The sequence below is a fragment of the Eptesicus fuscus genome, chromosome 4 (genome assembly GCF_027574615.1).
Source record: "Eptesicus fuscus isolate TK198812 chromosome 4, DD_ASM_mEF_20220401, whole genome shotgun sequence".
In the NCBI taxonomy this organism is placed as follows: domain Eukaryota; kingdom Metazoa; phylum Chordata; class Mammalia; order Chiroptera; family Vespertilionidae; genus Eptesicus; species Eptesicus fuscus.
This window is the reverse complement of record NC_072476.1, coordinates 60,470,860-60,615,038: the sequence shown is the minus strand read 5'-3', so window position 1 is coordinate 60,615,038 and position 144,179 is coordinate 60,470,860. Positions and strand designations below refer to the sequence as shown.

General features: G+C 41.1%; 2 protein-coding genes and 1 long non-coding RNA gene across 4 annotated transcripts in view; 1 reads left to right on the top strand and 2 right to left on the bottom strand.

The window, feature by feature from the left end:
• Positions 1 to 42,089: 42,089 nt before the first annotated feature.
• LOC114230179 (uncharacterized) lies at positions 42,090 to 61,749 on the bottom strand. Its single transcript, XR_008555676.1, has 5 exons — positions 61,641 to 61,749; positions 60,548 to 60,650; positions 59,643 to 59,739; positions 57,140 to 57,214; positions 42,090 to 42,606 (listed from the first exon to the last, which is right to left on the bottom strand). It is a non-coding gene; the product is annotated as an uncharacterized LOC114230179 (long non-coding RNA).
• Positions 61,750 to 90,150: 28,401 nt separating this feature from the next.
• On the top strand, positions 90,151 to 99,797 carry NR2F1 (nuclear receptor subfamily 2 group F member 1). Its single transcript, XM_054715063.1, has 3 exons — positions 90,151 to 90,695; positions 93,130 to 93,657; positions 98,755 to 99,797. The coding sequence occupies exons 1-3, from the start codon at positions 90,236 to 90,238 to the stop codon at positions 99,033 to 99,035; spliced, it is 1,269 nt and encodes a 422-aa protein (XP_054571038.1). The 5' UTR covers positions 90,151 to 90,235; the 3' UTR covers positions 99,036 to 99,797.
• Positions 99,798 to 123,153: 23,356 nt separating this feature from the next.
• The window catches only part of FAM172A (family with sequence similarity 172 member A), a 375,530-nt gene continuing 354,504 nt past the window's right edge, over positions 123,154 to 144,179 (bottom strand). For both annotated transcript variants that reach the window (XM_054715061.1, XM_054715062.1), the window contains one exon: positions 123,154 to 126,188. In XM_054715061.1, the coding sequence (XP_054571036.1) occupies positions 126,046 to 126,188 (143 nt within the window). In that variant the 3' untranslated portion in view covers positions 123,154 to 126,045. The remainder of the gene's footprint in view (positions 126,189 to 144,179) is intronic.

Here is a 144,179-nt window from a genome sequence, read left to right as displayed (position 1 = left end):
AGAACTGGATGGATACTGTGAGAGGCAAACAAGGTTATTAGCCTCATTGCATTCCCCAGGCCCCATCCAGCCCCAAAGAGACTTAGACAAGTAGCACTCGCAGAGAATTCTCCATGGTCTTAATAGAGTTTGGGGACCAAAGAAAGATCACACTCTAATCAATAGCATGAAAATTGCAGGGAGAATTGCTCTGCCAGCTAAAACCTTGCGGATGAGAATGTAGGCTGTCAGCAGCAATGGGTGATGACCAACTAACTTCAGAAACAAAATGAAGGATGAATATTTCAACAGATGCCACCAATGTGGAAAGATGGAGATGTCTAGTAGGACCCACCACCTCCACCCAAGAATTAACAGAGCGCTAGGAAAAGGTAAGAGATCCCTCACTAACATTACAAGCCATCTGTGCAGAATATGGCTTCAAAAACAGAAACTGAGTTATAAAAAAATAACAAAAAGCATACTTTGAACATCTGACATTGTAGACTGAGATATATTTCCATAGTCTGCTGTAGGCAAGGAGGTTATCAAGGGATGGGGAATCATTTTGTTTTATTTACTTTCTTTAGATGAATTATACCAAATAAATATTGAATTTGATAATATGCTCTACAGATAGGCCACAAGAGCATAAGACTCTGAATCACTACTACTTGGACTACAGAGGTCATCTGAAGAACTAAGCCCTTCAGATGATCTCTGTAACAATTTTACTAGATAAACTCAGCTATCAAACACATTTACTAAGTTTCCTAAACTGGTTTTCAAGGACAAAGTGATTAAAACTCATTCATTCTTCAACTATTTTAATAAATACAATAACAATACAACCAGAATTTATTGGCTTATATCAGAAAAAGTATAGGTTTGAGGCATTAACAAGGAAGAAGCAGAAGTTGTCACAATGTGTGTGTGTGTGTGTGTGTGTGTGCGCGTGTGTGTGTGTGTGTGTAAAATTATATTTTCTCATTTTTAAAAAATGACCACATAGCCCTGACCGGTTTGGCTCAGTGGATAGAGTGTCGGCCTGCGGACTGAAGGGTCCCAGGTTCAATTCCGGTCGGGGCGTGTGCCTTGGTTGCGGGCACATCCCCAGTGGGAGGTGTGCAGGAGGCAGCTGATCGATGTTTCACTCTCATCGATGTTTCTAGCTCTCTATCCCTCTCCCTTCCTCTCTGTAAAAAATCAATAAAATATTTTTTTTAAAAAATGACCACGTAGTCCTTTAATTTCCAGAAAATAATTAGAAAGTGTGTGTTTTAAAATAGAAGACAAGTCTTTTCAATTACCCCTTTAGTATATTCTTAGATATTTAATTGCCTAGTTAATCATGATTAATACCTAGATCTACACTATTGCAATTACCCCAATAATTCAGGCTAAGTGTGTACTTTAGTGTGAGTATTCTGATAATTAGCCAAGTGCTTCCAGTAGCTGTGGCACAATAGGACCTCTGAGGTTCAGTTTTCTTCTCTGTAAAATGGGGACAAATACCTGCACAGGCTAACATTTTCAAAAGCATCTACCCTGTCTTATACAAAAACATTTGCTGGTTAGCCACCACTGACTTCACTTCTAATCGCCTCTGAAAGAGCTAATCAATGAACTCTTTGTAGGAAAACAATCACCTATCCCATCACGGTACTGTGTACTCTTCCAAAGGTACAATAGTGCAAGCTGTCCTTGAACAACCACGTCCCATTCCTACTACACTATTTATATTAATAAATGCAACTGGGTAAGTGCCTAAGCCTTCTCCTGATACTTTGCAGCTCTGCTTTTATATAAGAAAGTATTTCTTGAGTGAAATGAGTCCATATTGCCTCTCTGCTCTCAAGTCTCTAAGTGTGATGACATTCAGAATAAAATCCTATGACTTCATTGTGGTCTATCAGCCAGTCTTACCCTCATTTCCTACCACTCTCCCCTCCATCCACTGTGCTTCTTGATGATCCTTGAACACACCAAGCATATGCCTTTACACTTAACTCATCTTCCTGCCAGGCACATACTGCCCTGAAACTGACATATTTGTTCCCCACACTTCATTCATATTCCTAGTTAAATATCACCCCTGTTGAGAAAACTTCCTTGACTACCCTTTCCAAAGTAACATACTCTGTTCTTTTCTATCCCCTTCATCCGCTTTCCCCCCCATAACAAATCAAATATACATTTATTCATCTGTTGCAATGTAAGATCCATGAGGATTGAGACTTCATCTCACTGACTGTATTATATCTCCAGAGCCTGGAACATTGCCTGGTATAAAGTGACACAGAGCCCTAGCTGGGTGGCTCAGTTAGTTGGAGCATTGTTCCATACACTAAAAAGGTTGCAGATTCAATTCCCGATTCGGGCACATACCTAGGTTGTGGATTTGATCCCTGGGGATGCATACAGGAGGCAACCAATCAATGTCTCTCATGTCAATGTTTCTCCCTTTCTTTCTTTCTTTCTTTCTTTCTTTCTTTCTTTCTTTCTTTCTTTCTTTCTTTCTTTCTTTCTCTCTTTCTCTTTCTCTTTCTCTCTCTCTCTCTCTCTCTCTCTCTCTCTCTCTCTCTCTCTCTCTCTCTCTCTCTCCCTCTCTCTTCCTCTCTCTTCCTCTCTCCCTAAAATCAACAAACATATCCTTGGGTAAGGGTTTACCAAAAAAAAAGTTATAAAGTGACAATGAATTATCATTGACAGTGAATCTGTTTGAATTAACTAAGTGGGAAGATTTGAATATTTCAGGAAAACTTACAGCAAATGCTGCTGACAGTGGAATAGGAGTAAGAAGGCCTGAGCAGAATGGAGAAAAATATCTTATTTTGTATCCCACCCTCTGTCTCTCATCTTCTTTCCCTTCATGTTTCCTCTCTCAGAATCTACCCACTTTTGCCACCTCTTTTCCTCCTTCTCTTTTGCTTCCTCTGCCCTAAATTGTTTTTCACTTGTGTATTGCCCTTAAAGAGGATTATTTTCCCTTGTGAATCAGCAGTCTCGATAAAAGAAAAGCTCTCTAATGAGAAACTGTTAAGAGTATATTTGATATTCTGCCCTGACCAGGTGACTCAGGTAGTTGGAGCATCATCTTGTACACCAAAAGGTTTTGGGTTCAATACCTGGTCAGGGCACATACCTAGGTTGTGGATTCGTCCTGGTCGGAGAGCATACAGGAGGCAACTGATCGATGTTTCTCTCTCTCTCACCTTTCCTCTCTCTCTAAAATCAATGTAGCGCTAGCTGATTAGGCTCAATGGATAAAGCATTGGCCTGCGGACCGAAGGGTCTGGGTTCAATGCCAGTCAAGAGCACATGCCCAGGTTGCAGGCTCAATGCCCAGTGGGGGGCATGCAGAAGACAGCCGATCAATGATTCTCATCATTAATGTTTCTGTCTCCCTTTCCCTTCCTCGCTGAAATCAATAAAAATATATTTTAAAATAATAATAATAAATAAAATCAATTTAAAAATATATCCTCGGGTGAGGTTTAAAAATACAAAAAAAGTGTATATTTGACATTCCTTTAAATGCCAAAGATAACACCAACATCGTCATCATCAGTATCAAGTACTCATCATGAAGGCAACAGGCTGAAGCAAAGAATCATGAAACCATTCCCTTTCACCTGCTACAGCAAGAATTCTAAATGCTAAGTCTAGTACTGACCTGGCACCGTATAGTTATTACAATATTATTGACTATATGATTATTTTATAACTACCAATTTGTACTTTTTAATCCCTTCACCCTTTCAACCACTATGCTGTACACCTGAAACTAATATAAAATATTAAATGTCAACTGTAATTGAAAATTTAAAGAAAAAATGAATTCTGAATGCTTTGGGATTTCATCTGCTTAATTTTCTTCTCTTCTTTCTCCAGAATATATCTTTAAAATATAACCAACATCTATTTTTAGCTTTTCTGAGGTATAATTAATATTTTTAATTACACATATTTAATGTATATATTTGGTGAGTTTGAACAGATGCATATACCCATGACACTATCACCACAATCAATCTACTATAAATATATCTATCATCTCCAAAAAATTTTTTATATTCTTCTGTGGTTTTGTTTTTGCTCTGTGGTAAGAACACTTAACATGAGATCTACCCTCTTAACATATTTTGTGCATAATAATATATTGTTAACTATAGGCAGTGTTATACAACAGACAACATGTTTGACTTCTATCTCACATTCCATTACAAAAAACTATGCCACATCCACTAACATATATTTGCCAAAAATTTAAGCCTGGCATTATCTTTTTTTTTAATTAAGTTGATCCTGGTGCTTATCAAAATAAATGAAAACTGGCAAGCAGTCCCATAAGGCTTATAAATAATTATGTATATATGCCTCAACCCACCCCTCACCAAATGACACTGAGCTTGGTGTTTAAGTGGACTCTTTGAAGAATAATTCCTAATACATTAGCAGCAACTAACATAATAATATCTATTAATTTCAGTCAAGTACCTCTGAAAATTCATAAGGTTGACTTACTCATTTTGAAATCCTTCTGTAGGAGTTTACAGTAGATGATGATTTCTGTAATTCAAAATGAATCTTGAGAAAGCAAATTGTAAATCAACATTTTAGAAGAAATTCATTGTGAAGTTCATGTTTTTCCCATTAATCCTAGGGAACAAAGAAAAATCAAAGCAAAAAACATGGGTTTAATTTTTTAAATATCAAGCATATGTATAAGTGATAAGGCATTAAGATTTATAAACTACATGATGACCTACTTAGAGCTAATCAATATATTCAATAACTAACAAGATACCCAGTCTTAAATAATTTATTCCATTCTATTGGTAACTATACTATGCTAAATTAATTCCAATAATAACCATAAGCTCAAGACTTAAGAGAAAAGTAAGTTAATTCTATAAATTAATTATCAAAAGCCAAGAGTATTCATCTTCTCCATGTCTTTCCCTGTTTCATCTTTCCAATTTCCCATACCCACATTCCCTGTCTCTCTAATTGTACATTCAAGTCTAGAGTACTATGAAGTCTGATAGGGTTAGTGTAAAATGTGTATAACTAGCAGTGCGACTTTATTATTCATTTTTCTTAATTCTAAAACTGAAGGATGCTAATACCCATGTAAAAGGCTGAAACAATATATATGTGTGTGTGTGTGTGGATTCGTTCACATTGAAAGGAAATTAATTAGCAGGTGGCCGGTGGGGCAGGACTGGGCGAGATGGGCTGGACATACCCTGGAGCCAACCTCCCGCAGTCCCTCCCCCGGCCGGCTGCACCTGGGGTGGCGCCTCGGCTAAAAGGGCGTCGGCGGAGTGAGCAGGGTCCCTCCAGCAGGTGGGGTCCCTCAGCCTGGCCTCTGGGGATTGGCCCAAACTGGCTCTCCAACATTCCCCAAGGGATTGTGAGAGGGCAGTTCTCGGGTGACGCACCCCAGAATCGGGCTCCCTCCTCTCTGGTTCCAGGGTGCGTCACACGAGAACTGCTGCTGCCAAGTCACCACAGCTTGGCAGCTCGTGAGTTGAGCGTCTGCCCCCTGGTGGTCATTGCGTGTCATAGCTACCAGTCAGACAGCCAGTCGCTTAGCCTTTTTATATATATATAGATATGTCTCTCTCCACCCCTCACCAAAGCTGTGAATTCACTGACATATCTTACCTAAAAACAGACAAACATGTAAACTGACCATACCTCTGCTATGCCTACAGCCAATCAGAGTGAGTATGCAAATTAACCCAACAAAGATGGTGGGTTAATTTGCATATGCAGGCACAGAGCAGCCGGGAGGGGCGGGATGCCTGCTATGAGAGGGAGGGGGGGAGGAGGGAGCTACAGGAGCGGTGCTCTGGACAGAAGCAAGGACTTGCCGGCTCCCAGGCAGCTGGAAGTGAAGCCAGTGGAAGGAAGGCCTATTCTTGCACGAATATTGTGCAACGGGCCTCTAGTATTCAATATAAAATGTGAAAGTACAGAATGTAAGAACTGCTCGTAATCATTTGTATTAGTTCCACAACATATTTACTAATAGTGAAGGGATAGGTTCAAATTTATGTTAGCAGCCTAATGTAGCTTAAAACAAAACATTAGTACATCTTCCTAAAGAATTCACATTGTAAAATAAATTATAACCCATAAAAAGTCAGTACTTAAAGGACAAAAATCTAGAACAATACTAATAGCAAAATATTCTGCTTTTCATGTTCACTAACTTGGTGTTAGCTTAATGAAATCTGACATTACTATCAGCATAGTACAATAAACATGAAAAGGTGCCCAATGTACAAAGAAAATATGAAAATTCCTAATGACAACAGCAAAAACAAAAATTATGTTTTCTCTTTTCCTTTAACATGCCCTCTGTGATAGCTTGAGAACATATGACCCTATTATCTGCATACTATAATAAAAATAAAATTACCAGTGTGCCTAGATGGAGACTTCAAAAATAACTAAGGAAAATATTTCTCTGTACCCATAAAAGATTCATCATTCAAGACCCAGTTCTCATTTCCTTATGTTAAAAGCTGTATTAAATGCAGATGAACAAGAAAAAAATACCTAAATAACTCTCAGAAGTAGCATACATAGATGTTATATCTTTGTTGAAATCTCAAATCTTACATTATCTAAAGATTTAAATCACTTTTAAAACAATTTATTAAAATTCTAAACTCATATGGTGTTTAACTTTTTTAGAAGTGGATATATTCCTAATAACATGTTTGTATCTTATGTTACTCATATAAATAAAAGCACACAGTCATTTTAGGGATTAATAGAAAAACAGACATCTGCATGGAACATTTCCCTCATTAGATATTATCATGTTAGCATATTTTTCCTATTTCTGATTTTACTACAAAATAAAATGAGCTGATTTTTACCCCTAAGTTTCTCTATAAAGTATATTGCCAATAATGCAAAGACTTTAATTGCACATTAGAAGAATCTCATGTTCCGATAAAAAGTTACTACAGAAATTAGCCCAGAAGAGACCTTATAACACAAACAAAAATCAAGATAAGATTATGTCAAATTGGCAAACCAGTTACCACTTATACCAAATATTACTTTGAACATTACTTTTAAATTAAAAGCTATCTTTTTTTAAATTCCAGGCAATTTCACATGAGTCATTAGAGTGTTACTCGGCCTCTTTCTAAATTAGTAACAAATTGAATCAGTTAAAAAAGAATCAATTTGCCAAAAAAGTGAAGGGATGGGAAAAAATATTCCATGCAAATGGAAATGAAAAAAAGCTGGGGTAGCAATACTTATATCTGACAAAACAGACTTCAAGACAAAGGCCATAAAAGAGACAAAGGACAGTATATAATACTAAAGGATCAATCCAACAAGAAGATATAACCCTGGGAAACGTATATGCTCCCAATATAGGAGCACCTAAATTTTTTTTAAAAAAATTCTTGGTGGACTTTAAGGGAGAGATCAACAGCAATACAGCCATAATAAGGGACTTTACAAGCCCACTGACATCACTGGATAGATCTTCTACACAGAAAATGAATAACGAAACAGTGACCTTAAATGACATACTAGATCAGATGGATTTAATAGATATTTACAAAACATTTCATCCGAAAGCAGCAGAATATACATTCTTCTCAAGTGCACATGGAACATTTTCAAAGATGTACATGTTAGGACACAAAATAAGTCCCTACGAATTCAAGAATACAAATCATATCAAGCATCTTCTTGGATCACAATGGCATGAAACTAGAAATCAAGTACAATTTAAAAACTCAACTGGAGGGGGGCAGGAGCAGGTTGGCAGAGGTCAATGAGAGGAAAAAGACACATATGTAATACTTTCGACAATAAAGAATTAAATAAGTAAATAAATAAAATAAAAAACTCAAAACATTCAAACGCATGGAGGCTAGCTAGCATGTTATCTATCCTATCTAATAAAAGATTGATATGCAAATTGACCATCACTCTGACACACAAGATGGCTGCCCCCATGTGGACACAAGATGGCCCCCACAAGATGGCCAGCAGGGGAGGGCAGTTGGGAGGGACGAGGCCTGTAAGGGAGGGAAGTTGGGGGTGATCAAGCCTGCAGGGGAGGGTAGTTGGGGGGGGACCAGACCTGCAGGGGAGGGCAGTTAGGGGTGACCAGGCCTGAAGGGGAGGGCAGTTAGGGGCAAACAGGCTGGCAGGGGAGCAGTTAGGCATCAATCAGGCTGGCAGGGGAGTGGTTGGGGGTAATCAGGCTGGCAGGCAGAAGCAGTTAGGGGCAATCAGGAAGGAAGGCAGGCGAGCAGTTGGGAGCCAGCAGTCCTGGATTGTGAGAGGGATGTCCGACTGCCCTCAAGGGGTCCCAGATTGGAGAGGGTGCAGACTGGGCTGAGGGACACACCCCCACGAATTTTGTGCACCGGGCCTCTAGTAATAATAAAAGTGTAATATGCTAATTAGACCGGATGTCCTTGTGGACGTCCTTCCTTCCGGACAAAGCCACAGCAGATGGGGGCCATGGCAGAGGCGACAGAGGCCCCTGGCTGCGGTAGCCAAGGTCTTTGCACGAATTTGGGCCTTGCACGAATTTGTGCATTGGACCTCTAGTTAAACAATAATGGATTACAAATGAGATAAAGGAATAAATAAAAATTTACCTGGAAACAAATGAAAATCTATTGGACACAGCAAAAGCAGTCCTGAGAGGAGAGTTCATGGTATTTCATGCCTGACACAAGAAGCAAGAAAAATCTCACCTAAAAGAACTAGAAAAAGAACAACAAGAAAAGCCCAGAGTATGTAGAAGGAAGGGAATAATAAAGATGAGAGCAGAAATAAATGACATAGAGAATAATAATAATAATAATAATGCAAGAGATTAATGAAGCCAAGTGCTGGTTCTTTGAAACAATAAACAGACTAATGAACCTTTAGCTAGGTTCATTACCTAATGAGCCCATCAAGAAACAAAGAGACAGGACCCAAATAAATAAAATCAGAAACGAAAGAGATGAAGTAACAACTGACATCACAGAAATACAAAGGATTGTAAGAAAACACTATGAACAATTATATGCCAAGAAACTGGACAACCTGGGCATAATGGACAAATTCCTAGAAATATACAACCTTCCAAAACTGAATCAGGAGAATCAGAAAACCTGAATAGACCAATAACAACTAATGAAATGGAAGCAGTGATCAAAAAACTCCCACCAAACAAAAGTCCTGGACCAAATAGCTTCACAGGTGAATTTTATCAAACACCCAAAGAAGAAATAGCACCTATCCTCCTCAAACTATTCCAAAAATTTCAAAATGAGGGAAGACTTTAAAATTCTTTTTACAAGGTCAGCATTATCCTAATTTCAAAACCAGATAAAGACACGACAAAGAAAGAAAATTATAGGCCAATATCCCTGATGAACATAAATGCTGAAATTCTCAAGAAAATATTAGCAAATCAGACCCAGCAACACATTTAAAAGATCATAAAACATGACCAAATGGGATTTATCCTGGGGTTGCGAGGCTGGTACAATATTCACAAATCAAGCGTGATACATCACATAAGAGTGATACATCACATAAACAAAATGAAGGATAAAAATCACATGATCATATCAATGGATGCAGAAAAAACATTCTATAAAATCCAGCACCCATTTAAGATAAAAACGCTCAGCAAAGTGATAATGGAGGGATCATACCTCAATATAATCAAGGCCATATATGGCAAACCTACCGCCAACATCATACTCAATAGTCAAAAGACCTTTCACTTAAAATCAGGAACAAGACAGGAATGTCAACGTTGTGCTGGAAGTCCTAGCCACAGTGATCAGACAAGAAGAGATAAAAGGCATCCAACTTGTAAAGAAGGAAGTAAAGTTATTTGCAGATGACATGATATTGTACATAGAAAACTTTAAAGACTCCACACAAAAACTACTAGAATTAATAGTTTTTAACAGATTCCTCATAGTTAAAAGAAAGACAAATAAATGTTTTAACTAATGTTCAACAGGATAATGTCTAATATTAACTGTTTCTGGAAATAACAGGTATGAATAAATACTTGTGGTATCGAACCAAACTAACCTGAGACAACCAACAAAAGTAAAAATAGAAACAAATAAGTATCAATAAGTATCTCCCTGTCACTTCCAAAAGCTAAACACAGTATCACTTAAGATAATAAAAATTTATATTTACCAAATTATAATATTAATATTAGACAACTGTTGATCATTAGGTAAAAAAAGGGGGGGGGGAAGGGGATGGTTACTTCTACACAAAATAAACAGTAATACCATGCTTAGAGTGTGGTATGTAGTCCCTAAAAATCTCAATACTATATTAAGGATCTAGAAGTGGATAAAATAATTTTACAATTTTCCATTTTAACTCTTAAAATCAAACAATTAAAAATTTAATCTGAAAGTTACTTCCTTTTAAATGAAGCACTACAGTGATTTCTAGAATTTTCCTATTTGGATAAAACTATTTCAAATCATAGCTCCTAATAATTTAATCTGTCATCAGAATTAAATAACGGTGGTTTTCATTCACAAACATATTATCTAAATACCTATTTTCATCAATATATAAAACCTACACCATCTATACCATCAAGATGATTAAAACAAGTTAAGGCCAGCTGTTTTCTCAACAGAAACTATGCAGGCCAGACAGAAGTGGCAAAAAATATTCAAAGTGATGAATAGCAAGAACCTACAACCAAGATTACTCTACCCAGTAAAGTTATCATTCAGAATTGAAGGGCAGATAAAGAGCTTCACAGTTAAGAAAAAGTTAAAGAAGTTCATCAACACCAAACCAGTATTATATGAAATGCTGAAAGGTATTCTTTAAAAAGAGGAAAAAGAAGAAAAAAGTAAAGATAAAAATTATGAACAGAGAAGAAAGGAGAGGGATACATATATATCAACAAGTGAATCTAAAAGTCAAGTGAATTAAAAATCTGAGGAACAGAATAAACTGATGAACATAATAGAATCAGGGGCATAGAATGGGAGTGGATTGATAATTCTCTGGGAAAGGGGTGTCTGTGTGGGGAGTACGGAAGAGACTGGACAAAAATCATACACCTATGGATGAGGACAGCGGCGGGGAGGTGAGGACAGGGGGGCGGGGGTGGGAACAGGGTGGAGGGGAGATATGGGGGGGTAAAAGGAGAAACAATTGTAATAATCTGAACAATAAAGATTTTTTTAAAAAAGTGTTAAAATATATAGAACTAAATAAAATATGGACATGCTACCCTGGCCAGTTTGCTCAATGGTTAGAGCGTCGGCCCGTGTACTGAAGGGTTGCAGGTTCAATTCCCAGTCAAGGGCGCATACCTCAGGTGCAGGTTCCCCAGCCCCAGCAGGGGATAGTGTGGAAGCAACCAATCAATGCGTCTCTCTCACATCGATGGGTTTTTTTCTCTGTCTCTCTCTCCCGCCCCCTCTTTCTCCCTCTCCTCCCTCCCTTCCACTCTCTCTAGAAATCAGTGGAAAAAATATCCTCGGGTGAGGATTAAAACATATATATGTATATAGACATGCTGAATACAGGTTGTGCTTCTCAAACACAAAGTAGAGAGCAAAAGCACCTCTAGACATAGTTCAGAAGAGAAAGGTCAACTCTGGAAGAAAAACAAAGGAGCTTTTGGTTGTGTGTTTTTCCCTCTGTTTGTTTGTTGCCCTTGTTGTTTTGCCTATGTTAAACAAAATTAAAAGATTAAAAGATTGCTACAATTCTTCATTTAGTTCAACTGGCACAAATGCAGCCACTGACAGTCATAGTACAGCACACTTTAGAACTGAACACTACCAGAGTACATAAAATACGTCTCTAGATCATTCTCGTGGAATCCAGAGTTTAGCTTATTAAATATTTCTTTTATTGAATTTCAGAATACTAGCTTGGTATAACTCAGTAAAATAGTGGCTAAACCTCACATAATAAAGTAGGCTAGATTTCACATTAATTCTCCCTTTACATCTCACTTAAAATCTTCTTTTAATTCTGAGCATACCTATTTGTAGGTGAAAACCACATAGCCCCGCCCCCCCAAGCTCACTGTATGTGTCCGTCCTCATACCAACTGCAACTAAAATGCTACAATTCCACATCAGTACATTAAGCAAGAGCTAAGTTTCAGATTTTACACTGTCTGATTACTAAGATCACATTAGCCCACTACTAGTGGTTTAGTCACTGTATCAACTATAGTATTAAATCTTTGGATGCAATGAAAGTTAATGCTATTTTTATGTTGTGCAAAAAAAAAAAATCATTCAGTCTGTTTTCCCTTTTTTGATTACAGTTCATTTAAGGAAAAAAACGTTGCTGTATGGTTTGACAATGTTTTATGTGTCTTCAGCTGATAGAACACACAAAACGTTTGAATAGGCCCATTTATTTGAGCAGACGTATTAAATAATACTTTAAATGTGAACATGCATGTCATAAATTTTGTAGTCTCTTTAAAGTAGGATAAATCTGGTATTTAAAATAGTCTTTGTTCAAAGCCATTTTTTTCCTAACAGTCATAAAGGGACTCTGATTTGTGCTGCATGAACAATGCCAGCATCATCATTTTAATGTTATCCATATGGGCTTCTAATAATAGATAAGAGTCTACATTTGTATTATATGTCTTAGAGACATTTAAAATCTAGATAAGGAAAGGCTGATTTCATTGGCCCCATAGTTAAAGGAAAGCAGACCCTAATTAAAAGAATTCTGTTCTGAATTAACTAGTTTGACATGTGCTAATTGACAGTTCCTGTGAAATGGTTCTAATTAAAGTCAATATGTCTTTTTCAATTAAAAGGAAATTAAGAATATACTAATATACATTAACAACTTAATCTGCCTTCAATATCCCATACATCAGCTGCTCCCCCCCCCCCACCCTAACATTATTGGAGAACCATCTGACATGAATCATCTACTGTTTGCTTATGGTATCTCAGTATTACTTCACACGAGCATAGCATTAGTATATGTCCCCTTGAGGAGGAAGATAACCTGCTTTACTTTTCAGAGCTTCCAACTCTTACGTTCATTAAAAAATAAACCCACCTTTTTGAATTTCAAAAAATGGGCATTCTTAATAAAAATATTTGCTAACTGAAAACCAAGACAAGTGTTCTCAATTAGTTGGTCTTTTTACTATAGGCCTTAGAGGTAATTGCATTCTGCTGGAAAGAAGGCTGGACCATGTTTTCATCATTTGGCTTGATTCAAAGCAAAACCTGATTTGAGCAACATGCAACAGAAAACATCTTTCAAATCATGTTCTGTTTCCAAAGTGAAACTTTGGGGAAATCTCAGGTGGGAATACTTTGCTTTGTATACACAACAGGAAAATAGAAAGCAAGATGGCTTAACAGAAGGCCCATCATATTCACTGAAAATGTAGCATTAGAGAAGCTGTTTATAGCAACATGATTAAATATTCAAATATGCATTACCAAAGCTATGGTGTTAGCAATTTTAATGCTAGTGAAAGTAATATTAAACTCAAGCATCAATACTAATGTACATAGCATTAACATCACATGGAGAACCATGGAATAGATTAAAACTATTTGTTTCTTCGTAGATGATTATAATTTAGACATTTTAATTATAAGGAAAAGATTTTTAAAGAAATTTTTATACTATCAATATACTATCAGCAATCCTTTCATATGACATAGCTTATATTTTGATCGTTCCATCACAACTGCCCCTTTTTCCAGACTTTAATATTCAACCATAAAATGTGGTTACTTATAGAAAAAGGAAATTATTTTACTTAATTTCACCAAAACTGATTTATTCATATTTAATACAGATCAAAGAAAAACAGGTCACTTCCAGGTTTCCACTTTTATTCACTCACATTTTTAAGAGATTAAATTTGCTATCACCTGTAGCATTCTGAGTATGTGTGAGAGAGACAGAGTCAGTCAATCAACCCAAGATCTCTCACTGAAAGCATTTTTCCCAAATGTACTCTATTGTTCTTTTCTGAGTACTTACCAAAATCTTTAATGAAAATCATCTTAAGTGGGACTTTAAAAGCAGTTGAAATCTAGTGAATTTCCAGAATGAGTAAGTGCATATTAAACCACGTTCAAAAAAGCACCTCCTTACAGTTATAAATATAATCAGACTCAATAGTCAAAATGCAGTGCTATTTATCAGCATGTGGAGCCCCTAGTCTGATTTTTAATCCTAGGATCTTGCTCCTCGAGCTGGCATAGCCTGGAAATGCTGCAGTAACAGCGTGTACTCAGCTTTTTTAAATGGGAGAGAAGCCAATGCAGCAACTTTTCTGCCCAATTAAAGAGCATTGTCTATAGCAGGCCTACACAACATAAGGTCTGCAGACTGCACACAGTCATGAAGCAATTGTTCATGACCCACCCACAGATTTAAAAAGGGGGAGGAGGTAGAAAGACAGGCAAATGGCACCCCTGTCAGCAGTAAGAGAGAAGGCTGTTCCACAGACTCCACCTTTCAGGTCACCGGTTATAATGACAATAACCTGGACCTAAACTCAGGATGAAAAATCAATGTGGCATGTCAACCCTCCCAACAGAGGCATTCACTGTACCAAGGCTGGGCTACTATGGAAACTACCTAGAAAGCAGGGAGACTATTGAGCTGAAACTAGAAAAACCTTGTAGCATTCACCTGACAGCTTATACTCTTTCAGCAGTCAATAAATATTTACTGATAATCCCAATGGTTTGTATTTTGTGTAAGAACTTCTGTGTACCTTATTTCTCTTGCCCCTGTCATGCAATTATAAAAGGGCAACCATAAAACTTATTGTCCAAAGGGAGAGGTATCATGGAAGATGGCAAGGGATGAAGCTCTAGAATCAGTCCCTCCACCAAAACAATTAATGAGCTTGTAGGAACCCTTGGAATAAACTATTTCAGAACTCTGCAGTCTAGTTGAACACTTGAAGTATACAGGGGAGTGCTTGACCAAAAAAAAAAAAAAAAAAAAGTGCCTGGTAAATTTTGATGGATTTCAACATTATTCATAGCAGCCACAATCCTCAAACCCCACTGAAGAAAAAAAAACACAGCGACAATGTCCTGATCCTGATGTAGTTTTCTGGCATCATGGTGGACAATGGGAACCTTCTCCGCCAAAAACCAGGGTTCTGTATTTTTATCTACTTGGAGTTCGCTAAGGGGCCAGCACAGAAGCTAACCATTGGTTCAACCCACAGGGTTGAAGCAGATTCACAGGTATTGTTGAAGTAAGTTAAAGAGTCAGAATACCCTTTTAAAAATTGTTTTCTCTTACTGGGTCCAGGCATTGAAGGAAATCTCTGGCTGACCACAGAAATAAAACACATAAGTTTCAGTGAGCACACATGACAAGGAATACAGTCTTTGCGGGCGGGGGGTGGGGGGAGGGAACCAGTAACAATTTGGTAAAGTCACTAAACAAATGAACAACTGCAGCCTTCATCAAGTAAAAAAAAAGCAATACTTGATGTAGAGGAGAGAATCTGATTTCCATAATTACATTATAATATTCAAACTGTTCAGGTCTCAACAAGAAAATTATAAAATTATAAAAAAGAGTAAAGTATGACTCACAGGAAAAAAATGAAATGGGCAGAAACCATTCTGAAGAAGCCCAAACATTGCACTTAACAGACAAAGACTTAAATTTATTGTCTTAAATATGCTCAAAATGCTAAAGAATACTATAGACAAATAACTAAAGGAAATTAGGTAAACTACGGATGAACAAGTAAGAATAATCAACAGAGACATAAATTATTTAAAAGATTAAAGTTGAAGCTAAGTTGGTATCAATTCAAACTAGATTTTATAAACTTAGGATGTTCATTGTAATCCCCAAGAAAATAAAAATGTACATAAAACATTATTAGCAAACTTGAAAGACAAAGATTCTTCTAAGCAACTAAGACAGCAATTGCTCACACTTTGGAGAAGTGTCTATTCAGGTCCTTTGCCCATTTTTTAATTGGAGTGTTTTTCTCCCTGGTGTTGAGTTGTATAAGTTCTTTACACATTTTTGAAATTAACCCCTTATCAGATGTTTCATTGGTAAATATGTTCTCCCATACAGTGGGTTCCCTTTTCATTTTGTTAATGGTTTCTTTTGCTGTGCAGATGCTTTTTAGTTTGATGCAGTCCCATTTTTTTCCTTTGTTTCTCATGCCTTAAGAGATGTATTGCCAAAATATTGCTCCAAGAGATGTCTGAGATTTTTATTGCCTATGCTTTCTTCTAGGATATTTATGGTTTTGTGACTTACATTTCAGTATTTTATCCATTTTGAGTTTATTCTTGTTATGGTGCAAGTTAGTGGTCTAGTTTCATTATGTTGCATAAACTGAAACAGTTTTCCCAACACTACTTATTAAAGAGACTATTTTTACTCCTTTGCATGGTCTTGCCTCCTTTATCAAATATTAATTAACCATAGAGATGTGGGTTGATTTCTATGTTGTCTGTTCTGTTCCATTGATCTATATGCCTATTCTTATGCCAGTACCAGGATGTTTTGATTACAAAGGCCTTGTAGTATAGTTTGATATCAGGTATTGTGATCCCTCCAACTTTGCTCTCCTTTCTCAAAATTGCTGAGGCTAATTGGGCTCTTTTTGGGGGGTCCATATAAATTTTTTGGAATATTTGTTCCAGATCTGTGAAATATGCCATTGGTATTTTAATAGGAATTGTGTTGAGTCTATAGATTGCTTTGGTAGTATGGACGTTTTAATGATGTTAATTCTTTCATTCCATGAACACGGTATAAGCTTCCACTTGTTTGTATCTTCCTCAATTTCTTTCTTCAATGTCCTATACTTTTTCAAATACAGGTCTTTTACCTCCTTGGTTAAATTTATTCCTAAGAACCTTATTTTTCTGTTACAATAGTAAATGGATTGTTTTCTTAGTTTCTATTTCTGAGAGTTGATTACTGGTGTATAAAAATGCTACCAACTTCTAGATATCAATTTTGTATCCTGCTACCTTGCTGAATTCATTTATTAGATCTAGTAGGTTTTTTATTAAGTCTTCATGGATTTCTATGTACAATATCATGTCATCTGGGAATAATGACAGCTTTACTTCCTCTTTTCCAATTTGGATGTCTTTTAATTCTTCTTATCTGATTGCTGTAGCTAGGACTTCCAGTACTATGTTGAATAAGAGTGGTGAAAGCAGACATCACAGAGAAGGTACACTTTATAATAAATTTTATGAGGTCACCATTAACCTGATGTCAAAGACGAACAGATATCACAAGAAAAGTACAGACCAATATCTCTTATGAAGATATACACAAAATTCCTCAATATACCACCAAAGCAAATCTAATAGCACATTTTAAAAAATTATATACTATGTCCACATGGCATTTAACTCAGGAATGAATGGTTGTTCAACATATGAAAATCAATCATTGTAAAACATACCACATTACAGAATGAAGCAAAGGACTACATGTTCATCTCAATACATGCAGAAAGAGCATTTCACACCCTCTCATGATATTAACACTCACAAACAAGATAGAATGTGATAAAAGGTATTTATGAAAAACCCGCAGTTAGCATCATACTCAATAGTGAAAGAATGAAAGCTTTCCCTAAGTCAACAAGACAAGAATGTCCATTTTGACCTATGATACTCAACACTGTAGGAAGTTCTAGCCAGAGCAATTTGTCAAGAAAAATATAAAATATACCCAAATTGATGATGCTTTTTAGGAGTAGAAAGAAGTAAAACTATATTTGCAGGTAACATAATTCCATATATACAAAATCCTGTAGAATTCACACAAAAACTACTAAAACTAAAAAGTGAATTCAGTGAAGCTGTAGAGTAGATCAACACACACAAGTCAGTTGTTTTTACAGCATTAATAAACAACCTGAAGATGAAATTAAGAAAACAATTTCATTCACAATGGCTTTCAAATGAATAAAATGCCAAGGAATAAATTTAACCAAGAAGTTGAAAGACATCTGTTGAAAACTACAAAACATGGCTGAAAGAAATTTAAAAAGACCTAAGTAACTGGAAATGTATTCCATGTTCATGAACTGAAGACTTAATACTAAGATAACAATACTCCACAAAGTGAACTACAGTTCTTTAAATTTACATGGAATTGCAAGGGACTTCAAATAGCCAAAACAATATTGAAAAAGTAAAACACAATTGGAAGACAGGCTTTTCCCATTTTAAAACTTAATACAAAGCTACAGTAACCAAAACAGTGTGATACTGGCATTAAGATAGATATATAGACCAACAGAATAGAATTGAGAGTCCAGAAATAAGCCAAATCTTTGACCTTGATTTTTAACAATATCATTCAGCAAGGAAATAAGCATTTCTTCAACAAATGTAGGAGCAAATAGATAACCACATACAAATAATTACTAGGGTAAGTTGAATCTGTATCTTATTTCTTATATATTATTAATTTAAAATAAATTAATGGCCTAAATTCAGGAGATTATGAAACTGTCAGAATAAAACACAGAAGTAATTTTAACATCAGATTTGGCAAAGAATTCTTAGATATGACACCAAAAGCATGAGCAATAAAAGTCAAAATAGACAAACTGGACTTCATAATTAAAATCTTTTGTACATTAAAGAACATTATCAAGAATGTGAAGGAACAAGCTAGAGAATGGAAGAAATTATTTTCCAGTCATATACCTGATAAAAGATTAATATTCAGAATATAGAAAGAACCCTGACAACACAATAGACAACCCAAATAAAAAATTGGCAAAACACTTGAATAGACATTCCTCCAAAGATTATATATAGCCAAACAAACACATTAAGAGATTTCAACTTCATTGACATTTAAGAAAATGCACAAGGAGAAAACACTTCTCATCCACCAAGAAAGTGTTAATCAAAAAATCAAAAAATAATTATGGGCAAGGATACAGAGAAATAGGAACCCTTGTACATCACTGGTAGGCATGTAAAATGGTACAGCTGCTGTGGAAAACAAACAAGTTGGCTATTCCTCAAAAAGTTAAACACAGAATTACAATATGAATCAGAAATTCTGCTCCTAGGTATATACCTAAGAGAAATGAGAACATATGTCCACACAGAAACTTGTACATGAATGTTTATAGTAGCATTATTCATAATAGCCAAAAGATAGAAAGAGCCCAAATGCTCATCAGTGGATAAATGGATAAACAAATCGGGTCTGTATGTATTGTCTGTGCATATACAAAAGAGTGAGAACCTCTTCAAAATTCTAACATGTGAGCCTTAAAAGTGCACAATTCCTATAATGAAATGTAAATGTTTACAGACTTTTCACCAAGAGACAGGAGAACCTAGGCCTGCTCAAGACCATGTAATAGAGATTAAGTTAAGGCTCCTAATACCTACCCTTTTATTCTATTTGGAAATAATAATTTATTCACAAAGTTATCAATCTTTAACATATAACTACATGTACTATATGAAATTTTGTACTAAGATATATTTGTATGTACAAATATAGATATTTTGGACTTTTAAGAAAAAATAAATTTACATAATTTTATTTAAGAGAAAATAAAAACACTACTTAATTAATTAGAAATTATTTTGGAAATGTTCTCCTCAAGCAATTTTTCTGAATGTATTTTACAACATTAAAACCAGAAAAAATAATGTTTTTTGGATATTATAAACTAAATACAGTATACAATTCTAAAAACTATTGTAGAATATAGATAGTATTATTGCTAAACATTGTGCATATGACCTGAACAGAAAGAAGAAACTCAATATCCACATGCTAAAAGACTAAGAGAAAAAAATGAATTATTTCTCCAAGATTAAATATCCATTTTTTAAATATTGTTAGGTATCCCCAAAAGTTAATAAAATCAAAGTGAAACAAACAAAAAGAAACTCTAAATTCCTTTACTCATTCATAGACAGTAATATGAAATAAGCATAAAGCCCACATTTCATCTTTGTCTTTATGTAAATAATTAGCAAAGCATTCTGTTTATGTCTTGCTTTGATCAAGCAGGCTTGTCTATGAGGAAAATAAACTGCTGTGTTATTAATGCTAGCTAAGCCCATCCTATAAATTCTAGAATCCAGGGAAAATACACTTTGCAAGAAATCTATTTAAGGAATCAGAATTGGGCAATAGGAAACTTGATTTAGGGTGATGAACACACAATGTAATATACAGATGAGGTATTATAGAATTGTATACTTATTAACCAATGTCACCCCAATGAATTCAACTTTAAAAATGTTTGTTATCATAACAACAAAAAGAGAAATCAGAATTGAAAACATGGCATGGGTTGGCCCTTGTAGAAGTTCTCCCCACCTCTTTGTCAGAAATGCTTTTATTCATTACTTTGGCTATTATCTTCTTCTCTCTCTACTATGTCTCCCCACCTTGAGTAATCTGAAATAGTTAGGCATCTTCTTTTAATATATGCATTATGGAAACTATTTGCTCTGTTGAATAGGTAAATACGTTTTCTACATTTATTTTTTCATAAGTTAAAAACAGAAATACAAGGTGATTTTTAGTCTCCCTGGCTTTGCCATATAGAGTAATTGTTCCCAGGCATTATTAACTTACACACCATGACTTTTGTGATATTTTTCTCTTGTTTGTTCTTGTTAACTGAATATTCATCTTTGGTATCTCAAAGCACAATAACTTGTTTCCTAATTCTGATCCTTTTTAGGATTCAAGATTCCTGGGTGCATGATAAAGAGACAGTCAACTCCCTTGCCAGAAAAAAGAAATATATTATATGCAGGTACGTGGGTTAGTTTCTAAGTGTTTGCTTTAGTTAGCTTCCTCTTTACTGTAAAAACACATATCTGCACTAAATGGTACAGATTTTCAATAAGGCTGTTTACATACTACATGAGAAAATATCCAATGACTCTGAAATAGTCTGCCCAAAGAGTGGACTTGTAACATGTAGCCCTTTCTTAAATTTTTGTAATACATTCAATAGAGTACTTTTTTAAAAAGATACTGTTTCACATGCTTCAGTGATTAGCAGTAACTTTAGTCATTCCCATAGACTGTGGTAGATTCCAAATAACTCAAAAGCCCAGTTTTCTGGTTGAGTTTCTATTAATGCAAAGTGTAGGATGTGCATGGACAATGATGAAGCAGGAAATGACTTGGATAGCAATGGAGGTATTATGCTGTATTTGTTTAAGTTGCTGTGTGAAATGCAAACCTTCCCACTTCCCTCATCACCAGAGCTGTAATTAAAACTCCGGCTCCCTGAAACCAAATATAAAGTTGTGTTCTCTTCACCAACCTGTCAATCTTTCAACTCATTGGTTTGCAAGATCTGAGCAAAGACATGCTCCTATTTTAAAAATGTGGGTGAAAGATCCTACTTTGACAAATTCAACTAGATGAAAAATTGAGCTCTCTCTCTTAGTTCCACATCACTGTGGAACAGTGACAACTACAGGGCCTTCAACTGTTATCTTGTTGAACACTGTTTTATTTACTCTTTTTTAATCCTCACCCAAGGATATGGATTAATTGATTTGAGAGGGGGGGTGGAAGAAGTGAGAAAGAGAGAGAGAGAGAGACAGAGAGAGAGAGACATCCATCGGTTGCCTCCCACATGCACCCCGACTGGGATCAATCCTTCAGCCTTTGGTGCATAGAACAACGCTCCAACCAACTGAGCCACCCGGCCAGGGCAACACTGTTTATACTTATTAATTTTGATGTGTGTTTTACTGTCTCCACCTATAAACTCATATTTAAATGTATACATACTATATTCAAGTATATCCAATGTAATACATATTTATAAATCTAAGTTGATGTAACTTTGTCAGAGGTGACATCATGAATGTAACAAATATCATAGCCCGAAATATCAGAAAAATTCCACATTAAGATTTTCATTCACCCTGGCCAATGTGGGTTAGTTGGAGCATCATCCTGTGCACCAAAAGGTTGCCAGTTCAATTTCTGGTCAGGGCACATACCTAGGTTGCAGGTTTGATCTCCAGTAGGGGCATGTACAGGAGGCAATGGATTGATGTTTCTCTCATACACTGATGTTTCTCTCTTTCTCTTTCTCTCTCTCTCTCTCTTTCTTCCCCTCTCTCTAAAAAGAAAATTTGTAAAACATATCTTCGGGTGAGGATTAAAAAATAAATAAAAGATTCTCATTAGCTTTAATACCTTCCTCATGTTTTCACTAAACATGTCAGTAAATAGCTACACTGCATGATCTCTCATAATTTGAAACAAGGTTCAATTGGAAAACATTTCACCTTTATTTAATTGATTTCAGAATAAGGGAAAGGGAGAGATAGAAACATCAACGATGAGAGAGAATCATCGATTGGCTACCTCCTCCCCACTGGGGACCGAGCCCACAACTGGACATGTGCCCTGACCGAAATTGAACTGTGACCTCTAGGTTTATAGGTCAAGCACTGAGCCAATCTAGTAGGGTAAAACATTTCACTTTTAAGTTTGCTAAACAATGCACAGCTTTCAATGGCATGTATGCCATTTTTGCACTTAAATTTTCTGTGCTCTTTTTAAAAATAACTGAAGAAGTATCCTTCGAAGTTTCTTTAAAAATAACTTATAGGGGAGGAACCAAGATGGCGGCAAAGTTAAACAACTAATATGCTGCCTCACACAATTTCAAAAATACAACTAAAAGACAAAACGTCTACCACCCAGAACCATGGGAAAGCTGGCTGAGTGAATGATTTACAACTAAGGAGAGAAAGGAGCACAAACGCTGAAAAGCTGAGTGAGGTATGGAGGCGCGAATCGGGCTGGAGGCGGGCGACTGGGCGCGCAGCTTTTCTTCAACCCGCAGGGAGACAAGCTCCCGATCACTCTGAAATCCAGTTTTTGGGGACACACGGGGGATCCAGACACCTACGGGGAGAAACTGGACTCTCGGCCATTGAGTCAGAAAGTGAGAGTGACTTTTTTTCAGAGGTGCACCCAGCAATCATTGTTTACTGCGCTGGATCGCGGGATGCAGGAACTTGGAAATGCGGAAAGGCAGAGACTGCTGATGGCAGCCATTGCCATTTGCCACGCCCTAGCCTAGTGACGCCCTGAGACCCTGCCCCGCCCTGAGACCCCACCCCGCACAATCTACAAACCCACCCAGGCTCCACACAGTGGCTTTTGCATATAAATGGCCTGTTCTGTGGCAGCTTAACCAAATAAACTGCAGCTCCAGTCAGACTGCTCCAAAACCGCCCAAGCAAAGGAGGAGAAAACTAGTTCTTGCTATAGCTCCTGCTGGGGGACACACAGTACACAAGGGTATACCAAGAGTGTCCACCTCAGGTAACTGGGAGGCTGACCCATTGAACCAATAGGACACCTAGTACACAAAGCTACCCTACCAACTCAGGGAAGCAGCAAAAATGAGGAGGCAAGGAAACAGATCACAAACCAAAGAAATGGAGGAGAACAAGCGACTGGACATAGAGTTCAAAACCACGGTTATAAAGTTTTTCAAGAATTTCATGGAAAAGGCCGATAAATTTAATGAGACCCTCGAGGATATGAAAAAGGACCAACTAGAAATTAAACATACACTGAATGAAATAAAAAATATTATACAGAGACCCAACAGCAGACTAGAGAATTGCAAGAATCAACTCAAAGATTTGGAATACAAAGAGGCCAAGGACACTCCTCCAGAGAAGCAAGAAGAGAAGAGAATTCAGAAAGTTGAAGATAGTGTAAGAAGCCTCTGGGACAACTTCAAGCGAACCAACATCAGAATTATGGGGGTACCAGAAGAAGAGAGAGAGCAAGATGCTGAAAACCTATTTGAAGAAATAATGACTTAAAACTTCCCCCACCTGGTGAAAGAAATAGATTTACAAGTCCAGGAAGCACACAGAACCCCAAACAAAAGGAATCCAAAGAGGACCACACCAAGACACATCATAATTAAAATGCCAAGGGCAAAAGACAAAGAGAGAATCTTACAAGCAGCAAGAGAAAAACAGTTAGTTACCTACAAGGGAGCACCCATACTATTATCAGCTAATTTCTCAACAGAAACTATGCAGGCCAGATGGGAGTGGCAAGAAATATTCAAACTGATGAATAGCAGGAACCTACAACCAAGACTACTCTACCCAGCAAAGTTATCATTCAGAATTGAAGGGCAGATCAAGAACTTCACAGATAAGAAAAAGCTAAAGGAGTTCATCACCACCAAACCAGTATTATATGAAATGCTGAAAGGTATTCTTTAAAAAGAGGAAAAAGATGAAGAAAGATAAAAATTATGAACAACAAATACATATCTATCAACAAGTGAATCTAAAAGTCAAGAGAATTAAAAATCTGAGGAACAGAATAAATTGGTGAACATAATAGAATCAGAAGCATAGAATGGGAGTGGATTGATAATTCTCAGGGGGAAAGGGGTGTCTGTGTGGGGAGTACAGGAAGAGACTGGACAAAAATCATACACCTATGGATAAGGACAGCGGGGGGAGGGGAGGAAAGGGCAGAGGGGGAGTGGGAACCGGGTGGTGGTGAAATATGGGGGGGGGGAAAGGAGAAACAATTGTAATCTGAACAATAAAGATTTATTTTTAAAAAAAAGAAAATAAAAATAATAAAATAATAAAATAAAAATAACTTATAGCAAAAAAATCATAATAATAATGTCTTTGGGCTATCCTGAAAATTAACTTCCCTTGGAGCCACTCAAAGTAGTCCAAAGAAAGATTTAATACTCTTTCTTGTACTACTTTTCTCTCTGGTTAAAATATTATATATAATATGAGTTAAAAGCTAACAAAAACAAGTAGGAATGAAATTGCAATTAATTTTAATCACTTAAGAAAGTCAAAATGGTTAAAACAATTTTTCTCATACTTTTTAAAAATTCTTACCAATGCTTAAAGTTACAAGTAAATGTATCTTGGAAAAAGGAGAATTTTTCCAAAAGCTACAGATCTCTTTAAGAAATCTGTAGATTTAACTATGACTTATATATTTCTAAGTTATTTACTACATATGAATATTGCCTCCATATTTTAACTTGAAATAATGCATACCAAAAGATCTACCTGAAATATATGAAATACAAAAGTTCCTTTAGGTGGCATGCCAATAGCAGATGCAGTTCTAATGAAACACCTGCCCTGCACAAAGAGGAGTACAAGTGAAACAAACGTTATAAAATCAAACAGAAATGAATGTCATTGGATAAGGGCTCTTCAGAGACAAAAATATATCCTAAATCAGGAATCTAGCGTGCCCTCAGCGGTCCCGGATCTGTCTCTTGCTTCAACAGTGTTTGGACGCAACAGACCCAGGGCCACCCCTTCTTCCAGCCTCCGACCACTCTACAGCATCATATCCGGTCACCACCTTCAGAACCAGCTCTGAGACCAGCCAACACACCAGTTTTCTACCTTAACTCCTTATTGCCCAACAGCCATGAGCTCCCAAATTCATCAGAATTATTCCGAGGTGGAGGCTGCAGTCAACCACCTGGCCACCAGGCATCTGCAGGCCTCCCACACCTACCTCTCTCTGGACTTCTATTTCACCCCAAAGATGTGGCTCTCGAGGGCGTGGGCCACTTCTTCCGAGAGTTGGCAGAGAAGCACGAGGGCGGCGGACCATCACTTCAAGTTGCAAAACAAGTGCGGTGGCCACATTCTCTTCCAGGACGCGCTGAAGACTCCCAAGATGAGTGGGCAACACTCAGGATGCCATGGAAGCTGCCCTGGCCTTGCAGAGGAACCCAAACCAGGCCCTTGTGGGGCTGCAGGCCCTGGGTTCTACCTGCACAGACCCTCCTCTCTGTGACTTCCTGGAGAACCACTTCCGGGATGAGAGGGGGAAACTCATCAAGAAGATGGGCGACACCTGACTCACCTCCACAGGCTGGCCGGCCCCAGGCTGGGCTGAGCGAGTATCTCTTTGAAAGGCTCACCCTCAAGCAGGACTAGGAGCCTGTGGAGCCCAGAGGCCTTTGAGGGGCCCCTCTGCATCCCCCTGATGTTTTGCTTTTGCCTGAGCCTCTCCCCAGAACTACTAGCTATTTTTTTAACCACCCTGAAGCCCTCTCCCATGCATTGGACCAACTGAAAACAATAAAGCTTTTTCCAGAAAGAAAAAAAAAGAATCTACACTAATATCCACAAATTATACTTAGGTAATTTTTATCTATTTTACTAAAAATACTATATTTACTATAGTGTTACTGTCTAAAAGCCTTGTGACTATATATATTGTCCTTTGGGAGGAAGCACTAAGATTAATTGACCTGTGTTTCCTACACAAGTTTTTCTTTGACTAAGAGAAAGGTGAAAAAAAAAGAGAAAAATAAGCAAGACAGAGAGGAGAAAAAGGAAGAGAATGTGTGGAAAAGCACTTGAAAATAACTACTGCAGAAGATCAATAATCTCTTCAAATGAAAGAAAGGGGAAAAGGTTTGGTAGAAAATAAAATAATTTCAGTTACAAGATATATCTTATAAAATTGTTTCATATGTGTGAATGTATGTGTGTGTTCCTTCAACCAGCTAATTATAGAAAAGGGATGACAAACATGGATGACAGAAATAAATGCTGTTGATCTACTTCTGGCAACATGACAAAGTGAACTATTCCTGCTCCAAACACAAAGAAATGCTGGATAAAACACATACCAAAAATTAATACAGCCGAAACCAGTTTGGCTCAATGGATAGAGCGTCGGTCTGCAGACTGAAAGGTCCCAGGTTCGATTCCGGTCAAGGGCATGTACATTGGCTGCGGGCACATCCCTGGTAGGGGGTGTGCAGGAGGCAGCTGGTCGATGATTCTCTCTCATCGATGTTTCTAGCTCTCTATCCCTCTCTCTTCCTCTCTGTAAAAAATCAATAAAATATATATTTAAAAAAAAAAAATTAATACATAGCTTAGAAATACCCAGGTTCCAGAAACAAAGCGAGAACTCAATTCCAGAGCTACAAGAGTAGCTGACAGCATGACAGTTAAGGAAACTCTACAGAGCAGATACAGGACCTAAGAGCTAGTTAGCTGAGGTGTAATGTCCATATGTAGGGACAGAATATATGGTTTGGGGCCCACACATAAATAGGAGAGTTAGAATGAAATAACTGAGATACTGGAGTAAAAAGTTCAGAAAATCAAAAGAGTGTTTATTCCATAAAAAGAAGTATTAAAAGACTGGTCAGTTTGGCTCAGTGGTTGAGCCTCGACCTATGAACCAGGTCACGGTTCAATTCCCAGTCAGGGCACATGCCCAGTAGGCGGCATGCAGGAGGCAGCTGATCAATGATTCTCTCTCATCATTGATGTTTCTATCTCTCTCTCTCTCTCTCTCTTTCCCTTCCTCTCTGAAATCAATAAAAATATTTTGTTAAAAGAAATATTAAAAACAAAAATAAAAACTCTTCTCACAGCTCAGGAGAGCAGCAAGGAAGCTGTTTCTCTGCCCAAAGCTCTAGGTAGGAAAAAAGTTTCCCATGAAAGAGTAAAACCTAAAGATAGGTTTGGGGTCCAAATTTACATTATATGCATGATATGGTAATCCCATACCAGATAAAAAAAACAGATCTTAATAAGGAATGTTTAGATACTGTTATGGTATGATTCCCAGAAAATATTATTAAGCGAAAAGAGCTGGGTGATGAACAATGTGAATAGTATGCATGTGTTTAAGAAAGAAAATACAAATATATAAACACACAGTTAGCTCCATTTAAAAAAAAAAAAACAAAGGGGAGATCAATCAAAAGCTAATTAAATTACTGCCTGTGGGAAGGAGAGTAAAGGGTAGAAGGGAGAATAGCAGAAGCTAGACTTCTCCAAATTTATCTTTTTTTCTAGATATGACTTTAAAATAAGGTAAATATCTAATATAATAATAAAACAAAATTGAATCAAGAATTTAAAAAGCAATTCCTAAAAAATGAAAGTAAAATGAAACAAACAACTCTATGTATCAAGTTGATGGCTTAAAAACACTGAGATTAATTATTTCAAGTTACTTCAGAATAGAGTAATTGTACTATAAATAATTAGTGGGATTCACTTCTAGGAATATATCCTAAGAAACAAACAAAACAAAAAAAACAATCAGAAATAATGTATGCACCCCTTTGTTCATCGCAGTGCAATTTACAATAGCTAAGATCTGAAAACAGCCTAAGTGCCCATCAGTAGATGAGTGGATAAAAAAGCTATGATAGCCCTAACCAGTTTGGCTCAGTGGATAGAGCATTGGCCTGCAGACTGAAGGGTCCCAGGTTCGATTCTGGTCAAAGGCATGTACCTTGGTTGCAGGCACATCCCCAGTAGGAGGTGTGCAGGAGGCAGCTGATGAATGTTTCTCTTTCATTGATGTTTCTAACTCTCTATCCCTCTCCCTTCCTCTCTGTAAAAAATCAATAAAATATTTTTTTTTTAAAAAGCTATGGTACATTTATACCATGGAATACTACACAGCAGTAAAAAAGAAATATATCTTACCCTTTGAGACAGCATGGAGGGACCTGGAGAATATTATGCTAAGCTAAATAAGCCAGTCAGAGAAAGACAAGTATCACATGATCTCACTCATATGTAGAATCTAATGAACAAAATAAACTGATAAACAAAATAGATCCAGAAACACAGAAGCATGGAACAGACTGTTGAATCTCAGAGGAAAGGCGAGGGGTGGGGGAGTGAGGTGGAGAGGGAGGCGGGTGAAGAGATCAACCAAAGAACTTATATGCATATAGGCATAGCCCTTGGACACAGACAATAGTGTGTTGAAGGCCTGGGCGGGGCCAGAGTTGGCTAGAAGGGGTCAATGAGGAAAAAAGAGGGACATAATGTAATATTTTCAACAATAAAGATTTTTTAAAAATATTTTAGTGGGATATACAACAAAGACCAAAAGAACTGCAAAGACATTTTAAACAATTTCAGTAACCATATTATTAGTAATGGCATTGGTGTTGTTACACTGATATTAATATACAGAGAGCAAATAATTGTATTAGTATCACTAGGAACCAACATTTTCAGCATAAGAAAAAAAACCAAAATCACAAAACCAAAAGAAGTTAAGTAAAAACCCCATAATCCCAAATTTAAATTGAAAATAGCAGGGTAAACTCAAAGTATTTTGAGACAAATGAGGGGGGGAGGAGTTTAGAGAGCAACCAAAGGACTTGTATGCATACATATTAACATAACCAATGGACACAGACACTGGGGCGGTGGGGGCTTGCCCGGGGTGGGAATGGCTGGGCGGGGGGGGGGTGGGGGGGAGGGTCAATTGGGGAAAAAGGAGACATACATAAAATTTTAAACAAACAAAAAAATTTTTTTAAGTTCATATTTCCTAGCTGTTCATATTTCCATTGAAAAAAAACCTAGGAACATGACAAATCCAAAGCATTGAGCACCTCATAATCCAGATTGTGGTCTCTAAATATCATTTTTTCACTAAAAAGAACTAGGATTGCATAGAAAAACAGCTAGATTTAGATCTGGGGCAAGAAACATAAAAATGAGCCTGAAATATCTTGCTGTATAAGAAAACAAAGAATCAAGGGTGAATGGATGGTTTTGTATCACAATGCTCAGTAGCTAACTTGAGGTAGCAAAGGATGGGACAATTTTAGGGAAAAGATTTCTATTTCAATGTATTAAAATATTAAATCTGTTTAATATCCACATGTTCATAACAATAAAAAATAAAAACTCATACTTGTCTTTGGAGTATGCTAGGGGACCAATGTATTATCTTTAATACTGAAAATAAAAGGAATTCTGAAGTAAAAGAAAGAATCTTGCATTTTTTCCCCTACCTTTTCTTTATTTACTGTACTTCAGAGTAAATGAATAGTTGATGAGGGCAAATTCTTATTTACAGAAATATTGCAGCTAATAAGTGAAAGAGAAAGTTAGATTTTACAGCCGAAACCGGTTTGGCTCAGTGGATAGAGCGTCGGTCTGTGGACTGAAGGGTCCCAGGTTCGATTCAGGTCAAGGGCATGTACATTGGTTGCGGGCACATCCCCGGTGGGGGGTGTGCAAGAGGCAGCTGGTCGATGTTTCTCTCTCATCGATGTTTCTGGCTCTCTGTCCCTCTCCTTTCCTCTCTGTAGAAAATCAATAAAATATATTTAAAAAAAAAAAAAAGTTAGATTTTACAAATCTGAATGGCATGACAAATCAACAATTGCTAAAATCATTAGGTTAATAGCCAATGGGGAACTTTATAATGCCTACATCAGGCTGATAATACCTGAACCTTTTAATCAAACTTAACATCACACCCACATAAAAAAGAGCAACCAGATGATATCTGCTTCCTGATAAGATGCATAGAAAGTATACAACACCATCAATGAAATATTCTTGTAAAAAAAAAATCAAGCTGTGTAAGCCTATAGACCTAACTACTGGTTTACAGGAGACAGAGTAACATATTTACCGCCTAGCATGCAATTAGCAAAGCCCTGAATGTAGGTGTGCAGAGAGAGATACATGGCAGGCCTGAAACGGCTGTCCCGAGAAAAATGCCGTTTGCAAGGCTGGACCTTGGCTGGTGTCTGGGAACTTGGACTTCAGTAGGGTTTCCACCTTCTAGGAACTGATAAGAGTGCTCAGTATACCTCTTTCCTTCTGAGAGTCTGGAATTTGGGTGCAGAGGATGCCTATGTAACCAGCCTCCAATAAAAACCTTGGGCACTGAGTCTCCAGTCAGCTTCCCTTTTAAACATCTCACATGTGCTGTCACAACTCATTCCTGAGGAAATTGAATACATCCTGTGTGACTCCTTTAGGAAAAGACTCTTAAGAGGCGTGTGCCAGGTTTCCTGCTGACTTGGCCCCCTTTCGCCTTGTCCCTTTTCTGACATCGCTTTGTATCCTTTTGCTATAATAAATCATAGCCATGAGGCCAACTATCTGATAAATGCTATGAGAACTCCCAGTGAATCACTGAAACTGGAGGTGGTCTTCGGAAACCCAAACACAGTGGAAACTTTTCAGATTAATAAGCTGATTTCTTCAGCAAATAAATTGCACAAAGAAAAATGAGGGAAAAACCTATAAATTGCAATTCAAAAACCATAAAACTTAAAAGAAATTTAAATAAATTTCCAAATAATTGTTGTACAACTCTGTGGCATTTATTCTCTTGAAATCATTTAAATTTAAAACTGAACTAATACTTTTGGAACATTTTGTGTAAGTAACCTAAATTTGACTCAAGAAGAGTATCAAAAACTGAATATATTCATAAACATCAAAAAAGTTAAATCAACAGTCAAATATCTATCCACAAGAAAGCAGCAGGCCACAAGAAAACCTCTATAGAGGCAATTATACTTTATTGTCAGGCATAAATGGAAACACAAATGAATGGGAAAATAAACCATGCTGGTGGATGGGAAAACTAAGTTTCATAAAAATGTCTATTCTCACTAAATTACTCTCTAAATTCAATTCCAATAAAAATCCCTGGAGGATTGTTAACAGAACTTAATAGTATAACCCTATAATTCACATGTGAGAGAAAAGACTGAAAACAGAATGATTTTGAAAAAGATGAACAGGGGAGAAACCAAGATGGCGGCATAGGTGAACACCTAAACTGCTGCCTCGCACAACAATCTCAAAACTACAACTAAAAGACAAAACATCTATCACCCAGAACCACAGGAAAGCTGGCTGAGTGGAAGTTCTACAACTAGAAGGAAAAAGAAAAGAGCATTGAGACATGCACAAGCGCTGAAAAGCTGAGGTACGGAGGCGCACGAATCGGGCTGGCGGCGGGTGTCTGGGTGCACTGCTTCTCTCAATCCGAAAGGAGACAAGCTCCCGATTACTATGGACTCCAGTTTCTGGGGAGATGCTGGGGACCCAAACTCCTATAGAGAGAAGCTGGACTGTCTGCCATCGGGTTGGAAAGTGAGGGTGACTTTCTTGCAGAGGTGCGCCCAGCAATCATTGTTTACTGCACTGGGGTGCAGGACGCGGGGACGAGGAAACGCGGAGACACAGAGATGGTTGACTGGCAGCCAACACTGTTTGCCATGCCCTAGCCTAGTGACTCCCTGAGACCCCGCCCCGCACAATCTACAAACCCACCCAAGCTCCATGCAGCAGCTTTTGCATATAAATGGCCTGCCGTATCACAGCTTAACCAAACAAACTTCAGCTCAGGTCAGACAGCTCCAAAACCTCCAAACCCCAAGCAAAGAGGAGAAAACTGTAGTACTCGCTGTAGCTCCTATTGGGTGACCTTAGACAGTAGCTGATTTGCACCCCATTGGAGATCCAGAAGCTAGTGTATCTAGTGGTCAGTCTGAGATGACACCAGATTTCAACTACTCACATCCATAAGTGACACATTCAAGGGACAGACTCAGTGAGCACCAAAGCCCCACTGAAGCAAGCCCTACCCCATAAGCGTGTCTCCAGTGCAGCAGTTCTTCCATTATAGACACAGCAGGTCCTCACAGCCAATTGGCCTGGAGGTCAATTCCTCCCAGTGACACCAACAACAATCAAGCCTTAACTACAACAAGTCTGTACACACAGTCCACAAAGGGGTGCACCAAGAGTGTCCACCTCAGGTAACTGGGAGGCCAAACCACTGGGCCATATAGGACACCTAGCACACAAAGCCACCCTACCAACTCAGGGAAGCAGCGAAAATGTGGAGACAAAGAAACAGATCACAAATGAAAGAAATGGAGGAAAGCAAATGACTGGATATAGAGTTCAAAACCACGGTTATAAGGTTTTTCAAGAATTTCCTAGAAAAGGCTGATAAATTCAATGAGACCCTCGAGGATATGAAAAAGGACCAACTAGAAATTAAGCATACACTGACTGAAATAAAAAATATTATACAGAGACCCAATAGCAGACTAGAGGAACACAAGAATCAAGTCAAAAATTTGAAATACAAAGAAGCAAAAAACACTCAACCGGAAAAGAAAAAAGAATCCAAAAATTTGAAGATAGTGTAAGAAGCCTTTGGGACAACTTCAAGCGAACCAACATCAGAATTATGGGGGTGCCAGAAGAAGAGAGAGAGCAAGATACTGAAAACCTATTTGAAGAAATAATGACTGAAAACTTCCCCCACCTGGTGAAAGAAATAGATTTACAAGTCCAGGAAGTACACAGAACCCCAAACAAAAGGAATCCAAAGAGGACCTCACCAAGACACATCATAATTAAAATGCCAAGGGAAAAAGACAAAGAGAGAATCTTACAAGCAGCAAGAGAAAAACAGTTAATTACCTACAAGGGAGCACCCATACTATTGTCAGCTGATTTCTCAACAGAAACTATGCAGGCCAGATGGGAGTGGCAAGAAATATTCAAAGTGATGAATAGCAAGAATCTACAACCAAGGTTACTCTACCCAGCAAAGTTACCATTCAGAATTGAAGGTCAGATAAAGAGCTTCACAGATAAGAAAAAGCTAAAGGAGTTCATCACCACCAAACCAGTATTATATGAAATGCTGAAAGGTATTTTTTAAGAAGAGGAAGAAAAAGAAAAAAGTAAAGATAAAAATTATGAACAACAAATACATATCTATCAACAAGTGAATCTAAAAATCAAGTGAATAAAAAAAATCTGATGAACTGAATAAAGTGGTGAATATAATAGAATCAGTGGCATAGAATGAGAGTGGATTGATAATTCTCAGGGGGAAAGGGGTGTCTGTGTGGGGGGTACGGGAAGAGACTGGACAAAAATCGTACACCTATGGATGAGGACAGTGCGAGGGAGGTAAGGGCAGAGGGTGGGTTGGGAACCGGGTGGAGGGGAGCTATGGGGGGAAAAAGGAGAAACAATTGTAATAATCTGAACAATAAAGATTTATTAAATTTTTAAAAAAAAAGAAAAAGAAAAAGATGAACAAGGTGGGATGATTTACCCTAACAGTCATCATCTATAATAATAAAAGCGTAATATGCTAATTAGGCTGGATGTCCTTCCAGGCGACCTTCTGGACAAAGCTGGGGCTGAGAGGGAAGCCCAGGTCCCAGGTGTCTGCTGGCGGCCGGAGGGAAGCCTGGGCCCCAGGTGCCAGAGGGAAGCTGGTGCCAGCAGCCAGGGGTAGGAAGGCCTACTCTTGCACGAATTTAGTGCATTGGGCCTCTAGTCATATCATAAAGCTCTAACAATTTAGATAGCGTGATACTGACACAAAGATAAACAAATCAACTGCACAGAATAGAAAACCCATCCATATGTAGCAATTTGGTAGATTAAAAATGGCTATACAAATCAGTGAGGAGAGGAGAAATTATTCAAAAGTTGATGCTTAGAAAATTAGTAATACTTAGGGAGAAAATTAGATCACTGTCTCATAAAATAAATCCCAGGTAAATTGAGAAAACCTAAATCTAGAAAGCAAAATTATAAAACTTTTAGAAGGAAAAGCAGGAAATGAACCATATGGCAGCAAAATAAGAAAAACTTGCTTAAGCAGGACCTAGAAAAGTACAAGCATTAAAGGGAAAGGCTAAAAATCTTTACACAATAAATTTTTAAATTTTTAGGCCTCAAGACACCATAAACAAGTAAAAATACAAGCCACAAAATAGGACAAATTTATAATGCATCACCAAAAATGAATTACTATAAAGAACTCCTAAATCAAAAAGAAAAAATAATTTTTTAAAAAAGAATGTGAATAGACTATTCACAGAAAAGGAAATTCAAATGACCAATAAACATATGAAAAGCTATTCATCTTCACTAAATATCAGGGAAATGAAAATTAAAACAAAATAACATATGACACTCTAGTCTAATAATATTAAGTATCAGCAAGGATATGAGGAAAGAAAATCTTACATGCTGTTAGTTGAAGCTTAAATTGGTATACCTACTTTAAGGAAATATTTGGTCACATCATGTAAAGTTAAAAATGATTACAACCAACAAATGCATACCCTAAGGAAACTTCACACATGTGTATAAAAACAAGCATAACCCTATTCCCTACAGCATTATTTTAACATTTAAAAGTGGAAAGTAGCCTAAATGTCCACAAATTAGTGTGTCATTATAGATAAACCTCAAATATAATATTGAGTGAAAAGAGCTCCAGAATATGAATAGTGTGATACCATTAGTATGAAGTTTAAGAACATGCAAACAATGGTATATATCAGCACTTCTTCAATGATGAAAATGTCCAGTATAGTAGCCTAAACCCGTGGTCGGCAAACTGAGGCTCGCGAGCCACATGCGGCTCTTTGGCCCCTTGAGTGTGGCTCTTCCACAAAATACCACGGCCTGTGCGAGTCTATTTTGAAGAAATGGCATTAGAAGAAGTTTAAGTTTTAAAAAATTGGCTCTCAAAAGAAATTTCAATCGTTGTACTGTTGATATTTGGCTCAGTTGACTAATGATTTTGCCGACCACTGGCCTAAACCATATGGGGATACTGAACACTTCTAATGTGGCTAGTGCTCCTGAGGAACTAAATGTATTTTATGTGTTTTATTTTATACTAGAGGCCCGGTGCATGAGATTTGTGCACTCGGCGGGGGGGCGGGGGATGTCCCTCAGCCCAGCCTGCACACTCTCGCAATCCGGGAGCCCTTGGGGGATGTCCCACTGACAGCTTAGGCCCAAGGACATCTTTAGCACTGCCGTGGAGGCAGAGGCAGGAACGCCACCGCTGCTGTGCTCGCCAGCCATGAGCCATGAGCCATGAGCCATGAGCCTGGCTTCAGGCTGAGTGGAGCTCCCCCTGTGAGAGCGCACTGACCATCAGGGGGCAGCTCCTGTGTTGAGCATCTGCCCCCTGGTGGTCAGTGTGCATCATAGTGACCGGTTGTTCTGCCGTTCAGTGGACTTGTATATTACCCTTTTATTATATAGGATTTTAACTAATTTAAATGTAAATAGCGAGATTTGACTAGTGACCACCATACTGGCAGAACAGGTATATGCTATAATTTATGGGTACATACATACATAGAAATATGAAAACTTGGAGGAAGGAAACACACCAACTTCTGGATAGTGGCTGCCTCTGAAGAAGTGGAGTGAGCCAGAATGGGATGTGAAGGGATTCAACAGTTATTATTACCTTTTATTTCTTTAAAACAACAAAAACATATAAAGCAAACATGTCAAATCACGAACATTTGTTAAAATAAATTAGTCTTTTTTTTTTTCCTTTCAGTATGTTTGGAAATTTTCTAATTTACTTTTGCTAATATTTCCAATTTTAAATGTTTCATTTTAGTTTCTTTGAAATAGTTACTAACTTAAATTTTTAAATAACTTTCTGAAAGTAAACAGTATTTAAACCTTTGCTATGCAAGCAGAGCTAAACCCAGGGGATCAACTATCATATGTATAGTCTCAATGGATACATATAAAATTAAGAAAAACAGTCAAGAGAGCAAAATCTCTGATACATTATACTCATATAGCTCCTAACTTACACGATTTTTACAATTCATTTTCAAAAGTCCAACACAGATATTTCAAAAATGTGTTATTTTACTTAGATTCTAAATATAACAAATGGACCATATGTTCATCTAATAAATTAGAACCATTAAAATATATTACATAAAACACTGAAAATAGCACTGCACCAGGAGCCAGGGCAGTTTACATGAACGTTCCAGTTCCAGTCCATATTAACTTTTGTGTTCTATTCACCTAAGTTTCTTCATTTGTACAAGATGAACTACAATCTCTGAATTCAATGTCAATTTTTTAAGATGACATTTAAACTTTTAATCAAGTTTCATTTCTTTCTAAAAAATACATACCTAGTAAGTTATTTAGAATAATCATTCCTCTATCGAAGTGTCAAAAATCTGCACATCAAAAATCTAAATTGCTTTAGTCCTACCTCTCGTTGTCCATAAAATAGAAAAAGAGCCCTAATCGGTTTGGCTCAGTGGATAGAGCATCGATTGGCCTGCGGACTGAAGGGTCCCAGGTTCAATTCCGGTCAGGGGCATGTACCTTGGTTGCAGGCACATTCCCAGTAGGAGGTGTGCAGGAGGCAGCTGATTGATGTTTCTCTCTCATCGATGTTTCTAACTATCCCTTTCCCTTCCTCTCTGTAAAAAATCAATAAAATATATTTTTTTAAAAATAGAAAAAGAGAGAAGACAGTAAGTACATGCTCAGCTAGTCAGTGATCCATGGATCCATGGCCCTCAAAGAACCTCATTTTTCAGAGCAGAAACCTTTTCTACTGGATGGATGATTTTCTTGTGGATATTCCAAGATCCTCAATAGAAAATGTGATTCTCTATATAAGTTACAACTTTGCTCACATGAATGTTTTTACCTCACAAAAATTTAAAACTTATACATAGTTCCAATGTATATTTGTACTTCATTTTATAAAAATACTGAAGATCTTTCTAAGAAGGAAAGGTAAATACAACTACTCTCATTTATAACATTAGCCAGAGATCTCAATTTATTCAGTGCTCTCCCCATGTTATAATGCATCCAAAGAATGTGGAAGAATTGGGTCTCTCTATGCTATTCACACAACTTTTAATTACATCATTAAGGGTGTGACAGAAATGTCCAGATCAGAAGAGAGAAGTTTGACTCTTTATGATCTGTTCTGACTAAACTGTATGGCTGGTATTAAATGGTGAGACTTGGGGAAAATTTATTTTGGATGTTGGTACAAATGGCAGGAAATGATGGTAATTATCCCTTACTTTTTAATTTTTTTGTGGCAAAATTATTGAGACATTTCTGACTTCTATCATCTTTCATAAAATATGTATAGAACTTGCCCTGGCTGGTGTTGCTCAGTGGTTAGCATTTGGGTTCTAAAATGAAGTAGTTGCTTTATACCTTCTTGCTAACTCTTTAAAGTATTGTACAGCTGCTAATGTATGTTTGTACTGGCATTGCAGAGTGGAGCCTTGGGGATACAAAATCTGATTTCAGAAAAAACAGAACTTAGTTCAAAGAAAAGAACAACTCTCTCCAACTGATAAGATTCTTACTAAAATTAAAAAAAAAAAACACTAAGTGAAAAACACACTGTGATATCTCCTGTTAATCCACTACAATTCTCAAAACTTTTTTTTTCATTTATTTCATTATATATTTCCATTTCACATTTTCTCCTACAGTGGCTTAATTTTTGTTAGCTTATTTGTTTATTGTAGGTTTCAGAATGTAATCCTATTGTTTCAAAGTACATAGAATTAGATATTTAAAACAAAAAAAAATAAAATTACAGAAAATTATCAAAGATCTCATCAGAAAGGGAAACAAATTTAGGAACTATGAAGTGGGTACTTTTCTTATCCTATATAATAAAAGGCTATATAATATGCAAATAGACTGAACAGCAGAACCACCGAACAACCAGTCGCTATGATGTGTGCTGACCACCAGGGGCGCGCGTGGAACATGGTGGGCATCAGCAGCAGGTGGCAGAGTGCAGAACATGGCGGGCATCGGCCATGACTAGATGGTGGAGCAGGTGAGCGGGGGCACCAGACCAAGGTGGGGCGCCAGTCGCTGTCATCGGGGTGAGCCTCTGGTGGTTACTGAAAATTCTTTGCTCTCATGCGCCACGGTCCCGCCCAGCGCTCGCACCTGCTGCCAGCACCGGCCCCACTTGCAGCCACTGCCAGCACCTGGCGCCAGACCCGATTACCCCTCAAGGTTTCTCCACCTCCCCCTGCTCCTGAGGGGCAATCAAGGCAGCAGCCGCCACTCACATCCACTACTGGCTCCAGCCCCAATCACTCCGTGCCATCAGCAGGTGCAAACAGGGCTGGCACCATCAGCACGTGGGAGTGGCGGCGGTGGGAGCGGGGCTGCTAGCATACAGGAGACCAGGGGCAGCAGTGGGAGGAGCCTGGCAGGGGCGCAGAGGAGAGGCCAAGACTCTCCCCTGTGCCCACCACAGTCTCGCAGCCCACAGTTCCTTTCAAGGTGCACGAATTCATGCATTAAGCCCCTAGTAGATTTAGAATGTTACAGGGCAATAATTAGGTAACTTATTTTCATACACTTGTCATAAAATTTAAATGTCATAATTAATCAAGATTATATTCTTTTAAGAAGAGATAAAGGAAATAAATAAGGTGATCATCAAAACCTATATCCCATATTCTGGGAAAGACCTGGTTAAAGCAAATAAAATGAAATTGTGTCGGTGACCTACTACATAACTTTTTTTTTTTGTAGTTTATAAACCTAAATAGGTTTCAACTGGAGGAAAAAAAGAGCCCTGGCCCATTTGGCTCAGTGGGTAGAGTGTCAGCCTGCAGACTGAAGGGACCTGGGTTCGATTCCGGTCGGGGGCACATGCCCAGGTTGTGGGCTTGATACCCAGTAGGGGGCCTGTGGGGGACAGCCAATCAGTGATTCTCGCTCATCATTGATGTTTCTGTTTCTCTCTCCCTCTCCCTTCCTCTCTGAAATCAATAAAAAATAAAGAAACATTCATTCAAAGGACTTCTACAATATATTAACTTCTACAATATATTACAGGCATATTAACTTCTATAATATATTTCAGGAATAAAATGACCTTTAAGTCTTGGGCTCATGAGAACAATCGTTTTGCAATAATGATAAATATTAATAATGTGATACAGACCTACAATAGACTTAGCGTCTCTAGAATTGAGGTGGTATAGACACAGTAGAAAGACCATTGAACTGTTCTTTTCTGATATGCTATTACAATTTGTAGTATATTAAAAAATTATAATCCTGATTTTGTATTTGTATGGAACATTAGAGTTCAAAACATTTTCATGTAGATGATTTTTTAAATATGTTTTTATTGATTTTTTTTTTTTAGAGTGAGAGAGAGGAAATGATAAGGACAGATAGAAACGTCATTGGTCAGCTGCCTTCTACACAGCCCCCACCAGGGATTGAGCCCACAACCCGGGCATGTGCCCTGACCAGGAATCAAACTGGCAATCTCTTGGATCCAGGGTTGACCCTTAACCACTGAGACACACCGGACAGGCTCATGTAGATTACTTTATTCAATCATCCCAATAACCCTCAAGGCGAATAAGATCCCCATTTTACACATGAGAAACAGAGACTCAAAAGGAGACATTTTCCAAAGAGCACATAATTTCAGAAATGGGATACGAACCTAGATATTTTCATTGCAAGACAATACATTTGTTTTCATCTGTACTTCAGCTTCTTTATCTTTAAAATGAAAACCATTATTTGTATATGATGCAGTTTTTCATTTATTCCTCAAGTATTTAGTATCAATTACATGACAGGCAAGATTAAATGATATGCATGAAAGTACTTTGGATGCTGTATAAAAAAAAAAAATCCACACACAAATGTAGGATAGTAATAGTAAAGAAACTTGGCTTAAAGGAGATAAATACCAAAGTTGATAATTTAACCCACAGTTATTAAGTTCCTTTGGGCTCCCTATGATATGCATCTAAGAAATCATCCTGATACACCTGGTAGATAAATCTATTTAGGTAGATTTAAGGTAGATTAGAATAGTTTGGTAGACTATTGAAAATTTTTAATGAAACAAAATAACATTTTAGGATGCTGAGAGGACCCTTAATTTTTATTTCTATACTGTATATTTTGGCAATAACATACTTGATAGTTAATATCACATCCCCATCCTCTACTAAGACAATGCTATTTAAAGCCTCCTATCTGTTGCTATTGCCCAGTAATTCTTAATGTTTGACATAAAGATATCCAACTCTATTACATTTGTAATCTTTTATAGGAAAGGACTCTACAACAGCTGTTACTACATATTTTGTTCAACATAACACTTAAAATACAATACACTGTGGCTGAAAAATTACACTAAAATAACATTAAGAAGTCTAAACTAGGAGAAAGAGTTTCTAGAATATTACTCATCTCTGATGACTAAGTACAAACTGACATTTCTCCTAGCCAAAATTTTTTTAAAAAAAAATCCTATTTATAGAAACAAAAACTGAGCATTACTGTACCTAAAATCTGAATGCTAAGAATCAGGGTTTTTAAAAACAAATTCATATTCACAATTATTTATAGTAATATATATGTCCTAATAAACTCCATGCAAATCACATAGTTCAAAAAGAAAAATGTGGTCTATCTATTTAGAAACAGAAATACCTACATACATATTATTATAATAGTTGCCACATTCTCAAAAACTAAAAGTTGTTTATAATACTTCAACTTTTAACTGTTTATTTTTCATGTTTTAAGTTTGGAAATAGATTTGTTTTGACTAGTCTCTCCTTTTTTGTTAATGAACACTTTCATATTGTCCTATTTCTGAAGAATGAAAGCTACACGCATAAAAAGTTGTTTAATTCACAATTTCATTTTCACATATTCACCACACTTAATTATCCAAGGGAAAGTTTCTAAACAAGTAGACTAGTCATTAAAATTTTAATAAGATCAAACAAAAGTAATTTTATTGTATTAATATCCTCCTTTTTCAATCAACAAGAAGAAATTTACAAGTTCTACTGAATGAAGAATTCCTTGATCTACGTTAGAAAGTATTCAATCTAGGGCCAGATTACCATTCTATGAACTTCAAAATTTTTTTCAAGAGTAACATAGTACATTCATAAGTGGATTGGTTGATGGAGACTCCTCCAATGAATCCCAATAAATTCTCATCTTCCATCAAAAATAAAGGAAATTGTTTAAGTGAGCTAAATGTAGATGGCAGTCATAGCTAAAACACAAGAATAACATCGTGCTCTCCCTCTGCAGCAAAATAAAGCTTCTACATATCCATAGTTAAAAAAAGAACCTATGATTTTTATACTTCTTTGACCAAAATAAGTATGTAAATTACAAAATTAAACATTTGGAAAAGTCATAGTACTTCATCAATAAACAGATGAAATGATAATACAGTTAGTTGACCCTTGAACAACATGGGTTTGAATTTTACAGGTCCACTTATAAATGATTTTTTTTTTAGTATATGCTTAACTTTATATTTTTGTTGTTTTCTAAAATTCAATATATTTTTTATCATTTTTATTTTTTAATTACAGTTGACATACAATATTATATTATTTTCAGGTGCACATCCCAGGGATTAGACATTATATAACTTACTAAGTGATCACCCCAATAAATCTAGTACCAATTTAACACCATACATAGTTATTACAATATTATTGACTATATTCCCTGTACTTTATATCCCCATGATTATTCTGCAACTACTAGTGTATACTTCTTAATCCCTTCACCTTTTTCACCCATCCCCCCCAACACCATTCCCATCTGGCAACAGTCAAAATATTCTCTGTATCTATAAGTCTGTTATGTTCTGCTTATTCATTTATTTCATTTTTTAGATTCAATTGTTGATATACATGCATGTATTGCCATTTTATTGTTTATACTTTTACCTTTTCTTCTTCTTCTTCTTCTTAAAGAAGACCCTTTAACATTTCATGTAATACTGGTTTGGTGGTGATGAATTCCTTTAGCTTTTTCTTGTCTGGGAAGCTCTTTATATGCTCTCCAATTATAATGAGTACCCTGATATCAAAACCAGACAAGCACACTGCAAGAAAAGAAAATTACTGGCCAATGTCCCTGATGAATATAAATGCAACAAAATATTAACAAACTGAATTCAACAGTACATTAAAAGGGTCATACACTACTATCAAGTGGGATTTATCCCAGAGATATGAAGATGGTAAAACATCCACAAATCAATGTAACTTACAACATTAACAAAATAAAAGATAAAATCATATGATCATCTTAATAGGTGATCATATTCAAAATCCATTCATGATTAATTCAAAATACATTCATGATATTAAGGATACATACCTCAACATAATAAAGGCCATATATGCAGGCCACACACAACACCATACTCAATGGTAAAAAATGAAAAGTTTTTCTCTAAGATCAGGAACAAGACAATGATACCTACTCTTATTCAACAGTACTAGAAGTCATAGACAGAGCAACTAGGCAAGAACAAGAAGTAAAAGGCATTCATATTGGAAAGGAAGAAGTAAAACTACCTCGATTTCTAAATGACATGATATCATATACAGAATACCCTAAAGTCTCCACCAAAAAAATTACAACTAATCAACAAATTCAGTAAATTTGTAGGATACAATATCAATATGTAAAAAATCAGTTGCATTTCTGTACATTAACAACAAACTATCAGAAAGTGAAATTAAGAAAACAATCCCATTAAAAAACACATCCAAAAGAATAGCTAGGAATAAATTTAACCAAGGAGGTAAAAACTCCATACAACACTGAAAACTATAAGATATTGATGAAAGAATTGAAGAAGACACAAAATGTAAAGATAGTCTGGGTTCATGGATTAGATGAATTACTATTGGTAAAATGTCCATACTACCCAAAGCAATCTACAGATTCAATAGAATCCCTATCAAAATTCCAATGGTACTTTTTCCAGAAATAGAAAAAAAAATTCTAAAATATGAATGGAACCACAAAAGACCCTGAATAGCCAATGCAATCTTGAGAAAGGAGAACAAAGCCAGAGGTATCATGTTCCCTGATTTCAAACTACATTTCAAAGCTATAGTAATCAAAACAGTATTGTATTGGCACAAAAACAAACACATGTATCAAAGGAACTGAATAGAGAGCCCAGAAATAAACCCATGTACCAGAAATATGACTTTCTGTTTTCACCTGGGATCAGCTGGCTCTCTCCTTTAGACCTTTAGAAAGTTCCCACTTAATGGCCTCTTTGGCCTAGTCTTTTCCTCTCATTCAAGGCAGAGCCAAAGTAATCCTATATAATAAAGAGGTAATATGCAAATTAACCCTCACGCACTCACAAGATGGCTGCCTGTGACCAGGCCGGCAGGGGGGGCAGTAAGGGGTGACCAGGCCAGTGGGGGGGGGGGTAGTTAGGAGCAGCCAGGCCGGCAGGGAGGGGGTGGTTGGGGGTGACCTGGCTGGCAGCAGGGGCAGTTGGGGGCGACCTGGCTGGCAGCGGGTGGCAGTTAGGGGCAATCAGGCAAGCAGGCAGTTGAGCGATTAGGAGCCAGTGGTCCAGGATTGTGAGAGGGATGTCTGACTGCCAGTTTAGACCCAATCCCCAGAATCGGGTCTAAACTGGCCGTCAGACATCCCCCAAGGGGTCCTGGGTTAGAGAGGGTGCAGGCTGGGTTGAGGGGACTCCCCCCCATGCACGAATTTCATGCACCGGGCCTCTAGTATACTTAATAGTAGTAAAAGTGGCAAAAGGACCAATGGAACAGAACAGAGAACCGAGAAATCAACCCAAGCCATTATGCTCAATTAATATTTGACAAAGGAGGCAAGAGCATACAATGGAGTCAAGACAAACTCTTCAATAAATAGTGTTAGGAAAATTGGAAAGATACATGCAAAAAAAGAAACTAGATCACCAACTTACACCATACATAAAAATAAACTCAAAATGGATAAAAGACTTAAACGTAAGACAGGAAACCATAAAAATCTAAAAGAAGCTATAGGCAGCAAAGTAGCAGACATATGTCATAGCAATATCTTTACCCATACATCTCCTAGGACAATGGAAACTAAGGAAAAAATAAACAAATGGGACTACATCAAAATAAAAAGCTTCTGCACAGCAAAAGAAACCATCAACAAAACAAGAGAGCCCACTACATGGGAGAACATATTTGGCAATGTTACATCTGATAAGGGTTAATCTCCAAAATTTATACGGAACTCATACAACTTAACAAAAGGAAGATAAACAATCCAATCAAAAAATGGGCAAAGTACATAAATAGACACTTTTCAAAAGTGGACATACAGAAGGCCAAGAGACATATGAAAACATGCTCAAAGTCACTAATCCTCCGAGAGATGCAAACCAAAATGACAAGAGAGAGCAAACCCTGTAAGGAGCCACTATGAAGCTCCAGTTGACTTTTACCATACAGAAATTTGGTTCCAGTGTTGTCAGATCACTTTTTCCCAAAAAGAAATCTGCCCAAATCAAAACGACAATATGGTACCATCTCACACCTGTCAGAATGGCTATTATCAACAAATCAACAAATGACAAGTGTTGTCGAGGATGTGGAAAAAAAGGAATCCTCCTGCACTGCTGGTGGGAATGCAGACTGGTGCAACCACTGTAGAGAACAGTATGGAGTTTTCTCAAAAAATTAAAAATGGAACTCCCATTTGACCCAGTAATCCCACTTTTAGGAATATATACCAAGAAATCAGAAACACCAATCAGAAAGGATATATGCACCCCTGTGTTCATAGCAGCACAATTTACAATAGCTAAGATTTGGAAAGCCATCAGCAGATGAGTGGATTAAAAAACTGTGGTACATCCACACAATGGAATACTACGCTGCTATAAAAAAGAAAGAACACTTACCATTTGCAACAGCGTGGATGGACCTGGACAACAAATAAGCCAGTCAGAGAAAGACAAATATCACATGATCTCACTCATTTGTGGAATATAATGAACAACATAAACTGATGAACAAAAATAGATCCAGAGACATAGAAGCATCAAACAGACTGTCAAACCTCAGAGGAAAGGCAGGGGAGGGTGAGGGAGATGAGGTAAGAGATCAACCAAAGGACTTGTATCCATGCATATGAGCATGACCAATGGACACAGACACTAGGGGGGTGAAGGCATTAGCTGGGGAGTGGGAGTGGGCAGGGAGAGGTCAATGGAGGGAAAAGGAGACATATGTAAAACTTTCAACAATAAAGAATTAAAAATATAGAGATCATGAAAAACAAGAGTGGCAAAAGGAAATGGACAAACAAGGGGATATGATGCTAACTGCCTTTTGAATATGGATTCATGGCATCTTTCATACCTCCAGATCCTGATTTACTTTCTCCCTAACATTGTAATTCACTGAAGAAGAAAAAAAAAGACAGAAATACCAAATTTTATAGCAAGTCAGAGAGTTCTTCAATCCTAGAAACAATATTTGGCCAGATACAATATAGTTTGGATCTGGGAGAAGCCTTAAAAATTGAGTTCTATCTTCATTTTATATATAAGAAAACAGATTCAAAGAGGCTCAGTGACTTAGCCAGGGTTAATTTTCTTAAGTTTAATTCTTAAAAAGAAAAAAATATATTTTTCAAGTTTTTCTTTAACAATTTTTACGTGAGAGAAGTAAAGATCTGCCCCAACTCTTTAAATACAATCTTTTAAAAGTTGCCATTTTCTAATTTGTCCAACGCAGTCTAGTTGGAAGTCAATAAATAAAATGAACTTGTCGTTCTGTTTAATTAAAAAAAAAAAACAGAGGAGAGAACTTTGTTTATCAACAATATAATAACATATACTTGCAGCAGTTTTCTTGAAACTAAGAAATTCAAAGAAAGGAAAATGGCAAATGACTTCTCAAACTTCAGGGAAATATTTTTCTTTTAGAGTTAGTTTTCTGAAGAAAGCAGATAAAGACAAGACCACCTGTGAATTAATATATTCTCAGAAAATTCTTTTTGAAAAATAAATGTGTTTGTTTTATTGTTCTACAAGAAAAAAAGAAACAGACTTTATGAAACACACTGGAAAGTCCCATCCTTTCCATGCCTATCCTTATTTGTACTATAAAGAAATGAAAGCCAAGGTATCACTGGCTATGATCCACACTGCATGCTTTGGTTTCCACTAGGACTTACACTAAATTTCTTATGAACTATTCTATTTTCCATTTATCTGAGTAATTTCTTGTAATTGCTACTATCCCAAAGAAGTGTATTTATAGTTAAATAGCCTATGGCTCATACTTGGTGTTTGGAAAAGATTTTTTTGCCCTCGTTTCACTGTTTCTTTCCCCACCTTTTCTAACCTAAAGAAAATTTAGTGTCCCACAACTTCATTAACAAAATATTTCAAATCCAAGGATGAAAATATACCAAAATTAACCACAATACAAGTTCTAACTCTGTCGTAGTTAGATAAAACAAACAAGATAAAACAGACTAGTGATGCAGACAAATATGATAGCCAAGGAACTAAAGAAGACTCTTCAAGCCAAGTTTTAATGCCAGAGAAGGTAAATCTAACATTCGCTTTTATAATTATTCCTAGAATGAATTCCTATTCTAAGCAAGAATAACAACAGCAGTAAATCTAAAAGGAGACAAGAAATTTTGAGGAAGCCTAATTATATTTTTTTCTCCATAATACATAGCAAATCTTAACACTCAATAGATAACATACACTCATAGCAGAGCTCATTAATGAAAATATCACACTAGCTGTTTAAAGACTGCCTCTGCCTCTGGTGATTTAAGTGGAACAGACATATACTGCCTCTTTCAACAGTCTACAATTGCCTTCAGTTTTTCTGTCAATAGTTTTAATCTTCTTTGTTGTTTTGCTAAACTTAGTCTTTTTTTTTTTTTAATGTATTTTGCAATCAATTTTGCAAGTACTTGTAACAATAGATTCAATTGTGGACCTCTGTCCCTAAATGGAAAAGTCATTCTAAATTTATTTTATGTAAAACCTAAATTTATTTGGTTGCTTCATTTCTGTACTTAGTTCTTATTAAAATCCTTGCACTTTTATAAATTTCAGACAGCAAGACAGAAAAAGAGAGTCAGAGAAAGAGGAGGAGAGGACTTTGTAATAAATCCTGCTTGAGCCAACTCTCAGTAGTCTTTTGGCAAAAGGTCTGTGCGTGAACTATTTCCAAGACCTCAGTTTGAAAGACAGCCAAAGGCTCCACAAAAGAACAGGTCCTAAATGGCTTATTACCTTTCACCTTTGACCTTTTACCCAGTTGCCTCATACTTTGTGAACTTGAAATCTTGTGAGAGAATGCTTTGCCATCCTACTGTTTACAAACAACCAATTTATTCTACAGGATCAGCTTGGCAGGACATATCCAGGTCACCTGACCTGGGTTGTCCAAGAAACTATGTGCCTCAGACTCTTAAAATTAAGCCAAAACTGCAACATTTTGACTGGTTGAAATCAGTATTGGACTGTGTAGCAATCATCAATCATTTAATTCATTTTTATGTTGTACACTTCACCAAACTATTAACACAAAAAAAGTAAAAGCAATCATACTTGAATTATAAGTTGTATAAATTATGCCTTGCATGGAAGAGAGGAAAAGCATAAATTTAAACCTGAATATTACAAGTTAATCTCAACTATTATACTACCCTAGATCTTGCTAAATTTATCAGTTCACAACAAAAATTACACAGTCTTGCCCAGCCAGTGTTGCACAGTGGTTGAGTGTCAACCTAAGATATAGAAGGTCACAGTTCAATTCCAGGTCAGAGCACATGCCCGGGTTTCAGGCTCAATCCCCAATGGGGGGTGTGCAGGAGGCAGCCAATCAATGATTCTCTCTCATCATCAATGTTTCTCTCTCTCTCTCTCTCTCTCTCTCTCTTTCTTCTCTCTCTCTCTCTCAAATCAATAAAAATATGTTTTTTAATCACACAATCTTTCAGTTAGTAATTCATGTGTTTTCAAAACTCAGCATTTGTTTTAGTCAGACTTTACATTAGGCATTTACCTAAAAAAATTACTTGATTAAATTCATTATCTCCAGCATGTTTGTACTGATACTTTAAGGCTGCTGCTTTGATTATTTTGGTGATTCCTTTCAATAGATTATATAATTAATTTAAGTCTCACAAATTATTAAGGAGTATAAATATAGTCAGATTTATTTTTTAAATGTGAAAATTTATTATTTATTTTAAGAATGAATAAACTAGTGAGCAATCACATTTCAAAGGGTCCTTTATTATTCAATGGATTTATTTTCAGGAGTTATTTTATTAATGTCTTTACTGTACTCAAAATATAATTAAATTTGCCAAAATATTATATGCACACAGCTTATCAGGAATATCAACTATTTTGAAATAAGTACAATGTCAATGAATTTTCTTAATTGAAGAAAACTGTATCATTGTATTTACATATGCATTCACCACTAAGAAAAAATTAATTGCACTGATCACAAGAGTGAAGTTGATTTAATAATTTACTACTTGATAAATGGTAAATATGGTTTTTAATTTTGGAAAAGAGCTTCCGTGTTTAATCTAATGATGACAATGATGATGATGATGATAGGTAGGTAGCATTTATTGAATGTGCTGAACACTGCTGGAAGTACTTTACATGGATTATATAATTTAATCTTCATGACAACCCTATGAAATTGATACAATTATTATTCTCATTTATAGAACAGGAAAGTGAATCAAAGAGAAGTTAGCAAGAGAAAGATTTGGAATTTGAACTTAAGCAATGTGACTTAATTGCCTCTTAAACCAGGGATGGCTCTTAGAAAAAACTTACTAAATATACAAATAAAATAACATTTAGAATTATAGTACTTGTATACCACTTTATACTTTCTTTATAAATCACCTTCATAAATGTTTCATTTGAGTTTCACAATAATCCTGTGAAGTAATATCATCATTCCTATTTTACAAATGAAGAAGGTAAAAGTAAGGAAGATTTCCCAGCCAGCCTGGCTCAGTAGTTGAATGTTGACCTATGAACCAGGAAGTCATGGTTCGATTCCTGGTCAAGGCACATGCCCGGGTTGAGGGCTCAATCCTCAGTGTGGGGTGTGCAGGAGGCAGCTGATCAACGATTCTCTCTCATCATTGATGTTTCTATCTCTCTCTCTCCTTCTCCCTCCCTCTCTAAAATCAATAAAAATATTTTTTAAAAATTAATTTAAAAAATAAAAGTAAGAAAGATTAACTGATTTTTCTAAGGTCACTTGGCTAATAAATTAATAGCATGAGAATGCCAACCCAGGTCTTTTAATATCAGACCTTATGGGTTTTTTCTTTGTAATTAAATGTATTGGGGTGGCAATGCTGATCTCTACCGGCTAGATACCATTAGCTCCCCGAACCCCAATTGCAGAAACCAAAAATGTCTCCAGACATTGCCAAATATCCCTTGGGAAAGCAAAATCATCCCCACCTAACAACCACTAGTTTAGACTATCCTCCCTGCTGAAAACTAAAAATGCAGAATTTTTATAAATATACAATCACCTCAAAGCACTGAGCTGACATAATAGGGACTTTTCAAGTCAAATTCTGTATGAAATATCAAACCCAGTGCTATCTTTCTAGTTAGTAGAGCATCAAACACCAAAGCCAATATTGACTTGAGAACATTTGTTAGTTGGAAAATTTAAACTTCAATTCAGAAACATTGAAGGCAAAGAGCCCCACCTAAAGAGGGGGTTGTCTAGTAGGAAATCCTCTCCATATTAACCTCAAAGGCAATACCTAGAATGTCCTCCCATTCCCAGCCTCACCCCTACGACTTCAGTGAGGTTACTTTGGCACTAAGAAGAACAGAGGGAAAAAGGGAAAGGAAACGAGGAGGAACCTCTATTATCAGATGCAAATAAAATTAAATTGTACCCCTATCTTATACCACTCACAAAAAATTAACTCAAAATAGATTAAAGACTTAAATATAAGACCTGAAATCATAAAATTCCCAGCTTTCCACTACCAAAAATATTTGGTCACATGCTGGCCTTTATGGATATTTGCTGACCAAGTTCTCATTACCTTAGTTGACTAGGGAACCTCAATTAGAGATTTTGGTTAAAATGGTCCTAGATTATTTGGCAAAAGCAAATGCAAATCCTCCCTCTAGGAAGGTAACTTTATTCTAAGCCTCCAGGACTTTCCAAATAATTTTGCAAAAGCAATGAGAAAGATAACCAAGCATGCAAGGGAACAAAAGCACAATGGGCAAAAGCCTACATAAATAAAAGACAACTGAGAGGAGAACCAAGATGGCAGCATAGGTAAATACCTGTAATTGCTGCCTCTCACAACCACATCAAAATTACAACTAAAAGACAGAACAACTATCATCAAGAACTTCAGTAAAGCTGGCTGAGTGGAAGTACTACAACCAGAGAGGTGAAGAAAGTACATTGAGACTGGTAGGAGGTGCGGAGGCGCGGAACAGGCTGGCACCCGGGTGTGCTGCTTTTTTAATCAGGAGGGAGATACAAACTCCTGCTTGCTCTGAACTCCAGTTCTGGGCGAGACTCTGGGGGACCCAGACACATACAGGAACTCCAGTTCTGGGTGAGACTCTGGGGGACCCAGACACATATGGGGAGAAACTGGACTGTCTGGCATCGGGGCAGGAATGCGAGGGTGGCTTTCTTCCAGATGGAGGTGCTCGCAGGGGTCACTGTTCCTGTGCTGGGACCTCTCCAGGGCAGGGCTGACTGGCAGCCATTGCTGTTTGCTCCACCCTGGGGATTCCCTGAGACTCCACCCTACCCAATTTATAACCCCACCCAAGTTGTGCCCAGTGGCTTTTGCATATGAATGGCCTATCCTTTCTCAGCCTAAAACCTGTCAAACAGGCAGCAGCTGGGTCAGAGAGCCCCAAAGCTATCAAAAGAAGGCCCAAGAACCAGCACCAGCACCTTGCTTCACAGCTGGGCCTCGTCTGCGCACTTCCAAACCTAATACAAAGAGGAGGAATCTTCAGATCTCTCTGTAGCTCCTGCTGGGTGGCCCTAGCAGTGGCTGATGTTGCACCTCCTTGGAGATCCAAGAGCCAGTGTACCCAGTGGTCAGTGTGAGACCAATACCAGATTACAAGTCTTCACATCCATAAGTGACACACTCAAGGGACAGACTCAGTGAGCACCAAAGACCCACTGAAGCAAGTCCTGTCCCATAAGGGTGTCTCCTGCACAGCAGCTCTTCCATTGTAAACACAGCTGGTCCTCACAGCCAATTGGCCTGGAGGTCAATTCCTCCCAGTGACACCAATAGCAACCAAGGCTTAACTACAACAAGACTGTGCACACAGCCCACAAAAGGGTGCACCAAGAGTGTCCACCTCAGGTGATTGGGGAGGCCGAGCCACTGGGCCCTATAGGACACCTACTATACAAGGCCACTCTATCAACTCAAGGAGACTTAGCAGCTACCCAATACATAGAAACAAACACAGGGAAGCAGCCAAAATGCAGAGACAAAGAAACATGTCACAAATGAAAGAAATGGAAAAAAGCAAAATATTGGATATAGAGTACAAAACCACAGTTATATGGTTACTCAGGAATCTTCTAGAAACCTCCAAGGAACTTACTGAGACCTTCAAGGATCTTAGTGAGAATGCAAAAAAAAAAAAAAAAAAAAAAAAAACGGAAAAGGACCATTCAGAAATTAAGTATACACTGACTGAAATAAAGAATAATATACAGAGATCCAACAGCAGACTAGAGGATCCCAAGAATCAAGTCAAAGATTTGAAATACGAGGAAGCAAAAAACACCCAACAGGAAAAGGAAAAAGAAAAAAGAATCCAAAAATATGAAGATAGTGTAAGGAGCCTCAGGGACAACTTCAAGCATACCAACATCCAAATTATGGGGATGCCAGAAGAAGAGAGAGAGCAAGATATTAAAAAGCTATTTGAAGAAATAATGACAGAAAATTTCCCCTACCTGGTGAAAAAAAAATAGACTTACAAGTCCAGGAAGCACAGAGAACCCAAAACAAGAGGAATCCAAAGAGGACCACACCAAGACACATCATAATTAAAATGCCAAGGGCAAAAGACAAAGAGAGAATATTAAAAGCAGCAAGAGAAAAACAGTTAGTTACCTAAAAGGGAGTACCCATACTACTGTCAGCTGATTTCTCAACAGAAACTTTGCAGGCCAGAAGGGAGTGGCAAGAAATATTCAAAGTGATGAATAGCAAGAACCTACAACCAAGATTACTCTACCCAGCAAAGCTATCATTCAGAATTGAAGGTCAGATAAAGAGCTTCACAGACTAGAAAAAGCTAAAGGAGTTCATCATCACCAAACCAGTATTATATGAAATGCTGAAGGGTATTCTTTAAGAAGAGGAAAAAGATAAAGATAAAAAATTATGAACAACAAAGTGACAACAAATACATATCTATCAACAAGTGAATCTAAAAATCAAATGAATAAAAAATCTGATGAACAGAATAAACTGGTGAATGTAATAGAATCAGGGGCATGGAAAGGGAGCAGACTGACAATTCTCGGGGGGAAAGGGGTGTGGGGGTACGGGAAGAGATTGGACAAAGATCTTACACCTATGGATGAGGACATAGGTGTAACCATCAACAGGCATAACTACCATCAGGCCCCCCATGGTGGAGGATGGGGGTGAGGGCCTGGGGTGTGGTGGGAACCGGGTGGATGGGAGCTATGGGGGGGGGGGAGGAACATCTGTAATAATCTGAATAATAAAGATTAAAAAAAGAAGGAGAAAAATTTTCCAGGTAACCTCCATGCTGTCTCAAAGGGTAAGAGATCCTTCTTTTTTACTGCTGCATAATATTCCATGGTATAAATGTACCACAGCTTTCTTATTCACTCATCTACTGATGGGCACTCGGGCTGTTTCCAGATCTTAGCTATTGTAAATTGCACTGCTATGGACATAAGTGTGTATATATTCTTTCTGATTGGTGTTTCGGGTTTCTTAGAGTATATTCCTAGAAGTGGTATCACTGAGTCAAATGGCAGTTCCATATTTAATTTTTTGAGGAAACTCCATACTGTTTTCCACAGTGGCTGCACCAGTCTGCATTCCCAGCAGCAGCGTATTAGGATCCCCTTTTCTCCATAGCCTCACCAACACTTGTCATTTGATGATTTGTTGATGGTAGCCATTCTGACAGGTGTGAGGTGATACCTCATTGTCATTTTAATTTGCATCTCTCTGATGATCAGTGATTTTTGAGCATTTTTTTCATATGTCTCTTGGCCATCTGTATGTCATCTTTGCAGAAGTATCTATTTAGGTCCTTTGCCCATTTTTAATTGGATTGTTTATCTTCCTTTTGTTAATTGTATAAGTTCCTTCTACATTTTGGATATTAACCCTTTATCAGATGTATCATTTCCAAATATGTTCTCCCATACAGTGGGCTCCCTTTTCATTTTGTTGATGGTTTCTTTTGCTGTCCAGAAGCTTTTTATTTTGATGTAGTCCCATTTGTATATTTTCTCCTTAGTTTCCCCTGCTCTAGGAAATGTATCCACAAACCTATTGCTACAAGAGATGTCTGAGATTTTGCTGCCTATGTTTTCTTCTAGGATTTTTATGGTTTCACGACTTACATTTAAGTCTTTTATCCATTTTTGGTTTATTCTTGTGTATGGTGTAAGTTAGTGGTTTAGTTTCATTTTTTGCATGTATCTGTCCAATTGCCCAACATCGTTTATTGAAGAGGCTGTCTTGACTCCATTGTATGCTCTTGCCTCCTTTGTCAAATATTAATTGACCATAGAGATGTGGGTTGATTTCTGGGTTAGAAAGTGGAGCATTTTATGGCCCCAATTTAGTTTATGGTCACTTCACAAAATCTGCCAAAGTTATAAAAGATTTGAAGTTTTTTCTATAATTAATAAGTTGATCTTTTGTCTCTCCATATCTAATTCCTTATTTCTAATTCTACCAGGATGATTTATATTGTTAAAAACATCTTTGGAGGATTAGTATTTTGGTCATAATTTTACATGAATACAATAATGGATTATATACATAAATAATTGCCTAATCAGGAATAAAATTTTAATCCTAGAAGAGATGTTTAATAGAAATTTTAACTACTCAGCACATCATTAGTGGTGCTAGGGGTTTAAAAATTAAATTTTAAGCCCTGGCTGGTTTGGCTCAGTGGATGGAGCATTGGCCTGCAGACTGAAGGATCCCAGGTTCGATTCCAGTCAAGGGCATGTACCTTGATTGCGGGCACATCCCCAGTAGGAGGTGTGCAGGAGGCAGCTGATCAATGTTTCTCTCTCATCGATGTTTCTAACTCTCTATCCCTCTCCCTTCCTCTCTGTAAAAAAAATCAATAAAATATATTTTTTTAAAAAACTTAAATTTCAAGGTGGTTAAAGCATAAATTCAAGAACTTTAGATAATTTTTAAGAGAATAAAATGTTAAAATAAAAATTAGCTTATAATGTGCTTATATAATTAGGTATAATTATACATTATTACTCTATTTTCATATAAGTTAATATAGTAGAAGAATATTATTCAGAAAAAATTTTTGTATAACATTTTTTGTATAATATTTTTTGTATAATATTTTGTATAATATTTTTTGTAAAAAATTTTGTATAACATTTTTTGTATAATATTTTTAAAGACAATGAAATAGCAACAAAATAATTTTTAGATATAATATAAATAAATCTTATTTATTAAAGAAACTAAGTTAGAAAGCATGGGAACACTGACACACTAATTACTCTGCTTTACATAGGGCTAAAGTATAACAGCACAATTCTGTGATCCTTATATATACAAAGCTTCCCCTAACTTTGATGATTTTGCCTTTGTTGGAAACACAGAATTGCTTTATCATATGCAATTCTATTATTAGTATGAGGATCTCATAATAACTCTATTAACTGGGGCCGTACATTCCCATGCCTGAGAATTTTCAATGAAGGAACCTCACTTTTACTAAGGTAATAACTGGATTTTGTTCAAGATTCTCAAATTTTGAGTATATCACATTAAAAAGCACCCACTTTATTTTCAATTGCTTGGGTGGATGGGATTAAAGAAAATGCAGCTGTACTATAAGAATTTTCTGCTACTCAACTGCCAGTGTAGTTATGCATGAAGAATTCTTATTAAGTCAAAAGAGAACAGAATGCATTTCAAAGCAGAATTGACCCCCTGGATTCAGTTTTACCAATGGAAAGATTCCAGTCACTCTAGACTCTTTTCCCTACTCAAAAAGAGATCCTCTCTACTAATAACCATTAAAATGCCCCACACTTTTAAGTTTGCAGCATCGTGGCCTCATTACAAATTAGGTATTTAGAGAAAACTGCATTTCCTTTAAAAGAAAATGTTAAGTATGTACAATTCCTCCATCATGCATTTTTTAAATACTAACTGTTTTTGCAACCTTGACTCAGGCAAATGCTCAAGGAGGCTATAGAACTGATATAAGTATGAGTTTTATGCCTGATTGTAAATCATTCTAAAGATTTTTTTAATGCAAAAAATAACATCATCATTGTGAATTCTGCTCTGAATACAAAGGCAGGAATTAAATTGCGTTGTTAAAATGTTAGCAACTACATTTCATTTTTTGAAGAGGCAATTTAGTTTTCTGAAATAAAGACTTGATTATATATCTTATTACTGTTATAAGAATCTGATATATCACAAAATATAAGAGTTACAGCATGTGCCAACTATCAACCAGGAAAAATGAACATGATTCATAATTCACTTTGAGAATGTCTAGTTAGTCAATCAAGTGATTTGTAATCATGAAGGCTGCCAGAAATTGAATGAATAATGAGCCACAGTAAAACCCCTGGATTTTTTTAGTATTCTTATTTCATTATGTGACTTTTATTGCTATTTTTAATCTCTGTTTCTCAGCATCACAAATTAAATCACATATTTACTTAGAATTTTTTTACTACTAAATAGGCTAAAGGATATACAAGTTGAATGACCAGAGTATTTAATGTCTTCCTACGAAATTAAAAGTTTTCATGTTTATAGCCAAAGCAAAGAAAATTGCACTCCTTCCAACCTCCTCAACACTTGCCTCATTTCATCTAAATTATTTGGTGAATATGCTATTTCAGCATAGCTCATTCTAATTCAGTATATTTTCTTAAGTTGTTTTATATAGTCTAAAACAAATAAAATCATTTAACAGAATCTAGTTGTTATCAGAAGTCTTAAGCTTGCTTTTAATATTTTCATTGCATAGCATTTCCTCAGTTAAAGTTATAAGCTGATGGCCAAAGAACATTTTACCTCTAATCCATATAATCTTATTAAATTATAAAAAGAGAAAATATAAACTAACTTAAGGCTTGGCATATTATTAAAAGGATAATGTGATAAATTAGTGTTTTTCAAAATGTAAAACTACTAAGCTATCTAAGATTTTGTTATTCTGATAATACTGACCATTAATCAGGAGTGTATTACATAAGAACTACAGTTTAAAGCAAATGGAACTTTAAATGTGATAACCAATAGGCTCATTTGCTACTTACTTTTTATAATTTTCAAGCAGAATGATCCTCTTCCAACTTTAGATTGATTATGACACCAGAGCACATGTGGGCCTCCTTAAGGAAAGTAATAGAGTCCTTGAGTCAAGATCTATCATACTCATTATTGAAATATATTTATGAAAAATCAACTACCTAAATTTTATGGGTAAATTTCCAATAATAAATGTTTGGTTGTTCAAGATAACAATATCTTGAACTCCAAGAAGCCAATATGATTATAGTGAGAACTCAGGGAACTATTTTCTACACTGAATGGCCCCTGAAAAGTATAGCAATACTCCACCTTAGAATTACTTTATCACTCTTGTCATACCAACTATGAGAATCATCTTTTCTTAAAAAAAAAAAATTATCTTTTCTTTCCTATCAAGATTAACCAACCATTCCTTCATTCATTCTCTCAGTCATTCAAAAATGTTTATTAAGAAGCTACTATGTTCCTCCTTGTGCTAAAAATTGAGGATATAAAAATTAGACACACCACCTTTTTATTTGCCCTTAATAAATCTATAGTTAAAAAGAGACATATAGATAAGTATAATAAAATATAGGTTCTAGAATAGACCTACGTACAGGAAAGGCTTAAAGAAGGTAAAGTTCACCCAGCTAGCATAGCTCAGTGGTTGATTCCTGTTCAGAGCACATGCCTGGGTTGCGGGCTCAATCCCCAATCCCGGGCATGTAGGATGCAGCCGATCACTGATCCTCTCTCCTCATTGATGTTTCTGTCCCTCTCTCCCTCTCCCTTCCTCTCTGAAATCAATTAAAAATATGTATATTAAAAAGAAGAAGGTAAGATTCACTGCCAGAGGTCAGTAGTCAGGAAAGCCTTCAAAAAAATAACAAAGCTGAGTCTTAAATGAAAAGTTGCTACTTTACCAGGAGCAAAGAGGAAAGATCATAATGGTAAGAAGGAAAATATTAATGAAGATTAAAAAGTACCAAATAACAAATCATGGTACGATGACTACAAGCTATTTAGTCTAAGACTAACATGTAAGGAGTATATATGATATTAAGTGGTAAGGGAGGGCTGCCAGAGGTAAGCCTAAAGCAGTATGCAATGGCTCAATAACAAAAGACCTTGTACATACACTAAAGAGAACACAGTCTATCTTTTATAAACAACAGAAATGATCAAAGGATTTTAAGTATAAAAATCATAGGATCATAGATTTCCATGATTCCTAAACAACTTATGCATTTGGCTTTCCTCAACAGTGATCAAACCAACATTTCACATTTCATTATGTATCTGTTAGAGAACTATCACCATTTTAGCCTACCTGTTTTATAATCATATGAAAATGATTTTCCAGAACAAGGGTCTCAGCCTCTAGCAAACTTGTGAGTAAAATAACAATCCTACTATCTGAAAAGTGGGGTAGATACTAAAGATACACCAATTTCCAAGGGAATCATCAAGATTCTACTTAAAGAATTCATACATGTGACATATGCATTTGCATATACCTACAACATTAAATATTCATAATCTACTGACAGATTTTCAAAAGTTATGCCCACGTGAAGTCACAAAAGCAAAAGTTTTGGCCAGTGACATTTTGGTGTGCCTTAATCAGCAGTATAAAATCACTGTGAACTAGCCAGGCTGTTTCATAAGCGAAGCAGTTCAGTCCTGAGTTACATACATAAAAGCTTCATGCAGCTTAACACAGAACTTCTAAATAGTAGACCACAGAAGCTCTGAGGTCATATATCCACACTTGGAATCCTGGGTCAGCCACTTGTACAAATTATTAAATTCTTTGAGTCTCAGTTTTCTTATCTATAAACTTGGGGCAATTACTCCTACCCCATATAACTGTTGTGAAGATATAATGAGACATAGAAAGCACTTAAACATAGAACTGAGCAAATATTCATTATTCAATAAATAGTATTTTATTATAACTACACTAGAAATTATTCTATCTATGACAAACTCAAGTTTATACACTAACTAATTTTGTTAGATTTGCATTATTAAAGAAATTTCCAAAGTCTAGTCCAACTGAAAATGTTTGAGGTAGGCCAAATGTGAAAATAATAATCATCATACTGAGGCAAACCATATAAAATAATGTATTCAAGAAATAAAATTTTTTAAAAATGCATCAAGTTACACTGACTAATTACTTATAAAGCATGGGAAGAAAGAATCCAATCTTTTTTTCCAAATATTGAATTTTTAACATCCATAGGGGAAAAGTATCTCGTTTTATTCTAGAAAGCATATATCCATAAGAGGTCAAATATAAAACCATAGTCTAAATCATCTAGTGGGGAATTTGAAAAAATTGAAATAGTCCAATCTTAATATAGAAATACTCAGAGCCTTTGCGAGGAAAAGAAAATTGTACAATAAAAACTTTTCTCAAATTATAGTGCCATGTTATTACTTTTTTTAATTTCATGGCCTCTTACAAAAAACATATAGTATAGATAGTAAGGCTGGTTATAATCATGTAATGTCATGTACCTGTAGCATAAGGAACCCCTCCTTACAGTTAGGCCTTTCATCTACCTTCAGTGAGCATCAGCCCTACCAGTCTGTGACCTTGGGATTTGTTTATACCCTGAAAGAAGGAAAATAAAATTATAATAACAATAGCAACAACAAAAAAAAGGCAGAATACTAGCAAAGCAAGACTATAAAAGAAAATTTACTTTGACAGCCTGACAAAGAAATTACTCAATTGAAAACAACTAGAAAAAATGAGGATCAAAGCAACATTAGTAACTGTATCAAGTTATTTCTGTATACTCCCATATGTTTACATATATATTCATATATGTACATAATTCATGGTCAGATAAGATTCATGGGTCAAATCACAAAAATACTTAGTAGAGTAAAATGAAGTTATGATTATTAAATATGTATTAAATAATATTGACCTCAACTACAGATTTCTAAGCATATACACTACTAACTCTTATAAAATTAAACATATGTAGTCATCCACTGTATCTCTGAATAGCAAGCATTAATGATAGCTACCAGTTGAAAGACCGAAATGGAAAAGAATTTTCAGATTGATACTGAAATTTCCTGAAATCAGTAATATATTTTAAAGTAAGTATAGAACAGGTCATTCTGTTCAGCCAATATTCATCCAAACAAAAGTCATTAATTATAAGTTAGTTAGCATGTGTTATATGGAAATAAGATGAAGGTGAGAGAGAAGGTAATCAAACTACTTTTAGCATAAACACCAAATTATTATTTTCATTCTTTTTCATTGTTAGGTTATTTCTGTGTGATCCTTATACTCAAGTAATAAAGCATTATGGTTTAATATCTCATAAAACAAAATTTAAAACACTGAAAACATAAAATAACACTAGCATGATCTTTCCTGTATGAAAATGACACTGACTCACCATCCGTAGAGAGGAGTTTCAAGTTGTTTTTCCACAATGGAAATGGACTTGCTGATCTAGCCAGTTCCCTTGCCAAAGTTCCCTGGTGAACGAAAGCTTTTATCTGCAGGATGAGTGTTACCAGTAGTTACAAAAAACAACTAAATTAAATAATCAACATAGAAATTAAACTTGTGCCTTGATCCCAAGCCACTATGCTCTGATGGCCTACAAATGAAGCCACAGAAATATATAAATACTATATAATACTTACATACAAAGTTGCACGTATATTTCCTTAGACACATTCACTGTATTCTATGTACACTGAACTAAAAATACAAACAATCAGAGCCTGACCTCTATCCCTAAATAAAAATCTTCTGAGCTGCCTTAGCCAAAACGGAGATTGCTTCTGACATGTAAAATCAGAAGTATATAATGAAAATGCTCAGAACGTGAAAGCATGCCAATTTTACATTCCTCATCACAAGTAGAAATAACTGAGGAAATTACAGAATACTTTTGTTAATGTTAGTGATATTCTCAATAGCATTAAATGTAATATGACTACAGGCAAAACTACTTTGACATTTCCAGAATTCTGAAAAATATCAACTTTTCATGAAGAAAAACATTTTTGTTACTAGCTACAGTGTTCATTCGTGCTAATACATGCAAAGGTTTTGTAATTAAATATTCCTGATATGAAATTTTATCAGTTGCCTGCTCAATCTCCAGAAGAGTTGAAGAGCTGGTTAAACATTAATCAAAGACATAGTTTTTAAGTATAAGTAAAATTAATGTTATGTGTTTCTTTATTGTTTAAGAAAATAAAAGCTTAGATTAACATCTGTTAAAAATCAATGAGAAAGAGTTAACAACTAGGCATAATACAAACAAACTCACAATGCTAGGTATCTATGAGCAAAGCACTCACTATTTGGGGGTTCTGTGAACAGGTGGTACACAATCTCAAAGAAATCACAATATTAATATTACGGAAACATTCCATTTTCAGCTCTACATACTTGTTTGCAATAACAAACAGCTAAATTCTAACCCAGATCCTCCGCCAAAACAAAAGATGAGGTGGGAAAGCATGGCATCATACCAGCTCATTGTCGCTACCAGAGGGGTGGGGCCCTGGGGCTCCTCTTGCAAGTGGAGAGAAGGAAATTTCAATAGAGATGCTGAGAACATCTGCTACAACCTGTGATGTAGGTCTACTGTCACCTGTAGACAAATGAACTTGGTTAATTTTAAGACTAAAAATATTTCCAATCACAATTCCATTTTAATGAATCATTCTCTTTAACAACTCTTTATTACATTCATTACCATCATCCCACACCAACTTACCAAAATTGGGAGTCGTCCACTAAACCCCTAAAGTTCCTCTTCATTTTAGTTTCCCATTTCCACAATGCCCAGCTGAGCACCTTATAAATCGTAAATGTTTGATAAACTGAAGTTAACTAGTCATCTTACTCCCTCACCTGTTACCTCCCACCCCCAACAATCACTTATTCTAGCTATAGCCACCATTCCTGATGAAAAGACAGGATTATTATTCATTCTGTAAACATTTTTGCTTGAACACCTACTGGGTACCACGTTAAGTACAATGGATACTAGTGTAAGTAACACCTGATTCCTGTCCTTAAATAACTCAGTCTAGTACGAAAGATAAGGATGGAAATTAGCCATTATAATACCCTGTAATCAGTTTATGACAAGTTTTGTAGAAAGTGCTACAGATACTAAAAGGAAGTGAAAACTGGCTTAGAATAAAAGCTTTAGAAAGTAAATGCCATGTGAGATGAGTACTAAAGAATTAGTAGCTCCTGTACGGAGGGAGAAATACAGAAAGAGCACGGTCAGTGGAGAGAAGAGATGAAAAATTATAGAGCTGCAAAGGGGCACATGATATTCTGAGAACTTCAAGAAACTTTTGGGAAAGTAGCAGATGAGAATAAAAAGGTGCGAGAAATAATACAGAAATGCCTTATTATGCTAAAAAGCTGAACCTCTGTCCTGACTGAAGGAGGTAAGACAGGAGAATGACGTGATCATTGAAAAGATGTTGAAAGCAATGGGGAAGATGGGAGGAAGGACAAGACTGAAGGCAAAGGACCAAATAGGATAAGACAAAGCTGGTATGACCTAATTAATGGCTTATATAATTATGGTGACCCAACTCATCATTAATGACCATTAGGTCTGTTACCCAATATATCTCAAATTTAAATATATATTTATTTATTTTAATATATTTTATGGATTTTTTACAGAGAGGAAAGGAGAGGGATAGAGAGTTAGAAACATCGATGAGAGAGAAACATCTATTCAGCTGCCTCTTACACACTCCCCACTGGGGATGTGCCCGCAACCAAGGTACATGCACTTGACTGGAATCGAACCTGGGACCCTTGAGTCCGCAGGCCGACGCTCTATCCAATGAGCCAAACCAGTTAGGGCTTAAATATATATTTAAAGAATACAAACTCTAAAGTATTTTAGAAAACTGTTTATGTGATATGATCTCAATGAAAAATCATGGCAGGAATTACAAAGAAATTACATCAAGATGCCAAAATGTTAATAATGACTAGCTCTGGGTAGTGGGGCTACAGGTCATGTTTTTCTTCTTGTTACTGATATATTTCAAATTTTCTACATGATAATATTTAAAATATATCCTAGAGCAATTGCTTGAAACTTAGCTAAAACTGGCATTAACCCTAAAGGGCCAGAGCCAGGATTCCTTGACAACATAATTGGCCCCCAAATCTCCCTTTAGCACCAACCCCATCTATACATATAAAAGTCCAGCGACTGAACGGCAGAACTACCAGAACGACTGGTCAACCAGTCGCTATGATGCACACTGACCACCAGGGGGCAGATGCTCAATGCAGGAGCTGCCCCCTGGTGGTCAGTGCGCTCCCACAGTGGGAGCAGCCGCTCAGAGGGCAGGTCCATGGCCTCTCGGCTGACCAGGATGAGTGGCACTCCCATAGCAGGCCTATCCCCGCAGGCCATGCTCCCCACCGGTGCATGAATCCCATGCACCAGGCCTCTAGTTATACATAAAATGCTCATTCCTACATTAGGACCTAAACTCATGTCCTTTTTGTTTCTTTTGCAACATCCTCTTCCCCTGAATGCCTACCTGTATCCTAATCTGATCATACCACCAGCTATACCCATCTTGTACATATAATACCAATAGTTCATTATATGCCCCACACATCATGATATCCAATCATCTTTTATTGAAAGCCTTTTTGAACAGTTCTCCAATTTGTTCTTCCAACAAGGTTTTACAATACTAGTGCAAAATCAGTCCTATTCTAGAACAAATATTTACACATGAGTCAGTTATAAATATACTAGTGGCTCAGTGCACAAATTTGTGCATATTGAAAGGAAATTAATTAGAAGAAATATTTTAATATCGCTATTCGCCCTTTCTCTATAATAGAAGTGTCAACCAAATTCACGATCGACAATGACAGATGTAAACACACGCATGCAATTGGTGCCAGCAAGAGCTTTATATGTATCATGCATGTGTGAGTCAACTTAGCTTTTTATATATATATATATAGAATAAACCTGCTTAATTAGACCTACTTTCTGACTTAGCTAAACTTTTTCCAGCCCAGTGAAGCACCCCAACTTCTCTTTCAGGTAATTGTCAGCAACACAGCAGTAAATATCAATACAAAGAAGATTATTATTGTAGATCACACAGGGAGAAAAACAAGTGTTGTTTTGTACAAAGGGTAAAATATTTAACTGCAGCAGTGTTTGACTAAATTCTGCACAGTGAGAAAACCTGAAGTCATTTTCAAGGTCCACCATTTCTTACTTCTTTTCAGTTGGGTCAAGTTTCTAAGCTTTTTAAATCTCCGTTTTTAGGCTAATGAAAAGAAAATAGGATTCCACCGAGTCTCCTAGCTACCTACTCCAGGACATCTGTGAGGATCAAAAGAGATGAGGCACGGGAAAACGCTTCCCAGACATTTGGTTAAAGTGTAAAATGTTTCCACCTGGCTATAAAGCAAGTCGTGTTCCTGGGCTAAAGAAACTCCAAGGAGGCTAGATACTAGGGAGAGGAAGCTGGGTGTTGCTACATGACGTCATTAGCCAGAGCCCACAGCAACTGTTTCTGGGCTGGCTATGGGGTCACGGCAGCATCAGCTGCAATTTGGTGGGGTGTCGCTTGCCCCGGGGTGGTGGCAGGGCCTGTGTCCCACTTGGGAGAAGCCAAGTGTTGTTTTGTTGGCCAGGTCCATGCTGCCTTTTCTTGTAAATGGCAAGTGTGCGTCACAGCAGCTCCTGCGTTGAGCATCTGGCCCCTGGTGGTCAGTATGCATCATAGTGACCAGTCAGACAATGGGAAGGACACTTAGCCTATTAGTCTTTTATATAGAGAGATGTGCATATAATTATACTGCTGATTTGATAAACTGCAAATTATGTAAATAACCACTACTAAAGTGTTTCCAAATCTATTGTCTTAGAAAAAAATTGCCTACTGCTATGGGTTGAATTGTGACCCCCCAAAAAATGTTGAAATCCTAACTCTCAGTATCTGTAAATGTGACCTTGTTTAAAAATAGGATCTTTGCAAATGATCAAGATAAGATGAGGTCATTAGGATGGGCTCTAATCCAATATGACCAATATCCTTATAAATAGAGAAAATTTGAACAGAGACAGATATACACAGAGAGGACACCATATGAAGAGAAAGGCATGGATTAGGGTAATTTACATATACAAGCCAAAGAACACCAAAGGTTGCCAGCAAATCACCACAAGCTAGGAGAGAGGCATGAAATAGATCCTCTCCCTCATAGCCCTCAGAAGGAACCAACCCTGCCAACACCTTGATTTTGTACTTTCAGTCTCCAGAACTGGGAGACAATAAATGTCTGTTGATCAAACTACCCCATATTTGTTACTTTGTTACAGCAGCTCTAGCAAAATAATATACCTACTAAGGGAAACCATGATTTTTTTTCCCTGAAAGCCACTAAAGACAAAACCATTTTGAAGAAAGATTGCAAATCAGAAATAATAAAGTTCCTTGCTATTAATTTTTCAATCTGGTAGCAAAAGTGCTATTTAATAGCTAAGCCAACCTACTTCCAAAAAAAAAAAAAAAAAAACCACCTCTCAGATATGAGTCATCCTTCATCCTATAGTACCTTTTATACGTACAGCATCACATACACTCTGGAGAATGTCATCACCCTATAAATACTGGAACATGAGAATAATATGAAATTAGAATAGATGTCCCTTTGTTTTGTAAGAGTGTTGTTCTGTGGAATTTTATGTACCTGTGAGAATCTAATTTGACCTATAATAAAATCATAAAGTAGCATAATGAGTTACTTGATAAGGAGCAATGAAATCACCATGGATCAGGAATGGGCTCTGGAGTGACAGACTTCAGTTCAAACCCTTGCTCTGTTACTCATCAGCCATGTGATCTAAGCAAAAAACTTAACCATGTTTGGGCTTCAAATTCTTCATCAGTAAAATGGAAATTTTATATTTTTACATGAATAGATCAAATAATATGAGATGTGCTTAACATATAATGATGATAATGGGGTTTTAATAGTTATATTAAAAGTAATAGTCACCCAAAAAAGAAAGAAAGAAAAAGTAAAATTCATAAATTAAGGGTTTACTTTTTTCCTTTATTTGGAATTTATTGGGGTGACACTGGTTAACAAAATTATATACTTTGCTAGAGTAGGACAATAATTAGGCAAGCTTATATGAGAATAAAAGTATTGCCTTTGGCTACTTCCTTACTATAAAATGTAGGACCTTCAAAATCTTTCAACCATTTGCTAAAACTCAAAACACATTTAAACTTATTAATATTGGGAGAAACCAAGATGGCGGCATAGGTAAACACCTAAACTGCTGCCTCGCACAACAATTTCAAAACTACAACTAAGACAAAACGGACATCATCCAGAACCACAGGAAAGCTGGCTGAGTGGAAATTCTACAACTAGAAGGAAAGAGAAAAGCACACTGAGACTCAGAGGAGCTGCAGAAAGCAGAGGTACGGAGGCGTGCGCAGAGAGGGCTGGCAACTGAGTACATGGCTGGCTCTCTCAATCAGGAGGGAGACAAAAGCTCCCGACTGCTCTGAACTCCAGTTCTGGGCGAGACTCTGGGGACCACGACTCATTCGGGGAAAAACTGGACTGTCTGGCAGTGGGCGGAAGTCGAGGACGGCTTTCTCTCAGAGGTGCTTGCAGCAATTACCGCGGGACACTGAGATCCATGGGACTCTTAGGGCAGGGCTGATGGGAAGCCATTGCTGTCTGCTCCGCCCTGAGACTCCACCCCATCCAAGCTGAGCACAGAGGCTTTTGCAAGTCTTGTCTCATAAGGGTATCTCCAGCACAGAAGTTCTCCCAGCATAGACACAGCTGATCCTCACAGCCAATTGGCCTGGAGGTCAATTCCTCCCAGTGATACCAACATCAATCAAGGCTTAACTACAACAAGGCTTAACTACAACAAGACTGTGCACACAGCCCACAAAGGGTTGCACCAAGAGTGTCCACCTCAGGTCACTGGGGAGGCTGAGCCACTGGGCCCTATAGGACACCTAGCACACAAAGTCACTCTATCAACTCAGAAAAGCAGCCAAAATGCAGAGACAAAGAAACAGGTCACAAATAAAAAAAAAATGGAGGAAAGCAAACGACTGGATAGAGAGTTCAAAACCACGGTTATAAGGTTTTTCAAGAATTTTCTAGAAAAGGCCAATAAATTTAGCGAGACCCTCAAGGATATGAAAAAGGACCAACTAGAAATTAAGCATATATGGACTGAAATGAAAAATAATATGCAGAGATCCTACAGCAGACTAGAGGATTGCAAGAATCAAGTCAAAGATTTGAAATACAAAGAAGCAAAAAACACCCAACCGGAAAAGCAAAAATAAAAAAAAGAATAAAAGAATATGAAGATAGTGTAAGGAGCCTCAGGGACAACTTCAAGCATACTAACATCCGAATTATGGGGGTGCCAGAAGAAGAGAGAGAGCAAGATACTGAAAACCTATTTGAAGAAACAATGACAGAAAACTTCCCCCACCTGGTGAAAGAAATAGACTTACAAGTCCAGGAAGCGCACAGAACCCCAAACAAAAGGAATCCAAAGAGGACCACACCAAGACACATCATAATTAAAATGCCAAGAGCAAAAGACAAAGAGAGAATATTAAAAGCAGCGAGAGAAAAACTATTAGTTACCTACAAGGGAGCACCCATACGATTGTCAGCTGATTTCTCAACAGAAACTATGCAGGCCAGACGGGAATGGCAAGAAATATTCAAAGTGATGAATAGCAAGAACCTACAACCAAGACTACTCTACCCAGCAAAGTTATCATTCAGAATTGAAGGGCAGATAAAGAGCTTCACAGACAAGAAAAAGCTAAAGGAGTTCATCACCATCAAACCAGTATTATATGAAATGCTGAAAGGTATTCTTTAAAAAGAGGAAAAGGAAGAAAAAAATAAAGATAAAAATTATGAACAACAAATACATATCTATCAACAAGTGATCCTAAAAATCAAGTGAATTAAAAATCTGAGGAACAGAATAAACTGGTGAACATAATAGAATCAGAGGCATAGAATGGGAGTGGATTGATAATTCTCAGGGGGAAAGGGGTGTCTGTTTGGGGGGTACGGGAAGAGACTGGACAAAAATCATACACCTATGGATAAGGACAACGGGGGGGGGGAGGTAAGGTCAGAGGGGGGGTGGGAACCGGGTGGTGGGGAGATATGGGGGGAAAAAGGAGAAACAATTGTAATAATCTGAACAATAAAGATTTATTTTTAAAAAAAAGAAAACATAATCTATTAAATTATTGGCAAAAAGGCCATACTGATTATTAAACCCCTGAAGGCAGGGACTATGCCTTTATCTACCTCATAAACCTTAAATATGACAAGAACTCAGTAAAGTGTAATTTTCTATATCTCAAAAACAATGAGTACAACAGTAACATAATTATCCTAAGAATTATGGGAAATAATCCTAGTGAACAGGCAAATCTAACATTAATAGAAGAAAATTCTATGTCTCTTACCATAAACAAATTCTGAAGTCACAGCTGAAAAGTATGCATTGGTTGTGTCAATAGAAAATATACAACCAATGCCAGTTTTGAAATAATCTCAGTTTGATCTAAAATGAAGTCATTAAGAACTGAGTAGAAAAAGTGAAGATATTAAGAAACTATAATCCTACTATTCTATATGGCAAAAAAAAATAACTTTTTACCACGTTCTGTTATTTCTGTAAACACCACATAACTTTTCCACAGAGAGCAATTTTCACTAAGAGAGTAAGGTAACACATGTGGATTGTATATGGACTATCCATTCTCATGTCTCACTGGGGTCATTCTGGTTTTGCATTGCTGATTTGGTGGTTAAGATTCCATATTCTCACCACCATCACACAGATTCATATTGTGATCAGGGAGAAAACAGGTTAGCCAGGGGCTTGTTTCCTTTACCCACACCTTTTCTCATGAATTTCATAAACTTGCTAGAGCAACATGGGGAAATTTAACCAGAGCAGAAAATTCCTTACATTACATATTACAGATGTTCACCAGAATTTTCAACTAGACACACACACACACACACACACACACACACACACACACACACACACACTTTTCCTCCAGATAAAAATGCTATAGAAATGAAAGAAATCACATTGGTCTAAGCAAATAAACCAATAATTTAGGCTAAATAAAAGGGGGATATCTGATTATATTGGATCTCTCCTCCCCAACCTAATATGCTAGGGAAATTTTCTTACTAGAAGCTGCTGAACACATAAGATAATTGACCTAAACTACTCAGAAAAAAATATTATGTGGTTTGCTTGTTAAAACACAACCACCCTGAAAATATTTATAGCATTGGCAAAGCCACTATTAGTAGCTTCATCTGCCCTAAAGAAAAATGATTCTATTATTACAAGTTTTCAAGTATGTATTTACAGAAGGAAGCAAGTAATTTATTAAACCAACTTTTTGGTCTTGAAGCAACAGATTTTGGAAAAGGTGGTTTTACAATAAGATACATAACTCCACATCTAGTTATAATGCTATTTTTTCATAGAAGAGGCATGATACTGTGTGAATATTATGAGTCAAGCCTACTCATCTCAACTAAGAGTGAATTAAATTTGTTAGAGTGAAAACCTGAGAGAAAACATACGTGCATGTAATTCTAAGTTGCCATTTTTAGAATAGGGTTTTTCTCCAAAGAGATTTTAAAATGTGTTTCCACATTATTCTATTTGTGCTGCTTTCACTTTAGTGCTCCGGTAAGTTGGTTGCTAAACAGAAACAAAAAGCAAACTTATTTTCAAATAGAAAGTGGTTTGTGATTTGACCATAGAATAAGCTATATATATTTTTTTCTTTAATATGTCAAAGCCCTAGCTGATTTGGCTCAGTATTGGCCTGCTGACTGAAGGGTACAGGGTTCGAGTCCTGTCAAGAGCACATGACCAGGTTGCAGGCTTGATCCCCAATAGGGGGCTTGCAGGAGGCAGCTGATCAATGATTCTCTCTTATCATTGATGTTTCTATTTTTCTCTCCCCTCTCCTTTCCTCTCTGAAATCAATAAAAACATATAAAAAACAAAAATATAAAAAATCTGTCCAAGTCCTGACTGCCAAAATATATTGAAATTGAGATACATGTACACATAAAGAGACACTTGCATTTTCCTGGTCCAGTTACCATACAGAGATCAGAAAATTAACTGTAAAGTAAGGTGCCTATCAAAAGCCTCATCATACCCAAACTATTATTCTTTCCAGAAAAGTCCAGAAGGGAACCACAGGCTCTGCAGGACACACAGTGTTCTTCTATAAGTAACTCACAGACTGATATGGCTCCAAGGTTTTTACCCACAGGAAAGATATTTTAAGAGAAAAACCTTTCCTGCATGCACAATCCCAAAATCACACAAGCCTGTGGATAGTCCAGAGCAGTGGTCAGTCAGCTAGTACCCAAAAGCTGACAATGTGAACTAAAGAAAAGAGTGCTTGAATGGAAGTCGGGAGATCTAAGTTTTACCAGTATAACCAGCTCTGGGATTTACTATTCTGTTTCAGGCAAGTTAGTTAACTTCTCTGGGTCTCTGTCCTATGTTTGTTTTGTTTTATTTTGTTTCATATGGAAAACAAGAGGTAATCAAAAAACTTTTTGTAATTATGGCCAGGAGGCCAGCAGAAAACATGTAGACCTATCCCCGACTTCACAGATGAGGGCAATAAAGCAGAGGAACATAACCAGTCATTTAAAAGGACAGTTCACTTATGTCAAAATTCTAGATCATGTCAAAAAAGGTACTTAAAGGCAAAAAGGATTAAAATCATCAAATTTAGGATGGTTATCTTTTCAGGAAGAGCTTCAATTGTACTGGTAATATTTTATTTCTCAAATTGAGTTTGGAGTACAGGGAATTATATGTATGATTTTTTTTGTTTGAAATAGTTTCTAATCATTTTTTTAAGTAACCACCAAAACATCTTTAACCAAAACATTTCTCTGAAAATTTAAAGGTCAATGGAAATAGTATGTGGTTTCAAATATTCTCCTGCTGAGTTTGTGAGGTAAATATCACTGTGTCCCCCTAATATAAGAAAAAAAAAGTGAAATAGGCTGTAAATAAATACACACACACACACACACACACACACACACACACACAATCTTCCAGCTTAGTAAAATACAAACAGTACATAAGTGGCACAAAACACAAAATAAACTGTATTATTACTATCATTATTATCCATTTAAGAATATTGAGAGAGGCCCTGGCCAGGTAGTTCAGTTGGTTAGAGAGTCATCCTGATACACCAAGGTTGTGGGTTCAATCCCGGATCAGGGCACATACAAGGATCAACCAACGAGTGCATAAATAAGTGAGACAATGAGTTGATGTTTCTCTTTTCTCTCTCTCCCACTCAAATCAATAATTTCAAAATGTTAAATATATATATATATATATATATATATATATATATATAGAGAGAGAGAGAGAGAGAGAGAGAGAGAGAGAGAGAGAGAAACAATAATAATTGGTACTCAAAACATGTCTAAGGAAAATATATTTTAGAGTCACATCTGAGAGCCTAGTACTCAATCATCAGGTTGTTTGCTTGTTTTTACTGAGACAAAAAGAAACTGCAATGATTTTCCTAAAGTAAGCAAACACTTTTCCATACCTCTACACGAAATTACCTGTAAAAGTAAGTGCCTCTAAAATCTCTGAAATTTTCCAACAAGAAAGTATAGGTCATTCAGCAAAATATATTTACTGTATACTACCATAATAGCAATTTAATTGTTATCATTATGATGCAGATATATAATGGAAACAGATGTTCCTTTTTCCTTTCAGCAAAGCACAGGAAAAGCATAAACTTGCTGATACTGCATGGACTACTACCATAGCACAATAGAGGAAAAAAGACATTAGCACATGACAATATTAGTTTTTACTACACAACTAATTGCATAAAAAGTATAACTTGAGATCATTAAATCAATATAATTTTCAGCACTACAGAAGGGAAACAAATAGATTTGTATAACCAGCCTATTTCACATCTGCAGTTGGGAAAATACTTCTGAGAAATTAAGTATATGCAAAATACTACCACTGCTTTCAGAACACAAGAAAAAGACTGTTGTTCTGTTTTATTTGCTCATGTAACATGAATTGGAATGCTGCCTCTACAGAGAAATTTTTTTAAACAGTATTGGTATAAAGTGAAAGAACCTTTCTAGAAAAAAATTTGGCAATCAATATTAAAAACCTTAAAATACAGTCTATACCTCAGTCCAAGTAATTTCTATTCTAATAACATATCATAAGAAAATAATCACAGGAATGATTAAAGAGTTATTTAAAATGTTATTCATCATAACTTTATTTATAATGGAAAATTAAAATCTAACTCTCCAGTGGTAGAATGACAATTAATTAAGTTATATATGTTAAAACATTATACTGTCAATATAAATGACTTTAATAATAATTTTAATTATATATGAAAATTTTTATTCTACTACACAAACTGAAAAAAAGTAGAATATGAAGTGATTTCTACATATTTTTATAAATATAACATATATAAAAACATAAGTGCTTGGAGGAAAATGGCTTAGAGAAAATACACAAAATGTCATTTTTAACTTGTGAAAATTCTCTATTATGAGCAGATACTACTTTTTAATTAGAAAATTTATTTTTTCTTTAAACAAACAATTCTATTTCTATGCTCTAATACTCTCTGTCCTTGTCCAAAGTTTCTGAAGATTCTTTGGGTCAAATAATCCTATAAATATTTTAGGTAAATTAATTTAAGTTACATTGATATGTTATTTGATCCTAAAATCTGGCATAGAAAGAAAAGTATTTGTCAATTACATAGACAACACATTTTTTATCCTGAGTTAAACAAGATCCTTACAAAATAGAGAAAATTTTTATAGGATAAACATTATAAATGTTTACTTAAGAGCTATTAACATAATGTGTTTTCAGTCACCATGTCAAGGAAATTTTTCAATTAAAAATATTTCTAAAGCAAATAAAGTACCCTATTAATTGCTCTCCCAGTTTGCCAATAAAAAGTTGGACACAGCTTTTGTAGGACTCCTAGTTTCATGATTGTATTTTTAAGAGAAGAAGCTGATTTGTCTTAGGCTATTACTGTCTACTACTTCTAGAAGTCTTAAGGAAAGGTGGGAAGCAGCAAATTCTGGCAATCTGCCTAAAGAGAAATCAATGAAACAAATTAATCCTTCGCAGGCTGCAATGACACAGTAATCCATCATTCAGAGCTGCTTTTATATACCAAATCAGAGAGCAGAGGACAGAGCCCTGGGGACATCACAGACAACAACTTACACCAACACTGGGAAAATACTGAGGAATCAGTTTATTTAAAGAGGATAGATTTCAGTTGATTGCCTATTTTGTCAAATAAAGATTTTTTTTTTCTTTCACAGTGTGGGGAACCCAAGGCCCAATGACTCTATCTTCAGAATTCAGTACCATATATGCTTGCTGACATCAATAGGGGTGAATGTTTATAAATAATTAGCGTCATTAATCAGTATGAACAAATATCTGGCTAGAGTAATATTACTTTTTCCATTAAACTTCCAGGTGTTAAATACATTCCCAATTTTCAGTAGGGACTAACTGTAAATTTACATAATAATCTACAATTTAACTGACCAATTCCTGGTAAACCACATTTGAGGTATATTTTTTTTACACATAAAATGTAACCACTTAAGATGTGTATAACTTCCTAAGTACTGTGTTAAGTTTAAAGACTTGAAAATTTTAATTTCATCTCTTGTGGAATAAATTTCAATAAGCAGATCAGATTCTAAATTAATAACTTGTTTTAAAACCATAAATAGTACTTTGTCTTGTAATTATAGTTGACAGTACTGAAAGATAAATTTAAATGTGGTTTCTTTTTTTAAAATAAACTTATAATCAATGTATACATTCACACTGAGTATATTTATTTATGCATATCCAAAAACATATGCATCTAAATTTATTGGTGCTTATGCAGAAATTTATGCACCTGAGTATGTTTTACTAGAGCAATGCATTCTGAATGGAAGTATATTCCCTAGATGAAAACTAATGAGAAAAACTATAAAGTCAAAGTATATTACTACTGTTAAATACATACATCATTTTCATGGTTAAATGTGAGGAATTAGTAAAAGGAAAGGATTTTCAAGAAATAAACAAGCAAAACTTGTCACAATGGTCCCAAATATCTAATCATAAACCCAAAACAGAAAAAGAAGGTTAAATAAATGCTAACTAGTCAATTTTTGAGTGGCATCTTTGATTCTGAGGCCCATGGCCATATGATTGTAATTCCTGGCTATGCTGATGCATTTTTAATTCAATGCATGGATCTAGTATTTATTGATTTAATAAGGTTAGGGGTATTACATGGTTGCTGCTACTGATGAACTGTCAGCAATTTAATCTAGTGAAATCTTACAGAGGAATATATATTTTAGAGGAGTGAGAGACACTAAACAGCTATGTAAATGTAATCCCTTCATTACCCAGGACAGTGGCAAAAGCAATGTCCCTTCTTTCCCAGACTGCTTTGGGCTCCAAACATTTTCTAAGATCTTGGCTACCAATAGACTGAGGTGACAGTGAAAGGATTGCAGCAACGTCTTGCAGGTACTCCTTCAAAACGTTATCCACAGCATCACTGATGCAGACAGAAAAGAAGGGAGAAAATTCACTTTCTCAAAAGCCATTCTGCTAAAAAATACAACCAAAGGAGAGAGGCTTTAAAGGCTATATCAAAGTAAGGAGGTATTGTGTGATCCAGAATCAAAATAAGGGGGCGGGGGGAGGGAATCCACCTGAATTTGCTGAAACAAACACTTGAGGACTATTAGAAAGCTTTTTGCGCTGCTGTGCTACCCTGCTTGTGGGCTTATTTCCCCAACCTGGACACCTGGGAAGCACGTTGTGCTCCAGCTTTTCCCTGACTTTGAAGAAACGGATAACCTAAGAAGCGCACTGCTGCCGGGGTCAGTAAAACTATGCTAATTGCTGAACCTAATTGCTTCAAGCAGTCCTGCCTCTAAACAGGGAGAGCACAGTTGATGGAGTCAGTCTGTTCCTAATAAAATGAAGAAGCACTGAATTAAATTCCCAAGGAAGGCACTATAAAAGTTTCCACAGTGTAACCAAATGACTTCACCTATGCTATTACCCCTAAGATGACATCTTTGAAAGAAAGCAGACCCCAGTCAGGCTCCATATTCATAAATTGGCTGAGCTTAGGCCAGTGAATCTGGATTGATTTAAAAAGGTTTTTTTCATCCTTCCAATCAAATGAAGTCATTGTTAATTAGATGCTTTCTGTTAACAATGTCACTCTTCTCCACGTTACCTGCTCACACTTGCAGCGCCTCTAGTGCAACATCTGGAGCACCAGTCGCCCTGCCATCCGTCCTCACAAGTTTGGCTGGAGGCTGGTGGTATTTCCGCTGCTCCTTCCCTGTCTGGAGGAAGATAACGGTTCAGTGTGCTGCTGGTGAGACACAGACCCACTTTCCAATGTGAGAGATTATAAAGCAATCTCTAGGAAACCTCTTCTCCCAAACTCTTTTTAAATGAACCACACAGCAGCGTCTCTGTGCTGTTCCCGCTTTGTAGACAGATGTTTTAGAAAATGCCTAAGGCCACCGTCAGCTCCCACTGACCAAGCTCCTGCGCACACCAGACAACCGGGTTTAAGGTTTCCCAGCCGCGCCCGGGGCCTGGCCACCGACCCCTGTCGGCCTGGGGCGGACTGGCCGCTGGAGGCTGGGCCACTGGTAGCCAGCAGCCCCGGGGGCGCGAGGCACTGAGCGCTGTGGCAGGAGAGAGGAGGGCCAGCCCCGGGCTCTCCATCCACCGGGTCCCTGAACCTCACCACCTCGGGCAGAGGCTGCCTCACACTCCCTCGGGGCCCATTCCTAAAAGGTTTGCGTGCTCCACCCGCAGCCCCACCCCGTCGGGCCTGGCCTCCTTCTGGCATCTTCCCCGGAGCAGGCCTGGGACTCGGTCCCTGCGGGCGGGCGCTCGCAGGATGCGGCCTTCAGCGCCGGCCAGGGCACGGCTCCTGCCGTCCGCCCAGGTCCCGCCCGGCGCCCACTCGCGTCCAGTGCCCGCAGGCGACCCCGCCAGCGAGGCCCCGCGCAGGATGCGCGCCTGGCTTCGGGGAGCTGCTCCTGCTGGCGTCCAGCGCAGGGCCCAGGTCCCCCGGCCTCGAGGGCAGGAGTGGAGGCTCCCGGGGCCCTCCCCAGGCGGCCTGGTTCTCAGAGCGCTGATCTGTCCAAAGGGAGCGCCCTGCGGGGTGCGGACGTGAGGAGCCACGCGGAGCAGGGCCCTGGCTGCTGGAGGGACGGTGCCCGCCGTGGCCCTTGTGACCCGGCTTAGGGGGACGGGTGGCTGCCGCCCCCCTGAGGACCGGGCGGCCGGGAGGGAGACCGCAGGCCTCCAGGGGAGCCTCGGGACCCGCCGCCAGGTCACGGGCTGGAGCTCCGAAGCGGGAGCCGCTGTCCGGGGCAGGGACCTGGCCCCGGACCCTGTCCCTGACTCCGAGGTGCCCGAGGACAAGACCACGGGCTCGCAGTCCTCCAAGGGTGGGGCTGCGGGGGGTCACGGGGGCTCCCTGGCTCCGCGACAGTGAGTCCCGATCCCCTAGACCTCGCAGAGGGCAGAGTCGTGCTAAGACGAGGTTAGGCGGAGGCCAGGAGGAAAGGCGAGTTGGGACTAATTGCCTTTCTTCAAAGTCCTTGACCCCAAAGCGCCGGCCGGCGACAACGCGCGCCTTCTCCACAAGAGGGTTTGGGGACATTAAGTTCCTTGGGAATCTGACCCCTGTTATGGGGGCCCATGGAGGAGGGCAAAGAATAGCAGCGGCCGAAACACCTGCGAATTCCCCATACCATCTAGTATGGACGTGATTGGAGTCATTTCTCCTTCCGTTTCCAGGGGGAGCTCAGACCTGAAGCATCGGGATGATCCCTCTCCAAGGTGTAAAACAGGATACCTGCCGGGGGGGGGCACCACCGCCCGTACCCCGAGGGGGTTCCCCTTTGCAAATAGAAAAGGCGACCTGATACTCTGTTCCACTGAGTGCTTGTGCGCCCCTAGGCTGGAGGCTGGAGCCGTGTCAGACACTGCTTTGACACTCTGGAGACCAAACTGGAACTGAGCACAGGGAAATCAGGCGCACAGAAAGGACGGTGCTGAGAGGTGGTGGGCGGAAGGAAACCTGGGGCGGGGTGGGGGGTGCGCAGGGCTGCTCTGACCCGCGACGCCCCGCTCCCGCGCGCGGGGAAACCTCAGGACGCTCTGGGCTGGCCGGCCAAACAGGGCCACGTGCTCAGGGGCCGCTGGGCTCAGGCTCTGTGTTTCAGGGACACACACACACACACACACACACACACACACACGCCCGCGCCTGCCTCTCTTTTCCAGCGCTGGGGTTCCTCTGAGGCTGTCCACTCAGCGGAACCCGCGCGTGGCGGGCAGGCAGGGCCACTGGACCGCTGCGCTCACGCTGGATCAGGGGGTGAGAGCGCAGCTGGGGGCGCCCGTCCTGGGGGGACCCAGCCCCGCGCAAGGTTAGGGCTGCTAGGTGACCGAGCCTGGGAAGGGCGGCGATCTCACCGGCTCGAGGATCCCCCCCGCCTTCCAGTCCTGTCACCTGTCACCCCCAACTCGCCCGGGTCCTCGCCCCGCCCCGCTCTCCGTGACCACGCGACCACCCGCGCCTGGTTGTTGGCAGGTGCCCGGGCCCTGGGGGCCGGGGCTCGCCCCTCCCTGATAAAAACAGCACCTGCGCCGCTTTTCCGGCCTCCAGACCCTCCTCTTACCCTCCCACCCAGCGACCACTGGCCAGTGTTTGGGGTGGTTGGTGTTCTTTTAAAAAGTATATCAAAGGATCATTGGCGTCTCCCCGTCAAGTCATTATGCCTTTATCCCCATCAATTAACCACACCTCAGAGGGCTGCTATTAAGAGCTCAATTGAGCTGCAAAAGTAGAGATCCCGTTTCAGGCAGATGTTGTCATCTCCCGCTGAGATAAGCAGCCGGTGGGACCCGGCCGGCGGCTTCCCCAGCCGCCCGAGCGGCGCTGGACCGGGCTCGGGACCCGGGGCCGCGGGGCGGGCACCGACGCCGCGCCGGTGCTCCCGGGACGGGGAGGAGCGGGAGGGCCCAGCTCTCAGACCTCAAGCGCAGTGCCTGTCCGGGGGCAGAGTCTCCAAAGTTGTGCGGGGGGAGAACGCCAGGGGCGAACCGGGCGCTTTCTCACAGTAAGGGGGGGGGGGAGGGAGGAGGGAGAGGGCACGGTTGAGTCAATCTGGCTGCCTCCGCCGACACACCCTCCTTCCTCTTCCCGCCGCTCCAGCCTCCTTCTTGCCCGGTACCGGCCCCAGAACCCCCTGGGGAGGAAGGCAGGGTGCTGTGGGTGTGCTGGATAAAGAGCTAGGGAATCCGGGACAGAAACGTGGCTTTTAAACAAAGGGGATTCACCGGGACCGCCGCGGCCTTTCGCCCAGATGTGTCTTCCCACTCTTTCTCACCCCCAGTCACTCCTGGGGACTTGGGCCAGGGCTGCCGCACGCGCTGGGAAATCTGGGGGGCTGAGGGGAAAAAGGAGCAAGAGGACGTGGCCTCAGTGCAGTGACTGTGCAGCGGATGCATGTGTGTGGACAGCTAGCGCAGTGTGTACAGGACTACATCTCTACCCACATGTGCTTCGGGCTTTTGCCGCTTTCCTCCCGACAGTAGCCACAAATTTAGCCAAGGCTAACGGAGATTAATTTCCTAGCATAATCCAATTAAAAGATTTCTGAAGTAATCTTTTGCAAAAATTGGGGGGGGGGGGTGCATGGCTAAAGAGGGGACTGGTTTTGATGACAGTGATTTATCGCCTGGGCACAGCATGCGCTGGTCGCTCTCTCCTGCACACGCGATTTGACCAGAGCATCCCCGTCAGTGCCTCCAGTCCAAACCGTCTCCTCTCTGAAAGACAGCCATCCATCACGCCAACCTGGGCAGAAGAGAACGTGTGAGGGCCTGGGGTTGCTTACAAGCACCATAGACTTTTTTAAGTGCTATTAGATTTATGGTCTCTTTTTCGAGGCCCATCCAGAGTAATTAGCACATATGTTCTAAATAGATGATAGTTTTGTGAGCAATAAAGCAATTACCCATCGTTGGAGCTGACAGTTCCTCCAACTAAACTCCAACCAGCAGCTAATTGGAAAAGTCATTTCAGCTCCATTGTCTGCAATTAGTCCTGCTAAACTACTACACCCCAACTAGCTGGTTTGAGGTTAATTTATTCAGTGTTGTATTTGCACGGAGAAGCTATTGCCACAAAGGGACTTGCCTTTTGCCCCTCCGGACTGCGCCCTGGGACTAGAGGAGCCGGTGGGAGCCAGAGGCCAATATTCGGGGGCTGGGCCGGTTCCCGGGGGAGGAAGTGCCTGACCCTGCCTCAGCTTCAAGGTCAGTGTCCAGTGCGCTGAACCAGCTGACAGAGAAAGCCATTGTTTCTCCTGCTGGGCAGTAACTAGAGGAAACTCTCCAGTTCCCCGCAACCAAAACCTTAGTTTAAAAAAAAGGAAGTCAGCGTAGAAGAGCTGACTGGGTTCTGCGTGCACCTTTCCTCCTAGGCGTGCAGTTCTGACCCTAGGCCACGTGTATCTCCATCCCTAACGGATAAACATAGATTCAAAAGCCAGCCCAAACTGCCAAATTCCAAGCCCTCCGCTGGGAGAGGGAGCCTCCAATTCTTGGAGTAGAAAGAAAGGACTAGAAAGGCCAGGAAGCCCTGCTTTTGCCTTCATCCTCTCTCTCTGAGCACAAGGTCACTTCTTCCCTTGAAACTGGAGTTTCTCTGGGGCTTTTTCTTTCTTTTTCATTTTTCCCTTCCTTCCTTATCTTTTTTTTTTTCTTTCTTGTCTAAAGTTAAGCCCAACAGGTCCAAGATTTGCGCCAGTGAGTGGAAAAAATGTGTTAAACGTTGGTTTGATGCCCCATCGGAGCTTCCAAGTATCCAGTGGCTGGGATTCTTCTACTTAATTTAATCTTTATTGGACAGGGTGGCTCCTACACTCCTATTCACCAGGAAACCCCGGGAAATGATCTGTTGGTGTTCAGAAAGGAGGGAGGGAGGGAGAGAAGTTAAAGAGGGGTTAATCCTCTCCCACCCAACCTCGGACGTTGTCACTGTGATTTCTGATAGGCTGGGGGTAGGAGCGGAGGGGGCTCAAGGTCCCAGCCCAGACAGCCCAGGGTCCCCGCGGTCTGCAGCAGGGGGCCGGAAGGCTGGCAGGTTGAGATGGGAACTTGTAGCCCTGGTAACCGAGTATTCCCTTAAAAGAATTTACAGCTAAGTGTCCCAGGCTCTGGGAGCAATTCGAATTTTAGTTAGAAGAACACGGGTTTTGGGGGCAGGGAGAGACTTCTTAGGAGGTAAAGCCAAGTGCTTTCAGTCCTAGAAATCTAATGTCCTTTTTCTGGATAGCCACTCATACTTAGCAACCTGAGAGCTGTTTCTCCTTTCTGAAGCACATACAACACCACCTAAAGAAGACAACTTAGGTGGTATTTCAGTCAGCATAGAATTACTAAAATAATTCCAATTTCAAAACCAATTGTAATCAATTGCTCAGCTTCAAAGATTTGAAGATACAAACCTATAGCACACACACACACACACACACACAAAAAAAAAAAAACTTTTAAATTGCATAAGGTCAGCCTCTTGTTTGCCACTTACTTATTGTGTTTTAACCAATTTGATTCCAAGAAAGACCAAAAAGAAAAAATATGGGTGAGAGATTGAAAGTAATAGTCTCATCTTACCCCATCACCTCCCACCTGTCACACAATCTCTGCCCTTGAAGAGAAATCCTCCCATCAGTGTGGCTTCCAGTTCAAATAAGATGTCTTCACTAAAAAAAAAAAAACAACTGTCCATCGTGTTCTCAATTATTTGCTTTTTTTCCCCAGGACTTAAATATGACATCCCAGAGAGTGAGGGCAAGAAAAAGCTGAAGGGAGAACCAGCTGAAAGTATAACTTAGACCTGACAGAGAATCCTAATGTGGGTGTGCGTGCATACTTCAGTATAAGGGCAAATAGAACCTACCCAAACAATAACCCACCAAATGTGTGGGAAACATTTACACCATGCACCCAAAAAAACTCTAAGCACATGTGTGTAAAGATATAGTCATATGCAAACTTAGCTAGCTGTCCACATATGTATCCACTTCTAAAGGCAGATTCGTTGCTCCCATAGTTTTTTTCCATTAAGAGCGATTAGAAGATATCTATTCAAAGTTGCTGATCCAGAGAGAAAATAAGAGTAGATAAAAGGAGATTTCAAGTGACCTCCTTGTCCCTTTCACACCAACCTCAGCCCTAGACTAGCCAAGGATCAACTAACACAAAAGCCCTTTCCTTTTTCTTTTCAGCTTCAGAAGATTTCATGCAAACGGTTAACAATAAAACATAGAACTATCCTAGAGTTTTGTTAGATCATGCATTTGAAATACCTTATTAACTCCTCCCATAGATGGGCTAGGTTTATTATCCACTTCTGAAATGGGTAAATAAAATATACATAGCATAACAGAGGGCATAATTATTTACTGCTCCATGTGGTTTGTATCAGTGGTGTACTACGCTCATTCTTTTTCATCTAAACTTTACTTAAATCCCCTCTCTCCTTACTGATGGAGACTGATGGAGGACACTGTAATAAACATATCTTTCCACTGACAGTTTAGAAGGAAAGGTTAGGGTTATTATTTAGATCAACTTTATGATAGGTAGGTACAAGTGAAGCATGACAATAGTTACCAACAGATCTGCTGGCTTTGTGAGCCAGTACTTTCCCACTAGTTTATTTTGTAGGCAGTGAAGACTTTAAAAACTTAAACATACTTGAGCAGTCCTTAATCAATGAATGTCCAATTCAAATCTACTTCTGATGGGCTAATCCTGTAATAAAAGAAATCTGTGTTCTGACAGGTAATTATTAAGAAAAATGATAATATAGTTTAGTTGATTGTATTGTCAGCGTACTTTAATAAGCTCCAAACTCCTTTTAAAACCAAAACTTTTCATCCAAACCCAACCCATTTTCTCTGGGAAGAAGAGCCTTACAGTCAGTCTTCACTCAAGTCTGGCATTTAAAATGCGTTTTATAACATAAACTTCTCCATTTTCTTTTTTGTAGAAATGCATTTATCTGGCTAAGACTTGATTTTTACAAAAAGTAAAATTTGCACACACACACCTACCCCTTTCACTGATGTGCTATAAATGATTGCCACTTTTCCTCTTACAAAAAGCTTGTTTTGCATCCAAAGGTCAACACTTGCTCTCCTGTGGCTACTGGAGGGGAGGGGGGGCTCTAACTTGGGGTCCAAGCAGAAAGGGGAAGTACTTCCCTTATCTCTGTTTTCCAAAGGCCGTGCTTTAAATGGCCAGTTTGTGATGGAAAACTAAACCGCCTCTAAAGTAAAGCACTTATCTCTGAGTGTTTCGACCCAAAGGTGACAAAGAAGAAATGCCCAGTCTACCGGAGTGATAGTGAGTACAGGAGTCTGCTGGATCTGTTCCTCAACTCTATGAACAGGGTAAGAGCAAACAGGACAGCCCACTCCCAACTTGGCCTTCCCACCCTTGTTTTCAGGTTGTCAAAGACAGAACTTTTTACAGTTGGGAAGCTACAATACAGACGAGTTCAACCTTTTGGGAGGGGATTTCTGACATAGGCCAGGCTTTTGTTTGTTTTTGGTTTTTTAATAAGCACAAAACATTAGGCAGGCATTCCAATGGGTTTCTCTCCTCCCTTTTCTTCAAAATATCTATGCAAGACCACATTAAATACATCTTCAACTGCGTCCTTCCCAGCATTAATCTCATGCCAACGGAGACTAATTGATTCGGCACCTTTAAAATAAGCTCTTTGGGAAAGGTCTGTAATAAGATCAGAAGAACTGACCTTTCTCCCAATGATTGCAGGCTTGTTCATCTCTCCAGATGGGCTTGATAAAACAGGGCTATTTCTGTTCTGTGGTCTCTCTAAACAGAATAATACCATTTTTAATTATTTAGAGGGTAGGGAAGAGGTATGGGAGAGAATCTTTTACACATATCTGGTCATTTGTAGGATCTCAGGGCTCTTGAACTAGATTTTGAAAACATTTTTACAAGGACACCTTTGTTCAGTGTAATTTGCCAAAAAGCCAAAATGAATGATCCAGTGAGCTTCGGGAAAGCAAAATACCAATATCAAAGATGTCATGGGATTAGTGAAGAATGATTCAGCATTCCTCAGAAGAAAGATATTGGGGAGGGGGTATTAATCAGTTGGAAAGTCTGCTTAGATCAGACTCTGGGGCCTGGAATGCAAGTCAATGCTGAGATCTCTGCTTCTCTCCTCCCACCAGGTCACAACTGTTTACTGGCTGTCTGGCTAGGAGAGATCAAGGATTGTGTGGACGTTCTTTTAAAAGGTGATTAAGGCTAGGCCATGATGCTAGCCATCTGAAAGGGGCAGTGTAAGTTTACAGCCTGATTCCTTCTCTTCATCTGTTGGGGGAACCACACTGCAGACTTTGTATGCATTGAAGAAGCTTGTAGGAAACAGGAAGGCAGAGGAAGACTTGAGGAGGGAGGCCCAGGAGTCCAGGCCCTGGGAGGTTTTTCTGATCCCTAGACCGGCCTCACTAGGAGAAGCCTTGGAGAGGGCCAAGGAGAGAGGGCCACAGGGCTGGCGGTCTCAAGTAGGGTGCTGGGGAAAGGGCCACAGCCGGTCTGAGTCCAACAGCCAAGTCCACAGGCTGAGGTTATGCTAAAGCTCTCGCTTGTGCGAGAAGGAAAGGCGAGAGAGATCTGGAGAAGAGAGGACGAGTGAAAAAAATGGGAGGAAATTTGCAACTGCGTTTCCTGCTTCTGCACCTGAGTGTGCCTGGACAGGTGTGTGGAATTGCACAATTTGGGGACCTACGTGCTTCCACAAAATATGATCACTTTTCTATTAGGTGCCCTGCCAAACAACAAGAGTATCAATCGGGCCCTAGGGCCAGTGTGCCAAGCTGAACCAGTAACAAGCGCAAGCCAGAGCTCCCCGGAGCCCCCAGGACCCCCAGCCCCTCCACAGAAGCCATTTTGCTGGTGAGGCTGTGAGCACCCGTGGAGGCGCTCTGCGGGTGTGACAACGTGCTCAGGGAGAGAAACGGAGGCCTGAGTGCCGCCAGGGCTGGACAAGTCCCAGGCGGGGACGGCGCATGTCCTCGAAAAGTTTAGGTTTCTTCCTGCCCCCTTTGGAGACAGAAAGTTGGCGCGTTTGTTCCCTGCTCGGAAGCCAAGGGCTTCCACTGCTCCGCGCACCACCACCGCCAGCAGCCACCCTCCGGGACAGGGGCTGGGGGCTGCACCACTCCCTCCCTTCCTTTCGGGAGGAGCGAGGGCCCCGCTGCTCCCCATCCCCCGGGTCACGCGGGATCCCAGGGGTCTCTTCCAAATGTGGAAGCTCAGGGTGGGGGCAGGCGGGAAGAGCCCGCAGTGCGCGGGAGTGGGCGCCGCCGTTCCCGGCAAGTTTCAGCTCATTCTCCCGCCAAGCCTCGCCCCCCCCCCCCGCCCCCCCCCCATCCCCATCCCCACCGCAGCCTGCAAGGCCGAACCGAGGCCAACAACTCTAGAGCGGCTCATTCCCGCGCCCACCGAGCCCCCGGGCGCGGCACCGGGCGGGCGTCGGCTGCCCCCGCCCCCGCCCCCGCCCCGCGCGCCCGCCCCGCGCGCCCTCTGACGCAAACGCGCGCCCCTGCCCCGCGCAGAAGGCAGCGCTGTCGTTGGTTTTGATTCAGGCTCTTCCTTGCACACACGCCCCCTCGGTCCCCACCCCCGGGAGGTGACCCCCCCTCCCCACCCTCAGCCCTCTAGCTGCGGGCCAGGAGTCTGGCGGGGCTGCGGGGCCGCGGACCTGGTGCTCTCCCGCCGCCGCTGCCGCGGGCTCTCCGCTGGAGAAAGCCGCTCCGCGTCCCTTTTCATTCCCTGACACTATCGCCCACATCACACAGGCAGCCATCGATCGCGTTCCGTTAGGGGATCCCGTTGCTAAAGGCGCCCGCAGGTGGGCGGCAGGAGCCGAGCTCGCCAGGCCCTGCTCGCAGCCAGGCAGCGTGCGGGCGGCAGGGCCAGCCCGGCGGGACTCCGCCGCCGGGAGCGCGGCACCGGCGGGGGCGGCTGCGCGGGTGCAGTCTGCCGTTCCGCGGCCCCCTGCCCCCTGCCTCCGCGCTGGAGGCCCCGTAGCTGTTCCCCGTGTGTGTGTCGTGGGGGGGTGTAGGGGGGTAGAGAGTGGGGGTTGGGAGGGGGGGGCCTGCTTTGAATTTGGACTAACGCTCGGCTGCACGATCCTCAGCTCCGCGGCGGCCCGGCGGGCGCTCTCCCTGCCTCCGCGCGGCGGGGCAGCGGCCGGGCGAGGGCGGCTCCGGAGCAGGCCCCGCGGAAAGTTCTCCTCGTCCCGCCCTGGCTGCCTGGACTCCGGCCCCGGCCTACAGAAGGCCATTCGAGCCCAGGCTGCCTCCTGGCCTGCCCGCCTCGTCGACCCCGAGCTCAAAAGAAACCACAGTCATTGCGTTACTTGCCTGGTGCGGCAGGACGTGGCAGAGCCTCGCTTCCGGCGCCCGCGACTCTCCGTCCAGGGTCCGGGGGCGGCTGGGCCTGAGCGCCGGCGTCCAGCGGACCTTCCATTCCCTGGCGCTCGCGCTCGCCGCCTCTCCCACGGGCTCCGTCTGCCTCCGCGTTCTCCTTCCTTCCCTCCGTCTCCCTCTCTGCCAGCGTCCTCTGCCTGCCCTCGGCTGCCTGTCTGCACTGCATGGGGAGTAGCGGTTAGAGTGTTTGTATAGAACGCTGGTTCTTGCTCTTTCTTTCCTTTTTTTTCTCTCTCTCTCTTTTTTTTTTTTTCCTGTCGTGTTCATTTCACCTTTTAGCTGACCAGGAGACGTGAGCGCGTTTATGTGGGGAGAGGGACCAGGGCAGGGAGCCCCCGCTGGCCGCGGTCGCCTCCTCTCCATCAGCAGCCTACAATGGGCCGCCGCTCGCCGAGTGCAGTGACTGTGTCCATTATTTAAGCCGGAGGGGCTGCGGGGCAGGCACAGAAAAGCCTTTATTCTGCTCTTTAAAACAGTCGCCCCTCACGAAGCGACCGCCAACTCCCCGACTTAAAGGGAGAGACGGGGAAGCGCCCAGCGCACCCCCAAAGCGCAGCGCTTCCCAAACCCCTCCCTGGTGAAATTTAAAGTGAGAACGAGTATTAAAAAAAAAAAAAAAAACCCTACCTCTGTCAATACAGCGTGGCCACTTACTCCCACCTTTATCTGAGGGCGTGTTGAGGCTCGGGATGCTGGAGCTGAGACAAACTTTTACGCTCTCCCGAGGAGAGGGGCGGGCGGCCGGGCGGGCGGGCGCGGCTCCCACCCGCGGCGGCGGCGGCGGCGGCGGCGGCTTTGTCGCTGTGAGCCGCTCCGCGCCCGCCTGAGCCTGCCTAGGGGAGCGATCCCAAAACGAGGGGGGTGCGAGTGTGCTATTGGAGAATATGTAACTAACAGAAGTATCATTTTCCCCTAGTACGGTCTTTCAAGTAAAAAAAAAAAAAATCCATTGAAAGAATTTTCAAAGTGTTGTCTTCCTTTGGAGGAAAGGCACGGGCTGCCTGCGGAGAGGGGAAGGAGGACCCGGCTGTGCGCTCCGGGCGCGGCTCCCGTCCGCTAGGTGGCAGCCGGAGCCAGCGATTTCCGCAGGCCCCGCGGCCCGCCCCCTCCTCCCGCCCCCCCCCCTCCCGCGACCAATCGCCTTCGGGAATCTCTCTCTCTCTCTCTCTCTCTCTCTCTCTCTCTCTCTCTCTCTCTCTCTCTCTCTCTCTCTCTCTCTCTCTCCTCTCTCTCTCTCTCCCCTCCCTCCCTCTCCCCTCTTTCTCTCTCCCTCCCACCCGCCCCTCTCCCCCCACTTCTCCCATCTTCTCCCCCCGTCTTTCACTCGCCCCTTTCCTCTTTTTCTGACTCGGCCGCACTAACTCCCCACCCCACCCCCAACAATATGAGGACTTATTACTGTTTTCTTAATAATTATTGAAGCGTTGTTTGGAGTTTGGGACAGCCTGGGGATACCAAAGCAGGGGGGAGCGGGGAAAGAAAGAAAGAAGAAAAAAATCAAATTGATTGGAAAGTTTATTTTTTTTTAAATCATCTCTGGGATCAATAGGAACCGTTGAATTCTGATTGATTTTGTGGCAATAGCTGCAAATTCCACGAGTGTCCTGTCGTAATTAAACCTTTAAAACCAAGTTATACTCAGGAGCCAAAAAAAAAACAAAAAACAAAAAAAACAGGAGTCTCTGCCTCGTTTCTTAAAAGGATATAAAATAAACGTAGCCCACACTTGGGTTGTGCTTATATGTGAAAGAAGACAACAATCTAAACCCAGTGTATTTCACGAGTCGTTAAAATGGTGAGAGTTAAATTCCCATATTAAAAAAAAAAAATCCCTAACATTTTCGATGACACTCTCTTCGAGCTCGTGAAACCTAATTTTAAAAACTTTTCATAAGAAATCAGCATTATTTCCTTCTAATTTGCACGTTGCAAGGCATTCTCCCCCTCGCCATCCCTTCCCCCCTCTGGCGTTCGCGTGTGTGTGTGTGTGTGTGTGTGTGTGTGTGTGTGACCATAGACGACCCATACTAATCAGGTCTCCGAGTAAATAGCAGAGCAGGGCGATCTCAATGTAAATTGCGCTTGTCAGAAGCACACCCCCCTCCCTCACTTTCTCTCCTCCTCCCCTCACATCCCCGCCGGTAGGTAGCTGGGGGGGGGGGGGGAGCAGAGGAGGAGGGGGGAGGGACTCTCCAACCAATGGCGTGCAGGAGGCATGGCTAACCTTAGCCTCCCATTTTCTCCTCCCTCCCCCCCCCTCCCATTCAGGGCTCTGACCAGTCAGTCTCCTTTGATTATCAGTTGCCAGCAGCCCTTCTCCTGGCTCCTTGACACGAGCTCCATATAAGGCAGCGATCTCCATAGAAACGTGTCAGTTTCAATAGTAGTGTCAAAGTTCACTATATACAGACATTCGCGCAGATCCCCCTTTCGGAAACATTGCTCTGCGAGTCCTCCCGATTAAACGCATTCAATTTTGGGATCTCTCTCTCTCTCTCTCTCTCTCTCTCTCTCTCTCTCTCTCTCTTCCTCTCCTCCTCCTTCTCCTCCTCCTCCTCCTCCTTCTCCTCCTCTTCTGCCTCTCTCTTTCTCAGTCTCTCAATCTCTCTCTCTTCTTTCCCTCGCTCTCTCCTCTCCTTTTTCTCTTTTCTTACATACCCTTAGTTGTTTCCCCCGTATTCTTCTTCTTCTCTCTCCCTTTTCTCCCTCCTTCTTGTCTTTTTTACTCCATTCCTGCAGAAGAGAGAGGGCTAAACTTAAAAAAAAAAAAAAAAAGAGGAGGAGGAGGAGGAGGAGACACCCCCTTCGTATTCTTCTTATCGTTATTTTATACATATATGATTTTTTTTGGAGGGAGGGTGTTGGTTCCCGGCTGAAGAGCACTTATTTAAAATACTAAAAAAAGAACATTTTTGGGCGATCTCCAGGGTTTTTTTAACTAGCTCTGTGTGTTATAGCAGAAGAAGCAGAAGAAGGAGCAAGAAAGAGGAAAAGAAGAGGATTATTTATTCGACCTACTTTGGATGTCTCTCTCGCTTTTTTTTTTTTTTTTTGCAATTCTTTTTCTTCTGAATTTTATTTTTTCTATTTCGCTGTGAATTCGTCGCCGGCGTGAATTATCTCCTATTTTCCTTCTTTTCGATCACCTCCCCAAAGAAGAAGGCAGTGAGCGCCCGGCGCCACCGGCACAACAAAAAGAGCAAAGTGTGTGATCCTCCTCGCCCGCTGCCTCCCGCTCTCCGGCTCTGCCTTCCTGAATGGCTGGCAGCGTCCGGCCCTGGACCTGGCCCCCCGACACCAGCGCGCCCTGATCTCCGCCAGCAGCCTTGCCCCGCGCCCCGCTCGGCTCACCGAACTCCCCTCCACCTCGAGCCCAGCGAGGGCTCCTGCCGGGACAGCGGCGGCGGCGCGGGCGGCCCCCGACCCGGGCTCGCGCTCCGGCGGCGGCCCCGGCTCCAGCTCGGACTCCGGCCCGGGCCCGGCTCCTCCAGCGGCGCTCGTCGCTGCAGCTGAGGCGGCGGCTCCAGCGGCGCCTGCAGCCCCGACCTCCGTCTCCGCCGCCGCCGCCGCCGCTGCCGCCCTCGCGGTCTTCCTCGGGGTCGGCTCAGCCCGCGCTCAGCGCGTAGCCCGAGCGGCCGGCGGGCGGGCAGGCGCCTGGCGCGGGTGAGCGAGTGTGTGTGCGAGTGTGTGTGTGTGAGTGTGTGTGTGTGTGTGTGTGTGTGTGCGCGCGGGGGTGCGGGCGAGGCGGAGGGCGAGTGTGTGCGCGCGCCGTGGCCCATGCCCGCCGCCCCCGGCGCTGCGCCCCGCGCCGCTCCCGGCTGCCGCCTGTGCCATTTCTGATTTTGCAACTTGGGGAAGAAGAAAAAAGCGAGAGAAGGGAGCTTGCTCTCCGGGGGGGTGGGGAGGGGGGGGAAGGAGAGCGTGGCCCCCCCAGGATCGGAGCGCGGGGGGAGCGGGCGAGGGGAGCAGGGGTGTTGCGGGGGGGGGGATCCTGAGAGCCTGGGGGGGCTGCAAAAAGAGAGAAAGAAAACAGCAGGAACCACAACAAAACGCCAGCAGGGCGGGCGGGCGCGCAGCAGCAGCGGGGCGGCCGAGGCAGTAGCGGCGGCGGCGGCGGCGGCGGCAGAGGCAGCGGCCGGTGCGCGGCTCGGGCTCGGCTCCCGCGACCCCGGGGCGCCCGGTGGGCCCCCCACCCCCTCCCCCTCCCCCCTTCCCCTTCCCCTTCCCCTCCCAGCGCGCCCGCGCGCCCCGCGGCCCTCGGCGAGCAGCTCGGCTCCCCCCAGCGCTCCCCGGGCCCAAAGATATGGCAATGGTAGTTAGCAGCTGGCGAGATCCGCAGGACGACGTGGCCGGGGGCAACCCCAGCGGCCCCAACCCCGCAGCGCAGGCGGCCCGCGGCGGCGGCGGCGCCGGGGAGCAGCAGCAGCAGGCAGGCTCGGGCGCGCCGCACACCCCGCAGACCCCGGGCCAGCCCGGAGCGCCCGCCACCCCCGGCACCGCGGGGGACAAGGGCCAGGGCCCGCCCGGCTCAGGCCAGAGCCAGCAGCACATCGAGTGCGTGGTGTGCGGGGACAAGTCAAGCGGCAAGCACTACGGCCAATTCACCTGCGAGGGCTGCAAAAGTTTCTTCAAGAGGAGCGTCCGCAGGAACTTAACTTACACATGCCGTGCCAACAGGAACTGTCCCATCGACCAGCACCACCGCAACCAGTGCCAATACTGCCGCCTCAAGAAGTGCCTCAAAGTGGGCATGAGGCGGGAAGGTGAATATTTCTTCTCTGCTTCTCTCCCTGAGCTTCGCCCGCCTTCCCCGGCCCTCTTCCTTTCTCTCTCACAGAGGCGGCTGCTGTATGGGGCTGGGGCTCCTGCAGTCCTGGCCCGTCCCAGCTTCCCCTGTCCCCGCTGCCTTCCTCCCCCGGCGTCTTCCCCCCCCCCCCAGCTCGTTGCCGCTGCCTCCCCCTCCCGGCCTGCGCTCGTCTCCCTGGCTCCTCCATCCCTCTCGCTGCCTGCTCAGGATGGTGTCCCTGGGATCGTGAGCTGCGGCTTAAAATCCCCTTCTCCCTCTGTCTTGGATGTGCTCGCTGTGTGTGTCTTTCCCGCGTGTGCGTGAGGATGCTTGGGGCTGTGCTGGCATGAACTTGGGGAGGGGTGCTTACTTCCCCCAGAAAACCCCTGTTTCTGTGTTTTTGCATCTCACTTTCCCCTCCACCTTTCCCTTCCCTTTATTTGAAATGGGGGAGGGCTGGGGACTGGACTACCCTGCGTAGATTCATTGCTGCATCATCCCTTTGGAAGCTTAGCATGGAAAAAGAGGAGTGAGATTTATTGCACTTGTAGGTCTAATTAGGGGAGGTGGGGGGGGGGGGCTTCTGGCCTGTTCACTGGCTCCCTCTCCTCTTCATGGAGCTGGGGCCGCCTCCTCCGGAGCTGTGGCCTTGTTTTCACCCCTCTACTTTGAAAGGAAAGTTTGTGACTGAGCCTTGCTTTCATAGTTGTGTCATTTTTTAAAAAGCATGATACTCATTTTATTTCTTCATCAAACTCCACCCTCTGCTTAAATACTGCATACAAATTACAATTTACAACGGCATTTACCGAACCTTCCGATTTGGCTATAATGCATAGATAGACTGCAGCTGGCATGAGCTTCCACATCATTTAATCCCTGTGTTGTATGGCTTTGGTTTCTTTTAACGCAACTTTTGATGTTGTATTTAGATATGCTTCATGTTCATGTGGCAAGAGATGCAGCACTTTTCTTATAAATATATTTAGCCATTTACAGTTAAAGTTTATCTCCTGACAATCATTAAAGATGTCTTATAGTCAAATTAGCGAACCAGTCAATTTTGCAGAATGCAGATTACTCCTTCTTGTAATTGACTTTAAAATTATATTTTATATGCCACAGGAAAAGAAATTGAATTCCTTCAGATCTCAAAGAGCAGGCAAATATGACGACTTCATTTCTAGCTCCAGGAAGATTTTGTAGGCATCTGGGGGGTGGGGGGGGGGAGAGAAAAAACAACAACTTTGAATTGTGCTCTCATTTAATTGAAAAATAACTGCCAAGTTCAAAACTATAATTAGAAAAAAAAGTATTCTAGCCATTATGTTTCAAGAGCTGAAATTGCATGGGGACTTGCATTACAAATGGAATCAAAGCAAACTTAAGAAAACAGTGCACAACCTGAAATAAGACAGCTACATGGACATGGACATATCTACATTAATTTGTTGGGGGGAAGAGTTCAGTAGCCCTAACTTTTCCTGGAGTTGTCTTTGTTTACATGGCAATTTAAAACGCTGGCACTGTTGAAGTAAAACATACACATTAAAAAAAAAAAAACTTTGGTCAGCTTTAAGAACTCAGAGCATGCTTACGTTTTGCATTCAGATGGTTAATGAATCCAGTGTTTTTGCAGTGGCAAGCTCGTGCATTCACTGGGCAAAAGCTGGCTGCAGGTTGCAGTGGCACCACGCAGGACAGACATTAATTATTGTTCCTACTTTTCCCCATAATGTTTGGCTACTGTAAGTTCAACTTTTTCTTGAAATTTTTCAATTTTCTGTTGCTTTTAACAGCGAGAACTTTGTGTGGGGCGATGGGGAGGAGAGGAGAGGGGAGGGAAGCAGGATACTTGTTTTCTATGGAAAAGTTGTAAGTGATTAGTAGCATATGTAACTTGTGTCTATTTTAAGGGTAATTCGATGGCATTTTTTAGAGACTATGGGAGCATTTTGAGCAAAATGTTGCTTGCTTGCAAATGAAGAGGCAGCTAGGCATTTGCCTAGAACCACCACCTTTCTCTGGTTTCTCCTGTTTATTTTCTACCCTGATTTGTTTCACTCTGGAGGGGGTGAGTGGGATTTCATCGATCTGCGTGTTACTCCTTGGTGGTAGCGGGGTTGGGTGGGACTTTCTTGGGCATGCTGGGCCCGGGGGCCCTGAAGTCAGGCCTAGTGGTGGCAGGGCTGCGTGACCAGGTGCGCAGGCGATGGACCGGCGGAGCAAGAGGGCCTCGCCCCAGGTTTCCTCCTGGTGCAGGCCGTGAGAGCGAGCTCCAGAGAAAAAATGCGCGGGGAGCCTGCGCCTGTGGGAAGAGCCTCCGCATTGTGTCGGGTGCTCTGCAGCGCGGCTACGTCCGCAAGCCCCCTGGATGCACATTGCCTCTTTTCTCTCTCTCTTTTTGTCAGCGGTTCAGCGAGGAAGAATGCCTCCAACCCAGCCCAACCCAGGCCAGTACGCACTCACCAACGGGGACCCCCTCAACGGCCACTGTTACCTGTCGGGCTACATCTCTCTGCTGCTGCGCGCGGAGCCCTACCCCACCTCGCGCTACGGCAGCCAGTGCATGCAGCCCAACAACATCATGGGCATCGAGAACATCTGCGAGCTGGCCGCGCGCCTGCTCTTCAGCGCCGTCGAGTGGGCCCGCAACATCCCCTTCTTCCCGGACCTGCAGATCACTGACCAGGTGTCCCTGCTGCGCCTCACCTGGAGCGAGCTGTTCGTGCTCAACGCGGCGCAGTGCTCCATGCCGCTGCACGTGGCGCCGCTGCTGGCCGCCGCCGGCCTGCACGCCTCGCCCATGTCCGCCGACCGCGTCGTGGCCTTCATGGACCACATCCGCATATTCCAGGAGCAGGTGGAGAAGCTCAAGGCGCTGCACGTCGACTCGGCCGAGTACAGCTGCCTCAAAGCCATCGTGCTGTTCACGTCAGGTGAGGCTGCGGTCGCTCGGAGGGCAGGCCGCGCGGGGAGCCCCCGCAGGCTCCTTGGGGCCGGCCGGCGCCCGCCTTCCGCCCCGCCGCCGCGCCGGCCCGGCCTCGCCGGACCTCGGGCCTGGCCCGGACCTGCGGCCCCCGCCCCCCGCGTAGAGACGCGGCCGGTGGCGGCGCTGCCATCTTGAGAGCGTGGCGGTGCGGGAGAGGAGGCGGCGGCGGCGGCGGCGGCGGCGGGCCTAGCGGCCTGGACCCCCGCGCGGGGCGGCGGCGGGTGCGTGTCTCGTGGGGGAGGCGGTGTTGTGGATCGCCTGGCTGCGCGGGTGTGCGGTGTGCTTGCGTGTGCGTGTGTGTGTGTGTGTGTGTGTGTGTGTGTGTGTGTTTCTGGGGGAGGGGAAGGAAGGAAGGAAGGAAGGAACGTGGGAATGCGGCTTTCTCCTCTGTGTGGCCCGCTCCCTGGATGAGTTTCCCGACAGAGAGGCGCGCGCGCACACGTACACACACACACACACACACACACACACACACACACAGGTGGAAAGAGAAGAATACGCACAAGTAAATCATAAATAATCCCGTTTTATTGCTGCCTGATTTTCCCTTATCGGAAACCATTCATGTTTGCAGTTGCTGAGGTTATTGAGGGTCGTAAAAAACGGATTCGATCTAAACAAGGAAGATAAAAACAAAAGCAATACGGTAGAATCCAAAAGTACGGTAGGCTCCCCGCCCCGGAGGTAAATCTCATCGCCATGCAAAACACTTGAACGTCGGAAATTTAACAGAGTGCCTTAAAAATATCAAATTAAAGGTAGGCGGTGGTAACATGCATGTTAACAATTTCTCTTATGATAGATGGTTCAAATTAACTTCCAGGAAAGTGCATTAACGGTGCCTTTGAAGGCTCTGGTCTGAGCCTCTGAGAACACTGCCCGCCTTTTTTATTATTGTAACCTGCAAGAGGGAAACATATAAACACCCGGGACAGCAGGTAATGGGGGAAATATAAACAAAGCCAGAAGGGACGCTGGTGGGGAACAGAGCTGCCCAGACTGGGTCTCAAGCCTTGCCCACTGTGAGTGGGGTTAGCTGAAATTTTACCTCCAGTGTTGGCACTATTGTTTCTCATTCCTCCATTCAGAGAACAAATAAACTATCCTAATAAATCTAGCCTAGAACCAGGACACCCAAAGGCCAAATGAAAACCACCCTTGAGCAGAGATGGTGAAACCCCTTTCCCAAGGCCTTGCTGAACAGTAAGCAGTGGTATAATCTATCAGCATTTCTTGGCTTTCATGCGTGAAGAATCGTATTTACGTTGTATTAAAATGACTCTTAAATTTGCACAATATTGTAATGTAGCAAATGTAGTATTAATATCGATCTGAGCAGCAGATAATTTATTTAGACAAGAGCATCTCATTTGTATGCAGGGTGGCCAGAGCTGTGGACTTGGACTGCCCCCCCCCCTTTACTTTCCGTGCAAATACAGGTCTGCTAGTGGGAGAGGGAGTTATTCTTTGCAAGAGGATAAAGTGAGAACTTTAAAACAAATGGAAGATTTATTGAATAGCCTCCTTGGTGTTTGAATGCATTTTATCTTAATAAGTCTTCTTGATAGAAACGTGTTTTTCACAAGTGACAAAGAGCCTGGGAAGCAATGACCAGGCTGCGTTAGTTCTGGCAGGCCTGGGCCTGGCTGGCTCTCCACTACCCGGCTCTTTAGCCAAATTAATCAGGAAGCAAGCCAGTGTCAGGGAGGCTGGGGTTTTACAATCTCATCCAGTGAGGTGTCTTGAAGCAGATCTGTGACTTGAAGCTGGACAGAGGTCTTCTCAAGAAAGGTCTCTCCTCCCTTGTCCTTGTCCTTCCTGCGGTTCTTTGAACTCCCTTGACTTTTCTGATCTCCTGCCCTTTCCCAGAGAGAGGCGAGGACTGTGCAGGCTGCAGAGTAGACTGTGGAATTATTTAGCTTTTCTTTCAACTTTCATCCTAAAACATCCCTGGGAAAAGTGTTTCTTTAAAAAAAAAAAAAAGGCCCAAAGAAGTTTCTTCAAGTCTTCAAGGTGCAAGGGGGAGGCAAGAAGTGAACAATAACATTATTTTGCTGGAAAATTGCAAGCAGAATATCTGAAAATGGAAATAGAGCTGTCAGTAGTAATTCACCCCCCTCTTTCATACAACACATTTCCACTTTTGACTAAACTTGTTTTGATTGCCAGCCAGAAGGGAATTCATGGGAAGCCTTCTCAAAGTCATCCAACTTTTGAGCAAACTTTGAATGATGGAAAAGACAGTTTTAGACATATTGTCCAATGAGGTTTGCTCCGGTTAAGTATTTGAAGCTGGCACGGGGGTTCCCTGTGGTGGTTTTCACATTTGGCCTCCTGATGGTATGCTTAATCCTTAATATTCTGGACAGCATCCAAAGACTAGGTCATGACCTGAACTTACTTTTTTAAAAAATTCATTAATTCATACACCTAAATATTCCCTCAAATAAATGAGACCTTCCCTGAAAGGAGCCATCTAGTTAACATAAATACAATAAATCCATTTTCAGTACAATAATAACTTTGATTTCTAGTTATGGCAGCTGATTACATCTATATTTCCTGAACACTAAACTCTTCTGAATGCACAACATGAAATACATTCTCTGCACTACAAAGGCTAAGCCGGGAGGGCCTGAACAGTAATGGTTATTTATTTACATAATTTCTTTTCCATATACTGTAGAAGAAATATTGAGGTTTCCCACATTGACACTGCCATATAAAAAGTGAGACATGGATTTTGCACATGCTGACTCCCTTTCTGATCTGGGGTATATATAACTCATGGCATATAAATATGGACTACATTACACCCCCTGCTCACCTCGCTTTGCTACCACAACCACCCAATCCATCTAAGAGCTCGTACCGTCTGTCCACGGCTGGGGGAATCCTGTTGCAGGAATATCCAGAGTGGGGGTGACTATTTACACTGGGAAGCCAGGCCCAAACTAGGGCCATAGGGCTTGCCGCCTGGCACCTGGCAGTCCACTGAGCTACAGGCATTCTGCCTTCAAAGGAGGAAAGATATCAAAGCAGCCAGCACAGGGCCCAAGCAAGACTTTCCTGGGCTTCTCTCCCTTGGCGTGGCCTAGCTGGGAGAAGGGTAGTGACCTTGCACTCTGGGGTCCCTCATCATAAATATCAGATAAATATTTTACGGACCTGAGGGGATGCCATATGGGTCTTTTAAAAAAATCTGCTGGGGTATCAGTGGGTCCTTTTCATTTTGCATTGTCTGAGGCTGAAAGGGATCCTGACGTATAATGGGCAGATAATGCATGTAAAGCAAGATATATGTAAATATGAGTCTGCATGGTGGCTATTCAGCAGAGCCAGGTTAGCAAGCAGGGCCAAGGGCAGACCTCAGGGTCCCCTCTCTAAGGAGCAAAGCCCCAAAGTGCTCCTGCCCTCGCCCTGCTAGCCATAAAACCTGACTGATTTCCCAAGGCAGGCGGGTGTGGATGCACCCTAGCAGCTGGCTGGAGTAATTAGACATCTGACAGGAACCCGGTCTGGATCTGGGGTCAAAGGACACTTGCCTCAGAAGTTCTTGAATCACCATCACTAGTTTTATTTGTATTTTTGCTCAAGGCCATAGCCTTGTAAATGAAGGTGGTAGGATGTTTGGTAAGCCCCAGTTCTTGAAATATAAAGACATAAAGCTCAGAAAACCCTAGCAGACACAGGTTTCACTTTTGAATCATTTGCTATGTCTTTGTAGGGTCACATCTGCCCATTCACAAATATATAATGTCCTTTTAGGGGCATCGCCATGCATGGATTTCTTCCCAGATCTATATATTAGCAAACTCTGCCTTTGATCTCTAGTCAACCTCCTGACTGGCTAAGGGTTCCTCTGTGATCTTCCTGTTTTTGAAATATTCATTATTAATATAAGAAACAACACAGGCATTTAAACTAGGAGAGGAAGTCTTCATCTCATTCCGCTGATTCCACCATCCCCTCCATTTGCTTGCCTCCAATTAGTTGATATAGTATAAACTGCTGTCTTGAAATATTTTTAGGAGACCAAGAGGAGCCTTGCTTGGTTTATTGATGAGATAAACACACAGGTTTTGAGATGCTGTCCTTGCGTGTAGGTGCCACCTCCCCCCATTGGTTCTGTAAAGGAAGCCTATCTCCCCAAATCCCCCCTCAACTCCCCATCTTCCAGTTTGAAGCAGCAGCAGCTGCTGCTGCCTCTAACCCAGCTTTGTGTCTGATCACTAAAGATGTCTCCTTTCTGCAGCCTGGAGTAACTGAGCCACATTCTTCCTGATTATTACACAGTTTACAGAGATGTGACCAATTTTCAATTACTTGATCTAAGGCACAGATAGAAGTGTACACCCTCACCAAGGCTTTGCTGCAGAGTCCTTGCTTGCATGGATAGTGGATCTCAAATCCTCTCTTGCTAAAGCCTAGGCTTGATCTGATTCCAGGCACTGCCAGCCCGTGATTCCCTGCCTGCTCTTATGTGTTTGTTCACTACACAATCTAGGTTCTCCTTGAGGTTTCTGGTTGGGGTCATTTGTTGAGAGGGGGACTCCACGAAGCCTTTAAGAACTGCCTTCAGGCTGCACATTTCTTCAGGGCTCCTGCACACCCAGAAAGCAGGGGGGAGTGGGGCGCAAGTCCTCCCTTTAATGAGCACAGTGCAGGGATGCTCCCCTGCAGGCGGAGGACAGGTTGCTCTGCACAGCAAACAGGGCTCCAGCATCGTACGTTACTTAATCCGAAGGTGAAAGAGGAAAAACAAAGGGACGAGAGAGGCTGCTGCCTCTGCATGTGTGTGCTCCTCTCTCCAGCTCCCCTAGGCTTGCTGGGGGTTTGGTTTATTTTATTTGTTTGGGGGCTGGTCGAGGAGTGGGGAAGCATGGAGGGGTGGGTTTCTTTCCTTTTCTTCTATTTTTTTTTTTTTCTCCCTTTCTCCTCAAAAAAGATTCTTTTAATGGCTTGTTGTTTGTGCCTTTGCTGTTCACCGACCTAACCATGTGCCCGCTCCCCTTCTCCTTCCTTCCTGTGGCTGCTCGGGCAGATGCCTGTGGCCTGTCGGATGCCGCCCACATCGAGAGCCTGCAGGAGAAGTCGCAGTGTGCGCTGGAGGAGTATGTGAGGAGCCAGTACCCCAACCAGCCCAGCCGCTTCGGCAAACTGCTGCTGCGCCTGCCCTCCCTGCGCACAGTGTCCTCCTCTGTCATCGAGCAGCTGTTCTTCGTCCGTTTGGTAGGTAAAACCCCCATCGAAACTCTCATCCGTGATATGTTACTGTCTGGGAGCAGCTTCAACTGGCCTTACATGTCCATCCAGTGTTCCTAATCCATGGGCACTTCCCGCCTGCCCCCACCTCCTTAGAGACTCAGAGGACCTGCGGGGGCCATGGACCCCAAAGCCTGGGGGACACCGGGCAGCTGATGCAGGGTGCAGCGTGCTGGGCAGGCTGGGCAGGGGGGAGGAGGGCTGGGAAGGCAGGAGCAGCCCACCCTACAGAAATGCAACCCAAGCTACAATCCAGGAGAAAAGGAGACTCTTTTAGGATCAGATCTGTGAACCCATTGGAAAGGAAAGGAAAAGGACCTTGTGTCTGGTGAGAAAAAGAAAACAATCTTTGGAAGAGAGGACCATGAGAATTTTAATAAAACAGAAGGAGACTAATGGACCTTCCAGGATTTATTGTGGACGGATGTGGATATATTCTGTACAGAAAACAACACATGGAAGTGGACTGAATCCTATGTAGAAACACACACGCACCCCCCAAACATTGTTATTCATTTTGTAAGATACTAGTCTTTATTTTCATTTTTTGTAAAATTTAAACATCGTATGCACATAAAAAAAAAGGAAACAAGAATTAGGGGAAAATAACATTTTCCAAATAATTATAAAAAATTGTCCTGTGTCTATGTATCTATATCTGTTTTGTATTTTTTTCTGGTTCCAAACCAGATTTCCTGTGATTCTATACTAATAATTTTTGATATAACCCTTTGCTTCTTATAATGAGTGCGATATATGTTGTCGAGGCTGTTCTTCAAGAATTAAAATTGAAGTGAAAATTTAAACAAAAATAAAAGAATTTAGCAAAACCCACGCGTCTGGTTGTTTGACAGATGTCATCAGTGCAAAAGAACACTCCAATTAATCTCCACTCCAACTCTTATTAGAATGGGGGTGGGGTTAAGAGGGGGAAACTTTTAAGGTCTAGTACCAAGTTGGCTAGGTTTATTTCCTAAACCAAGCCAGTGCTTGGTTTTGTAAATTCAGAGGGCCAGGCTCTGCGTGGGCCACTGTGGTCGGGGACGACAGGGAGCCGTGGTTGCAAGCCTCCCATGTGTCCTTGTGGGTGGCGGTGGTGGGCTGCCGGAGGTCCTGCACGCAGCGGGGCCTCAGGCTGGCAGACCTGGTCACATGGCTGGTCCAGGCTCAGGCACCACTTGCTTCTGGGACTGCACGTGGTTACTGGCCTGGCTGTAGGGGTGTGAAGCAATAGAAGAGGAGGGTCAAGGGAGGGAAAGGTTTGTGCAGGCACCTCTGTACCTCGTGCCTGTGATGGGAGGGTCTGGCCTCCTCCTAGCCCTGGGAGAGAGGTGGGGCCTCCGTGCTGGGAGCCCTGGCTTTGCTCCCTCTATGGCCCCCTGAAGAGGTGGCAAGGGTTTGCCCCTTTCCATACCCTGTGACAGGGGTTCCATGCAGGGCCCTCCAGGTCTGCTGGGTGGATGGAAGGGCCTTGCTGTGGCCTGAAGGGTGTGGGCCTGGGACCTGGGAGTGGGGGAGCGAGGCTGGAGCAGGGCCTTTTCAGAAGGGGTGTCTGGGTCCTAGTGGCCCGTCAGGGCAGAAACCTCCGGCCAGGCCGCTCTGTGGGTGTGCTTGGGGTGGGCATTGCTGCTCTCTCACAGCTTTCAGAGCAGGGATGTTTTACAGGATCACAGGCGGCACTTCGAGAACACATACTGCCAACGGAGCTTTTTCTACCCGTATTAATAAAGCCAGATCTTTTAAAATAACACCTCTCACCCTCCCCTCTGCCTTCCCCAGCCCCCAACAGGCCCTTTTCAGGCTGGCGCGTCACTTTTAGAAGTAATTGTCAAAGTTTTGCTTTCAATTTGCTATCTAGAAGTCTCCAGGTCCCCACCCCACTCCTTTAAAAATGCATTAACGAGCTCCTACACTCCAACCAGCTTGGAGTGTGGATACTCTGGGCACAGCACAGTTCAGGCAATGCCGCGCTCTCTGTGGGGAAGCCCTGCAGGCCCCTGATCCCAGCCCGCCCGCCTGCAGCCTGCCGGAGCCCTGCCACAGGGTGTGTGGGGTGTGGAGTCCCTCCTGCCCTCCAACTGGTCCCACTCAGAAATGTCCCCCACCCTTCGCACCACACTCAGGAGCACTATCTCTGTACCTAGGGTAACCCAAGGCAGTTGGGTCATGGGGAGAACTCAGATTTAACCACTGACGGCCTCCCAAGAAGTGAAGCCACAGCCACGCTGTGTCACCAAGAGCTCCCCATCTTCCCTGCTTTTCTCCAAATGAGATGTAAATATATTCATTACAGTGTGATCCCTCTGATGAAAACAGATAAACATTTTCATAGGTCAGAAACGTATTTTTTCAATTAATTTCAATATGGAGGCCCAAGCATAAGGCACCCAGTGTGGGACTGGCAGGAACCGAGGCCTGGATCGTAGGAGGCACTCGCTCCAGGGTCCAGAGCGGCACCCATTGCCCACTGCCTGGGAGTCCCTGGGACCTCGCCCCAGGAAGAACCAGCGTGGGAAGAGGAGCAGCCCATCCTAGGCCTCACAGAGTGCCCCACAGGCTCCGTCTGAAAGTTGGGAGGCCCTGGGGCTGGGCCACAGGGAGGACCAAGGGGCGCCTGGGGTGGGCGGGCAGGCTGGGGGCTGCCAGCAGTGCGTTCTCCTCTGCTGTCCCCCGGCGGCTGGGGCATCCTCACCTGCATTACACACACACAGACAGTCGTCTTCAGGGGTCTCTGTGTGTCTCAACCAGAGAGACAGAGCCTCCCTCCCGCGGGGCAGGACAGGCGGCTTTCTCTAGCTGTTGGGCCCCATCAATGTGCCCGCGTTCAGGGGAGGTTTAGGAGCCCAGATCCAGGCATCAGAGCCACGGCGTGAGCCTTCTGACCCCCAGGAATGGCCCTGTGGGCTCCGCTCTACAGGCTGCGGGGCAGGGCGGAGCAGTGGCCCAGGCGCAGCTCCAGCAGGAGCCAGGCTGCCCCTCTCGGGTTCTGCGCCTCCCGGGCCCCTGGGAGCCGCCGGGCAGAAGGCGATGCGGCTGCAGGTGGGAGCCTCTGCCTGGGTGGCCGCCTGGAGGCCCCCACGCGGTGAACCGAGCGCCAGGGGGAGCCGGGCACCCGGTGTGAGGCCGCAGGCGGGCGAGGCAGGCGGAGAGGAGGCTGGGTGCCTGGGCGAGGCAGAGCCCACGGGTCCCCCACGGGTCCCCAGCGAAATGCATCTGAACAGAGCGGCCCACACAAGATGACTTCCCTCTGGAAATTACCTGTGACATAGGAAAGCCAAGCGTCCCCTGTTCCAACCGAAACGCTTGCTGAGCCACCAGAACTCTGAGGGCTTTGAAGTCAGTTTAAACTACAAGCTTTGCTTAAAACATCAAAAAGGCCCTCTCGGACGCGCTTTCCTGCGGGAATCCCTGGGGAGTGCGGCTGCGCCTCCTCCGAGGCCCCGGACGGGAACCGGCGCGAGGGAGTTCACATTCGACCTTTGCCCCGACGTGCACACCCCAACCTGCTACCAGGCGTGGCAGGAGCCCGGGGAGGGGGTGGGTCCCCAGGGCGGGGTGGGGGTGGGGGCGTTCCCAGGCCTCTGCCCCTCAGGCTGGTGCGGGTCAGCGGTCTCTGGCGACAGCAAGGGTCTCAGGCGATCGGGTCCCAGAGGCCCCACCGCCCGCCCGGCTGGCTGTGCGTTCAGGGGCCCTGGGAATCCACCTGAGCTTGTCTGCTTGGAGCGTGCAAAAAGTTTTTTTAATTTTTTTTTAATCATTCTCCTCCTCCTCCTCCTCCTCCTCCTCCTCCTCCTCCTCCTCCTCCTCCTCCTCCTCCTCCTCCTCCTCCTCCTCCTCCTCCTCCTCCTCCTCCTCTTCTTCCTCCTCTCCTATTTAGTCCTTATATCGCCCACAGTGCAGGTCACCTCCAGAAACTCCTTGATCCCTCAGAACAAACCGCCTGGATGTCTGCAAACGGGAAAGCGTGGAGGAACGTGGGGTGGGTGTGCAGGGAGACACAAGTGGCAACTAATAAAACTCTTGTTAGAGGGCCTGCACAGCATCCCCGCGTCACTGCGCCTTTAACTTGGAAAGCCAAAGAGTTGTATTCCTAAATGAGTTAAAGACCCATTTACCTCTGTCGTGTTCTATTCATCAAGCCACAAGTTGAGGGTTCCTAACATGAAACTATTTGTTTGCTTACACAACCAGCTGGGCGCAATTTCACGTCTGAGATATCTATCTGAAAGCGCCTCTCATTTATTATCTCTCCCTGTCAGCGAATCCATTTTCCAGCTCCCCCTCCCCCCTCTGGAGATTATTTATTTATTTGTCTATCTATTTGTTTACTGACTTATTTATTTGTGGTGGGACTTCTTTGCCTGGGAGGACCTGGGTGAGGAGCGCTCCCTGGGCGCGACCGCTGCCTGCGCGGCTTGCGCTGCGCCCAGAGCTGGGACAGGGTGCGGCTGAGGCTCCCTCGCCGCCACCGCTGGCCCCCGCCAGTGTGCGGGCCGGCAGCCGATGGGCCTGGCCAGACACAGCTGCCTTTCTCCCTGGATGTCCCCCCTGCTAGCTCTCCCCCAAGTAAGCCTCAACCACCTGTGCAAGGAGAGGATGGAAGGGAGGCCCGGGAGGGGGGCCCAGGAACCTCTCCCGGAGTTGGGGGCCCAGGATACGGATTTGAGATGTGCTTTCACAAAGCCTCACCTAGTCCCAAGGGGCCAATTTCCTCTTCGGGCCGGAGCTTGAGTGAGTAACCAAGATGTAAATAGTTGTGTGATGGGTTGGGGGAGGGGGCAGTGCATTTATTGTGTGTGTGCGGAGGGGAGAAGGCTGCACGTGGTTTCAATTTTAAAGCACAAAGAAATAACATGCAATGCAGAAAAGAGGTTTATGAATGTAATTGAGAGGAAAGAAAACAATTAACACGGTGCAAGGTGGCACACTGGATTCTCCAACCCTCGCCTTCTCTCCTACCCCAATTTTGAGAAATCCGGATCTTGTCAATAGAGGAGGTCTAGGCAGTTGGATCCGGCTGATAAGGGAACCTCTGATGGAGATCACAGTGATGGGTGGATAATGGTGTCTATCCACCTCCTAGTCTGCTCAGGCCTTCTCCAACCAGGCTGAAAGCAAGGGATCAAATCCCCAAGCCCAGCGTCTTAAATGTCCCCGGTTGTAAAGATGGAAAGGAGAAGGGGTGTCTGGAAGGGAGGGGAGAGGGAGAAGGAGAGAGAGAGATAGCGAGGGATTTCTTTAAGGCAGACCAGGCTGGTCTCTGCAGGCTCTCCTATTGTGTTGATTTACGAAGACATTTGCTGTATATAACGTTTAAGGCTGATAATATCATTGCGCAGCCAGATAAATAAAGCGTTGGCCCAGTGGTGGGGTCAGCGATCGATCTCCGGGCTCAGAGGAAAAAGGAGAGAGACAGGGTCGAGCACGAGGCTCTGTCTGTGTGCTTGTCAGGCGGCGGGCAGGAGCCCGAGTGTGTGTGTGAGCGGCAGGGTCTGCCAGAGAGAACCACGTCTTCAGCTGGCCAAGAGGCTCATTAGCATTCCCAGCCCATGGACCTGCGCTGACAACTAACAGAGATATCCCGCTCACCACCAGGCCTCCTCTCCTTTTGTCTTCAGATCTGGAGGAGAAAAAGATTTCTCGGTGGAAGCTGGAGCCTGAACTTCCATGTGGCTGTTGGAAATTCAGGCTATTAAAAAAAAAAAAAAAAAAAAGGAGGTTCCAGGATCTTGCCTGATCGTTCACTCTGCTTTTTAAAAACTTCCTTCCCAAAGAAGGAACTTTTTTGCTTTTCTCTCTCAAAGTGTAACATGCTGTGGAAACTTCAGACTTAAATGAGAGAGAAGATATCCTCTGAAAATATTTCTCCTAGTTGACACTCCCGAGAGGTGGATGTTTGTATGCGTGGCTCACATGCACATGTAAAGTTGGTACTTTTAGTTAAAGACTTCTAGAGCATAGCAACCAGGGATTGTTTGCGCTTTTTTGTTTCTCTTCTTTTTCTGCTTTTTTTTTTTGGTCATGATAAAGTTCATTTTATTTTCTACAATAAGTGTCCTACTTATTACTTTATCACTCTCCCTTGTTTAAATAAAGTACATCATTCAAAATTAAATGGACCTAATTTTGTATTAACTATCAGAAAGAAGCAATTTCAGAGGCCTCCACTATTTTAAGAAACATTTTAAAATTATACTAATTTATGAAGTTTTAATCACCTTATACCTATTTTGGGGCAAGTGTCTTTTAACCATATCACACAGGAATAAATATGCATCCACTTTGCTCTCCTGGATCCTGTGCCTTGAACTTCTTCTAAGGAGGCAGATAGTTTTACATCAGAGTGTACAAATTATCCCATGTTGACAGATGTTTGTCACTTAGTAACTTCTTTCCAAGTTTTCCCCCTCCCCTACGCCTTCTTTCTAGCTTGCTTTGTTGTTTTAAAATATGCATGTCTCTCACTGGAATGCCAGTCACGAGTGCAAACTTTGTGTCCAACCTCCCACATGAAATGATCCTTTTAGAGGGAACTCGATATGTCTCAATCTGCACTTCACTCAAAGCCTCTGGGTACTGGCCACTCACTCACTGGTCCTGGCTCCAAAATAACTCAGCAGAAACAAGTTTCCAACCAAAAATCCCCTCGAATGTCACCCAGGGAAGAAATATAGCTCCTATAATTAAAGGAGGCAACGGCCAGAGGGGGAATGCAGCCGGCAGCCAAAAAAAGTAAGAGTTTTATTTATTTGCTGATTGAACTTGGTTTGTCATAACCAGCAGGTTTATCCACACTGGAAGTGCTGGAGGTTTGTACTGTGTGTGCACAAGAGGGAGAGGTGGGGAGGGGAGAAAGGGGAAGAGAGAATGGAGTGGAATAGGCAGAATGAAAGAGACAAGGGCAACATTGGGAGAGAGAAAATGATCTCTGTGGACAATGTAATGTAGGAAATTTCCTAACACCAGATTTGCAGATTTGAGTAAAAACTTGTAGCTGAGAAATATGGGGGATGGGGAACTCAGAGGAGATGAGGGGATAATTATAGTTAATTCTTAAATGCGGGATATCATCCGGAAAAGGAAGACTCTGACTGTTTTCCCTAGAAAAGTAGAGGGACAGCAGGAAAATGGTGAGCTGTGCAGTGTGTGGCGGTTTTGGTGTGTGGGGGGTGGAATTATAACCAGAGGAACTGCAGAGAAGGGAAGAAGTTTCAAAGCAAAAGTGTTATGGAGCCAGAAGCCCTGAAGCCCTCCACCATCCTTGGCAAAAGTTGCCTAGTAAGTGTTGGGTGTGAAATCGTCTCTAGAAGACATCAGGTTTGCCTCTTGTTTTAATTATGTTTACCTGTTTGAGCTGATTCTGGCATTAGATGCAGGTGTAGGATGATTGGACTCACAGGATGAAGAACACCCCCCAATCTCTTCAGACCCCCTTCCTCCCCACCCCACCCCCCCAAAAAAAGGCTTCAAAACAGAAGGAGTACTCAGCCAGGGCAGCTCATTTCTATTAAAAAGGCAAAACTTTAGCACTGATGAAAAACAGATGAATTTTTTCTCCCTCTCTCTGAAACAGTTACTCTCCTTTACTGATGTGAAGTGACGTCAGCACGCCTGCCCTATCCCCTTGGAGAGAAGGGAGTGAGGAGGAGGGGATGGAGGGAAGGAGCTGGGAGAAAGGGCCACAGAAAAAGAGAAAGAGCTAGGCAGAGAGGAGAGGATGGCGGGAGGGGTGGGGAGGAGAGAATGAGAATGAATATCCTACACTTTGGGGCCAAAATTCCACAAAGAGTGGGCAAAACAATGCTTTAGAAGCTGGTGATTGATAGGACACCTTTCTCTACCCTCACCCGATCTACATATTCTAACATATGGAAAGCTTACAGGCCCTGTGCACTTATAGAAGCCGATAATGCATTAGCTCTCAGCAATATTTACAGCACCACTTTTAATACACACCAGATGGTTCGCGACTGTGCCGCCTCAGCCAGCTACACTCCTCGATTTTACTCGGCGGCACTTTGTTGCAATTACGCTCCATGCTGAGACCAATTTTATTGGTGACCTATTTTTCATATTTGCAGCATTTTATGTTGTTTTTTTTTAAAAAAAAAAAACACACACACCCAAACCTCCTCTCTGGCCTTTTTGCAAAGGGCAGCGCTCAAGAAGGGAGAGCTTAGGAGGACGGAGGGGCTGTCTAGGTGGATATTAATATTTATCAGGATGTTACCTACCTCGGGTGTAAGTAAGTAAACCGGATAGACATAAGTACTCCGGTCATTATGTTTGTTCACTCACCCCCCTGTTTGTCAGACCCCCACGGACTGTCTACCCGGCGCGCTCGCCTCGGAGTCAATACATCGGGCCATAAATATTGTATTCCATTAATTATCACGCCACTGGCTGGTCCTGGGCGCCGGCATCCTCGAGCGACCGACGCAGGGCAAATGAGGACGCGCCCTGCGCGCATTTCCAGGCTGGGAACCCCGCAGACGTCTCCGCGGAGCCTGGGAATTCCTCGAGCCCGGTGCCCGGCTCACCTCGCGGGGCCCGCGGGCGGGCCGGGCGGGGAGGGGTGCGGCGGGGAAGCCCGGCGCCGCCGGGAGCGCTCAGTACCTGTTATCTCGCCACGCAGAAGGCCGCCGGGAGAATCCCATTTGGCACGCAGGGAAAGGCTTTCAACTTTATCTCCCGCCACGTAAATACCCCCGAGTGCCCGGCGCAGGGACTTTGTTTTGCACAGAACAATGTAAATATCGTATTTGCTGCCACGCAGGTGTGCGCTTCCTACCTGCACTCCTCCCCCCTCGTTCATAGGAACTCTTTATACCCCCTTCCCCGGGTTTAAAAAAAAAAAATCACAGATGTTTACTTTATTGATATAACCTATACCATGGTTAGGCTGAGAATAATATGCCTCAACTAACAGTCATTTAGCAAATAATAGAGGCGTTCTGGATGCTTTCCAACGCTACACATGTACTTGGTCATAAAATGATACGTGAAAAAATTAACATCTGCTTTCCTAAAATAAAGTGTGCCAAGTAGCTTTTTATGAATGCTTTCCTCATTTTAAAAAGAAATATGGGGAGATAAACTGGCACCCAGATGTATGGCATATTTATAATGGGTTTAGGAGTTAAAGGTAGCTATTCATTGCACGAGCCATTTGAAAACTGACGGTTTAAAAGCTACTTAACCCCAGACATCTTCGAATCCTGAAGAGTCTTCCAAATTTTATTATTTAAAGAGGAATTCACTGTAATTTAATTGCACATCGAGGCAGAACTGTGTGCCAGTCAGGGCCCTGCAGCCTGGGCTCCGCCGAAATTCCGACTTGCCTTTTCTTTACCTCCTTTCTCAGCAAGGCTCCCAGGCCCCTAAGGAGGCGAGCTGGAAAGTTGAGTTGGGCCCTTTTTTTTTGTTGTTGTTGTTTAATTCCACTATTAGGAAATGAGGCCTACCTTTGAATTATTTCATTAGGATTTGGCCTTTTGGGGGAAGGGGTGGGAACCATAATCATTAGTGGCTTTTTATTATTTCTACAATAAATGGCTAGATTCTTTGTTGAATAAGCTGCTTGAATGTTTTGCAGATGTTCCACTTAGACCAAATCTGACCCCCTATTTCCTCCCAAATAAGTCGCTTAAACTCTCCCACCGGTGCGAGTACTCCCGAGCATGCTCCCCATCCTGGCGAGTTTATAAGTGTGTAGACCATATTCTTATGAAATTTCCACCTAGCTGCACACACACACACACACACACACACACTCACACACAAATACATTCACACACACTCCCACTCCCACCCACTGAGCCTCTGAGCGTGGCCCAGGGTAAAAGAGGAGGAAAAAAGACCAGAAACTGGTGAGGCGGAATGGCAAGGAGGCGGGAAGTCGCGCAGTGGTTACACCCCTGAGCGGAGGCGCGCCCTCCCCGGGCCCCTCGCCCCCCTTTGTGCCTTTGGTGGAAACGAGGGGGGTGGCCCAGGTCTGTTTCCCCCAAAGTGGTGGGAATCCGGGCCTGCCCCGTGCTCGGGGCGTCCGCCTGAGGCGCCCCGGCCGCCCCGGAGAGTGGGGGCGCAGCCGGGCAGCACCGCCCCAGCGGCGGCGGCCGCGCGTGGGGACCGCGGGCTTAACAAAGGGCTCCGTGGGGCGCGGGCACGTGACGGGCCCCAGCGCCGCCGCCGGGAGGGGCCGCCGGGAGGGGCCGCCGGGAGGGGCGCCCCGGGGTTTCTGGGCCCGAAAGGCGCTGCGGGCCGGGGCGGGCTGCGGCCGCGCTCGCGGGAGGAGTCGGGGCGGCTCCGCCGGGGCCGGCGCACCTCTGCCCGCCCGGCTCCCACTCGGAAAGCACTCGGAGGAGCTGCGCCGGGAGCCCGGGGCGGGCCGGGCGGGAGGCGGAGGGGCCGGCGAGCGGGAGGATGGGCGGCGGTGGAAGAAACGGCCCTTCTGAGTGACAGGACTCCTTTTCAAAGGGCAAACAGGAGAGGGATGAAACAGCTCCTCCTATGAATAGGAGAAATTTCAAGGTTCCGAAGAGTTACTCCCCCTCCCCCTTTTAGGACAGAGATCTTTTTTCTGTTCTTTTTCTTTTCTTTTCTTTCCTTTTTCCTCCCTTCCTCCCTCCCTTCCTTTTTTCCTTCCTTCCTTCCTTTTCCTTCCTTCCTTCCTTCCTTCCTTCCTTCCTTCCTTCCTTCCTTCCTTCCTTCCTTCCTTCCTTTTCTTCCTCTTCATTAAGGTATGAAATGCCTGTGCAAACGTGTCTTGTGTGTTTCAGGATAAAGGATGAGCCATTAACTTTAAAAAAATCTTCTTGGGTTGATAAAAATGACTGAAACCTTCTAACCTGGTTTTGTGACTCCCTGACCAGAGTGCCTACGCAGCAGAGGAGTCAGGCTGGCACGTTTGGGAGGCAAACAAAGGGCCATCTGACAAAGTTCTCCCTCACCCCTAACAAACCTGTCACATCTTTCCTTCTCACCAGCGAGGAGCGGGGTCCTTGTTTAAACCACCTCCAAGGTGACTGTTAGATGGCTCTGTGAGAAATCAGCTTGGGAGAGGAAACCTCATCTCGCACACACCGGTTTTTAAAAGCCTGCCTGTCTTTATAATTTAACCTTAGAAACACTTTTATTTTCTCCATGCTCAGCCCTAGCTTGTTTTCTTTAGTTATTGAAGGACCCTGCCTTCTGGAGAAGAAAACCTTCCTCTAAAATAGGTTTAAACCCACAGTTCCAGTTGTTTGTTGTTGTTACCGTGATTATGATGGTTATTATGTCATCCCCTCCTTTTTGCACTTGATCTGATGAGAGAACTTTTTTAAAGAGTGTGAAATGAAGGACACAAAGACAGTATATTAATGAAAAGAAGAAAGTGGCCCTTTTAATGAGAACTAAAGAAAACTCAAATGTAGATGAAGTGTACCGTAAAAGCTGCTTCAAAGTCTATCTTAATTCCCTTGGGCTCAGCCATCACGAACATGTGATAATTGGGAGTTCTGCACGGAGGTACGGCGGCCACGGGGTGGGGAGGTATGCAGATGCGCCTCCCTCCCCGCCCTATAATTCCCAACGCAGTTTCACCGAGAATTTGGAGACCTTACAGAACCCAGCCCTGGCTATTTGGCTCTCAAATGCTACCTTACCATTCAAAGTAATTTTTCTTTCTCAGCAGCCGCACTCACCTCACCGAGGGCGCTTCATCCTCTGCCCTGCCCCACCCCCAGCTGGCTGGGATAGACTGGGCCATATTCTAGGTTTTTGACTATTATTTTGTGATCAACTCTGTTTAATTTTCTATTTATTTTCGGACCTCAGCCTTTCTGGATCACAAAAGTCCCCACAAGCAACACAGCAATAAATCCGAACAAAAATAAGACGGATTTCCTCATCGATGTGTAATAAAGTTAAAGGACATTGTTTTGTCAGACAAGCGCTAAGTAGAAAATAAATCTCAGAGTCTGGGGAAACAAACGGAGCGCTGCTGGCAAGTGTGTAAATTTACTTTTAAAAGCAATAAATCAATGTTAAATTAAACAGCTGGGCACCCTGTCTAGGGGAAGGTTCCGTGTTTAAGAAGACCTTGATGGGAGAAACGTGCTATTTAACAAGACACCAAAAAAAGTTAAATTTTTATTGTTATCCGAGGGAAGACTGGCCTGGGAACTTGTCTGAAGTTCAGAGAGGAAGAGGGAAAGAAGAGGCAGCGTGAATTGTATCTACTTTCCACCCTCAGGTCTTTACACATGTTTTCAGCCATAAGGAGACAAGGAGGTTCCATAGAACCCTTTGAGATGTTTTGTAAATTGTTGACGAAGCTCTGACATTCCCTCTGTATTGGCTTAAGTTTGTTGGGTGGGTTGGGATTTTTGTAGGATCCTTTCTGTAAAACACTATAACCTGTGGAGATATTTTAATAAGCACTTTGAGCATTTTCTTATCTAATGTGTCCTTTATTCTCAGTGCGGATGTTTTACACAGTAAATAGCATAGAAGGAAAATAAAGAAATCTGTTATTTCATATCTATTATTCCTGTTTTCATGGAGAAGCAAACCTGAGACTGAGTAGCATTTAAAGCTCAACTGTAATGGTTTAATATTTATTTTCAAACATTTGTGTGTGTGTGTGTGTGTGTGTGTTTTGTGTATGTATGTGTGTGCGTTTTCTAAACAAAATACTTCACTGGGAAAAATTGTATGTGTGGGGTGGAGGCAGGGCAGAACAATAGAAAACCCAAGCTCTGGCTTGGTAGTCTAAGAACAATGTGAATCAATGAGTTATTACAAAGGCAATATTCAATAGCAGGAAATTAGGAGTAGTTTAGGGATAGCATGTATGTACACTGGATCCCCCCAACCCCAATCTTAAAATGAAATTCCAAAAAGACTCAACAGAAGTACTTTTAAAAGCAGACATATTTTTGAGATGAACCCTCTTAGTCTTTTGAATTTAGATCGACTGGTTTAAATGAAGAGTATGGGGTCCTCGCTTATATAGAAACCAGCAGATTACTCTCTACTTTCTTCATGTCACAATCCCAGAAGCATTGTCTTGTTAACCCAGTTCCTCATGTAATTAGGTAAATTCATTCAAATCTAAAAAAATAAAAAAGGTGCTGTTTTACGCCCCCAAAGCCACAAACCAACAGGAGTATTTGGTAGCATCCTAGCTACCTTTGATTTTCTTCAGCCCAAGGAAATAGCTAAGGTGTAGTTGCCTGTGGAAGAATAAAGTTATACGTTCACGTTTAGCAGGCAGCATTCAGTTCCCATGGCCATCCATGGCTTGTTCAGGAACTCGGAGAGAGCTGGAATTGCCTGTCAGGAGGCCATTGGGCAGCCTGGTAAACTCAGAATGACTTCTCAAACCCTGCTGGGTCTGCCCTGCGATGTGCTTTCCCCTGCGCTGAAGCCCTGGGTGTCACGTCAGTCCAAGGTGAGCCCTTCAGGCGCTGCTCTTTGTCCCCATGTGGAGAGGAAGGTGCAGGGTTAGACACTAGGCTGGTTTGGGGGTTGGGGGTGCTGGAAACGGGAAGGCCGCTTGTTCTAATTAAAGACAATAAGCAACCCTGTGAGGAGCTGTCCTTTAGCCTTAGCTGGAGGCAGAAAGGGTCTGTCTCACCTCAGGAGTTAGTTTGTTTGAGCTGGCTGCTGGGGTGGAAAGCAGAAACCTGCAGGCAGCGCTGGGCTCAGGTGAAACTGGGCCTGTGCCGGCGGTTACGTCGCAGCAGGTGCATCTTGAAGTCCTCCCTTTGCCTCCCAATTCCCTGGTCTGTCTGTACTCTGTGCTGGGCTCGGCGCATTTTGATTCTAACTTTGCTTGCTAGATGGCGCTCGGTGTCTCAGGACCTTCCATTTCAGAATTAAAGCCGCGTTTTAGCACCGTTGTTCTCCACTACTCGGGGCATTTGATGAGCACAGTGCTGGTCATGCTATTGTTGCCCTTGTTTTGGTCACTCTTGTTCATTTTATGATGAAGGTAGCATCCACGTGGGAGCCGCCCATCTTCGTCTGTATAAACAAAACCCAGGGACACTGTGCACCTGAATTTAGGGCACGTTTATCGCTCAGTGGCTCATTCTGACACATTTTAAAGCACTTTAGTAACTTTTCCTTAAGTAATCTGATTGAGGTGTTCAGGAAGAAGATAAATCAGCCGGTCCAGATGGGTATTTACAATCCTTGAGGTTTACCACCAATGTCCCCCCTCTGGCTCCCACCACTACTGCCCACTCCTACTTCAGGATGAATTCAGCTGATCGTAGGGAACTTATTACTTTCATTTATCATTATGGTATATAATTAATTGATTCTAAAATTGTTATAATTTGCTTCAAGCCCAGATACTAAAATTTATGTCCATAGAGAGATATGTTTTAATATTAGTAATACCAGCTGCCAAAAGGCTTGTTTCCCAGGAAGGATGATTTGTGGATTCTAATGTATATTTACTTTAATCACTAGGTGATTATTCAAAACACTTTTGGGGGGAACTCCTTTGTGTTGGAGCACAATGAGACAGAAAACCAATAGTTCTAAGTTCCTGATGGGAAAAATTAAGGCGAGCCAAAGGGACCTGTGTATTGTTTTGTCCAATGAAGATGTCACTTTCACCGCACCCACCACTCTCCTCCTATTGTGTGTCCCTTAAAGAAAAGGGTGCAGGTGAGGAAGGCAAATGAAAGGAAATAAAAAAAGAAAGAAAACCTCTATGCAGACATTTTATACAAACCCTTTAACAAAAGAGAGTTTAACTTGTTACTTGCTTTTAGGATTTAGAGAACCCATTTGTATAGATATGTTCCACCTTTGGGAAAATCAATAACAATCAAAGCCTAGCGGTTTGGAAACCTTTTGTCAAAACTTGACTGCTTTGGTGAGGAACCCCGCAAAGTCTCTCTCTAGGTGTTAGGCTGAAACTAGCAGGCGCTGAAAACCTAAAGCGGAAAATTTACAACTTGATCAGCCCCAGCCACACACCAAAAAACCTGCTACTGGTGCAAACATATGTTCCAGATTAAGTTAAGCAAATGGCTCTCCTTTTCTCAGGGTTGAAAGTTGATCATGAAAATTCAAATTTGAATGAGTTGTGCTTCCAGTGGATCAACGGATCCTCAAAGGCTTATAACTCCCTCCCAGCCCTTAACTCAAGAAACTTCATATATTTTATTACCTTCTTGAGAGCCTAGTTTAGAATCTCCTGCCAATTTAATACAATCAGGTATTACTTTCTAGGAACACATATAGTTTTAAAAGTGGCTAAGTTAAAAACTGGGTGCGCTCTTCCCTCTAATGTTAAACTGCTAATGTGTAACTGAGTGGCTCTAATGCTTTGTCTATTTCCTCACATACCTACTAACTGTAAAAAGCAGACATTAAGTGGTTGAATTTATTTTAAAGTTACTTTAAAGTTTGGTTTGCAGAGGAGTAGATGATTTTTTTTTACAGCACGATATAAAATAAAGCAGTGTTCCCAAAGCCTTTAATTATGTCGAGGAAAGGAATTATGGTGTTTTTTTTTTTATGGGGGTAACTGTCTTTTGCAACCTCACTGTGGTCATCCAACCATTTCCCAGCTCAATAATTTGAAGACCAAAGTGGCTACTAAGATGTCTTATAAGGAAGTTTAGCATTAACTCTGGACTTCCCAAGACAGCTAGCTCCCTGGGCGAGCTGCAGAGGGTGGAGCAAGCAGCAGACACCTCTGGTCCCTTTCTATTTAGTCTCCGAGTCTCCAGTAGTTCCCTCTCCTACCTCCCCGTGTGGTCCTGCAGATTTTAACCAACACTGTCATGTTGAAGTTTGGTAGTTATTGTTTACATTTCTCCCTTTCCCAAGGGGTCTTGGCAAGTGTTTAAGAGATTATTGATTTCCAAGAAACCAAATAAAGAAGCCTGTTCTTTTATAACATATGAAATACACACTTTTCTTTAAATAGGCAGTGTATATTTGACATTGACAAATGAGCAAGAGACAAGGAAACTTATTTTAAAAGATGTTGAAGGGGGGAAAAGTGGATAAAGCAGCTGCAATCCCCTAGAAAACTAAAGTTGGAATTAAAGGAAAAGCTTGATAAAAGGGGAGGGGGATGCTATCTACCCGGTAAAATGTTTTAAAGTTCATTGAACACAAACAGGTGGTGAGCAAACATCGTTGGAGACACTCCTTTTGGGGGAGGGGACCTAGTCAGTATGACTCAATGTTTTATTTTTATTTTTTTTTTAAAAAAGAACTTCTTGTACTTTTTTCTCCACATATTTTTTTTTTCTCGGACAAAGTGGTCCTGAAATATCCACGCAGGTCTGGGAGTTTCTGATTTACTTTGAATAACCCAGAAAAGCCATTCTGAAACTGTGTCAACAATGCACTTTTCCTAAAAGTAAGGAATTCCTGATTATTTAAATAGAGACCTTAGCCACCCTATCCCTTAGTTCATAAGGAAAATCCCCAGTGAAGGAAAGAGATTCCCCAAAACCCAGACTGAGGGAACAAATGCCAGGCACCCAGGAGTTCAGTTCCAGCCGCTTCTCCACAATTGCCCTGCACCACTAAAGCAAAGCGCTACCCCCTTCCCCACACCTGGCTCCCTGCTTTTGCTCCTGAGTCTCTGGGAAGTGAGAATGAAACATATTATTTATCCAAAGATGGAAGCTCAGTTCATGGACCAAGTTCCTGAAAATTACACCACCAAAAGACATGCAAACATTAGGGAGAGATTTCAGTTGCTGGTTCGGATCTTGGGAGGTGCACCCCAGTCTAGGCTATGCGGGTCTCCAAGTTAACTATTATTCAACAGGTCCCCTTTGCTGCCCTGTGCACTGCAGCTGCCAGACGGCCTCAACACGAGTTCTCCACAATTTTTCGTAGGAGGATCATGCCGCTAGTTTAAACAGCTCCCGCAGTGGCCCAGTTTCTCTAGTAGCACGGACTTGTCTTAGTATTTGAGCAAAACGACTCTTGTGACCTAAGAATGACCAAACTAGGAGGAAAAAATTATCTTTGGGGAAAACTCAACAGTGACTTTGCACACTAAAAAGGGGGAAAACTTTGTGTAAGCAGCGCCGTGTGAGAAAGATTAAATTGTTAACCCGTGAAGTATTTAGTAAAATGTGTGTCTTAAAGGACATAAAATTACAGTGTTTTGAAGCTAACTTGTTACGCGGAGGAAGCACGAAAATATTTTATAGTAATATTATGTCAAGTAGAGAATAATTTTATCCTGAAATTATTGTAGTACATGTTAGTATAAAAAAGCAAGTTTGAAATCGGTTTACTAAGCCTATTTTATAGGAAAGAAACCCCTTCATTTAAGATACTGGGGTTCTCTCTATTTTTCACTTTCCCAGCCCTTTCTTATGAAGTTTGGATTAAGTTGGTTTGAAACTATTTTTGTACAATTGATATTTAAATAAAAACGTGTTTCTGGCCATCTCACCTGCTCTAAATGTAATATTTTCGTCTTCAAAGTCAGATCAAGGGAGTAAGTGACTAGAATAGGGTTGCGGTGGGAGGGAAGATATTTCACTCAAAGCCAAAAAGTGAGATGAGTTTCAATAAGGCAAAGTGCAATTTGAAATCTTTTAAATCTAGCCTTGTCTTAGGAGTGGTGACTTGAGTGTTTCCAGGGAGACATGAAATGAAAAAGACACCGCACGGAAGTGATCTTCCTTTACCCGTACTCCTCTTAGCGCGGCAGGGAAGAAGAAAGCAGACGGGGAGAGCGCTGACAGGTGCAGGTTGGAGTTGGTCTGCACGTAGGAGCAGAGGTGGTGGTGGGTACTGAGCCCGGCGCCCCCCTTTCTAGGGCTGTCAAACAAGTTGCTGTCAGGCTCTCCAGCGGGCGCCGGCCCGGGCGGCACCGCTGCCTCCCTCGGGGCGGTGATGAACCAGTTCCTGGGTGCGCCAGCCCCGCGACAGCGCCGACCCGGCCGCGCCTGGGGACCTGGGGACCTGGGGACCTGGGGTCGGGGTCTGGGCGTGCGTCTGCTCTAGCACAGGTCTCCCGCGACTGAGGTCCTCAGCCCAGGGAGGAAGTGGGGCGGCACAGATTTGGCCAGCTGCGGGGTGGTAGTGAAAAGTTGGCCAAAGAAAGTTGCGGGGTGAGACTCCTACCGCGACAATGACGGAGAGTGGCGCTGCTTTCCTGATAAAGCAGATGCAAATTCGGGGAGCAGGCAAATGGCGTGTCAACTCGGGGGCACACCAGGCTTGGAGCAAGCAAGACTCACCACCCATACCGTGCATGCTTAAAAGAACTCACTGTCGCTTTGGGCTCAGAGCCTAAGGTTTTAAGAGCTAGTTCCCTATGGTGAGGTAGAGGTGGGAGAGAGCCGTCAGGGGCAGATGTGGGGGTTCTGGGGGAGGGAAGGGGTCAGGGGCGCGCCGAGCGCTGTCCATGGTGCTGGGAAGACCGCGGCTTGCTTTCCCTGGTCCCCAACAGAGCTCAGGTGCCCTTGAGCGGAAGAAAAACCAACAATCCGAGCGGCTGAGAATTGTTTCCTCCCCGCGAATGTGGAAAGTACGCAGGTGGAGGCACGATTTCAGCAGTACTCTGGGGGAGTTCTACGTCCTTCCGCAGCCTGCACTGCTTAGGCAGACAACACTGTTAGCTGGTCATTTATAGGATGGTTTCCTCCTTAAAGGGTTCCGTTTTTCAAAGTAATGTAACCATCAATTCTTTTTAAAAAATATATATTTTTAAATTGATTTCAGAGAGGAAGGAAGAGGGAGAGAGAGATGGAAACATCCATGATGAGAGAGAATCATGGATCGGCTGCCTCCTGCAAGTCTCCCACTGGGATGGAGCCCAGAACCCAGGCATGTGCCCTTGGCCGGAATCGAACCTGGGACCTTTCAGTTCCCAGGCCGACGCTCTACCCACTGAGCCAAACCGGCTAGATAACCATCGATTCTTGATGTAAAAGTGAATGGGAAGGCGGAAAGGAAAAGGGTGATTTGAGATTTTAAACATCCAAAGGCACCTAGCTATTTCCAGATCTGATAGGATACAAAAGCACAGCACGACTTAACATGAGCTTATTGAGAAAGTATTTAAAAAATATAGATCCAATTTCATGTAAATAATTCTCTAAAAGCCACGTTGGCCAATTGCTGCATTTTAATTTTTCAGCAAGAATACAAGGAGCGATATACCTATTGTAGTGTGTATAAATTTGAAATGGCTAAGACTTTATTCTAAGTTCTAAACAACTGCAATCTATTAACAAATTGTGATTCCTTAAGAGACAGGTGGCCAGAAATAAAGCAGGATACAGATACAAATTATTTCAAATTTTCATAAAGAACTAAATAGAAACATAGGCTACCTAGTAGATGAATCACTTAAAAAATGTTTTTACACACAGGTGTAAAACACACGCTTTTACAAAAGTGTGTGTATACACACACATATATAATCATTTGACAAAATTGCAGGTAGAATACTATGTTTGGTCAAACTAGAAATATGTAAAAACAGAACAAAATTTATCTTGATTGTGTTAATCATGAAAATTTTAGTCTCAGTAACTTGAATCCATGTTACAATGAAGAAGGGAAAGGACAGGAATTCAAACAGCTGACACAATGATCAGCAGCAACTGACAGCATCTCATATGATATTTGATATCAAGCACTAGATCAATATTTGTGAGATCAATGCAATTTTAATGGTTTTCTTTCAAAACTGTATGAAAGCCAAATTGTGACACTCTGTGCTAGGGTTATTTTTAGAGCTGGTTATTCCAGGGGATGATATTAAGTAATTTACTGAGGCAAAGCAAAAGCAAAAAAGGAGTTAAAAAACACTCACAGGCAGGCTAGAAGGGGTCAATGGGGGAGGGGGGAGGGGACATATGTAATATTTTCAACCATATTTAAAAAAACTCACAAAATACCCCCCAAACCCACACCACCATAACAAAACATTAATATTTCTTCAGTTGATAAATCCTGATTATGTAAGTACCCAGAAAAGTTATAAACATTTTTTTGGGAAAACATTTATGATTAAAAACAAACAACAAATAAACCTCTGGAAAAAATATTTGGAGGTACATGAAGATGAACTGGATCAGAGATACTTTTCTCAGACACAATTGGATTAGGTGGTACTTGAGCCAAAAGAAATGAAAAATGATAAAAAGAGAAAACCTAGGCCTTTCAGCTCTAGGGTCAATCCCTTCATGTGTGGAATTCAGTGGGAAATAACAGATTTCGCTGTGTCCCAGGCAGAGTATAAAACTGAGAGCCTTCCGTGAAACTCACAGCCAGGTTCCCACAAAGGTCAAATAAAGAAGAAAAAAAGAAGTAATTAGGTATACATGTTGCCTATTACTTTCCTTTTAAGAATTTATACCTTAAAAAATAGAATGCAAATTCATCTAACTCAGAGGCACATAGGTCCTCAACCTATAAACCTTTAAACAGTCATCTAGGAGGGTTTTACTTTTTATCTTTGTCTTTATTTCTTAGTCAGACAGTAGCATTAATTCATTCACTTACCAACTCATTTTGTTTGATAAAAATGCTAACCTTGTATGTATTTATTTGTTTTTACAGACTCAATTTTGAGGAATTTTCACCAGAAAGAATCCAAGATCTTCAGTACAAGCAGCAATTTCTGGGGAGGTAGAAGATGGGGGTGGCCCCAGAGGGAGTATAACTAGGTGAACATTTCAGTAAGGTGAGATGTGGTGGCTGTGGGTAGTCTTCCTGATAAGCAGATTTTTAAACTTTTAGACTAAAAAAAATAATAATAAGTATTTCATTTGTAATTCAACTTTAATTAAAAAATTGGAAGAAATTGATTTTTTTTTCACTTGAAATATTTTAGGAAACTTCTGATACCTGACCTAAAGACCTCTCATCCTTCTTCAAGGTAGAGAATACAATATTTCAAAACTATGCAATTCTTAAACTTTTCCCCTCAATGTTTCCTTTTCCTAACATTTTCCTTGATGACAGTATAATGCCTGATAAACTGTTATTATACAACCAAATCACTTCAAATAAAAGGCATTTTTATGATATGCTCTTAAATGAAACTCATATCTAAGCCCTTGTGCAGTAGAATTAAATCATGCACCTTGTATTCCTGAAGAGCCTAGGTAAAGTTGTATTTTCCAGGATTTTAATAACTTCATAACAAACAATCACTCTCTGCATGTGTCTTTATGCTCCATTGTAGTTCAAGTCTGGCAGGTTGCCTACAAACTAAAGACACCAACAATTTAAATCAACTTTTCTTTAATGATATAAAGCCACTTTATACACAAACATACATTAGATACAAAGAGAATCTACAGATACAAATGAACTTGAGGCATTAAAATTTTTTATTTCAATGCCTTGCAGAATTTGAACATGAAAAATGTATTCAAAAGAAAATAAGTTTACAAACAATCCTCATGACCAACATACATTGAGTACCTACTATGTTACAGGCACTGAAAAGACATACTATATATATTGTCTATTTCTGGTGAAATGGGCATATGCATTTCATGGCTGAATATGTATATGTATATGGCATATATACATATTTTTCTATTAGGTCTTTAAAATAACCCTGAGTTATTTCAAAGAAAGAAATGAACTTTATATTCAATTGTAGTTAATTCAGACTTCATTTTGGCTAACCATAATTTGACCAATAATTTTGAAGGACAGTACTTAGAATTTAAAAGTTTAGTGTTCCCAAAATGCTGCTCTTCTTAAGTCACTTTGAAGTAATGCTAGTGAGTCTAAGATCCAGATCTACATGTTAATCTCTAGTTTTGCCTTCAAACAGAATTCAGTTACAAAGAACTTGGAAAGATTTTGAATCTATTCAGGAGAGGAAAACTCTTTAATTTTCTGAGGAGTAAAAACTCCCCAAGAAACTTCATATAGCTTCTTAGATTTTGCTTAGCATACGTGATAAAACATTGATTGTTGCAGTTTGGTGACCCATGAAATTTGGGGGTTAGTTTTCTCTTCAGACCAGAGCATATAATTATGCAAATAAAGAGCTGTCACTGATCTAGTGAAATACTCACAAACACATGCACTCTGAAATTGGACAGAAAAGTGAAAATGGTTGGTGATGTGATGGTGCCATGATTTGTTTTCCTGCCAAGTTTCTATCCAAGTTCATTATTCAAATTGTAAACTTTAAAAGAGACATATCATTCTTAGGGTGTTGGTTGTCTTTTCATTTCAGATTCTTTGTATTGGTACTGCAGTCTGGCTGCAAAGTACAGTTCAACGTTATTTTACCTATGACAGTCTCTCATATTACCAGATGTAATAGCCAAGAAAGAAAAAGCTGAATGATCTGGAAAGAAAGATGCAGGGCCTCCCTTGATTTTTTCCTGGAAACATGTTTCATGTCTGTTTTAAATAGAACTCAACTCCAACAATACAAAAATATAGTGAAAGGTTTTTGACAAATCTCAAGGCAAAGGGATGGGAAAAGTTTCCTAGAAGGCTTCATGAATTAAGTCAAAATTCCATTTTCAACATTTTTTACATTCAAGGGGGAAATTCTGGTCACTGCATGGTATCCACTTAATGGTCAATCTCTGAGGATGATTTTCTCCTACCTAGCAATTAAAGCCCACTATATAATATTTGGTGACTTTAACCTTTATGGTTCATTTACAATCACTACTCCTCTAAAACCTTTGTGCTAAGAATTAACAGGAGTTCTTCAATCTAACCATGCTCTTTGGCATTGAGGTCTCCCAATTCCAAAGTTACCATCGCACAGGCTGTTGCATAATTTCAGATGTCATGGAGAGTCCCACTGATGAAATCTGAGAAGGCTCATGTCAGACCACTGACTGCTAAAGACATCACTACATGAAAGATCAGTGATGTGAAACTTTAAAAACATCGATCCAAATGAATCAATTAAATCAACATTCATCCCTCCTAAGTGTGAGGTTTAAAACTATCATTGTTGCTTTTTTTTTTATAACCCTACATAGATTTCGAGATAAGTGCTGGAATGCTTTGATGGTTACTTCTATTCTTGAATCTCCGTTAATCGACTTTGTGCTATTTCCCTCTTTTCAACATCTTCCACTTGGTGTACATTCTTTACTTTTAGTACAGTGCATGACAGTTGCAATGCTTTAAATCTAAAACCGTCTAACAAAGCTGACACTTTAGGTAGGGTAGCTTTAAGCTCTGTGAAGTGTTGATTAAAAACCCTTTCCCAGACTCAAACTGATCTTTTTGGAGATTAATAGAATATTAGATAAAAGGAAGACGAACAATTCAAGAGACTCCCACTCGGTCACTCCATACAAGGAAGGAAGGAAAGTATTCAATTTTTGAAAGGGAGTACCTCCTGGAGTCTTTTATTTTATATTATTACAGGCCCTAATAAGTAATCATAAAATAACCACCACTATTATCCCTCCCTTTTCTGGCCACCCATATTTCAAAGATGAGAATATCTCACATTTAAAGACTTTTTTTTTTTTTTTCTCTACAGCGGCATAGGGAAAGTTTTGGAGACATTTTTAGACTTTCTGTAAAGTAATATTTCTTAATGAACCAGGATTACAGACACCAAAATGAACCTGCCAATTTACAGTTACAGACAATGATTATGAGGAGGCACACATGTTTGGATTGAAACTCAGATAATCCAAGAAACATGAAAAAAAACACCACCCACTAACTTATTAGCACTGATAATATAGTTAACGTATTTTGTCACCCACACTCTCTCAAAGGAGTTATAGGTTTTGAAGAAGGAAAAGCTGTAAAATAAATGTAAATAAGATATTTTCAGATTAGACTTTTGTAATACATCAGGGATTTATATTGGGATTTGGGAACAATTTAATCTTGCCAGACTCCTTTTGGAAAACATAGTTGTTTACTGTATACTAATGTGTATTTTATAAAATGATAGTTTAACAATGGGTTCAAATTTCCTTGTAGCTAAGGAGATATTTTAGATATTAAAAACAAGTGTATTAAAAAATGGTAGCTTTGTGAAAGGTCTAAGCCAAATAGTGACTCAACCAGAGTTAGGATATTACCTTGCAGCAACAATAATAGTAATACTAAGCAGCTATAAGGTTTAAAATATTGATGAATGGTATCCCATCATGCAAGTTTCTGCTTTTATTAACATCTATACATGAATAAATGAACTTTTGAACAAGAATAACACCACTGCTTGTTGGGAAAATTGTTTTTATTTTAAAATGGCAAACAGAAATATATAATATATAGGAAACTCCTGTGCTTTACTTTTGGTATACACAATAATGTAATCCAGGTTGAAGCACAAGGTGGAAACTTGAGAAAAGAACAATTATTAAAAGTAGACTCCCCCTGTCCCCTTCAAATATCATAAAAACTTTTAATGGCTGCCTGGTTAGGTACCTTTAGAAAGCTCCAAAGCATTGCAATATCTAGCTTTTTAAGTTTTAACAGGATGATTTTGAATCTCAGATTTATCAGCAACTCTGCTCCCCATTCCACTTGCTCTAAGAACCGAGTATATAATTAAAAAGAAAATCCACATTCTAGATTTAAACCTCTACTCTCCAAAAAAACACAAAACAAACCCTGTCTAAAGAAACCAAATTGGGGAGATCAGAACAGAAATATTAACACTTGTCGCCTCGAAGCAGAACTGCTACCAACTGATCATTGTTACCCCAGGAAAATGGAGGTGAAGATATTATTACATTTATACCAACAGACCCATAATCAACAGGTTAAAAAAGCCTACATTGCAAAGAACCTTCTCAGTTATCAGTTGGAGGTCTGGGATAGTTTGCTTAGCTCTCTTCCGGTGGCCACAGCTCAGATTCACAAGTAGAAATTACATTTACACAGCTTAAGATTGCAAATAGCTCTATAGATAGTTAAATAAGGCCTAACAACCCAGTAGTTTTAAACTATTAAAGGCAATTTAACAGTGATTTACTCTAGTTAAAAGTAATGGTTTTTAAGAAGAGAGGTGAGAAAATCTAAGAGAAGGAACAGGAGTGATTTGGTTTATAAGCTGAGCATATTTACTTTGCTCTAATTCAGCTGCAGAAGCATCACAAATTTAGCATTGCATAAGTGCTGATTTAAAAAAAGGCAACAGAATTAGTTTCCCATGAATATTTTCATGTTTTGAAAACACAATTTATAACACTTTGAAAAATATATTCAATCTACATCAATTCTCAAATCCTCTCAATGGAAATTACCACTCTTTCATACAGTTCACCATTACTTCTAAAACAGAAAAGACTGCAGACCAAAGGGCTTGACATTGTTGGGGTTACACATTTTAAGTTATCCAGAAGCTGGATAATATGATGTTTTGATTTTTCCTATGTTGTTTCTGCTAAAATAACATGGAAAGTATATGCATATATGATCATTGAAAAATATCACTTTAATTTGCCATTCCTAAAACTACAGGAACTAATAACTATACTTGTATACCAAACAAAGATGTTACCAATTTTAAAATGTTGCTGAAATCAGTTCATAATATAAAATCATTTTACTCATGAGGTGGTTATTTTAAGTTATTTTTTTTCTGAGGAGGCAGACAATTCTAAGTATTTTGGGTACATTTTATCATGTCCTCAAGTAAGGCAGTCATATTGTTGCATACACTTCACAAACAAATGAAGATTAAATTCAGATCCTCATCTATTAGAAACAGAATCCTCACTAGGTAATTAAATTCTTCAAGTAATTAAAATGATAATGTTAAGATTTAATACTTGAATGTAAAAGTCAGCAAAATCTTAACTTATTTTACCTCTTATATTTCACAGTGTTGGCCAGATCTTAGCTGGATTAAAATAGTTAATAGTTGAAACTGTAGGGCAAAACCCTACAGAGGAAGTGGACTGCTAAAAGTTGTATCACTGGGTTGAGAGGAGAAAATCTTTCACATCAGGTCTTCCCCTTTCTGTTGGGGCAGAAAACTAAGAGTCATTTTAAGCCCACTTAGCCTTCCAGAAGGAAAGGCTCAAGAGTGCACAGGTACATTTTCCTGATGACGGTAAAAATTCTGTCCCTAAAAGGGTCTAACTCCATGAAAGATCAGAATAGGTCATACTAGTTAGGATTAACAACAAAAACAAACTTTATCCACATTAAGATTAAAAAAGCAAAACGTAAGTATGCTATCTAAATTACAATGCCACTCAATATACATTATATTTTAAAAAGTAAAGTCAATTCTAATGATAAAGTTGGAAATTCCATTGAAAAGGGGGCCTTCACACATATACTTAAAAGATTTGTTCCTCGTTATGTTTTGGTTTAAATGGTCTCTTGTGAAATTAGAGACTTGTGTAAAAAATGTCATATTCAACTGGCAAAGATTTTCAGCGGTAATGTGCATTCAGAACTTCATAGATTTTTTATGCAAAGTGTTTCTTCTGGTCTGGAAATGAAAATAGATCGTTAGGGAGAGAACAATTTGCGCTCCCCAAACTACAGTACATCATGGCATTCATGCTCTGAATTTAAATTTGGCTTTTCTGGGTGTGAGGGGGGAACTTCTTTAAAAAAAGAAGCATAAGACGCCCTCAGTGAAAAACCTACTGAGAAGGGAAGTTTGAAGTCTAGAATAAAAGTTTGCTTCTGCTGGGAGAGAAAAAAAAAAAAAAAAACCCAACCAAAACGTGATTAAGGGGGGCCTGGCCGGGGTGGGGAGGGGAGCGGCGGCTGCGCAGCAGCGGGTGGTAGGACCGCGCAGACGCCGCTCACCCCGCCGCCCCGCGCGGGCCGGGCCGGGGCAATTAGAGGCGCGCCGGCGCGCGGGGCAGGCGCTGTCAGCGTTAATCTGCGCGCTGACGGGCAGCGCGAAGCCGAGCTCGGCCCGCAGGAAGCGCGACCAGTGAACCCATATTGCTTTGACAGTTGCACTCATCTAGAAATAATGCAAAACGCTATTCAGATGTATGTATCCCGACCCTGTGCTCGGGGAAGAAAACAATCTAATGAGGGGCTGGGAGTCTGCTCGCTGGCGACGAGCGGCGAGGAGCCGGCGGAGGCCGCTCGGGCGTGGGTCCCGGCGTCCCGCCCCGTCGCGCTCGCGCTGCCCTTACAGCTCTTCGTGCTTGATGCGGTGGGAGCGCCGCGTCAGCGCCGGCTTAAGAGAACTGCTCTTGGCCTCAGAGGCTTCGGCAAAGAATTTGAAAATAGACGGGAAGCTCTTCCAGGAAGTGAGCTCGTGACGGTCGGTGCCTGAAAAAAACACGAGACTCGGTTACGAGGGGCCTCGTTCTGAGCCGGGGCGCAGGCTGCGGGTCCTCCGCCCGGAGCCCGGTCCGAACCCCGTGCCCCGCCCCGCAGCTCCAGCCCCCCGCGGCGCGCGGCCCCCCCAGACCACACCTTTACCTGCGGGTCCACTCGGCCCCGGGCTCGGACGGGAGCTGACGTCTGCCGAATCCGTTTCTCCCCGGGCGGCGCCCGGGGCGGCGATCCCGAGACCTGCGCCGCCTCCGGCCTCAGCCCCGCGGTGCCCCCGGCGCGGGGACGCGGCCCGGACTTCCCCGCGGGTCGCCCGAGGCGCGGCCAGGCGCCCCCGGGCCGCAGCCCCTCAGGGCCAATCGAGGCGCGCGGCGGGAAGGGCCACTCCCTCTCCCGCCCCGAAACCACCCACTTCCCCGGGCTGTGCGCGCGCGGGGATTGGTTTCCCCCGAGCGTGAAATCCCGCTTCTGCACCCACCCCAGGGCACCCACGTTTCCCTGCTTTCCAGGAGAAAAAGCCAAATCGGATTTTTCTTGCCTCTCCAGGAAGCGTGCTGTTAGGCTTGCCCCAGCGAGGTCACTAGACCAAATTGTGTGGGATGCTTAATGAAGGACCAGATGCAAAAGACCCTTTGCCTGGTAGTGTCCTAGAAGGCTATTTTATTTTTTTTAAAACAGATTTTAGGGGGCAGTTTTTGAAAAGCTAAGAAAAATAACGTTTCAAGGCAGTGACTACTAAAAGAGTATCTAGATCTTATATCTTTTCATGAGAAATCCAACTTACAAAACACACGCTTGTCAACTTATGGGGTTATTTTATTTTACTCCAGCTTCTCTCTGTGGCTTCAATTTAATAGTAATGTACAATATTCTTCAAGTCAAATCTACCTAGAGTGTAACAAGCAAACAATAACAGATGTAGACATAACAGGTGAGGTCATTAATCTGTTTTTTACTCCTTGTGATAGTTCCTATCATTTCACCAGTAGATTCACAACTGAACAATTTTTAAATTAAAAAAATAAAAATAATAATAGTAAGACTCTCCCATAGAAATAATGAATGAGTAGCTTTAAGACAGTTGAAATCTCTTCCTAGATCACTCAATTATGCAGAGAGATACTGCCTGGAAGTCTCCAGATTCAGGGCCTCTGTCTGATACTTTAACATTGTTAATGATAATTCTTTAGTCTGTAATAGTAGGTCATTGCTATGGTTACTCTACAATGGTGCAACACTTTGCTTTCCCCTTCAGCTATTTGCTGAGACCTGGTAACCACATTTGTTGCCTAGCAACAGTTTTGTGACAGTATCACAATCTCAGAGTTACCACAATAAGGATGCTATGGCTGCGGTTGACCAGAGAGCAGAAAGCTACAATCTGTGCATGTGACTTAGCTGTGGGAGCTGGCCCTAGGAGAGAACCCCTCTCTCTATAGGTCCCCTCACAAGGATTCTCTCTATCCTCTTCTCCTTTGCAGATCCACCTTATAAGCCAGCATTTGAAACTAGGATCCAGTATTGAAACCATATCCTTGAGAAATATTTCCCAACACTACTGTATTCAGACAAAAAAAAAAAAAAGTCATTTCTCTATGTGCTTACTCATTTTGGGCACATCCTGGCAAATCCTAAAGTGACTGACTGACTGGATTTTGACAAGTCTTAACATAATTCTTGGGGAAAGAAATTACACATATGCCTGTCTGCATCAATAGGTGTGTAAAATTACAAGTTCTTTAAAGTATATGTAACATCCAGATATTTATAATTATAATTTTGAATTTGGAGGCATTTATATTTTCTGAACCCAACTGAGCAGTTCCACACATGGTCAGACATATCAACTTTAAATAATATATATATATATTTATATATATATTTTATTGATTTTTTACAGAGAGGAAGGGAGAGGGATAGAAAGCTAGAAACATCGATGAGAGAGAAACATCGACCAGCTGCCTCCTGCACGCCCCCTACGGGGGATGTTCCCGCAACCAATGTACATGCCCTTGACCGGAATCGAACCTGGGACCTTTCAGTCCACAGACCGATGCTCTATCCACAGAGCCAAACCGGTTTTGGCAACTTTAAATAATATTTTGTGGGTATATCTAGAAGGGGGCCCTGTTCCTGGAAAGGTTTATGAAATACCTGTCCCTATTTCTATAGTGCTTGCAACTCTAGTTTCATTTCAACAATAACTACTAATTGCACTTATAATGATGATAAAATATTTTAAAATCAATTGTATTTCTTCTTTTTGAAAGTCTATTCTCAGATGCATACTTCATGGCTATCCCCAAACACAGTAAGAAAAAAAAAAAGGTGTTAATTGTCTCTTTTCCTTCTCATTTCCCATGCTTCCAGGCTCATTTGGCATTTCCTCCATAGTGATCACACTTACACTTACTAGTGTTACCAAGACTAGGATCAATTTGTAAGCTATCTCAGGGAGCTCTTCTCATAATTCCTTCCACCCCCTGAAAACCAATTCAATCTATGAATCTAGAGGGACCTGCGGAGTCAATGGTCTGAAGCAATTTTAACTCCTTTATTTATTTTTTTCTTTTCTAGTGACAATCTTTCTGAAGGATGAACAAATTTCCCTGGTGATAAAATCACTACAAAGGCTTTTTAGTTTTAGCTTATGATTACTCTCTGCTTGATTAGTCCTTGGCTGAAAAGACCAAAGTCCCTGAGATAACCAAGTATCTGCACTGGCTCTCGACATTGACTCTTGTAATTTAAGAGTATAAATAATGAGAATGTGTACTCTGTCAGAGGAAGGGAAATTGCTAAGAATAAAAGTAATAAGCAAGGTGGGTTAGAAACTGAATTACAGAGAATGGCATGGGGGAGGGAGAATTCTCCCTAAATGAAGGAATATTTTATAGAAATAATGGCTTTCTTTTTGAAAATTTTGAAAGTAGATTTTTAATAATTTTAAAATAGCATTTCTATGTTAGGTAAATGCATGTCCATCTGGAACTGCATATACACATTTCAAGAACATGTTTTAAGACCAGTTAAAAAATTCAGGACCAAAGTTCAATGAAAATATTTACAAATTTATATGACGATCTACCCATGGCAATGCTTAGAGAATGGAAACTTTCAAGAGCAGTTTTCTAGTATTTAAAGCCTACAACACTTAAGAGGAAATTATCCCATTAGGACAGAAACACTAGGCCATTAAATTATCTATTCATAAAAGTATAAAAAAGAGAAAAGTTTAGGCCAATAAAAAAAGCAGCCATTTATTAATAAGCTGCAATGATGTGTAAGTAACATGGAAACTAGTCCATTTAGCATTAACCATGCTATTTAAAGGAGACAGTCATAGTTTGATAATCAGAGCCTGGTGTTTCCTCTACCACAGCTTTACCCTGATCAAAAAGCTCCACTTTTTAGGGATTGTGAATCTTTCCACTTTTCAAACCACCATTTTCTTTTCTTTTTTAAATATATTTTTATTGATTCCAGAGAAGATGGGAGAGGAATAGAGATATAGAAACATCAATGATGAGAGAGAATAACTGATCGGCTGCTTCCTGCACTCCTCACACTAGGGTTCAAGTGAATCCGCAGCCGGATCATGTGCCCTGACTGGGAGTCAAACTGATCTCCTGGTTCATAGGTCAACGCTCAACCACTGAGCCATGCCGGTTGGGCCAAACACCATTTTCTTAATATAGAGAAGTTCCCACAATGTAGGGAATAAAGGGTTTTCTCATATTTAAATGCCTGCCATGTTCTCATGGAATGATTTTTTAATCATTTGGATTGGGAGGCTTGTTCTTATTGGATAAGTCACCTTTGGAGTATATTTAGTCTCCCAATCCATAAAATCAAATCAGTATTAAATGTACAGGACCTTAGTGCTTTATTATGAAAAAGTGCTTTGCTCAGTCTCAATCAGTGGTTCTCAATGGGCACAGTAGTGCCCTCTGGGGCATTCTGGAAATTTGCAGTGATGTTTTTGGTGGTCAAGATGACTGGAAGGAGCTATTAGCATTTACTGGGAGAAGGCCTGGAGTGGTGGACATCCTGCAGTTTGCAGGGCAGTACAGCACTATGAATTGTTCTGCACCCTACATAGATTTTAAATATTCCACCAGCTATATGTACATGTAGCTGAAAAACTTATTTATAATTAGATGGGCTTAGAATTTAGATCTGTTTAACAAACAATCTCAAAGTATTTTTGGCATGATTTTAACATACACAGAATTTTCCAGGAATCCAAATATCATGTAAACTGAAGGGATTTTGTACTTTATGTTGTTCAGAATATTACCAAGAGTCGTTTACCACATGAGAAAATATCATCACCCATGGCATCATTGTTCACTGCACCTGAGTTGCCAACAAACACACCTGCCTTTGTAGCTGTCAAATTCGTGGTGATGCTATACACTGGCCCAAGTATCTGACTACCATATTATGCCTTCTCATGTAGATTTTTCTGAGCACTTTAAATATTGATATGCACATTATTTTTATTTGTTTCTTTTCTTTTATTCTTCTTATATGTTAACTAGTACATTACAATAGTAGATGGGTTATGTTATTTTTAGATTTTATTTCAAGATAGTAAAAGCAATGCATAATGTTTGTTGTAATAGAAGGTATTTAGATGATCAAGGGTCAGCTTAAATAAAAATGAACAGTTAATTCTTTTTTTAAAAAAATCACATTAGCAATTAATTTTCCTTATAATCTGAACCCTAGTCTATCTCTTTTATGCTTATACAGACAAGAACATGTCTTTTATTTCTCTTAATGTTTCTTCTAAAAATACTGTTTGTCAATGATGTTGTTCAGTGTGAAATAATCAAAAGGTAGGGAAGAGGGGACCTTCCAATTAAAATACTACACTGAATATTTACCCTTTATCTATCACTTGTTTTAAAACACGAACTGCAGCAATTTTCAAAACCGTAAAGATAGCACAAATGGTCGAAAGAATTAGGAACTTTAAGTATGAAGGATGAGACCATGAATCATATAAGAAAGATCAAATTGCTAAAGTGTTTCATTTGTTTTCCCAAAAGACTATATATTTAAGAAAAAGTGTCTTATAATGGAACTGAGAAAGAGGGAGACTACATTTATGTAATAGCATTTAGAAATTAAAGAAAAATGGGTGGAAATAGCACTGAGAGTGGAATTCTCAAAGAACAAGCTAAGAGAGAAGAAAACATTGCTGTATCTTTTGTCTGGTCTATTCCCCTTACTTCTTGTGATGGCTTCAATTCAATTGTTTCTTACAAGTCTGCTTTGTCCACACTCCTCTTCACTTGGTCTTAGTACTTATATTGGAAGAAGTAGGTTATTTACTCTTCAATGAATCTTTTAATAAATTGAAGAATTCTCTGGGAAAGTAAATAATCATTCTTTAAATGATATTATTCACACAGACACACACACAAATAAGATTTGCCAGAGATGAGGCTTACTAGTACAATTAGATGGATGGTCTAAAAGTAAGTCCTCACCAAAGAGATAATTTGGAAGAATTCCTTGGTCAGCCATTTATTATTCTAATTATTGCTAGTCACCTTATTTTTACATGGTCCTAGACCAAAAGGTCATGGAATAATTTCTATAGTCTATCCATAATTTACACTTGAGGGTATGGCTTAGAATAGGGAATATAACTGTTTATAAAGTCATCTGTGAATGTGAAGTATCATTTTTATATCTTCGTTTCAGGGTGGAAAAGCTAGTATGTGCCCTTACCCTCTCACTGACACTCCCTCTCCCCTATCCCCTCACATCGAAAGAATTAGTTTTTAAAGCAAAAGATAATGAATACATTTTATGTTTCCTATGATAAAAGGTGAGAGGAAAAAAACTAGAAAGATATGAAACATTAACAGGATAACTTGTCTATGATATTTTTAAAATGACAAGGCTTGATTTTTAAAATTGATCTTTAACAAGAAAAAGAAATATGGGCAATTAGGAAATAATGAAGACCCTGTCAATATAGCTATGTTGATAATAACAGGTAAGGGAATTCTTGAGAAAATCTAATATATAAAAATCAGGAGGTCTATAATATGCATTACTGGGTCCCAGCGGGATTAGCTAATGAATTTATGAGCTCACCAGCAGTTATTTTTAGAAAGTGATAAAGAATTAGAGAAATACCAGAGCACTGAAAAATAATGTGCCTTCTAAAAAGATATAAAATATAACTACTAAAATTCATCTTAAAATGAATTCTAGAGCTTCTAAGGAGAACATCATTAAACAATCCAAACTTCCCAATATTTGAACAGTGGAGGGTGCCTAAAGGAGGCTCTCCCAGTTAGAAGGCACTAGTGTGGACTCAGCCACACTGGGGGCAGGTAATAAATGGAGTGGGGTGAGGTGTTCACATGGCTCAGGAAACATGTTGCATTGCCTTGATAAATTACTTGTGTAAGATACAGGCAAGTCCCTTACCACTGCTAACCACTGTTGCAAGCCCTTTAAAGCTGAGACTGTGTTGAGACCCTAAAAGAAAGTCATCAAGCTTGACCAGAGATAAGAGGTAGGCTGAAACAAACATAAAATCAGTGGTAGAAACTTTTAGGTCATTTGCAGCTTCTGGAGCAGTCTGTCCTTTCCTTCAGCTTCTTATCAATCTCTCTCACATTGAGTCTGGCAGACCCCTCTAATAAACCATCTCCTAACTAATAAAAAATGGACACATTTTTATTGCTTCAATGACCTATTAAACCCAGAAAGTTGGTGTAGAAGTGCTTTCTTTGGTTTTAATTCTTGTCTCACATAGTACTCTTACTGTTGCCACAAGCTTGGCCTCCATGGATATTGTTTCCCTTTAAAATGTGAGCTCTCTTTTCCCAGTTTCCCTTTGTCATTTTCAAAAGTAACTTTAACAAAGGATTGTAAGAGCACAGAGTACTAAATAAGGTAATGCAAAGAACCAAACAATAGTCATTTCATAAGTACAGGTTTCTGATTATTCCCAACACAATCAGTAAAGAGCTGAACTGGGCCTCATTCTAAAATAAAACTGCCAGAAAGGACTGGCCCTAGCTGGTTTGGCTCAGTGGACAGAGTGTCAGCTCTCTGACTGAAGGGTCTTGGGTTCGATTCCAGTCAAGGGCATGTACCTTGGTTTCAGGCTCGATCCCCCGCCAGGGCAAGTGTGCGGGAGGCAACCAATGGTTGTGTCTCTCTTACATCCCTGTTTCCCTCTTTCTGTCTCTCCCTTGCCCTTTCACTCTCTCTAAAAATAAATGAAAAAAAAAATATCTTCAGGTGAGGATTAACAACAACAACAAAAGGACTGTTTGTTCCTAGGTAGGTAGGTGTGGCTTATGGCTGCTAGTGTGTGTGTGTGTGTGTGTGTGTGTGTGTGTGTGTGTGTGTGTGAGAGAGAGAGAGAGAGAGAGAGAGAATAAACTACAAAATATTTTCCTTATTTCTAAATAAAACAAAACCTTTACTAATTCAATCTAAATTTTTTGTTGTCCTCTCTCAGTTGTGGATTCTACTCTTTATTTTGTGAGCAGATACTTTTTCCGGAGGTCCTGTGATTGGTTAATTTATACAGTCATACATGTATTTACTGTATGCCAGGTACTATTTCTGGAGCTGAGATACAGTGGTGAGCAAGCTATATAATGGGTCTGCTCTGCAGCACACGTTAGTAGGGATGACAGGCGGAGAGTCAGAAGCACTGTGAAGAAAACATAATAGGGGAATGTGAATAGATGAGGAGGAGAAGGATGAAGAGGAGGAGGATAAGGATGATGATGAGGAGGAACAAGGAGGTGGTCCTCAGGTCCTCAATTTAGATTGGATGGAGAAGACTTGTGACCTGAGACCTGAATGGCAAGAAGACAGATGAACGTCTGGGGCGAGTGCTGCAGGCAGAAATCTGGAACAAAGCAGGGGCTCTGAGGCAGAGCTTGTGACAGTGGAGAAATGGAAAAGTTAGAGTGACTGGAGCATGGCAGGTGAAGGGGAAAGTGGTATTAGAGGATTCAGAGAGGTGAGCAGCCTCCAAGCCATGTGAGGGCTCACAGGCCATAGTGACAAGTTTCAATTATATTCCAAGTGCAATGGTCTGTTTGCAGAGTTTCAAGCATTTTAAAAAGTACACTGGTTGGCATGTGGTGAGTGGATTGTGGGGAGTTAGAATGATAGATTTAACCCTTCCTGACTGCATTTACAACTCCTCCCACCGATACAATGTTCTCTGGGGCTCACTCTTCTACTACACACTTCAGAATATAAACCCACATACTGCTAGTTTACCTGAATGAATGAATGAATGAGTGATACCGTAATAGTGATATTCAGTAAGAGGTGAGAGTTTAATCTATAATAATAAAAGTGTAATACGCTAATTAGACCGGACGACCTTCCGGACAAAAGCCGGGGCTGCGAGGGAAGCCCAGGTCCCGGGTGCCAGAGGGAAGCAGGTGCCAGCAGCCTGGGAAAGGAAGGGCTACTCTTGCACGAATTTCGTGCATCAGGCCTCTAGTACAATAATATTTCAAAGTAGTGGGTAAAAAAATGGAGTTGAAGTAGAAACAGCGTTTTCCTCAACAATTCTGCTCTTGTTATACGAGCTGATATGTCTGGTTTCTCAGCCCTTAGAAGGACTGTAGTGGGAAGGTATTGGGACAGGGACTAAATGTAGCATTCCATTTCTGCATGCAGTCCAAGCTAACTGGTGGGCTTATTTTCCAGGAAGGCTTTTCCACTGAGGTTTTCATTTCTCTGAATGGACACAACATTCTCTTTACTTGAGCTCAAAGCCTCTCAGTCATCTTTGCTTTTTCCCCCTCCCTTGTTAGCTGCCTCCTGATCCAGTCAGTTACCAAATCCTGACAAGTACACCTCAGCAAAGTTTTTCAGTCTCCTTCTTCCTTTTCACGCCCACTGTGATCACTCTAGATTTAATGACCTATCATTTAGAATCCAGAAACATCCTCCTAATTTTAGTGCCTTCAGTCTCTCCTTCTCTATCTCATACATATCTACCAGATGAAAATTTTAAAGTATAATTTGTCTTATATCTCTTCTTTGCTCAAAAATATCCAATGGCTCTCTTAATTTCTCAAATTAAGTAGAAATTAATTAGGTTTAAAGTTCTCCATTCTCTGGTTCCAGTCTTCTTTTCTGGGTTCATCCTTCCACTCTTCTTCTATAAGTATCCCCTATTCTCCCAGGCTCAGCTCAATTGACATTGCATAAACCTTTTCAAAATCTGAGAAACTGGGCATCTGTGATTCTGGTGATTCTGAAGTCCAGCCAGACAAGAGATAACCACTGTAAAGGTTTTGAAGACAAGGATCAAACTTGATTCATGTTCAACACAGATTGATAAAATATACCTTACGTTGAAGTGTATGCTGGTTTTCAGAGTTAAGCAATAAATTCCTCTAAAATTGTTATGTAATGGCAGTTGGATACTCTATAATTAAAGCTGAAGGAAGTCGAGTGCTTTTCTTGCCTCTCCATTGAACTGATGAGGGGATCCACAGTCCATTAGCAACTAGTTGATAAGCACTGACAAATACTGAAAGTGTCTTCTAGATCTCTTTAGCTGCTAAAATGTAAATATGGTTTAGAATCAAAAGAGATTAGGAAAGTGTCAAAACTGAGAATTCACAGGGAGTCAAACTTTAACTGTTCAAGAGCTCGCAAGATGGAGTTGACCTTGTCCAAATTTAGATGTAGACAGAAACATATCAAATATAAAATAAAAAGATGTGGAAAGGACCATAGATAAAATTTCTTATGACAGTTTCATTTCACAGGTAAAATCTAAAGTTTAGAGAGGTTGTGATAGACCAAAGTTACACGGGTATTTTGCTGTAATATAGTCAATATTTATAAATCGGTTAAGCACTGAAAATGAAAATAATTTTCAGAAGATGAACATCTAATTGCTTTAAGCTCCATTTCAATATATATTTCCTCTAATAAATCACCTTTACTTCACACCAATTACTCCCTTCCTTTATGTTTCAGTATTTTGTATATGGTGTATATTAGATTACCATATACTTGCTTTGCTTAGCTAGTCATTTCATGTATTACAAATACCTTGCTTTATCTCTAAATCCTTTGGAGGTAATCCCTTAAAACTTTTTATTTCAGAAATCATGATTAATACATGTTTATTGTATAAACAACTGTCTGGGACAGAATTCATGAGAAAACTGATGCTTATTAAATGTTATTAAACATAGAACAAAACATAAAATCCCAGAAAATTTCTATGGCTTTTACACTATTTTTATGATGATTTCCATTTTGAAATTAAGGAAATGGAGATGCATACAGAAGATCATGAAAGTAAAAACTTGTGAGTTTACAAAGCAAAGTGCTGTTGGTATTCTGAAGACAATATTTTGTATTGCTTTCTCTCAGATTTTCAAAATCACAGCTCTTTACTTTGTAGCCAACAGGAAGAAGGAAGTGGAGAAAGGAGGAGGTTGTAAATTAGCCATTACAGACTATCCCAGTCACTTAATGATTTGAAATTGTACTAAAGCTTATAGGACAATTTTGGGACAACTAATATATTTACAATACTGGGTCTTCCAATCAATGAACATGCTATATCCTGCCATTTATTTAAATAACAAATGGCCCAGTGCACGAAATTCGTGCATGGGGCGGGGGCGGGGGGGGGGGGGGGCAGGGGGGAGAGGTGTCCCTCAGCCTGGCCGGCACCCCATCCAATCTGGGATCCCTTGGGGGATGTCCTACTGCCGGTTTAGGCCCGATCCCTCTCATAATCTGGGACTGCTGGCTCCTAACCACTCACCTGCCTGCCTGCCTGATGGCCCCTAACCACTCTGTCTGCCAGCCTGATCACCCCCAACTGCCCCCTCCCCGTCGGCCTGCTCACCCCCAACTGCCCCCACCCCCGCTGGCCCCCAACTGCCCTCCCCTGCCAGCCTAATGGTCTCCAACTTCCCTTCCTGCCAGCCTGCTCACCTCCAACTGCCCCCCCACCCCGCTGGCCTGCTCATCCCCAACTGCCCTCCCCTGCAGGCCTGATCGCCCCTAACTGCCTCTGCCTTGGTCCCGCCACCATGGCTTTGTCCAGAAGGATGTCCGGAAGGTCTCCCAGTCTAATAGCATATTACCCTTTTATTAGTATAGATTTATGATGTCTCTTAATAAAGTTTTATCATATTTTTCTAAATTGATACTTTGTACTTCATTTTTTAGCTGCATTAATTCATAATTACATTTTAGCTGCATTAATTCATAATTACATTTTTATTCTGAGATAATTATAGATTATATTCAGTTGTAAGAAATAACACAGATTGATCTTCTGTGTTATAATTTCCCTCAATGGTAGTAACACCTTGTAAAAACCTTAGTAAAGCCCTGGCTGGTGTGGCTCAGTGGGTTGGAGTGTCATCCTGTGCACCAAAAGATTGCAGGTTTGATTCCTGGTCATGACACATACCCAGGTTTTGGGCTTGATCCCTGGTAGGGGGAGTGCAGGAGGCAACCAATAGATGTTTCACTCTCACATCAATGTTTCTCTCTCTCCCTCTCCCTTCCTTTCTCTATAAAAGTCAATTGCCTTCCAAACCCCTACTTAAACCTCACCACCACTAACCAGTTTTTTTGAAATATATTTTTATTGATTTAAGAGAGAAAGGGAGAGGGAGAGAGAGATAGAAACATCAATGATGAGAGAGAATCACAGGCTGCCCCTTGGATGCCACCTATTGGGGATTGAGCCCACAACCCGGGCATGTGCCCTTGGCTGGAATCGAACCTGGGACCCTTGAGTCCACAGGCTGATGCTCTATCCACTGAGCCAAACCAGCCAGGGCTAATCTGTTCTTTATTTCCATAATTTTGTCATTTCAAGAATCCTATACAATAAAGAGCTAATATGCTAATTAGACCGAACAGCAGAACGACTGTCTGGACATCCTTCCGGATGACCGTCTGGACGACCTTCCGGACGAAGCTGGGGCTGTGAGGGCCAAGCCCCTTGCACGAATTTTTTGTATCGGGCCTCTAGTATCATATAAATGCAACCATACAGTAACCTTTGAGACTGGCTTTCCAAAAAATTTAGCTTAATTCACTGGAGGTTTTCCTAGGTTGTTGTGTGTATCAAGAGGTTTGTTTCTTTTTATTGCTGAGTAGTATTCCATGGTATGGATTTACCACAATTTATTTAACTATTCCCCTGTTGAAGGGCATCTGGGTTGTTTCCAGTTTTTTGGCTATTATAAATAAAGCTGCTATAAACATTCATGTACAATTTTTTGTGTGAAATAATTCTCATTTTTCTGGGATAAATGCCCAAGAATGCAACTGCTGAGCTGTGTATTAATTGCATGTTTAGTTTTCCAAGAAACTGCCACATTGTTTCGAGTCATTAAACCACTTTACATTCCTTCCGGTAATGTGTAAGTGATCCAGTTTCTTTGTATATTTGCCAGTAATGTATTAAAATTGGGTAGACTGATTCCTCCCACTTTAATCTTCTTCAAAATTGTTTAAGGTATTCTAGTTCCTTTGCCTTTCCAAATAAATTTGAGAACAATCTTGTCTAGATCTACTGATCTTGCCCCAAAAGGTATCAGCTTGAGCTCTGGAGGATTCAGAGACTAAAGTTAGTCATGCAGGTGGTCAACCATTTTATTTCTTCTAGTCATATATTTAAGAAAAATTTAAATTATACACATAATAGCCTCAAATGTATTCATACCATTAACTAATGAGGTGAGTAAAATATCACATATAGCAAATTACAAATAACAAAAAACTGGCATAAAATTACATTTTCAATGATGCACTTGAAGAAAACCTAGCTTTCAGGTAGTATCATCTACCTGCTGACCACTGGTCATGAAGGCTCCCTGTCACCTGATGATGAACACTGGCAGCTTCTGGAGTGGCAGTTATGCTCCTAGAACTGTGGTTTCTTTTCATCCTGGTTATGGTAATGTCGAAATAAACTACTCTTGTTATCTTCAACCTCCAAGTCTAGAGCTTTCTCACGCTCTCTGGTACTCTTAGAATTTCATTCCCAGATCTCTCCCCCAAAGCATTTCCTCTCTGAATGTACTTTAAAAAACATCCTATAATGCAACTGCTTTTTATGTGGCAAGGAAGTTAAAGGATTATGGACTTATTTACACACACCATTAATACATATAGAATAACATCTTCAAGATAAAAATGAACTGATTTTAAATTAATACATATATTCACAAATATGTCATGTAAACGTGAATTCTTACTATTTATTAATTTAGAAAATGATAATGTATTAGATAGGACTGATTACTTTAATACCAGATAATATTTGAGAGTATCAGGATAGAGAAAACTCATGAGCACTTAAATTAACAAAAAGTTCCAGTAAGGACTGACTTATGATAAAAATTGGACTGAACCAGATATGGCTAAATAAGTAGTAGAAAGTAAAAACTTATTTATAATTAATTATTCTTACTGTATCCATATTGAACTTCACTCTGAAAAAGACAGTTCAAATCTTTAATTGAGCTTTCCATATGGGCTTTTCTATAACTGTCCAGAAGACTCACAGGCTGAAATCTTTCATTATTGTAAAAAAATTAAATGTTCTTCCCTGGAATTAAATTTATTTCTGGGTTTGTAAATGTCTGAAATCCTGAGGTTTGAGATATTGTAATGGATGTGAAGTATATTTTACATCCATTACAATATCTAAAACCCCAGGATGCAAATGTATTACAAAATTTGGCAAGTACATATTATTCACACTTTTTTGGCTTTATATACTGGCTCTAAGCAACATTTTAAATTTAATTACAGGGCCATAAAGGCCCTTTCCCCCCAAGTGTTTTAAAATCAGGATCAACAACCAAGATTACTCTACCCAGCAAAGCTATCATTCAGAATTGATGGTCAGATAAAGAACTTCACAGATAAGAAAAAGCTAAAGGAGTTCATCACCACCAAACCAGTATTATATGAAATGCTGAAAGGTATTCTTTAAGAAGAGGAAGAAGAAGAAAAAGGTAAAGATAAAAATTATGAACAACAAATACATATCTATCAACAAGTGAATCTAAAAATCAAGTGAATAAAAAATCTGATGAACAGAATAAACTGGTGAATATAATAGAATCAGGGGCATAGGAAGGGAGTGGACTGACAATTCTCAGGGGGAAAGGGGTGTGGGGGGTGTGGGAAGAGACTGGACAAAAATCGTACAACTATGGATGAGGACAGTGGGGGGGGGGGTAAGGGCAGAGGGTGGGGTGGGAACCGGGTGAAGGGGAGCTATGGGGGGAAAAAAGAGGAACAATTGTAATAATCTGAACAATAAACATTTATTAAAACCAGGATCAGAATTATTATTTGGGTCTTGTTAAAGTAACAATGGATGGGAATTATTTCCCAAAGAATCATATATATATATATATATATGTGTATATATATATATATATATATATATATATATATATATATATATATATATATATGTAATTTGGTTATCACTATAGGTGAATGGTACCTATTGGGTGGAGGGTTAATCTGCACAGTAAAAAAAGATGTCAATTACTGAAAATAAGATGTCTTTTAGTTGATCAGATTTTAATGATTTTGAGCCTACAATTTATATCTATCAGTAGAAACATGGATTGTGAAAAATTTTCCTAAGAGAAGTTGTAAATTTAGGAAAACCTATAGTATCAAGACAAAAGTACTTTTTAATGTAATATAGAATGCTATAATCTATTTACTAGAAAAAATATTTAAAAATTGTGAAAAAGGGGGTAAAAAATTATACACTTTTACAACCATTTAATAGTAGAAAATTTTAATACGTAAGAAAAGAGTAATAGAGTGACTTTTGTTTGTTTGTTTAGCTATTTATTCAAATCCTTTATGAAAGAAGCATTTGAGAGGACTTACATATTCAGTATAGAAGAAAAGGAAAAGGGGTAAAGAGTAAAAGGAGTAGAGAAATAGGATAAAGGCAGGGATAAGGTAAGAATGACACATAAGGATTAATAATACAAAAAGACCTGTACAACTGCCACATGAAGCCTAAATTTTGGCTGAGCTTCCTACTGACAAAGACAAATAAATTAATATAATTGACTAGAGGCCCAGTGCATGACATTTGTGCACTGCGGGGGTGGGGAGGGGAGGTGTATTCCTCAGCCCGGCCTGTGACCTCTCGCAGTCCGGGACTCCTCAGGGGATGTCCGCCTGCCGCTCGCCAGCTGTGAGCCCGACTTCTGGCTGAGCGGCGCTCCCCCTGTGGGAGCACACTGACCACTAGGGGCCAGCTCCTGTGTTGAGTGTCTGCCCCCTGGTGGTCAGCGCACGTCATAGCAACCAGTTGTTCCACCGTTCGGTCAATTTGTATATTATGCTCTTTTTATATAGGATTATGAGTCACTGCATCGAGGTGATAAATGCAAACCAGTTGTGGAGAACAGATGCTTTTTTTGCTTATATCCTTCGTATGAACTCATGACAACACTACAGAGAAAGTTGGGAGAAGCAACTCAAAGGACACAAAGATAATGTGTTTCAGGTGACCTGATAGTCTTTGATAGTCTGGCTTCCTCGAGAGATAAAATTAAGCACATCTAAAGAAATGATGGATTGTTTCTCCTTTAGACAATTGTATTTTTTAATTTTTTTAAATATATATGTTTATTGATTTCAGATAGGAAAGGAGAGGGAGAGAGAGATAGAAACATCCATGATGAGAGAGAATCATGGATCGGCTGCCTCTTGCACGTCCCCTACTGGGGATCGAGCCCACAACTGGGCATGCGCCCTTGACCGGAATCGAACCCGGAACCCTCCGGTCCACAGGCTGACGCTCTATCCCCTGAGCCAAACCGGTTAGGGTGACCATTGTATTTTTTAAGATAACTATTATTTTTATTTTTGCTCAATGAGAATTGAGCAATAGAAAGTCTGAGCTTATATTCCATGGCAAAAACTTGGGTCACAGATTTTTTTTTGACATTTTGGGGTCATTAATATGCTTTAATATCCATTCAAATTATGAAGGCTAACAAAATATGTGCCCAAATAGATGGCCCTTCTATTTAAAAAAGGTGTGTGTAGTAGGGTGTGTGTGTGTGGGGAGGGAGAAGCCGGGGAAGGAAGATGCCTAAAGGAAGGGCCAAGATAAAAAAAAAAAATAGTGTTGACTTTACTCCGATATGTGCATAAATAGATTATAGAGGTCCCAAACTGGATGGCACATCTGTAAAACTTTCAGCCTACATATGATACTCTAGCCACAAATCATCATCCATCAATAGCCCATAGCATAAGGAGAATTTGTAAAATTCAATTTTAAGCAAGTTGATTTAAGTTGTAATATGTATTCCTAGTAATTATCATCATCATTAAGAAATGAGAGTTAAAATCGAGTATTTACTATGTTCCTGGCACAGCATTAAGCACTTTAATACACTAATAAATGTAAACCTGAGAATGCTATTACCAAGCTGGTATTACTTTCACTTTGCTGATGACTAAACTGGAGTCTGGTGAGGTTATGGAGCTCTCTAATAATCATGGTGCTAGTAAGTATGAACTTAAATCCATGAATGCGGGACTTTGTTTGGTTCAACCTTTATTCCTATTGCCCTATAGTAGTGCTCGACACATAGAGGCTCCTGACAAATATTTGTTGAAGTCACTGAGTCCAAATGCCAGCCTCTTAAACTCTATAGTACAGGGCTACGAGAATATAAGCCTATTGATGGTTTCAGTTTAAAGCAGATGATTGCTTCTTTTTTTCTTAAAGTAATGAGACATACTGCATCAACTTGTGTTGGTACAGTAAGTGGAAAAATGATAGCTATCTTCGGTGTACCTATGTGGACTTCTAGAAGACATTTTGGTGCAACTAAGATTTTTTTCATTTTCATATTCTTTTCCTGAGCTGGTTAGCTTAACTGTATCAAAGATTGGATTAAATAATAAATGATTCACTTACTTTTATAAGGATAAATATATATTATTTGTGATTTCATATACATATGGTGCATATATATATATATGTATATCTCACAACTGTAGACTGAATCATTTAAAGGTTTCTGGAAAGTTCACAATTACTTCCTGTTTACCAAAGAGGAGTAAAATTGGAACATATGAATGGCCCAATAAAAGAATAGCCCCAACTGGAGAGTTTTGTTCTTATTGATGGGTCAACATTATACCAAAGATAAAAAAGCATACAAATATTAATGCATTTTTTCCATTTAATTTCTGTAGGCATTCATTTCTTCTCTTTATTCACTCATTAATTTCATCTTTTAAAAGCCAGATAAAAACTTGTTGTAAGATACAGTTTTCTGATAATGCTTTTAAAGGTGGACACTAAACACGTAAGTTGGTGTAGCAGCCATGTCACCAAATAAAAATGATGACCCATGACACAGTGATATGATAAGGAAGCAGTTAATGCAATACAGAGTGTTACTATTAATGGCACAGGTCAGCACGATACTGCTAAGATATGTCTGTATTCTGTTTTTCTATCTGTATCATTATCTTTTTTTTTGCTAAAACATCACCGTGAGTGTATCTTGAATAAAGAAGATGAGCATTTGCTCTTAGCTGACTACTGATAGCTATCTTTCATAAACCATGAATGCAAACCTATTGGAGAAAAGAGCCTCAAGGTCAATGCTCCTAACCTGAGCTAGTCAATCAATAGGTCATTTCCTAAACATGAAGTTTCTGTGTAACCATTCCAGACAAGTATTTTTCAAAAAAAGAACAATTTTTCTCAACACAGCACATTAAGCTTCCAGTAGTTTTAACAAGGAAAGCAACATTTTCATGTTTATATAACTCACATCTCTTCTTGACATGAAAGAATACCCAAAAGGATAAGGGCAGCATCGGCCTCAGTGAAATATACTGAACTATAGGACAAATAAAAATCTTGTTTCTTATCTTTTAAAAATTTATTTATTCTTTTGG

Bases quoted from the DNA above. Each gene is read 5' to 3' on its own strand.
- NR2F1 (XM_054715063.1), top strand. From the start codon at position 90,236: ATGGCAATGGTAGTTAGCAGCTGGCGAGATCCGCAGGACGACGTGGCC. The intron at 90,696-93,129 runs GTGAATATTTCT...TCTTTTTGTCAG, and splicing joins AGTGGGCATGAGGCGGGAAG to CGGTTCAGCGAGGAAGAATG. The intron at 93,658-98,754 runs GTGAGGCTGCGG...CTGCTCGGGCAG, and splicing joins CATCGTGCTGTTCACGTCAG to ATGCCTGTGGCCTGTCGGAT.